Genomic DNA, 144,179 nt, shown 5'->3' with positions numbered 1-144,179 from the left:
AAATTTAACAAAATTCAACTCGTCTCCCTAAAACACTATCACTTCCTGCTAGAATGAGACGCTTCCCAACCACAAACCTTGGTTCAATACGTTGAACGGTTTGACCATTGACTTAATTTTCCCGGTGTATATTTCGTATCAATTTCTCCCTTAGAGCTGTACATTTAGGGAATTTAAAAACTGAAGTACGGTACGTGCAACAGTATAATTTAATCTGCAACCTACTACGTACCACGAACGATCCATTTTGGCAAATGCTACAGCCATTGTAGTACAACAGCAGACTCTGTTATGTACAAATATTTACACCTCTAACACTAGACCTACACATTATGAATTACCCGTTAATGTCTACGTATATACTTTATATTTAATGACGCGGATAAAATACTACTACTTATTCTCTAAACACAATGTAAACAAACATAACGATGTGCGAATCACACATAACTTCTAACCACCCCGAAATCCACTATTATCCCGCCAATCGATAGTAGCATTAACGTCTCAGGTATTGTAGTCGGTCTTGTCTGAGATATTGTAGTCGATCTTGTTATAATACAAGGCCTTGAAATAAAGCCCGTAAGGCGCAATTGAAGTGGTCACACTGAAGTTCAATTCTGGGCCGCTAGGATCGTTTTCTTGACCCCGTCTACCAGGCCAGCGCCTTTAAATGTGTTCATTAATTGAGTTGGTTGTGAATGTGTGTATTTTTCTGATGTGAAGCACTCAGAGTTCCAGTGATCTTTTACTGCTGTGTTCCTTATTATCAGTCACAAGAAATTAAAGGTAGTGGAATTGAATTTCTAAAGTTTACAGTGCGTAGTGTGTTTTAAAAGAACGGTGGCTTGTTGCTAAGTCTCGTGGAGGAGACAACCCAGGATTTTTCAGGGTTCCAACAGAAAAATCTAGGGAATATTGTAAACACTACAAAGAAGAAGGTTTTAATATAAGTACATCTAAAAAGACACTTCTGCCAAATAAAGCTCCTTTAGTTTTTACAGATTTTCCCAAACACAAAGAAGTCATTTCAAAAATAAATAAATGAATAAATAAATAAATAAATAAATAAATAAATAAATAAATAAATAAATAAATAAATAAATAAATAAATAAATAAATAAATAAATAAATAAATAAATAAAAAAGGTAGGAAAGCTCCCATGAGAAAATAGTATGAAATATTGGAGTGTGAAAATGAGTCTAAATGAACTAAAATTGTATTTTCTCCTGAAATAATCGCTGGTTTGAAAAGTATGGAGGTGGTTTGTCCCGTAAGCTTTAAAGACAAATAGATAGAGTTAAAAAGAAGCAATTTGTTTTATGGAGCATTTTATGAAATGGTTCGATGCTCATGACGTCTGCGACACATCGTAGGGGACATATTCCGCGAATGAGAACAAGCTGGCATTTTTCAGCAGTTGGTTAATGATTTCTTGTCGTATATTAAGAAAATTCACATGCATCCAGAGAAAGCGAAAAGATTCGTGAGGAAAACATATCAGGCGTTTGTCTTGATACCCAATCCACTGTGGCCTGCGTGAAGTACCTCATAAGTATACATTTTCATTATGTCTTGACGAGGAGCCTAACAGGCGGTGAGATTGAGCATTTCTTTAGCCACCTGCGAAGCAAAGCCAGATACAATGATTCGATGGAAGAAAGACTACGCCATAACGCAAACAAAACGACGCTCCATTCTAGGATTATTGCGGCATTAAAACATGGCAATGTTGATCTGAGGAATGAAATAATAACCCCACTGTACGAAACAGTTTTACTACAACCAAGAGTGTCGCAGACGGATGAAAGAGACAGAAGGCGTGAAAGTCAAGAGGATGAGCAAATTCCGCAGCTGTCTGAACACAAAGTCTATGATTACAAAACCATTGAAAGGTAAATTACATAAGATCTGTCTGAACAATACATAATATTAAAGTGTTAGCTAGTATATAAATATGATTAATTTGTTTCAGGATCAGCAGCCACAATTCCTGGTATTTTGTAGCTATGGTAACAGGATATTTAGTGCGTAAGGCAGAAGAACAAACAGACAGTGAACGTTGTTTAGAACATATATCTTTTCCAGCTAGTGAAAGCCTAACACTACGTCTTATACCTTTCAAGATCGAGGAACCATCACATACCTTAAATCATCGTATGTGGCACTTCTACAGTGCACGATGGAATTTGTCGCCTCTGCTGTGCATTATTTACCCCGACGACAGTTACTAAAAATTGTACGTTTTTTGAAAGGCAGTTTTATCAGTGAAATAATGTGTAGAAAGTGTAAAGAAGACAAACTACTTCGTCTTCTACTCCAAAACTTTCTGAGACATACACTGACTGACAGTGACAATGCAACACCAAGGAGGAGTGGTTCGAAAGGGATGAAAATTGTGGAAAAAACAGAGACGGCACGGACGAATAATTGATGTTTATTTCAAACCGATATGCAGGTTACACAATGCGCACGGCATCGACTCAGTAGGATGTAGGACCACCGCGAGCGGCGATGCACGCAGAAACACATCGAGGTACAGAGTCAATAAGAGTGCGGATGGTATCCTGAGGGATGGTTCTCCATTCTCTGTCAACCATTTGCCACAGTTGGTCGTCCGTACGAGGCTGGGGCAGAGTTTGCAAACGGCGTCCAATGAGATCCCACACGTGTTCGATTGGTGAGAGATCCGGAGAGTACGCTGGCCACGGAAGCATCTGTACACCTCGTAGAGCCTGTTGGGAGATGCGAGCAGTGTGTGGGCGGGCATTATCCTGCTGAAACAGAGCATCGGGCAGCCCCTGAAGGTACGGGAGTGCCACCGGCCGCAGCACATGCTGCACGTAGCGGTGGGCATTTAACGTGCCTTGAATACGCACTAGAGGTGACGTGGAATCATACGCAATAGCGCCCCAAACCATGATGCCGCGTTGTCTAGCGGTAGGGCGCTCCACAGTTACTGCCGGATTTGACCTTTCTCCACGCCGACGCCACACTCGTCTGCGGTGACTATCACTGACAGAACAGAAGCGTGACTCATCGGAGAATACGACGTTCCGCCATTCCCTCATCCAAGTCGCTCTAGCCCGGCACCATGCTAGGTGTGCACGTCTATGCTGTGGAGTCAATGGTAGTCTTCTGAGCGGACGCCGGGAGTGCAGGCCTCCTTCAACCAATCGACGGGAAATTGTTCTGGTCGATATTGGAACAGCCAGGGTGTCTTGCACATGCTGAAGAATGGCGGTTGACGTGGCGTGCGGGGCTGCCACCGCTTGGCGGCGGATGCGCCGATCCTCGCGTGCTGACGTCACTCGGGCTGCGCCTGGACCCCTCGCACGTGCCACATGTCCCTGCGCCAACCATCTTCGCCACAGGCGCTGCACCGTGGACACATCCCTATGGGTATCGGCTGCGATTTGACGAAGCGACCAACCTGCCCTTCTCAGCCCGATCACCATACCCCTCGTAAAGTCGTCTGTCTGCTGGAAATGCCTCCGTTGACGGCGGCCTGGCATTCTTAGCTATACACGTGTCCTGTGGCACAAGACAACACGTTCTACAATGACTGTCGGCTGAGAAATCACGGTACGAAGTGGTCCATTCGCCAACGCCGTGTCCCATTTATCGTTCGCTACGTGCGCAGCACAGCGGCGCATTTCAGATCATGAGCATACCTCAGTGACGTCAGTCTACCCTGCAATTGGCATAAAGTTCTGACCACTCCTTCTTGGTGTTGCATTTGCTCTGTCAGTCAGTGTATATTAGACAGCATTGGTTCGAGCCACTCAAGTAGAAGAGAGAGAGAGAGAGATAGTTCCAAAACTTGATTAGGAGCCCCTGAGTAGGAAAGATTTTAGTGACCTATTCAAGCCAATGAAACGCCGCCTTATAAATAAGGTACAGTACATACTCACAACAATATTCAGCTTTCTTTATTTAGGGTATAATTTACTTATTGACATACACGGTCATGCGAATACAAGGGGCAAGTACGCATTCCTAGTGGCTGAATAGTAAACTAGGATTCCGCCCGTTTTCATTACTGCATTTTAAGACCTTGTACTATAGCGTAGGCAACTGTACATATACAGTTTTACTAATAAACGGTGTATAAATTTTATACAAGGTTTATACAACGTTTATGTGTAATTTGTTACTAATATACCGTGTATAAGCCTCCTGTGTATACATCTGCTATAGTCATTCACTGAATTACTTATACAGACCAGGACCCTTGTATAAGCGTTATCTAGCAACGAGTGACGAAAAAGAAACGAGTGATCAGTTTATTTTAGTGGCATTTACTGTCTGCAGTAATATAATCGTGGTGAAATATACGACTTATCCATGGAGCACACTTTGAAAGAACGGAAAATAACGTTGATGATCTCCAGAATACTTTTAAAATACAGTAGAAGACAACATATTTGAGGTTATGGAGGCTGGAAATGTTCGTTCAATAAACCACTTTAAGAGGCGGAGTGACCCATTTCTCTTAGATGGCGAGAGTTTTAAAATTAAATATCGATTTACGAAGGAGTAAGCTCAAATTGTCATTAACACGGCCAGAAATGACTTACCGGTAATGAAAGATCCTAGAGGTGGCTTCATTTCTTGCGAACTTCAAGTTCTCACAGCACTACGGACATGAGCGCGGAAAGAGGTTTGTGAGACCTTCCGATCTAGTTTCCATGCATCGGTACTCGTGCTGTTTTACTAAACGTCAAACAAAAACGGCTCATTGATCCGCGCTGCCACCAAATAAAAGTTATGTAAGGAATTTTTATTCTGATTCAAATCCTTATAATATATCGTTTTCATATTTCTATTTGGATGTTGCGAGCTTTAGCAAGCATTAATTTTCCATATGTACTTTATATTTCCTTTTTATACATTCTGACCATTGACGCTTTATCCATGCTCCTTTTCGCTGTCACACAACGAATGTTCATCAAGTTCTGTCTCTGATAATACTTCAATCAATTCGACGATCTGGTTGGCTTCATCTGTCCAAGCATAATATGGTTTCAAATTACTGGAATTGTATATGACCCCGTTAGCACCATCCATACTTCGTATCTTATATGAGTTATTATCGTACGATTTAACGATGACATATGAGCCAACAAATAAAGGTGTAAATTTTGAATAAAATCTAGTGGCTAGATCTAAACTTTTAGGCTTTCTCACTGATACTAAATCCCCTTTTTGTAAAGGTGAATGGAAATGACGATGTTGTACACTTTTCATTCTTTTTCACCTTGTATTTTTACGTTTTTATTGACTTGACGGATGTATTCTCTTTGTGTTAAGAGGTTGTCATGTGGATAATTTAATATATCGTCCCATGGTGACTTGGGCGTTCATTTTAATGTGCATTGGGGATATGACCTGGGGATTCATGTACGGTGTTGTAGATGCTATTTAATACTACCGTAATTAATTTTACCCTTTTCCAATTGAGTTGTGCGCAGTAAGTGCAACAGAACTTTGCGATTTCTCGCATCAACCATTCAGATGGGTTCGCTTGAGGATGTCTGATTGAGTTATAAATATGACGTATACCCATTCCATCTAATGCTTTCTGAAATTCCAAGGATGTAAATTCTGACCGTAATCAGTTAATAGAAACTGTGGCTTTCCCGTATTCGTGTTGATATATCGTTTTAAACATCGAATAATTTGTTTATAATTTGCCTTTCTAATAGGACACATATCGGTCAATTAAGAAAACACATCTAGGGCTACTAATATATATCGATTTCCTCCGGTGGATTTTGGTAAAGGTCCGTACAGATCTATTGTCAGTATTTCTAATGGTCTGTTAGGCAATAAAGGAATTGGAGCTTGTTCCATCGAGAAAGAATGGTATTTAGCTTGTTGGCATGCATCTCAGCTTCTTCGAATTTTTCTAATGACATCCCTCATCTTATTCCAGTTAAAGTTTTCTTTCAAGGTTGCATATACCCAGTCAATAGAGCCCTACGCGGATATACAGAATAATATCCGCATCCTCTCCGCATACTCATATGGTTATCCGCATCCGCAAAATGGTTATCCGCTGATAATTTAAATATTTAACTACAGTATATTAACCCAAGGTATTGAAACGCATAGATCTGTTAACATACAGTAATACAATAGGCCTGAAACCTGGCAACAGAACCCCTACAGTCGCAGGTTTATAGGGATTTTCTCTTCCAACAACTACCGACGTATTGACCTTTGTTCCTTCCTTCCATTAATTGCAGGCAGGAGCCAATTAGTTTTAGGTCAGATTTTTTGAACTACCGTACTACGTACCCCCATGCACAAGCACGCACTCGCAAACCACACAGATTTCACAAGCACAATCCACATGTCCTCAAGAATTGTACATTTATCACTGATTTTTTATCAATATCATCCTACGTTGACTTGTTAATGATAAAACCAGATATGGAGAGATTATCTAACAATTTCTTAACTTGGCTATGTGCTCTTCAAATGTATCAGTGTCCGACTCATTGGCTGAATGGTCAGCGTACTGGTCTTCGGTTCATAGGGTCCCGGGTTCGATTCCCGGACGGGTCGTGGATTTTAACATTCACTGCTTAATTCGAGGGGCTTGGGGTGGGTTTTTGTGCTGTCTCCAACATCCCTGCAACTCACATACCACACATAACACTATCCTCCATCACAATAACACGCAGTTACCTACACATGGCAGATGCCGCCCACCCTCATCGGAGGGTCTGCCTTACAAGGGCTGCACCCGGATAGAAATAGCCCCACGATATTAAATTAAAATGTATCAGTAGCCAATATTAGATCGTCCACATATCTAATGCATAATTTCTTCACTTCTAACGTCAAATCTTAATAAAGTGCTCTAATCAACGCAGAACCAGCGGCCTTGATCCCAAATGGGAACCGATTGAAAACATAAGTATGGTTGTTCAACATGCAACCAGTGAGTAGTCTTGATTTTGATTCAAGAACGATGTAATGATACAATGATGTGAAATGCATACCAGGGAAATATTTATTCCCTTGAAACAACCGAGTAATCTCTTTAATGCTTGGACTTGATCATTCTCGGGTATTATACTTTCATTTAACGCCCTTCTGTCCAGACATATTCTTAACGAGCCGTTGGGTTTTCTTACCACGGTGAGTGGATTCACGAATGGAGTAGGTACTTTCGACACAATTTTTTATCTTTGATTTCATCGATAATATAACATCTTTTTTCGGTATTGGATATGTCTTTCTCTTGAATGGACACCAGTCAGTAAATTTTAGTTTATATTCATAAGTTGGTACTGTGTAGAGGTGAGAAGAATGCAAGAATGAGGAATGTGGCCTGCAAGCACGAACTTCCTGTTCTGCCCAGACAGGTCGGCTCTTATCTGATCTTATATGATTCACGAAAACATTGACTCACACTTTGCACTTTGCTGGATTACAACTGACAAGAACGAAGAGCTGCCAGTAGCAGATAATGTAAAGTATCCTGGGTAGTAGCGAAGTTGCTATGGTAACCATTGCGTCACTGGCTCTGCTGGTGAAAACCCCTTCGCCCCGTGCCTCATCGGGCACGTGCATTCTTCTGATCTCCCAACAATATCCGTCCCGGTTTTGTATCGAATATATTCTGATAATGACATAATAATTCCCATAATTGCTTCTTATCCTCTTGAGAACATATTGTAACCTATACTTTCTTCTTGTTAATATCATTGGAGGTATTTTTCTTTATATTATTGACTTTCATCTATTCTTTTATGCAACGTAGAATCTCCCTGTTTTCCGTGGGTTCCTTATTCAATTCACATAATAAATATCTCGACGATTCATTTCATTCATTATTATAACTACATATCGCTATATATTTCCTATCATTCGACGGCGCGCCCAAGAACTTTTCTGTTATCTTTACATTGCCACGGCGAATTTTGACTTCTTTATCCAAGTCAATGATACCTCCATATGTCCTCATAAAATATGCTCCGAAGAATATATTATGTTGTATATTATTCATGGCTAAGAACACACGTGATTACGTAACGTCTTTTATCATTATAACCAAATATATTTGAATCTTTCATATTACGCTCCGGTGCGGAATAATACCTTCAACTCTTACATTTGACACGGAAATGAGCGGTGCATCGACTTTCTCTGTGTCTCTTGAAATAATGCTTTAGATACTCCGGATATAGTAGCTCCCGTATCCAACAAACAACGAATCCACATATTGGCGATTTTCACTGAAATTATCGGTAGCGTGTGCGTGACATTGACTTTTGCCTTGACGGCTTCTTCCAGCAATTCATCAGGACATATATCCCAAGATTCAGTGTTAGTGATTACCAAACCAGACTTGACATCATCGTACCATTTATCACCCTTTTCTCTTATAGTTGAGTCGGATATTTTTTGGCTCTCGTTCCTCTCATTGGGTTGATAAATTGAGGTCTTCTGATCTAATCTTTCTTCTTCTTCCTCACGACGATACACTTGATATGCTAGCCTCTCAGTTCCTGTACAGTTGGGATCTGTTTCTTGGTTTTGAAAAGCACGTTACTATTTACTTATTTCTTCTGTACTCCGCTTTATCTCCTCCACGTACCTTCGCTGATCTGTCTCTCTACCTGGGTATGTTTCTGTTATCTTGATATGAGGATTGTTCTCATGAACATTGGTAATGTCTGGGTTCTCGTCGGTAATATGGCTCACCTCTTTCTCTTTTAGAATATCTCTGGTTATTACTATTAACCTGGCGTTCCCAGAATTGCACTCTTGTGCTATCCAGTTACCTCAATGTATCTTCCACATGTACAGTAGTCTGAACATTTGCCACAGTGAGTAAGCGTTGTACCTCAGGCGGAAATTGCTTTTCTATAGCGCGTATGAACTCTGATTCGGGAGGAGGAGTATCCAATTCTCGTAATTTGTGGAATTGGTATGTAAAATACTCTGCGAACCTACTCGGACCTGCACCTGCGTATCTCCTTGAATACATTCCTAAGCATAGGTTTTGTTGTGTGTCCAAGCTCCAAAATTTCGATAGGAAAGCCCTACAGAATTCTTCATAGTCGGTAAAAGGATACCTAAACGCCTAGAACTAGATATGCGGGTAACCTTCAAGATATTTTTCTACTATTCTGAGTTGACGCTCGGGTGTAATTTTCATATCTTCGAAATAGTCCTCTATCTCTCGTAAGAAAGATTTAGGCGTCAGACCATTCCTCAAATCAAACTTTTTAGGTCTATACTCATGTGTCGTTACAATGTGTACAGTAGGTTGGTTATTATGTGTAATGGCGTTGTAATCTCCTATGAACTCCGTATTTTCAGGGAATGAACCTAATAAGTTCGTGTGATCCATAGATTTGGGCAATTCTAGATCTTGAATTATATTTGCTTCCATTACAACATTAGATTTCGTGTTATCTTCTGGCAATTTAAAATTTTTAATATCATCCTCCAAATGTCGGATATTTTCAGTCAAATCTCCGACACTTTTGCCCACGTGGTCTTCATATTCCTGTTGTTCACGGGTTAATAATATCAAATTTTGCCTAGTTGTTCTTTGGTATTAGTCAATTCCAATTTCGTGACTAAATCCAGTTTCTGATCACGGTTTAATCTCTCTTTCAACGATGCAACTTCATTCTTCATTCCGTCATCGTCGACGTTAACTCTACCCTGCAGTTCTGTCATGATTTGCAGTACTCCGTTTTAGCTATCTGGAGTTTGCTTTGCATATCGTGCAGATTTGCCACAATAGGGAACATGCATGATCCGGGGTTTAAATTAAAAATATGCTAATCTGATTCAAAGTTTCATGCAGAATTCAAAAATGTGATCAGAATGTACAAATAATAAATCCAAACATGATAAAATCGAAATTAAAGTACGAAAATGTCACGTGAGGCAAGTACGCGAACTCCTTGCTCTGACGTCATCGTACAGGTTGACTGAATTAGCAGACGAAATAACACATAGTGTGCTGTGAGAAACAGGATACACATCGCGTATTTCTACTTTATGTTAGTGTCTGGTATAATTAAATTCGAGATCTATACATTGGATAATAATCCGAGTGGTATATTTTAGACTTAAAATGAATCCTGCGCAGACAGCGAGGCAGAAAACTTATAAATATGCTAATATGATACAAAATTTCATGCAGAATTCAAAAATGTGATCCGAATGTACAAATAATAAATCCAAACATGATAAAACCGAAATTAAAGTACGAAAATGTCACGTGAGGCAAGTACGCGATCTCCTTGCTCCTTGCAATAGCACATCGCATACCATCCCAAACAAATTGTTTATAAATGTTCCAAAGACCCTAAAACTAGGGAGAAATGGATTTTGGCGAGCCGGAGAAATGCTGGTGATTTATTGGAAAAATCTACCGTTTATTTTTTGAAGATTTTAACGTATGGTAAATTTGTTTGAATTTTAAATCACTTTTCCATGTCAGCAGATCTAGTGGTAAAACTTTAAATTTTAATGTATGATGCTTTAATTAAATGCTTCAATTACATCTTGGAATATGAAATTAATAAACAGTGCATTAATTAACGCTGGTTATTAAAGTATTCTCCAAACCTAACCTATGTTTTTGTGATCCGTGTCAAGGTAACAAATCAAAGGGGTTATGAACCATATTGATAGCTCTAATTATACCAATTTATCTTGGCATGCGACATTTATTTTGTCTTTATTGAAGAGCTTACATTTGTAAAGAAATTTAGGCTATAGCTAAATACTCGATGATTTAAGAAAAATAGGCGTGTACGTCATGAAAAAACAACGTGAATTTAACAAATGCATAACTCTACACAAAACCAATGCTTGTCTGTTGGGGTCTTATAAGTTAACAATGCTCAATTATAATAATTATCATAATATTAATTGTACCGGGCGGTACACCTCCGCTCCGCTAATTCAAACATTGCGCCAGTTGAAACTCCTCTACTGGAGGAAACCTGAACTTTAACTACCATGTTAATTCTCAAGTTTTTCAGAAGATGTCCCTACTGGTAAAATTTGAAGTGTTCTGAACTATGTCAATTTCGATTCATTGTTGTTTTCTCTGTAGCAGGAAGTGTGAACATTCTCTTCTAGAGGGCACTACTTACCAACTACAACTGTGCACTCTAGTGCGAAGTGTAGGAACCTTTTTTGAAGAAATTTAGTATTTATAAGTTCGTTCTTTATTAAATTTCTTTCTGCCAGTGTTTAAGTTGGCAATATTAACCCTTTCTTTCCACCAGTTTTGAATTTGACCAATAAGAAATTTCTGTAATTAATTTTCCACCAATAAGGTGTTTCTTCCTCATCTGGTATAGTAGTTTTTGCCATTAACCAATAAAATGCTTGTGGTCGGGTGTTATCATTCACGAAACGCCTCGAACTTTCCACGAGGGTATATAAACTGCTGATTTTCGGGTCTCTGTGCCACTTCAGTAACACCTATCATTGTGTAAATTATGTAGCAGGGGGCGGGAAGCGCCTCTTTCGTCGGGCAGCAGTTCATCAATAAGGTAATGGCCTTTTAATAACTTACTTTCTTGCTAGCTCAGCACTCTCGGGGCGGGTTCGAAACCTTTTACCATGTAACTTTCATCTCAAAAATGTAAAAGACTTTTGATTTAAATTCTGCCTCTGTAACTGCATATTGGGATAGAGAGTGCTTAACCCTCTCGAGCTTCCACTCATATTGATTTGAGGTGAACTTATTTTTCACAACCGTTTCTTCCCGTCTAATGTAATGTAAATCGTTTCCTTATATAAGTCACCTCTTTAGTATGGGATTAGCCCTTGCATAAGCGGCCTAGGGCGAAATTAGGTTTTAATAAAGTGTTTTTGGAGTGCAGTACGCCTCCTATCAAATTGATAATTTGAGGCCAGGTAATTGTACTGTTTCTTTAGTGAATACGCCTCAGTAGGTCGGGTATTTTTACCCCTGTATTTATGTCCTCAGAGGACAGCTTGAAGGTGGAGTTTGGTGTGGCCTTCGATAGGCTTGAACTTTGAGAGCGGGTGCTCTTTCTTAAATTTTGTTTCTGTGTGCCTCGAGCAGACTTTACTGAGTAATAGGGAGCAAGAGCTCCTGGGCATGATTGGGGTTTTCTGCCCCTTTGTCAAACCTTGTATTTGGGTAAAGTTGGGCTAATTGCTCAAGAATTGTGTGTCTGGGTCTCGGAGCCCAAATCCTGTAACAACTGTAATTGTACATTCTTAATTAGTGTCTAGGCTACTGAGTTCCTGTTATATTTGTTGTTTCTTGATCTTGAAAAGGAAATATAACCTTGTTAAATTTTATCTTAACTTTAATTTCGTATTTTGAGACCTGTTCACCCCGGCACCTTCTTTCACCTCTGCACATCCACAATACTCCGTAACATTAATGAAATAAATAACATAATTGCACACAGGTGAAAATAGTGATGTTGGTGTTTAAAATATTATCCAACTTAGCATAAGTTTCAGGTTATACAAGCCAAGTCAATAAACCGAAGGGTAAAAATACCGGGCGAGTTGGCTGTGCGGTTAGGAGCGCGCAGCTGTGAGCTCGCATCCGGCAGATAGTGGGTTGGAACCCCACTCTCGGCAGACCCGAAGATGGTTTTCCGTGGTTTCCCATTTTCACACCAGGCAAATGCTTGGGCTGTACCTAAGGCCACGGCCACTTCCTTCCCATTCCTAGGCCTTTCCTGCCCCATCTTCGCCATAAGACCTATCTGTGACGTGTGACGTAAAGAAAATTGCAAAAAAGTAAGTCACAGCACCCAAAGACATTCCTGTATTGAACGACTAAAATGTCACCAGGACACTTTTCCTGCCTGATATGCTCAACTTGTTAAAATGCGAATGTAATTAATGTTATTGGCTTTACGCCCCGCTAACTACTTCTACGGTTTTCGGAGACGCCGATGTGCAGGAATTTAGTCCTGCAGGAGTTCTTTTACGTAAATCTAAATCTACCGACACGAGGCTGACGTATTTGAGCACCTTAAACTACCACCGGACTGAACCAGGATCAAACCTGCCAAGTTGGGGTCAGAAGGCCAGCACCTCAACTGTCTGAACCACTCAGCCCGACTTGTGAAAACTAGATGAAGTCATATCTATATCAGGTTTAACTTTTCCCTCCACCAACATATTTAATGTTTCTCTTTCATGGAGCCCAGAAGTGGGTAGGCCAGTTGTCCCAACCATAAATATATTTTTTTTCGGGAATGATAGATTATAGCCCTATAGTACTATGATCCTTCTTTCTTTTCCTTCTTTCTTTCTTTATTTATTTCTTAATCAGTTTATCCTTCAGGGTTGTTTTTCCCTCGGACTCGGCGAGGGATTTCACCTCTACCGCTTCAAGGGCAGTGTCCTGGAACGTGAGACTTTGGGTATGGTGATACAACTGGTGAGGAGAGCCATTACCTCGCCCAGGCGGCCTCACCTGCTGTGCTCAACAGGGGCCTTGTTGGAGAATGGGAAGATTGGAAGGGATAGACAAGGAAGAGGGAATGAAACGGCCTTGGCCTTAGGTGCCTGGAGGAGAAGTGGGAAAATGCGAAAAACCACTTCGAGGATGGCTGAGGTGGGATTCGAAACCCCTCTACACAGTTGACCTCGCGAGGCTGAGTAGACCCCGTTCCCTCCCTCGTACTGTTTGTTTTCAACTTTCATGGCATAGCCGGGAATCGAAACCGGGCCTCCGGGGGTGCAGTTAATCACATTAACCAATACACCACAGAGGCGGACTAGTACTATAATGCTACCCATATGTTTATGTTAGTGCTTAAATCCGATTTCTTACTTTACTAATGCTGAAAGCCCGAAAATGTAATGTTATTCCTTAATATGGGAATCAGTCTAGAAGGAAATGATGTAAGTTAATTCTATCCAGGATCGTTGTTATCCTATACTATGAGTTACAGTACATTGCACGTATATAAAAGACGCCACTTACAAACTTGCTTCTTATCCGCGAATTTCTGCGGCAACAAAAGTCGCTATTTTTCAAGAATGATGACATCTACACATGGTAGATTGTCTGACTGTGCTGTTTTGAACCTTTCTTCTGTCATTTTGAAGTTATTCGCGATCACGAATAATAAACACTTTTAGTAACAGCTGATGCATAGTGGCTGGCAGAGCTGCATGCGGTACTGGATCGTGAGTCACAGCGCGCCGCTTACGTCAGAGGCCGTTTCACTCGCCTTGCGGAAAGGCACTATTAAATATTTTTAATGGTAGAAAACAAGGCAACTTACCACAATGTAATATGTTTGCCTACTATTTCATTGGTGTACTTTTCAAAAAAAATTTTTTTTGAAAATTATGCATGTTCCCTATTGAATCATTTACTTCCAATCTCAAGGTTTTCATGTCTTCCTGGACCTGAGATAAATTTACTCCGATCACGTTTACTTCTTCTCTTATTGATCTTATTTCTTGTTTGATCATTTGTACAACTTCCTTCAATTTCTCTCCAGAATTCTCTTGTGCACTTGCTAACTCCCTCCATACAATTTCTTGTGCTTCCAGTTCCTTTGCGCGTATTTCCCTGTTCTTCCATAATCTATTTACGCATAGTCTCTTGAGCTTCCATGTTTCCTTTACGCATGGCCTCTTGCGCTTCCCATATCTCCCTTTTGCTTTCATTAATATCTTTACGAATGGTCTCGTGTATGGATTTCATGTCCGACTGAACCGCTTCTCTGTTTTCATTAATTTCCTCTCTAAATGGATTTTATGTCTTTACCTAGCTCTTTCCTCTGTACTTATACAATGCTTTAGCTTCCTTAAGGGTGCACGTATTCACTAATTTCAGCTTATAGGCATATGTTCATATATATCCACTGAACTCTATAAAAATTATAGATGTTGTACCACAACAATGAAATTGATATCTTAAACCATACCTGCCAACTTTAAGAAACCAAAAACAAGAATTTTTTTCATTCTTGGATTTCATCACATATGTTCTACCACGGTCTAGGTGAAAACAGGTCAGGGCAAAAGGCATACATATCTATAGTTACAAGGCAAATTGACCATTAAATTTAAAACCTTAAACTAAGAAAACATAAAAATGATTTTCATAAATGCACCTAATCATTTTCATTTATGACACACAATAATAATGATGTCTGTTCACCGGCACACGCAACAAAATGCATAATACCGTATTTTCTCGCGTAATTAACGCACTTTTTGACGAAAAATACAGGCGAAAACGTCGGATGCGTAAATTATTCAAGGAATTCAGATACAGATCTGTTCAAATTATTAGACTCAAGAGATAAATTCATGCTATTTTGAAATACATTTAAGATACCTCTTCAAAAAAGGGACTTTTCTTGTCAGATTGTTGGTGAACATGTGCAACATCAGTTCCCGCACAGTTTATGAATGCATCAAGCTGTTGGCAACTCTGTTTTGACCTTCAGCAGTTTTTTTTGGAGGGAGAGTCATTACCTGCTCTATGACTGCAAGTAGCAGTTGGATTCTTGCTTCCGACAACAGTGAATATGTGTAGTTATGGCCATTGGTGGTGGATTGCACTGTTGCTAGGGAAGTGTAACTATCTCTAACCAATAATTTTAAAGTGATCTCATACAGTTTTATTCAATCAGTTGTTTCTTTCCAACTTCTAGTGCTGTGTACCGTATAATCGGATTGTTTTTTGATAAGGGAGAAAGGCAAAGACATTTCCCCACGTAAAATTGCAGTTATCAATACTCTGCTGAGTGAAGGAAGTTATTCACAGAGGCAAATTGCACGTAAAGTCAAAAATCAGTGAGTAATATTAGTGTGGAATTGAGGCAGAATACAACTTATCATCAAAATAGAGTGGGAACGTGTGGGCGAAAATCAAATATTTCTTCACGAGGCATTAGAACACTAAAAAATTGGCCCTTCTCAATAGAAAATGCATTTCTAAGGACTTGAGCATTAAAATGGCAGGTTATAGAGCAGTTGTTCCTCCTGGAAATGTCTGGAGGATCTTCTGTAGTGAGAGCATTAAATCGTGCGGACCAAGGAAGGAAGCGAAGATAACCCCATCAATGGCACATTCTGGTTTGGAATGGGCAAAAGAACTTCAGCACTGGTCTGACGAATGGGAGAAAGTGTGTTTTAGTGACGAGTCGTATTTCAGCATTTCTGAAGAATGTTCAAGATATGTATGTCATCGACATGGAGAGGAATACAATTTGGAGTGCATACAACAGACTGTGAAACACCCAACTGCAATGATGGTGTAGGGTGTGATGTCCATCTATGGACCTGGACGAATTCAAATTTTGGAGGGGACAATGAAACAGGACAATTACAAACGGGTTCTTGAAGAACAACTCCTTCTTCAGGCCGAAGAATGGTTTCATATTCATGCATGATAGTGCACCCTGTCATAAGGCCAAAAGTGTCGCAAAATTTTTAAAGGACATGGAAATCAGCGTTCTTCTATGGCCTGGCAACAGTCCGGACATGAATCCAATAGAAAATGTATGGAGCTTCATGAAACACAAGATGATGAAAAAGGACATAACCAACAAACATCAGCTGATTGCAGAAATAAACTATCTGTGGTATACAGATGTGGAACTGAAGGATGTGTGCGTAAATCTCGAGAAAATCCCGCCAAAATGGCTAAAGAGTGTCATTCAATACAAAGGGTACCATACAAAGTACTAAACTGCTCAGTTGTATTGAGGGATTTAATTGTAATGATGTAGTAGCAATTTTGTAGGTTGATTAAGTTTTACGTATGAAGTTAAGAAGTTGTGATGAATGATAAAAGTGGGCTAGATTAACTGGAGATACCTCCAAACAGCAAACATCTTATGCAAGGGACTGATGTTATGCTAAAATACTAGTTTTGTTAATATTGTACCATTTCATCGCCCTGATAACGGAATAAATGATGTCATACGGCGTTAAAATTTGCCATGCACGGTAATGAGATCACAGAGATTATGTAATTGAGCCATACATCTAAAAAGAACGAATGTATTAAGTTAAATAGGCCGTGATTTCATGATATATAATACGGACGCATAAAATCAAGGAGGCCATGAATGTGACGACAAAGATGTTCATTTGGCGAATCAAGTATGCCTAGGTCATGTTTCATGTCTGAAAGAACCAGAATCTTGCTCTCGTTTACCTTAGCAACCATAAAGAGGCGTTGTTTTTGAACTCAGGAAAATAGTTAGAAAGTTCATCAGGATATAATTTCTCCGTCTTCTGTGGTATTTAGTAAAGAAATCTAGCATAAGCGATTTCGACGAATTATTTCAGTTCGGTTGCCTGGACTAGTGTATCCGATTGGAGTGTCACATACAGTGTAGTGAGTGATATAGTGTCGTGTTCGTACTATGACAGAGTTCAGTGGGGGTGATGAATCACCCGATCCATTAAACTTATCAGTTGAACGAGAGATAGTAATTCGTATGGATGAAGATGATCTATTATCTAATCCTGAGAAGCGGAATAGTTCTTCTTCTTAAAATACAAAAGAGTCGAATAATCCAACTAATTTGAATTCTACTCAGACTGTTATCATCGAAAAATATCCTATTACTCATTATGGCCCCTATATTGTATTTGTGGAGTCTATTAATTCGCAAAATCTTAGTCATTTGCACCCAATGGCTTTAGGGCGCAAGTTTCACGATACTAATCTTAATGTCAAGTCTAACACGCGCAAAGGGAGAAATCGCCTTCAGTTGGAATTTTCATATGCAGTACAGGCAAACGAATTCCTAAATAATCCTCTGCTCAATTCTTTAAAACTTAAAGCATTCATACCCAGCTCTAATATCATGCGTGTGGGCATTTTTCGTGATGTCGACAAAACGCTCACTGAATCGGAAATTCTTAAAAACTTAAAATCTTCAGTACCTGTCAAATCTGTTAAACGTCTCAATCGACGAGTCACACAACAAGATCAAACAGACTATTTACCTACGGGTTCTGTAAAAATAACATTTCGAGGTCAAACATTACCTTCACATGTGTCACTATATAGCGTGTATATGGAAGTGGAGCCGTTTATTTTTCATCCCATTCTTTGTCGTAAATGTCATAGATATGGACATCGAGATAAAAATTGCAGGGCTAACACTACTAGATGTGGTCAATGCTCTATGAATCATGCTACTGCAGATTGTCAGGAAACTTTTTTAAAATGTGTGCATTGCAATGGACCCCATTTGACTGGTTCTGATTCATGTCCCGAAAAACAGCATCAAATTCAGGTCAAAAAACTCATGAGCACTGAAAACATTTAATTTTATGAAGCAGTGTCTAAACTTCATCCTCCCAGCTATTTTCCTGATCGGAACCCGCAGCAATTTCCCCCTTTAACACAGCCTGTAACTCCTACATCTCCTGTACTTCCAAGAAAGAGAAAATTTACCCAAATTATCACTCCTAAACCTCGACCGGTCCCAGCAACTGGATATGATCACGCTGGTTATTTAAATCTTATTCGTACACCTTCAGCATCAGCTTCTCAGTCCCTTTCAAGAGTCCCTACTACACAATTTACTCCCCCATCGGTATCTACCACTTCCAGTAATCAGTCAGTACACAGCAGTGTATCACAACCCCCGACAGTAAATAATATTCAACAACAACGTTTATATTTGCAACAGGACATTCGTAGTAAGCTTTCCCAATTAATCCAGTTACTATGTGATAATCAACATGTAACTCAGGTACTTAATATGTTAAAAGATAGTGTTCATTCTATGTTTTCTTTCTATGATCAGTCTCACGCAATGGAATGCAAGGAGCATACTAACTAAACAACATGAATTAAAATTACTCCTACAACAAACACAATCTCAATTTGTCGCTTTACAAGAAACCTGGTTTTTGCCGTATCATTCTTTTTCTTTTAAAGGATACAATATTGAACGATATGATGGACGAGGATATGGCGGAGTAGCATTTCTCATTCAACATAATATCTCTTATCAATTAGTACCTATTTCTATTCAATTACCTTCTTCTTATAGTATTGGTACCATTTATCGTGATATCTACATCATTAATTTATATTGCCCTCCAGACATTTATTTTTCGGAAGAACAATGGTTGTCCTATTTTGCTCAATTTGATCATGCCTCAAAAATACTTATCCTTGGTGAAATGAACTGTCATCATACAGCATGGGGTAGTAGCTCTGATTCGTCCAAAGGAACTCATCTGTTGGATGCGTCATATCAACATGACTTATTAATACTTAATGATGGATCTCCCACTAGATTAACCCACCCTGGTTCCCCGCCCAGTGCGGTGGATCTTTCTCTATGTCGTAGTTCGATGGCAACATTTATAACTTGGCATACATTAGTGGATACTTTTACAAGCTATCACTTTCCTATACTTATCACCTATGGCCTGAGTCGACCGAATCAGTCTCTGCTTGACAATCACTCTTTCCCTGCCACACGATCTGTCAAACATTTTGATGCGAATAACTTTCAACACTTTATTGAGAATCAACTTTCGTCTATGCCAACTCATCTGCTTACTTATGACTTTCTCCTACAGATTGTTTATCGATATATTAATATTTATCATCCTTTTAAAGCAGTACACACTCCGAAAGCACGACACCCCTGGTCCTTGCGATGGTAGGATGCTGAGTGTCATAATATTATACAAAAACGTAAAAGACTTTTTTGCTTGTATAGAAAAAAATTATCTCCGCATAATTATTTCCTTTTAAAACAACATATTGCTTACTCTCGCGGAGTTTTCAATGCCAAGCGTCGGGAATCTTGGAAGCGATTTATTTCCTCACTTACATCTTCAACGCCGATTACACAAATCTGGAATGCTGTCCGTATATTGACCCGTGTTTCTCAACATGCTGCTACTGCGTCAATTCCTACTGATGTGATTCAGAAGTTTTTACATTCTCTTACCCCGGACTATGTTGTGCCTTTCAGTATATTTTCCCAGATCGAAAATAGACGTCATTATTCTGTTTTATTACAGCCTATCACACTTTCTGAACTTGAAACAGTTCTTCCTACAGCCTCTCATTCGTCACCTGGCCCAGACTACATCACCTACAGTATGCTGTACTTATTGCCTTCCAACGCTAAACTAGTTATCATTAACTACTATAACAACATATTATCTTCACTCAGAGTGCCATGTAAATGGAATGATTTTTTTCTTGTACCCATCCTCAAACCGAATAAGATACCTACTGACTTTCACAGCTACCGAGGAATTGTCCTTAGTTCATGTATGCGAAAAACATTTCTTAAAATATTACTCCAGATATTACTTTGGGTACTCGAATATTATAATCTGGCCCCAAAAAACCAATATGCGTTTCTTAAAGGACGTAGCACTCAAGATGCTATCAATACCTTTGTAATTGATCTACTTTTGGCTAAAGCACGTCGTCATAGTACTATCGCTACGTTTCTTGATATTCAAAGCGCATATGATTCAATTCCATTACATATGTTATGGGACTGTCTTTCAACTAAGAACTTCCCCCCTGGTTTTATTTCACTTTTACAACAATTATTTACCTACCGTACTCTTATATTACAACCGTATCAACACCATATTTCCAGTCGACAGATGTCCCATGGTTTGGCGCAAGGAGACATCTTCAGCGGGATACTTATCGCACTTTACATGAGCGAATTTGATAGCTTAATAACACGCTCCGCTCGCATAATAGCTTATGCTGACGATATCGTTCTTTATTTATCTCACACCAACATTGATACATGCCGTGAACGAATGTCACAACTCTTATCTGAAGCTATCTCGTGGCTGGAATCTCATGGTCTTCAACTCGCAATATCCAAATGTTCGACGATGATCTTTTCTCACCACCGTAAATATGATCGAACTCCTCTTTTATTTGATACATATTCTATCCCTCTCTGTACTCATCACAAATATTTAGGAATATTCTTAGACCATAAACTAACCTGGACCCAGTATGTAAAATATTTACGGCACAAAGCTAATTCTTATTTAAATCTCCTCCGAAATGTTACACGCAGAAATTGGGGAGCTGATCCAGTCGTTGCTCTTTCTTTATATAAGGCTACACTCCGTTCCCAATTGAATTATGGGGCCCATGTGCTAGATATGGCTTCTACCACGACCTTAACGCACTTGAATACAATCCAATTCAGTGCACTTCGCATTTGTATCGGTGCTCTTAGTACTACGCCTACTAATGCTCTACTTGTGGAAACTGTCGATCCCCCTCTACAAATACGGCGCCTTATGTTAACCACAAAATACCTACTTAAGAAATTTGCCATAATCGCTACTCCTCTCATTCCAAAATTACAACTTCTATTTGAACTTTCTGACACTTTCCGTCATCGTCTTATTAAAATGCCGGCTCTATATCATGCATATAGTTATTTACATGAACACCGAGATTCCATTTTACGTATGCCCAAGCTACCGTATTACTCCTTTACTTATGCATGTTTTATCCATCGCCCTTATGTTATTATACCTCCTGCTTCTAATTATAGCCGCGATGTTACTTTGCACAGTACACAAGTACAGATTCACAAAAAATTATGTGTCTCTCCCTTTCCTAATTCTGTAAACATTTTCACAGATGGATCGAAGTCATCGACTGGTGTTGGAGCGGCCTTTTTTGCCGTACAACCACAGTTTGTCCAACAAATTAGATTACCCAATTATTTTTCCATTTATTCTGCTGAACTTTTTGCCGTCAGACAAGCCCTCCTTTATGTTATACAACATCATTATACCAAAGTAACTATTTACACTGATTCAATGAGTGTATTACAATCACCCTCCTCCATCTCCTTTTCATTCAACTGGTATTTACATAACGTGAAACATTTAATTTACACCCTTGAATGTTCAAATGTCTACCTTACTTTTGTTTGGGTACCAGCTCACATTGGAATTTACGGTAATGAACAAGCTGACAATGCCGCTAAACAAGCGTCACGTCTTCCACTCCCCGCTTTCCCTATAGCTACTCCTCCCACTGATTACTTTATACATGTTAAACATAAGGCCCGTGAAGATTGGAAATTACAATGGCAAAATACTGCAAACTACAAGGGTCGATCATACTACCAACTTCAACCTCTCATACCCCTACAACCTTGGTTCGTATCAGGTCAGTATTCCAGACGACACGTCATTACTATCATCCGTCTTAGATTAATCATGCGCTTACACCATTGCATAAATATAAATTTCACCTGTCATCTCGCTCACTTTGTGTATGTGGTTCTCCAGACGCAGATGCTAACCATATCTTTTTCAATTGTTCTTTATATCGTTCAGCTAGACTCCGTTTTTTACATCACCTTGTTCAGCATAAAATTCCTTTGCCTTCTAGCATATCTTGTTTACTTTATAATTTGACACCTAACGTCATTTCATTAATTACCACGTTTCTTGATGACACTAACCTAACTCTATAACTAGATTCTACATCATGATTTCATTGGTCTTGTTGTTTTGGTGAGTAGACATATTCCTGGATTCCTTTGTGTTCGATTGTATATCTGATAATTCATCTCCACTTGCTTCCCTGAACCTGCCTTTCTACCTTCTATACGAAGTTTTAGCACTTGCTTTAATTATTCTTCCCGCTATATGAGTTTATCAAGTGTATATTGTATATATTGTCGAATGTTTTTATTCAGTGCTCAGTATGGTTAGTCATCTATATAGTTCTTGTTAACTACATAAGAATATTGACTGGGCAAAAATTAATAAATAAGGAGCCCAAAAACATTTCACGAAGAAGAAGAAGAAGTATGCCTAGGTCACGAAATTAGACATAAAGATATAAAGGATCCATGCGGCCGTGATAAAAAAATAATAGAAAGTTTTTAAAAATTGTTAAAAAAAGGAGTGAGTGAACAATAAAAAAAATTACGCAAGACTTCGAAGCAAGTTCATCCACGAAGAAAATAGTCATCGCGGGAAGAAGAAGGGAGATATATATATATATATATATATATAGATATATAAAAGAGCAAGAGCTAAAGATCCAGCACATTGAAGAATTTTTAAAGTTACGCCGATATCTGACCTAATATCGAGGCGGAAAAACAGAAGAAATTAAATAATATTTGGACAGTAGTCGGAATACAAACTGAAGGTCGACGCGAAATACCAAAACAAATTAGACTTCTCATATGCTGATTGTCTGAATGAAAAATTAAGAGCTAATTCGATAATTTACTTGTTAAAGTCTGTTACGGGAAATTGACATTGAATTTCTGCTATAATAACCTGATACAAAACTATAATCTAGCTTCTTTGTAGTACATTTTGAAGGCTATGGTCGTGACATTAATTACGATGCTGGAAATGTTTCTTTCACATATGACTAACAGCTACAACATGAGAGGCTAAATCGGAGATGGGGCCGACTTTCCGACGTAGACCGCCCAGCTGTTCCTGCTCTCAGAACACAAGATATACAAAGCAAGAGTGTTGGCACGTCTTCGGATAAGATACTAAATTAACATAAAATCAGAAAATACATACCATAATCCAGAGAAAAGAACGTCGCCGATTGTGAAAGCACTGAACACAAGAGGTCTTGTGAATCAACTAAAATTAAGCTTAATTAATTAAACTTGGCTGAAATAATAATTCGTCAATAATTTTGAGAAACAAACTTTAATTATCCATATAATTTATAAGCCAACGGCCGTAGCCGTGTTGAAACACCGGATCCCGTGAGATCTCCGAAGTTAAGCAACATTGGGCGTGGTCAGGAGTTGGATGGGTTGCCACGCGCTGTTGGTGTGGGGTAAGGGGATGGAGGAGCGGAAAGGAACTGGCCACCCTACCGCACGTAAACTCCGGCTCAGGAACACCTCTGCGGAGGTTCGGACCTGCCTTCGGGCAGAATAACCCTTACCTTACCATAATTTATAACTTCCGACCTTTTTAGATTAATTAAAAGAATAAAGAATATTGAACTTCTGCCGTCAACCTCTTAAAAGAAAACGAAAAGACCACAGAAAAGTAAATAATCGTAGGTTGAAGGTTAATTTAGATTAAATTAAATCGTTACAATCAGAAAATCTCAAGATTTCTGAGGAATTGAATAGTGAAGAACCTTCTAAAGTATCTCGGTTAAATAAATTGCCCCGCAAACAGTCATAACCCGCAGAAATCACCCAAATTCAAATATCGAAGCAATAATAATTCAAGAACATGCAATTAAAGTCAGAAGTAGAACAAACTACTCCAATATCACCCAAGGAGCGGTAACTCAGCTCAAATAAATAAATCAATCACAGCAGTAACACATCTGCGTGCAGTCAAGAACATTCCCCAAAATCAGATGACAGTCAAACCATTAATAATAATAATAATAATAATAATAATAATCAACTGACCTTCAAATGTCAGTTTCAACATTGCAAGGCAAAATGTCACTTGTGCATTCTATGACATCGAAGAGAAACAGATGACGACCACCGAAATCAAATGAGAATTTGAAAACCGAGTAACTCATTAGATAAGCCTTCCCTGAAAACACTTTTCTTTCTTATACTTGGCCAAGATGTCTTGAAAATATTTCAAATAATTAATATAATTATTATGACATTAAGGAAATGAAATTCAAGCGCTATAAGCTTATTCAGAGACTACTTACATGATAGGTTAGTTGAGAGCTCTTCAACGTAAATATACCTTTACAGATATGAAAATTAGAAATAACTGAATTAAAGGAAAAACGAATATCATCCATACATTAAAATTGAAACCCCGAGGGTATGAAAATAAGGTAGATTGAATAAGACCCGATTCTCAATTCTTAAATTTCAAACAACCACGAAAGGTTCAAAATCAACTATAGACTTTCTTACATATCCTTGCATTTAAAGGAGTCCACGTCCCATAGCGTGATTACACCACTCACCTTTTGGTAGGTTAACAGTACAGAAACGGTTAAGATTAACTTACAAGTCGGACGATAGCATAAATCAAAATTAATATAAAAAAATAACTCAAATTATTCAGGCCTAACGCCTGGGAAAACGTCACCCAGGATCTAATCCCACGATCATTCTTCTTTCTTCTTGACAAGAAAACGCTCCAGAAGCGTCTTATTTCAATTCAGCCACAAGAATACCCAAAAACCAAACAACTGCAGCTCAGATTTAATTGTCGACCTCATACTTCACTTGTCGCGACCAGATAGCAGCAGCACCGCTTAGTGAGCTCTCCACTCAAGTTCTGAGTTGACCGCTAGATGTCTCGCCATTAGCCACTAAGGAAGATCATTCCTTCCAATATTTGTTTTCGTAGAGATGCAGACAAGCTCACGGCGCATAAATATAATGCAGAGTACTTGCACCCCACGGAGTAATAATTGTAATTCCATTACACTGCTAGCCCGAGTCTTGAGACTACCGCCTGATGATGACGTAACGGATGTTGGAGACTATCTACGCAGCCCTAAGATGACAACATCGGAGCCTAACCCAGTCATCTAACATCGGCAGTCGCAAGTTAAGTTTAAAAAGAATTATTTTATAATCTTGAAATTTATGTGTCGTAGACGTAGTATATGAATATTTGCGGTAAACATTGGTATGTAGCTTCTTATGAAGTTCTTCGTGATGAAATCTCAATCGATACTATCTATGCAATGAGGTTATCCTAGTTGATTTATCATTATGGGAGTAGGTATTCTTCGAGTGTATATAATCAATGTCATGATATAGGAATGCTTAAAGTTAAACAACGAGAGATTTCAAATGATGTTTTCAACCATTATGGAAATGAAACGACGTACACAATGATATATTCCAGACGTAACGTTTTAAAGAAGATAATTAATTTCTGAGTTGCTTAGACTTGGTTACTATTACGACGCGACTACATGTGAGTAAATATTAACTTATTTTGTTTATACATGTGTTTCCTTTACAGAATAACGTGATCATGTGTATTACAAATGAAACGTAACCCAGAAATGCACCGCTGTAGTATATTAACGATATGTTAAGATGATTTGCCGCCTAGATGGAAATGATTAATGTTTATGTAGGGAAGTAAGGATTTGAGCGACATGTTGATGTGGTTTTACGTATAATTATTCGTTGAGATATATTTATGGTAATGAATGACGCGGTATTATAATATTTAATATTGGTATATGGAGAGATAAATATACTTATGAATTTTGGTGGTAAATACGATGTGTTACTAACCAATAATGTTATTTAACGTATGCGGCATGATTTTAAAATAGTAATGCAAGATATATTGGGTTAATGATACATGTATACAATGAAATATGTCGCAGAATTCGTATGTTGGTTACCGTAAATTGTCTTCAGGTTAAATATCCAAATAAGGAATAAATAAGGGTAAACTTGCTGTCTTCATGGAGAATATGTCAACGTTGTAATGAATGTTATTTGATGTTTGGTCTCAAGGATATATTTTAATGGATAAAGCGACTTACTAATTTGAATCTCTACCACAATTAAATAAATAATGTTACTAAATACATTCCTACGAATTTTATAGTACTTGACGGACATAGGTGCAACCATACATCATGATAGGTATAATTTCTGATAGAATTACGATAATAACTGATCATTATACGATACCTACATTTAATTTTAGGATGTAATATGATTATTTTTGCCAAATGACATGGTCAAACTGACCAATATTTTCATTTAATGTTCGATATATGTTCGAGATAGCCATTTTGAGCTATTATATACTTGGAACTTACTTGCAACTGCTGACGTTACGATTTTGGAAGATATGCATTTGTTTAGTGACAAAATATGAATTCAATATCAACGAAAATAAGCATTATTTTAAAAAAACAAGAGCCGAGGGACTCTAATTAAGCATATTTATTATGCATTTTTCTAAGGTTTAGGGACTTGGTTTTTTAACCAATATTAATTTATCTGCTTACCAATTGATTGTCGTTATTAATATGAGATACTTAATTTCAAAGAATATTTGACTACATCCTCATCAACTATGACTGATACCTACGATTTATGTGATTATGAGAATTTTTCTTTGTTTTTTTTATGATGCGGATAACAAGTATTTAGCAAGAGGATTAATTGAATCAGATCGTAGATAGTTTAGGTTTATATTTTTCAACAGAAAGAAGAGAAAGGTGATTGATGTAAATGACTGTTATCATATTTTCTTTTATGATTCTAGAATCATGAATAAAATTGTAGATGTATACAATTTAGAGGTTATTATTGAAAATAGGCTGATATAAATATGGTAGATAAGATGATTTTGAATTAATTAAAAAAATATTATTATTATTTTTTCTTTCTCGAATGAATGGACATGGACAACTTGACATCGATTCCGACGGATTGATGGTATCGCTGGTAATTTATTAAAAGGAAATGCGGTTTCCCAGTTGACCTCACGTAAAAATACTATTCAGAGATGCATTTTAATTATCCCTGAGAGGTGTCGCGTGGCGATTTAGGAACTATTTTGACGACAAATGTGACATGTGAAATGAAGATTGCGGCGTTGCTTAATTTTTTTTAATGGCGCGGTCACTGATTTATTCATTGATTGATAGAAGCAAGTATAGCTACCGACACTAAGCATCGTTTTCATAAATGCATTGATCCATTCTACTGATCCGAAGAGATGATAGTCGGAGGAGGGGAAAATAGCCGGAGCACTTGACAGGTCGCCCATGATGGTGCAAGTAAAATAATTCCCCGCAGGATGTTGCAATATAAATATGTTTTTCAACATGATTTTGGGAAGAGAATTAAAAAAGTGCTTGATCAGCCTGTTGAGTCTAATAATTTGAACAGATCTGTATTTACAAATTTATTTATTTATTTATTTATTTATTGATAAATAGGGTTCCAGAGAGCAAGAGCTCTGTCAAGAGGAACAATACATAGATAATCACAACAATGGCGGATTAACGCATAAGGTCTAAAAGTGAAAGAGTAATAATAGTGGTTTTACATATACTTAAAGTATCACAATTTATCTAATGGATAGGATTATATTAAGTGGATTATCATCAGAGTAACAATACATGAGGAACAACTTTTTGACTTTTAAGATTTGGAAATGAAAATATCAGAGAAATAACTGTTACACATTTATAGTGCCTAACAGGTACTTCTTAAGCTTATTACGAAATGGCACAGTTTTAGAGATGATTGCTATGTTGTCAGGAATGCTGTTATATTCAGATATTAGTAAGTGTTGCACTCCCTTAGTGCCAAACCTTGTTGTATAATTTTGATGAACATGTAATTTATTTTTTTGCCTTGTCTTATATGAATGGATGTCAGTGACTTTAGGAAATTCAGAGTTGGTGAACATTTTGTTATGCAAGACTTTATGAATAAGAAGTGATGCGTTTAATGAGATTAATTTCTTAAGAGGTAATATATTTGTTTCAGAGTACATTTTATTTCGAGAATATAGTTGATGAAATCCATACATAAATCTAATAACCCTGTTTTGTAAGACCTCCAAAGTATTTAAGTTATTTTGGGTTGCTTTGCCCCAAATGAAACACAAGTAAGAAAGTCGAGATTGTATCATTGTGAAATAAATTAGACGAAGAGTGTCAATTGTTAGTAGGTACTTAATCTTGCCAATGATACCAACCAAGACAGAGATTTTATTTTTTACGTTTAATATATGAGGTGTCCAGGAGAGGGCACTATCAATTATTAGTCCAAGATATTTAACTTCTTTAACCCATTTCAACTTCGTAGTGCCAAATAATATATTTGTAGTTGCATTTAGGTCATTTTGTGATTTATCGAACATCATACAGACAGTTTTTGAGTAATTGGCTGTTAGAAGATTTTTTCTCAGCCATTCATCTAAGATATAACAGTCATGCTGGATATCTGCAACTATTTCATCTTCAGAATTTGATGAATAGAACAGTGAAGTATCATCTGCCAAAAGTGATATTTTACCCTTAAAAGAACACAGGGCTATGTCATTAATATATATAAGAAACAAAATTGGACCCAATATGGAACCTTGTGGTACACCAAAGCAGATCTTTTGTAGCTCACTTTTATTCATGCCAATCTGAACATATTGTTGTCGATTTGATAAGAAATCCTTAAACCAGAGCAGCGAGGGACCTCTCACACCTGCCTTTTCCAGTTTGTATATCATAAGTTCATGGCTAACAGTATCAAAAGCCTTTTTTAAATCAATAAACAGCCCAGCAGTCTTGTAACCTTTATCAATATAATTTTGAAGCTCAATTATAATGTCCATTAAGGCAGGATTCACCCCAGCCTTTTCTCTGAAGCCATATTGAAATCTGGAAAAATAATTGCATTTTTCGAGGTAACTAATAAGCCTAACTTTGACAACAGTTTCTAAGATTTTAGATAATTCAGGTGGTATTGAGATGGGTCGGTAGTTTCCAGGGTCGGATCTATCATTCTGTTTGTGTATAGGAACCACTCTAGAGATCTTTAATGAATCAGGGACAATGCCTTTTGCCAAAGAGCAGTTGATAAATTCAGATATTGGACCAGAGAGTGCTCGATTACAGATTTTGAGAAGTTTACTGGAAATACCATCACTAGCAACTGAGCGAGCATGTTTGAGAGAATTGATTATTGTAGACACTTCTTCTGGAGAACATGGTTCTAGGAAAAGGGAATTAGGATGATTATTGATTGTAGCAGTATGTTCAGGATGTGGAACAATATTTGAAGATAGTGTTGCAGGGACTGAGATAAAATTATTATTCAGGGCATTACAAATGTCACTTTTGTCTTCAAAACATTCATTCCCTAGCTTGATACGTGTAATATTGATTGTTGACTTTGAAGGTTTACCAAGAATTTCGTTTATGAGTTGCCAGGTGTGTTTAGTGTTGTGTAGATTGTTTTTAAATTGATTATCATAGTACGACTTCTTGAGAGTCCTTTTCAGGGTTGTAACTCTATTGCAGTAACTTTTATATTCTTCTTTAATTATACTGTTGTGTGGGTGTTTTCTCAATTTACTGTAGAGAAGTGCTTTATGCCTGCAGAGTGATGCAAGTTCTGGTGTGCACCATGCATTCAGAATGGTGTTTGCATTTTGATGATGAAATTTTCTAACTGTCGATGCATAGTCAAGACCACTTTGAATGTATCTGGTTAAAGCAGCATATGAAGCATTTATGTCCCCACCATCTACCCACTGGAATTGGTGTTGCTCAAAATATGATCTAGCCCTTTCATAATCTATATGTTTATATGAGTGTTGTTTCGGCTCACTGGGAGTAGGCCTATAATTAGATGTTTTTGAAATATCTAAACTAAAGAGCAAGAGATTATGGTCACTCATATCATCAATTATGTTATCTACAGACCAGTTATTAAGTTGTATGCTGCATAAAAAGTGGTCGATTAGTGAGTTGTTCGAACTCAGTCTGGTAGGGTATATTGTGTTACAGTTTTTAAGGCCATAGCTCTGCATGAACGATTTATATTCATTAGTTAATACTGCATTTGAGAGTAAATTTATGTTAAAGTCACCAACAACAATTATATTTCTATGTTTTATTTTGTTGAGTATTATTTCTATGTCATCACATACCTGTGTCCAGTTTGAAGTGAATGGATTGTAAACAGCTATAATAATATAACTACACCCTGACTTAGAAATCTCCAGAACCAGAATATTATGATGCTTTTGGACATTATAGATGATATTACATTGCCACAACTTGTTTTTAGCGTAAATTGATACTCCCCCACCCTTAAGTGATTTTTCAGAAGGAATTCTAAAGGAATGAAATGCTTCATAACCTGGGATATTGTAAAAGTTAGACTCATCACCGTTTACAGACAACCATGTTTCGACAACAACTATAAAATCGATATTCTGAATTAACTCTATGCGATCAGCAATCATCTCTAACTTACCATTTCGTATGCTACGTGAATTGAGATACATTATTCTCAAGGTTGGAGCAATTGTTCCAAGTGAGGTAACCAAATCGCTATATTGAAAGTATGAGTTCCATTGTCTTTCTGTCATTAGTGTAGTTTAAAAGAAGAGGAAGAGAAACAAATATACATAAATATAAAACATAAGAAGGAATCTGTGAAGACTGACAGCTCATTTAGGCCTAGATGCTGCGAGCCTAATCAATTTTTCAATATCGTCTTCACATTTTATTGTAAATACTTCGAGGGAGGTGGCAGAGATTTTTGCCAGAATCCTCCCTTGTCTCACAAATGCACGTTCAATTCCCTTTGTCCTAGCATCACGAGCCTTCTTGAAGAGAGATTCATTGTAAGGCGTAAGGTGTTCGTTCAAGTATATATTCACTTTTGGACCACCAAAGCCTAGGAGAGAAGAGGTTAGGATCTTCTGGCGTCTTGCTGATTGCAAAAGAGCATCCTTTTTCCAGCGTTGGACAAATCTGACTATTACGGGCTTCACACTGGTTTTGTTGAAAGAAGAAACCCTGTGAACAGTGTCGATGCTGTCCGGATGTATTGGTACATCAAGGATTTCTCCAATTTTCTGGACAATTTCGGTTAAGTTTTCTTCTGAGTGGTATGGAATCCCGGATATTTTCATATTATTAGCTCTTGAATATTGTTTTAGTTCTTCAACGTCGAGTTTCAGCTGTGTCACTTCTCCGGAAAGGGTGCGGTTATTCGATTTTAAGTCTTGTACTGTGTTGTTCAGCACTATGAGTTCTGATTGCATTTTGCCCACCTCAACACTAAAATCGTCAAATTTGTCACTGACAAATTGAACAGAAGTCTTCAGTTCTTTATATACTGACTCTAGTTCACCAAGTTTTCTTAATATTACGTTGAATTTTGTGGAAATGGAATCTTGTAAATTTGAGTCAGGTGGAACGTCAAGCTCAGGTTCGAGTGACGCCGAGTTGCAGGTCAAACATATCCATAGCCTATCCTTTTTTGGAAGACTAAGGAGGCGATCTATTTCGTGTTTGGTTGACCTCATACATTCTTCCTTCATGTGAAACCACTTAAGGCACTTTTTACACTTTACCTTCATATTGTTATCTTTAAATTTCTCGGAGCACTTCACACATCTATCCGCCATGTTGCTGTTGAAATATGATTTACAATTAATTTATTTTTAATAGGTACACCAAATATAATATAAACACTGTACCGGGCGGTACACCTCCACGCCGCTAATTCAAATTTTGCGCCTGTTGAAACTCCCCTACTGGAGGAAGTCTGAACTTTATTTAAGGTGTTAATTTTCAAGTTTCTCAGAAGATGTCACTACTTGGAAATCTTATAGTTTCTGAACTGGGTCGTTTTCGACGTATTTTTGTTTCACTTGTAGTAAGAAGTGTGAACTTTCTCTTCTAGAGGACACTACTGAAGAACTACAATAGTGCACCCTAGTGCAAGGTGAAAGAACGGTTTTTTGGAGAAATTTTTAGTTCAAAAGTTTGTTTCTTGTTAAATTTCTTTCTGGTATTGTTTAAGTTGGCTGTATTCCCCTTTCTTTCCCCTTGTTTTGAATTTAGCCAATCCCGAATTTCTTTAATTAATTTACGACCAATAAGGGGTTTCTTCTTCAAATTGGATATGCTGCTTAACCCTAACCAATAAAATGATTGTGGGCGGGTGTTTTCTTTCCTGAAACGCCTCGAACTTTCCGCGAGAGTATATAAACTGCTGATTTTAGGGTCTCTGCGCCACTTCTCTACCATCTTTCAGTGTGTAAAGTACATAGCAGGGGGCGGGAAGCGCCTCTTTCTTCGGGCAGCAGTTCAACAACCAGGTAATGGCCGTTTAATAACTTCTTTTCTTGCTAGCTCAGCAGTTTAACTCTCGGGGCGGGTCCGAAGCTTTTTCACCATGTAACCTTTCCCTAAAATGTAAAGACTCTTAGTATCTATTCTCTTTTAAGCTACGTATTGGGATAGAGAGTGCTTAACCCTCTCGAGCTCCCTCTCATATTGTTTTGAGGTGAACTTATTTCTCACAACCGATTCTTCCTTAATGTAATGTAAATTGTTCTTTTCTAAAGTCACCTCCGTAGTATGGGATTAGCCCTTGCATTTGCGGCCTAAGAGTCAGATTAGGTTTTAAACCAAATGTATTAGGAGTGCAGATCGCCTCCTCTCAAATTGTTATTTTAGAGGTCATGTAATTAACCTTTTTCTCACTTAATAGGCCTCAGTAGGTTGGGTATTTTACCCCTGTGTCTATGTCCTTAGAGGACAACTTGAAGGTGGAGTTTGGTGTGGCCTTTGATAGGCTTAAAGTTGAGAGCGAGTGGCTCTTTCTCGAAAATTGAGTGTTGTATGCCTCGAGGAGGCTTTTCTGTGTAACTTAGAGCAAGTGCTCCTGGGCATGAATGGGGTTTTCTGTCCCTCTGTTAAATCTTGTTTTGGGGTAAAGTTGGGCTAGTTGCCCAAGAATTGTGAGTTCGGGGCTCGAAGCCCAAATCCTGTAAATACTGTAATTGTACTTTTGTTTCCTTGCTACTCTGTACCTGCCATTTTTGTTTTTTCTGCATTTTGAAAAGAAAATATAACCTTGTTAAATTTTAAATTAATTTTAACTTCGTAGCCTGTTCACCACCCGCACCTTCTTTCACCTCTACCTACCACAAAAACTTGGTAAGAAGTGGTAGCAGAGCGTGGTTGAATGGGTCTCAATTTAGCCCCTTTTGACGGCTAAACATTGCTCTGATCCGAACTCTAACAATTTTCTCAGTTGCTGGAATTTTTTATTTTTTCTGTTTCAAAATTGTTCTGTCATCATGCCCGGCCCTCGCGATGTTCTCCATCTTAACTATTTGCGCAAGGAGGAGTTGATCTATGAATTGACTATTAGAAATGTACAATCTGGAGGCACGGTTGCGGTAGACACAAACAAGCTTAGAGAGTCCCTTGATTTGCCCATTTCCATCCCCACTTTGGGAGAGAAAGAAATTGACGACTCTCTTTCCACGATCACGGAGAATATTACTGGGCTAGCATCTGTAGTTAGTTTTTTTGATGAAAATGATCCTTCTCCTAATCAAATTAAGCGTGTGCAAGCCAGGCTATTTCATTTTTCAAATAGAGTTAACGATCTGTTGTCTCTAAAGTTGAATGACGTTCAGAGGAAGGAAGCTAGTACGGTGCTTGAAAATATTTCTGAATTATCTAGTAAGGTCACTCAATTGTTAACTGGGGAAGTTCCTCCCAAAACTGATCAACCTGCTACGGTGAATGTAGGTAGCGAGGAAGAGCTTCCTAAGGGAGAAGTCAATAGGAAAACCGTTGGAGCTCAAACTATCTCTGCCCCATTGGACAACGAGTCTGAACGCCGTATGTCGTTGAATAATGTACGTTCTGAACTAACTTCTTTGCCACTGAAACCTTTACCTACTATGTCACCTGGGTTCAGCAGCTTGCCTCATCCATTAGCAATGTTGCTCAGAGGTATCTCTAAGTTTTCTGTTAATACCACCAGTGAAGTTATTTCATTCTTAAGGTTTTTAGTTGAATTTCAAGATCATGCCCTTGTTTTTTATCTTTCTCCGTGTCTAATTTTACAGATAATGTATCCTTATGCAATTGGTATTCTCTCAGATAAAATAGTAAAAGCCATTGCCGAACAGTCATCTATTGAAGATTTTCATGCACATCTGCTTGCAAATTTTATTCCTGCTCGCGCGAGGTCATCTCTGATTCAGAAGTACTATTATCGAGTACAGAGATTGGATGAAAATCTGGCTGATTTCATACAAGATATTAAATTCTATACTAGGGTGTTTGCTCTTCACTTCCCTGAGGATCAGATTGTACAAACTATTGTGGAAGGCATTTCACCATCCTATAGGTCATATTTGTGTTTCGCGGCGTGCCCGCAAACTTTCTCTGAACTTGAAGCATTGGCCGTCTCAGCGGAAGGAGTTAGATACGCCGATTCCTTGCGTGTCGCGAAAGAACCCCCTCCTTCCTTTAGTAATACTCGGCCTCCCCCTCGCCGACCAGTCACACCCCGTAAATGTTATGCTTGCGTGTCGCCTGACCATCTTCGCAATAAATGTCCATTGGTCAAAACTAGTAGGGCAAATAATGGAGCTGGTTCATCACAAGGCTGTTTTAAGTGTGGGGCTTTCTCACATATCGCCAAAAATTGCCCAAATTCAAATAGCACCCCCTCATGCTCAACCTCTGGTGCAAATTCCACCAATGCCAATAATACAAAATGACTAGTGGCTTCGGCTGAGTCGACTAATCCCTCTTCCCGAGGCTCAGCCCCTGGTAAACAGGTCGAAAATTCAGGGAACGTTCAATCTGCAAATCCATCTTTTGAATGCCCCAAAGAGTGTCTTAAGATCGGCTGATACCCCCGCACCTGTTCCTTTTCTTAAAATTGAGTTAAATAATGAGCCTATAACAGCTCTATTAGATTCAGGCAGTGTTTGTTCTATTATTTCGGCTGAATGGTACGCTAAATTGAAATCTGTTTGTAAACTTCCTGACTATTGTTCCTCTTCGATCCAATATGTTTCGGCCAATTCATCTCCATTAGAAATTCTAGGTTCTTTACGGGTCAAAATTCGTATTTTTAAATTTACATGGAAAATCAAATTGTTTGTGGCCAAGCACTTGTCTTGCCCCATTATATTGGGAGCTGACTTCATTTCTCACACTGGTCTTGTGCTTGATCTTCAGAGTAGGTCGTGCACTTTCAAATTTGCTTCCAATTGCAAACTCCCATTGTTAAAATGTAATTCTGCATCATGCTCATCTATTTCGCCTACCCAGGATGAGATGTTGTTAGACCTTAGACATCTACCTGAGGAGCAGGCTGATAGTATTCGTAAGTTGTGTCAGTCGTTTCCAGAGGTGTTCTCTGATACTCTTGGTGTTACTGACCTTATTGAATACAAAATTGAGGTCACGGATTCGATTCCTGTCCGTTTTCCATCATATAGGCTGTCTCCACCTAAAAAGAAGGCTCTGAAAGAAATCATCGATCAGATGTTGAAGGATGGTATTATTAGGCCCTCTAAGTCGGCGTATTCTTCACCTATTTTTCTAGTCCCGAAACCCCAAGGTGGCTTCAGGCCTGTCACTGATTATAGGGTTCTCAATCGGAAGATGGTGTTACAATCTGTGCCCCTTCCTGACCTTCATTCTTGTTTTTCATGGTTTCGTAAGGCCAAGTTCTTTACTATCTTGGACTTGAATCAGGCCTATAATCAAATTCCACTAGCGGAAGAGTCTAAACATCTTACAGCGTTTGCCACGGATTGGAATTTGTATGAATACAACCGCGTGCCTTTCGGGCTCCCCACGGGAGCAGCTGTACTCACTAGGCTGCTAGATAGGGTCTTCTCCGACATCAAATTTGAGTACTTGTATCACTACTTGGATGATGTCGTCGTATTTTCGGAGACCTTTGAAGAACATCTAGATCATCTGCGAGAAGTTCTCGATCGCCTTCGTAAGGCTGGGTTAACTGTCAAGTTGTCCAAGGTTGCCTTTGCTAAGCCCTCTATGTCATTCCTAGGGCATATTGTGTCACCTGATGGTGTTGCCGTCGATCATTCTAGAACACAGGCCATCCGTGATTTTAAACCTCCCAAGGACATCAAAGGTATCGCCAGGTTCATTGGTATGGTGAATTTCTTCAGGAAGTTTATTCCTAACTTTGCTAATAGAGCGGCGCCCTTAAACCTTCTTCGTAGAAAAGGCATCAAATTTGAGTGGGGACCTTCTCAACAAGCCGCTTTTGAAGATCTTAAATTAGCTCTCTGTAATGCCCCTGTCCTTACTATGCCTGATTTCTCAAAGAAATTCATCGTCCAAACCGACGCGTCGTCGTCGGCGGTAGCTGCAGTCCTTCTTCAAGAGACTGAACTAGGGAGGCGACCCATCGCCTATGCATCTAGGACTCTATCGGCTCAAGAAGCCAAGTATTCCATCTATGAGCTCGAAGGTTTGGCAGTCTTATTTGCTTTAGAAAAGTTCCGTCTCTATCTGGAACATGTCAAATTCGACCTGGAGACAGATAATCAAGCCTTAAGCTGGGTCTTAGGTAGGCCGCGTCGTACTGGTCGTATAGCCCGTTGGGCCATTCGTATTTCTGACTTCCAATTCGATGTCAGGCATATCAGAGGTACCGAAAATGTTGTTGCTGATGGACTCAGCCGTATGTTTTCCAACGACGTTGAGACCCATGAACCGGTCGACAGTTCATCACCTCCCGAGTCCATACTATCTGATGTTAATGCCATCTTAACAGATGCTCCCATGCTCTTTAGGGATATCGAGAAATACCAACGTGAAGATCCGACGCTGGCTCCGATAATGGAAACCCTTTCTTCTGGGGAACATGTTGTCCCTTATGTGCTGAGGAATGGTGTTCTATGTTGCCCTTCGAGGCATGATAAGATGGAGAAGGTTGTCGTTCCAGCTATTCTTGTACCTATGATCTTCAAGTACTATCATGAGACCACCTTAGGCGGGCATCTTGGTATCTTTAAAATTCGTGAAAAGATTCGTGAAAGGTTCATCTGGAAGGGTATGGACGGTGAAATCCGTGAACTAGTAAAAGCTTGTAAATCTTGTTTGCTTAGTAAACCCACCATGTCCACCAAGGTAGGCCTTTTGTCTTCGCATCAGGCTTCGCGCCCCATGGAACGCCTGTATATTGATTATGTAGGACCCTTCCCTCAGTCAAAGGGAAATGCCAACAAGTTCATCTTTGTATGCGTAGATGGTTTTACAAGATTTTCCTGGTTATTTCCGACCAAGCTGGCTACCGCTCAGTCCACCATTACTTGGCTAAATTCTATTTTTGCTTCTTTTGGTCCGTGCCAATATATTGTGTCTGATAATGCTAAGGCTTTCACATCAAATCTTTTTCGTAAATTCTGTTTTGACCTGTCCATCTCTCATGTAACTACTTCTGCTTATTACCCTCAACCATCTCTGGCTGAACGGGTTAATCGTAATCTCAGGTCCGCGCTTATTGCCTATCATCATGAAGATCATTCCAGGTGGGACATGTCCCTGCATTGGTTAGCTTTTGCTTTGAATTCGGCGGTTCATGAATCTCATAAATTTACTCCAGCGTCTTTGATGTTCAAGTTTGTTCCCAACACGCCGCTCTCTAACCTCTGGTCTCTGAGTGACATTCTACCGGAGAGAATAGACCCGGACAACATTAAAGAACTTTGGAGGAAGGCTAAAGCCAATCTTAAAGTGTCTCATGAAAAGGTTAGGGAAAGATATGATCGTGGACGGAGACCCACCAATTTGAAGGTAGGCGACCAATTGATGGTGAAGAATTTTGTTCCCGCGGGCAAGCTTGCCCCCAGATTTCATGGGCCGTGTGTCATTCTCGATTTCCTTACGCCGGTTACGTTGTTATTAAGTAATCCAGCCACCGAGAGGATATTTAGGGTTCACCTGTCGCAGGTGAAACCTGTATAATTTCTGTGCTAACTTGCTTCATATAATCTTGAAAGGAATATGAAGGTTATATTTTTTTTGAGGTTTTCACTTTTAGGCCTTCTGCCCTTTCTATAATATTTTTTTTTATATTTAAGCAGTTATTGTAAACCCTCTCCGCATAGTTAAACTGCCATCCTGTCCTTGCCACGGCCATTACCACGCTCTCGTCTCCTGCTCCACAACACACAGTGGCTTAGAGGAATGAAATAAATATCTCCACGCCGCTGGCCACTCATCTCCTCCACTGAGACTGTACCCTAAAAAACATTCTGGTCAAACAAAATTCTGCCGCCGAGCTTTAATGTTTCAGTGCCCCCGCAGCAGCGCGGCGCCGTACCGTTCCTGAGGCAGGGTATGGGCCCGCCCTTCCCCAGTGAGGCCAACCTGTGTACGGCGAGCCGGAGCCCTCCTTCCGGCCAAGGCTAATGTGCGGCGCACGATCTGCTCCCGGCCCGCAGCCTGTATATGTTCACCGCGGGCGCGGCATGCTTCAACACCTGTACTCCTCTCATAGTGCGGGCGAGCGGTATCTCAGGGTACTTGAGGGGTCCGAGCGGCCTCCTCTGGACACAAGCTGCAGCGGCCGGTCTGGTCATCCAATTTAACCAACTACATGGACATTTACTATCAGCAATTACCACACTTGGGAATTCTACTGCAATATTTGGTGGACTTAGGAAAATTTTCTTCACTTTCAAGTATTAAAAGTTTTTCTCCTGAATTCAATTCCTACAAACATAAAGACATTACTTCAACTGTTACTACAAGAATTTTGAAACTGGATCAAACCAAATTTAGTAAACTTTTATAAATGCTTCTGCAATTAATGTCTATATCAAGATCATAACCTGGAACTTATTTCGAAACACAGTTTATGTTCTTCTGTGTTACCCCTTGGAGGAACTTTTGGTGGGGGGGGGGGAGGTCTGTACCGGGCGGTACACCTCCACGCCGCTAATTCAAATTTTGCGCCTGTTGAAACTCCCCTACTGGAGGAAGTCTGAACTTTATTTAAGGAGTTAATTTTCAAGTTTCTCAGAAGATGTCACTACTTGGAAATCTTATAGTTTCTGAACTGGGTCGTTTTCGACGTATTTTTGTTTTGCTTGTAGTAAGAAGTGTGAACTTTCTCTTCTAGAGGACACTACTGAAGAACTACAATAGTGCACCCTAGTGCAAGGTGAAAGAACGGTTTTTTTGAGAAATTTTTACTTCAAAAGTTTGTTTCTTGTTAAATTTCTTTCTGGTATTGTTTAAGTTGGCTGTATTCCCCTTTCTTTCCCCTTGTTTTGAATTTAGCCAATCCCGAATTTCTTTAATTAATTTACGACCAATAAGGGGTTTCTTCTTCAAATTGGATATGCTGCTTAACCCTAACCAATAAAATGATTGTGGGCGGGTGTTTTCTTTCCTGAAACGCCTCGAACTTTCCGCGAGAGTATATAAACTGCTGATTTTAGGGTCTCTGCGCCACTTCTCTACCATCTTTCAGTGTGTAAAGTACATAGCAGGGGGCGGGAAGCGCCTCTTTCTTCGGGCAGCAGTTCAACAACCAGGTAATGGCCGTTTAATAACTTCTTTTCTTGCTAGCTCAGCAGTTTAACTCTCGGGGCGGGTCCGAAGTTTTTTCACCATGTAACCTTTCCCTAAAATGTAAAGACTCTTAGTATCTATTCTCTTTTAAGCTACGTATTGGGATAGAGAGTGCTTAACCCTCTCGAGCTCCCTCTCATATTGTTTTGAGGTGAACTTATTTCTCACAACCGATTCTTCCTTAATGTAATGTAAATTGTTCTTTTCTAAAGTCACCTCCGTAGTATGGGATTAGCCCTTGCATTTGCGGTCTAGAGTCAGATTAGGTTTTAAACCAAATGTATTAGGAGTGCAGATCGCCTCCTCTCAAATTGTTATTTTAGAGGTCATGTAATTAACCTTTTTCTCACTTAATAGGCCTCAGTAGGTTGGGTATTTTACCCCCGTGTCTATGTCCTTAGAGGACAACTTGAAGGTGGAGTTTGGTGTGGCCTTTTATAGGCTTAAAGTTGAGAGCGAATGGCTCTTTCTCGAAAATTGAGTGTTGTATGCCTCGAGGAGGCTTTTCTGTGTAATTTAGAACAAGTGCTCCTGGGCATGAATGGGGTTTTCTGCCCCTCTGTTAAATCTTGTTTTGGGGTAAAGTTGGGCTAGTTGCCCAAGAATTGTGAGTTCGGGGCTCGAAGCCCAAATCCTGTAAATACTGTAATTGTACTTTTGTTGCCTTGCTACTCTGTACCTGCCATTTTTGTTTTTTCTGCATTTTGAAAAGAAAATATAACCTTGTTAAATTTTAAATTAATTTTAACTTCGTAGCCTGAGACCTGTTCACCACCCGCACCTTCTTTCACCTCTACCTACCACAAAAACTTGGTAAGAAACACAATTGGTTCAACTCATTTGCGGTTATCGTCATTTAGCATAAAATTACGGCGTGAGATTTTTTCTGAAAAGTCATATAGGGTACATCAGGTAAGTTAGACACGTGGGTTTGAAGTACCGACACTGGAAAATATTCTTCCCATTACGAGCTGACAACACGACCTGAAGTGAAATAAACATGAACTAATAAAAATACAATTCAGGTAATGTCATAACAATGATATACTGGCAAAAAACGAAAATTGTCCAACAGAAGAAGGGCCAGGCACGATAGAGGGACCCTGCTACATTACACAAACCGTTCGTATCCAATCTCGTACGAGTGACGTGTCCATCTACCCTTTTTCTTGAATACGAACGTAGATCACTCGCGGAAATTTTGCTTTAGGCACTGTCTTTCGTTTTAGAACAATGCAAGGTGCAAGCTTTCCGCCATCAGCTGTTACAGCAAGCATTGCAGTACATCATTGTTTTTTGCTTCCGGTAGCACGTACGATAACACTGTATGTTCCTTTCTTACGGATTGTTCGACCTTGTGGCTTTTGGAAACTGATTGGCGTCTGACCTGCGGTTCCTATAAGGGAGTTAAAAAATGTTCCTTCACTTTACGCTTCTCAATTACAGAGCGATGAAAATGGTTGAAATCAATCGTCATTTTTTGGCATAATGTTGTTCTTTGTTGTTCCATTTCTCTACATAAAATTAATCAAGCCTCGGCTAACCTTCAAATCCGAAACGCTGATTCCATGTACAGCGATTATTTCTCATTTTTTAAAATATGGCATTTCGTTAGAAACGGCTTATCCAACGTTGCGTAACAAAATCATATATTTAAGCAGATCCTCCTCTACTTGCGGAAACTTGCCGCTTTTTGGTCCGCGAAATGTTTTGCGAAACTTGTTGCCCGCTTAAAGTGCACTTATGTTACCGCGGTAGCGCACGTTTCATTTGGACACTGAATAGCCTACTTGCTACCTGCTGCCCTATTCCCCTATGTTTCGGCGTAACTGATCACCGCCGAGTTTGCATGATGCAGTATTACTCGAATACTGTGAAATGACAAACAATTTTGAGATCACAGAATGTCCCGTACCCGAAACTCTCGTAAAACGTGTGCAGTGGAATTCCTGCCGGCTAATAACAGCGCGTTGCACTATATTTGGAATGCCCGCTTTCCCAATCGGAAGTCTGCTACTTGAGTAGTTGACATCTTTATATAGAAACGCATTGAGAGCTATGTTCAAAGTTGTGGGTGCGACAAATACGCGTACATTTCTTTTTCCCCACTTTGGACCCAAAAATATTGGGATGCGTAAATTATGCAAGGGCATTAATTACGGGAGAAAATACGGCAGATTCCTTTTATCAGACGGTAAAATGAACGGAAATTTATAGATATCTCTGAACACTTGGAGATAACGTTTGTTATACTTTTTGGCCATAACGAGAAAAGAAAATACCAGAAACTGTCACCGACACAACCTGCTTAAAAACATCCCAATAATTAAAATTATGCACTTAAATACGCGAAACTACCACACACAAAACATACATTATTAACATGCGACTTTGACAGAGGGGGAAAGCATAGAAATGCAAGAAAAAACACGTGGCCTACAAATCCGACAAAACTACGCACAGAAACGTTGTAAACAGAGCGCGAACACAGTAACAAATTCATTCCTTCGTCCCAATTAACTGAGTCGCTAGCGCGTACTAGCCTCTCCTGCTTGCAGGACGATTTCCTGCCCCAGATCCCCAGCTGTATAAAGCGCACACACTGCTGTGGTCAAGGTTCCACACCGCTGGCTGCGCAGAAGCGTGTGACTGGGGAAAACATGACCATGCGCGTACCGCCATATTGCGGGCGCTCCTCAGCTTGACGCGGAGATCGTATGGAATTCATGCTTTAACTTACATTTCGCACACATGAAAACATTCGCCTTATAAAATTAATGACAGCCTACACCGACTACAGTGTACACACGCAATATATATACATAATACCAAGATTGTGGTAATATTAAAATATACTTCTGTATAAAAACTGAACAATCTACACAAATCCTTTGGATAGCCTATAGGTGGCGCATCTAAAAAAAAGAAACCTTTAGCAGACTGAATAAGAATACTGAAAAATACACTACTACAAATACACTAGCGGTAACTCGAAAATAATCATGTCGCTCACTTTAATATGAGGGTCATGTTTGTAACTGATGTGTTTGAACAATGTGTGTATGGCAAGAAGGCCAGACTCAAAGGACGAGAATCACGTGGCAATCTGTCTCTTAAGAAACCTAGGATCAACAATTATTTAGCTTTATTGAAAATATGAAGACATGTTCAAAAAGCGGTCTACAACCTAAGTATGATTACATATCGTGAGATAAAAATTACCTGTCTCTCAGCAGACTGGAGAACACATAAATTAAATATTTACTAACTCATGTACCGATAACAATAATCTTCAATATCAATATAAAGGGAAACCTGTGAAATAAAATCTTTCTATGAAATGTACATTCCCCGGTCTAGAAAGCCAAGAATAACGGCCGAGAGGATTCGTCGTGCTGACCACACGACACCTCGTAATCTGCAGGCCTTCGGGCAGAGCAGCGATCGCTTGGTAGGCCAAGTCCCTTCAAGGGCTGTAGTGCCATGTGGTTTTGGGAAAGGTACATAGCTTATGCTTCCTCTCAGATAAGTCATTGCAGCAAATTTTACTCAATTTTCTGAACAGATTGTTTAAAAAGTACATGACTGCAGAAATCTTTCTAAAACAATCAGATACATGTTTTATCATCTTCTGAATATGTAATGCCGGCTCTGCGGTGTAGGGGTAGCGTGTCTACTTCTTACCCGGAGGCTCCGGGTTCAATCGCCGGCCAGGTCAGAGATTTGTACCTGGATCTGCGTGCTGGTTCGAGGTCCACTCAGCATACGTGATTACAAGTACGGAGCTATCTGACGGTGACATAACGGCCGAGAGGATTCGTCGTGCTGACCACATGACACCTCGTAATCTGCAGGCCTTCAAGCTGAGCAGCGGTCGCTTGGTGGGCCATGGCCTTTCGGGCCTGTTGTGCCATGGGGTTTGGTTTGGTTTGGATATGAAATAACGTAATTGAATGAGTAGAAGTTAAATGATCATGTTTGTGTGATTTGGATTTAGGTAAATGCTGCCTGACATTCGTTACACTGGTACTAGTCTTCTGTTGTGTATTTCTTAAAATGAAATTAATATCTAGGGTTAGTTTGAGTTTCACTGCGTGGTTTAGGCTCAAGTTTTATTTTTTACAATTTGCTTTACGTCGCACAGGCACATATAGGTTTTATGGCGACGATAGGATAGGAAAGGCCTAGGAATGGGAAGAAAGAGCCCGTGGTCTTAATTAAAAGTACTGCCCCAGCATTTGTCTGGTGTGAAAATGGGAAACCACACAAAACCATCTTCAGGGCTGCCGAAAGTGGGGTTCGAACCCAGTATATCCCGGATGCAAGCTCACAGCTGCGCGGTCCTAACCTCACGGCCAACTCGCCCGGTTAGGCTTAAGTAAGAATGTTATCATTTAAGATGTAAAACCCTCCTCATAATATTATCTCCTTAAAAATTGGTGCTTTTACAAACTCATTCTGAATTAACGTTATTTGAGCACATAAAAATTGAAAGTGCGTTCTAATTTTTCTCTAATATGAGCACCATGATTTATACCAGAAAGAAAATAAAATGAAATTGAAAGTAAAGCACTTGCAAACAAAAAGATTAATATCATAGTGAAAAGTTAATTCTTTAGCGTTTTCTAATCCAGACTAGGATTGACAAGATTGTAATGAGCTTTGTTTAGACTTTACATTGTCAGATTTTTCTGGAATAGCGTATTAACAATTGTATTCTTTTATTATAAAGCATGTGGGAAAAATTGAAGAAATTAAGACCTACGATACTAATAAATCATTTTTCAGATAATTGATAATTTGAAGCAAATCCTTACCCTAATGTAAGAAGGTTGTGTCAAACATATCTTAGGGATTCTAGGCCCAGGTTTATCAAAATTGTAATACCGCTACACAGTTTGTATGAAAAATATGTAGTCATTTTCAGAACAGCTTTTTAGTTCTAAACAATTATCCCTGATGAATTGGAAAAAGACAAACAAAAAATAAGCCTAAATATTCTAAATTTCATGTCCATGCGTTCTCTAAATCAACCACCCTATAACTTGTTTAGTTCTCGATTATGGTAAATGACAGTTATTTTTTAACAGTTCAATTTCTACTTACATGTGAAAAGAAATGCCAGATCCCTTCTGATAGCAGTCTGTACAAATGAAGGCTGCACACGAATTCACCCTCTTGAATATCCTTCCATTTCCCAGGTAATGCCTAACTTTAGGCCTAATATTGCCGATCAATTTAACTAACGTAATGTATCAGCTCCCACATTCCTTGAAAATATTTGACAATATATTATCACTCCGTCACATATAATACCAAACCTGATCCACTAACAGGCATGATTCAAATCGAAAACATGCAAGGGTCTGTAAACATTACCACGTGCTAGCCATGCATTCGAAGCTGAAGCGCCCGCAACATGGCGATGCGCGAAAGTGTTCAATATTCCGCTTAGCATCAGCGCGCTCTGTGAGTCTAGATAAGTAGTATTAAAGTCTTTGGTTGTGGTAAGCGGGAAACACGATACACGAAGGCGACGGACAAAACACTCACGAAATAAAGCATAAAATAAATACGCTTGAAAATGAGGTTTTGTAAATTACACAAGCACATAAGAATTTATCCTAGGGGTATTGGCCGTATTAGTGGTTACATTGGTCAAAAATAGGAAGAAGTAAAAATAAATCGGAAAATCGGAAGACGAGTTAAAACCGGAAAGTTTCCGGGTAAATCGGAAGGGTTGGCAGGAATGGGAATACCTAAATAAAATGCTCTTTTGGACCCTTTGCAATCTGGTTTTAATAAGGGTCACAGTACCGCGACAGCATTTTCGAAGGTTACTGAAGACATTAGAAACGCTATGGACAAACACCTGCTCACTATATTTATCCTTCTTGACTTCAGTAGGGCCTTTGACACTATATAAATTCCGTATAGGATAAATAAAATGGAACAGCTAAATTTCGACCTAGCTGCGCTTAAGTCTCTTTTTTTCTTATTTGAGTAACCGTTAAAAGCGCGTAACAGTAAACGAAAAGGCCTCTAAATGGAAAATGAAACTTAGTAGTGCCCCACAGGGCAGTATTCTAGGGCACTTACTTTCCTGCATTTATACCAATGACATACCATTTGTAACAGGCAATAACACACACCGTCTCTATGCTGACGATCTTCAAATATATCGACAATGCAAGATAAGATATTAACAATGATCTCCGACGACTCAGTACCGGTATATTTGTACAACGAAATGCTCTTGTACGTAACTCCATGAAATCACATGCAGTCACAATTGGATCACGAAAATTACTGAGCTGCTGAAACAATGTCGCAATCTCGCCTATCCTACTGAATGGTAGCATTATTCTCTACAGTAAAACAGTTAAAAATCTTGGCATAATTATAAATGAAACACTTGATTGGTCTGATCACACGAAAGAAATGCGTAAAATGATTTTTAGAGTGCTTCGCCCTCTTAAACGGCAGAGGGCTGTATTTCCTTTTGAGCTAAAGGCCAAACTAATACAGACACTCGTTCTCCCTATTCTTGATTATTGTGACATGGCGAGAGAAAAAACAAACTTCAACGAGCACTGAATTCCTGCCTGCGATTTGTTTACAATATCGGGTACGATGTTCATATCACCCCGTATTATCAGGCTGTCTCATGGCTGAAGCTTGATAAACTTCGGCAGCTAGATACTTTAACGATGGTGTTTAGGGTGTTAGCTGAAAGTCAGCCACAGTATATTTATTCTAAATTCACCTTTTCATCATCATTTCACAACGTAAATACACGTTCTAGATTCTTTCTACTCCACTGCACTGCACTGCACAAATGAAATTAAAAAATCATTTGTGGTGACCGGCGCCAGAGTGACTAGCTCTTTATCAAGATTTAAGGTCATCTGCCGAGACTACCTGCTGAGGACACCTGACTGAATGGTCGAACTATGAATGTGTGCGTGCTTGAGGATTAGTCATTTTAAAGAGTTTTTAATATTAATTAATTAATTAATTTACATTTACTTTCAATTCTATTAATTTGGGTAGTTTTAACTATTTTAAGTGTACGAGAGGGCCTCGAGCCCTAACTTTGCCACTGTAAAAAAGGCACTAATAATGAAATAAATAAATAATGTACGGGGCATGGGTATAAATATTTTGTTAGTTGGTAAAAAATACTTCACAACATATGCTAGGTAGGGTTTACCTTGTCCTATTAGTTTCCCTCACGGTTAGGGCCGCGCAGCTGTGAGCTTGCATCCGGGAGATAGTGGGTTCGACCCCCACTGTCGGCAGGACTAAAGATGGTTTTCCGTGGTTTCCCATTTTCACACCAGGTAAATGCTGGGGCTGTATCTAAATTAAGGCCATGGCCGCTTCCTTTCCACTCCTAGCCATTTCCTTTCCCATCGTCGTCGTAAGACCTACGGTGCGACGTAAAGCAAATTCTAAATAAAAAAAATCTTTTCACAACCCCTTCCAAGGAAAAGTGGTATCCATGCTACTGGCCTGGACTTAAACCCCATCCACTGAAATTATTTTGTGGGTACGCCATTGCATCCACTCACCATTTAAGGTACAAGGTAAGCTCGAAGAATGATTGGATACTCAAAATACACCACCATAAATTATGCGGTTATAGCTCAAAAATACTAAACAAAGGTAAGGGACTTGATCTAGGGTTTTAAGTAGAATCCGAATAAATAGAATGTGACTTCTCATTTTAAAAATGTTTCATGCATCGACTGCGATTCAAGCCTCGGCCTTTTTGATGAGAAATTAGAATCAATGGAAGTGAGTTATCACGCCATAGGCCTATGTATAGAATTTAGGAACTCATCCGTCATCTGTCTTGCTACTGTTCAAATAAAAAGACTTTTCGCAATCCTGCAACAGTCTTCCCAATGTTGCAACTTAAACACAGCACATCTCTCAACCGCGGTACAACTCCAGGATCTCTAGGATACTGTTGTTTCCTGGAACCGATGTGCAAAAGCTGACACGATGTTGTAAGCTTGCAACTACTGTTTCTGGCCGTGGCCCCTGTTATCTACGTGGTCACGTTCAGGCCCCTTGCTAAGTACCCTTTTCCTCATCTCTTGACATTTGTGAACACACGGTCATATTCCCAATACTGCGGCCTCTATAGGGAAATATCCCCGTGCATCAAAATCCTAAGTGTTTTCCTTTCATTCAAGCAGTACAAATATGGAGAATTATGTATGGCCCTACTGAGCCTTGCTAGTAGATTCTTTGTCGCTACGTTAATTTAAAATTTCGGCGTAAGTGTTAAGTTGTTCGTACCGTACGTGAAACAACGGCTGATCCTCGCTCTAGTTCCAGGAAATATTTTGGAGGGAGGCCTATTGCCCTGGGCCACCCCTTGGCTACGCCAGTAGAGTCGCTGTAGAATGGAAAGAACGAAGCCCCATCTAGCGGCGAGTATAGGAACTGTGCCACCAACTTAAAACATACCACACTCCTCTGGGGCAATGATTAATGACTGATAGATGAAATGATATTGGAGAGTGGTTGTGGTTAGTAATAACATATTGTAGTTAGGATACATCTGAACATATTTTAAAATTATTGTAGTGTATTGTAATATCTTATTAGAAATTAGCATGCTTATTCTATTATTGTAAAATATTTGTGTAGCATAGTAGAAGTACTGATAGAAACCCTCTTACTTTAATTCTGTTGTAGTAATTCGGATAGGCTTAACTGCAGTTTAGAATTGTGTAATTCTTGTGTATTCCTTTCGGTATTCAGTAATTAATGGCAGTTTTTATCCTGTTTGGGTGTTATAGGATAAAAATATATTACGACTAAGTAGTATTGTAGTGTAGCAGTATATCAATTATCTTATTGTCGTGTGATCTTTGTGTACTATCCTAGACAATATTTCTTTCCTTTCTACACTTTTTTTTGCACAGAATAAGTTGTTTTATTTTTCCTTTTCTTTTCATTTTCCGTAAAGAATGGCTAAGTAGTGCAAGTGTAGGAACTGTGGGTGTGGGCAGGCATTAAGGAGTACGAGGGAGGAGCTGGAGAGTTTGAGGGAGATAATTAGGATTCTTTTAAACATTGTACAGAATACAATGTGTGTAAAAGAGGGACGGGAAGGAAAGGGGGGAATTGTAGCAGACAGGTGGTCTAATGTTTTAAGGGGAAGAAGACTGCAGGCTAAGGGCTCTATTCATGACAGGTGTCTGTAAGAAATCGGTATGAGTCACTGCAGGCAGAACAGAGGTAAGATGAGGAGCAGGGAACTATTGCTGAGAAGTGTGGAAGTAGGAGGAAGGGAAATGTGGAGTAGAGGATAGGAAAAGACAGGTGGAACAGGGTCATGGGGGAGGGGGAGGGGAAGGGAGGAGGAAGTAGCTTCTGCAGCTGTCAGGGAAGACAGGGCTGACCAGGAGGGGAGAGGATCAAATGAGGTGGGTAGGGTTGAGGCTCTGGTCATGAGGGATCCCATCGTTAGACATCTTGGGAAAGTGTGTTGAGGAAAGGGAACCGGAGTAGTGTGTTATCCAGGAATTATGTTGAGCCAAGTAGAAGAGAAGGAGGAGGGAAGGGAGAAGGTGGTAGTGTTTTGCATTTGTACGAACAACATAAGGCAAGGAGGTATAAGTACCAACACAGCTGGGGATGTGTGGGATCTGGTAAATGCAGCACGGGTGGAGTTTAAGGAAGCGGAGAATGTTTTCAGTGGAATACTGTGTAGGAGGGATACAGACTGGAAGGTGATTGGGTATTTATATGAGACTGTGGTTGGGTATATAGGAAACTGGGAGTGAGATTTGTAGATCCTAATGGATGGGTAGGAGATAGGGATCTGGACTCAAACATAAAACAGCAGTGCTACGTATAAGCTAGGCAATTTGTTCAGACGGGTTATAGGGAGGTACATTCAGGGAAACGGGGTGGTCTAGAGAGCGGTTATGAGGGTAAAGGAATCTGGAAGTCAAGAGGAATGACATAAAAAATGTTAGCGTTGAACTGTAGAAGTACTGTAAGGATAGGAATAGAGTTAAGTAATTTAATACCTATGTACTTAACATTTATTGTAATATAAATTTATTCATGGCTGAAATGATCTAATGGATGAAGAAATTGTCTCATGGAACAGGATCGTAGAGATAGGATAGGAATGGTAGGAGGGGGAGTATTCATTAAGGGGGGAAAAAGAATTTGTACGCTACGAAAAAGTGAAATATGACGAACATGAAATTCTAAGTGTAAGGCTCCCCTCGAAAGATAATAGGCAACATGATGTCTTTGAAGTGTACAGACAGGGAAAGGGTAGTTCTGACGCTGATTTGCAATTATTTGATAAGATAATCAGCTATATGGGAAATGATATGGCAAGGAATGCGATTGTAGCAGTTGATTTCAATTTACCAAATGTCAATTGGAAAGGTAATGCGAATGACAGGCATGTCCAACAAATGGCAAAGAAGTTATGTGGGAAGGACAGCTGATTCAGAAAGTAATAGAATCAACTAGCCGGAAGAATATTCTGGGCGTGGTGCTGGTAAAACCGTTCGACATGTATTGCATGTGAGCTTTGGCAAAGCATTCTTTCTGATTATATTATATATGTTTGCAAAATTAATACCGTAACTGGTTAGATAGAAGGCAGTTCGGGTTTAGGAAAGGTTATTTCACTGAAGCTTGAGCCAAACCCCCACCCCAAACACACGTGAAAGTCCCACATATTCAGTCCACAGAGGCACAATAAACAAAATCAATTCAAGTCCGAGGACCGCGATTGAGAAAGGCTGCAAGAAACAGGCCTTGAACAGGAGACCGGTCCCTTAAATTAAATCTACCAAGGACTGATGCTACTTGAGAATGAAAGCTGAGAAGTACTCTAATTCACAATTTATTCAAACAAACATCAAGGAAAGAAAAGAAGGAAGGGAAAATGTTTAACATGAAATTAACCAGGTCAAGGGAGAATAACAAATGTTTTATACATACGTGCAATTTCCCACCTGATTCTTATTCAAATTCATAGCATGAAACTTATTATTTGGTCAATGCATGTAAGCATCATATATCAAAAACGCCCACGCAATACACGCCTACACAAAATTCAACGTAGTATCAGAATGGCAACAATGCACTCCCCAAGAAAAATCAAGGAGCAAAAGGGGGAAAAAGCACCTAAGCTCCCATAGGGTGAACAAGGGGGCTGAGGACCAAAGCATACGCAAGATATGACGGAATGAAACAACAGATAGTGATCAAAATAAAAGTCAACCATACAAGAAAAGGCGATAACGTATGATCGACACAGGAACAGACTCAAAGAAAAAGGAGACGAAACCCAAAGGGATGGAATGAAATGAAAAGTAAACATTCAATAAAATACAAACATAAATATGTCTATTGTCCTCCAATAATTCAATCACAACATTCGCACGACCTTTCACTCCAACACGTTAAGATATACATGGCAGCAAAATCGCCAGTAGGTTAAGGGCCGGACACAACCAAAATAGTGACCCCCAGAGTCACGGGATAACGGGCGCAGACTCATCATAGGCCACAACCAAGGCAATAAGCATATCCTTCGGGCCATATAATAAACCATGCATACGTTGCCAGCATATCGCGATTCATACAGATCCGCCAACCGAGGGTCCGACACGGATCTAGATTTATTTCGTACGATCAAATCAAACGCAGACCTAAGGTAAAGAGCAAGGGTGCAGGCCCTTATCATTAATAGGAATAATATCTTCGAGCCATCATATACATCCATCCCATTCAAACGACAGCGGAAAGAGTACGTAGCAAAAATATAAGACAAGAGGAACAAATATTAAACAAGGAGTCACGTACCTGGAGATATAAAACAATTGATTAGAAAGATCAAACGGTCATTTGCTTTCATTTGAATCTTTTAAAAACATTCTGATATGCCACAAAGGCTGATCCATTCCGCATGGGATCCATGTTGATATTTCACGTCATAAAAACCAAAACTCGGGCAAAGAATAGCAAAATACTATTTTTCTGGTAGGAAACTTGACCTTCACTGACAAAGGGCAGAGAGCTGTCATCTGAGGAGTACATCGTGAAACACTTAACTCACGTAGTGCGAGCTAGTTAAAAACGGGCCAAGTAAAAGGGTTCGGAAACGAACCAGAACGACACACTATCGGTACAGGGCCATCACCAAATGGCACAACCTCAACTTGTAGGATTCCAGCAAGATGTAGCAGATATGTTGGATTCAGGAGGTCAAATGGATTGTATCACAATTGACCTGTCTAAGGCATTTGATAGGATGGATCATGGGAGACTACTGGCCAAAAATGAGTGCAATAGGACTAGACAAAAGAGTGACTGAATGGTTGACTGTATTTCTAGAAAACAGGTCTCAAAGAATTAGAGTAGACTAAGCTTTATCTGACCCTGTAATAATAAAGAGGGGAATTCTTCAAGGCAGTATTATCGGACCTTTATGTTTTCTTTTATATAAATATATATATAAATGATATGAGTAAAGAAGTAGAATCAGAGATAAGGCTTTTTGCAGATGTTATTCTGTACAGAGTAATAAATAAGTTACAAGATTGTGAGCAATTGCGAAATGACCTTGATAATGTTGTTAGATGGACAGTACGCAATGGTATGATGATAAATGGGGTTAAAAGTCAGGTTGTGGGTTTTACATATAGGAAAAGTCCTCTCAGTTTTAATTCCTGCATTGATGGGGTGAAAGATTCTTATGGGAATCATTGTACAGTATATACCTCGGTGTTAATTTAAGGAAAGATCTTCATTAGGATAATCACATAAATGGGATTGTAAATAACAAGTACAGATCTCTGCACATGGTTACGAGGGAGTTTTTGGGTTGTATTAATGATGTAAAGGAGGGGGCATATAAGTTTCTGGTAAGACTAGAAACTAGAGTATGGTTCCTGGGGGATCTTCACTAGGATTACTTGATTCGAGAACTGGAAAAAATCTAGAAAAAGCAGCTCGATTTGTTCTGAGTGGTTTCCGACAAATGAGTAGCGTTACAAAAATGCATTGTGACCGTACGCCCTACCGTACCATACACGACATCAAACAATGATAATTCACGTATAAATATAAAATACGTTTGAATGATTTATCCAGCGGAAATTGAAGTTATAATTTGTTGTTTCCCCAGAATATTTTTAGTGGAGAGCAATCACTGGGATTTGCCAACAAACACCGGTGCAGATAAGCCGTTTTCTGCTTGCGTTCAGGAGCTGGGGAATTTCTAAGGTCGGTGAATCGCTGAGAGTAACAATTGCAACAAACGGAAAGCTAAGCGAGGGAAAGTTTGAAATTAGCAGTCAATAATAAGTTTAACAGAAGACAATACTGAGAAATGTCTTGAACAACATACTAGAAATATAAGAAACATCCTGAGTGAGGCTCACAGAAACCATGAAGTAGCGTAGTATACCTTTATTTCTTCCTCCTGATGCATACATAATTAATACTCACATTTGGAATTTTATCTGCTGGAGAAAATATATACAGAAAACAACACAAAAACAAACAAGGTACACTGAGTGTCCAAACGTCATGGGAACATACTGAATGTGATAATAATAATGAGTTGTTCCTCCGCGAGCCTTCAAAACGGCAGCAATACGGCAAGACATCGACTCTACAAGGTGTTAGAATTGTTCTGGAGGAATCTGGACTCGCGCATCTTGCACTGCTACTCAAAATTGGTCTTGTGTAGTTGGTGCTGTGTTTATGGAGCGTAAACCAGCACTGACAGCATCCTATGAATGTTCGACTGGATTAAGATCGAGAGATCTCGAGGGCCAATTCATGGCCATAACTTCACTGGAGTGCTCCTCCAATCACTTGCGGGCCACCACAGAGCGATGACATGGCACATTTTCCTCTTGAAATATGGCATCTCCATCAGGGTATTCTAGGACCAGGAAGGGATGCAGTTGGTCTGAAAGAATATCCACATAACGTGCACCTGTCAACGTCTCCTGCAGCCGGACAATGGGGCCTAATAGCGACCATGAGAATGTTGCCCAGTCCAGAACTGAGCCACCTCCCGCCTGGACACAACCTTGTGGACACGCAGGATCCATAGCTTCATGGGGCATACGTCACTCTCTCTCGCGGCCATCAGCTCGATACAACTGGAACTGGAATTCATCGGACCATACCACACACCACCACAGTTCCATGGTCCAATGCCGATGATCGCGGGCCAATGCACGTTGAGCTCAGTTATGAGGTATCAGTGAAGGGACACAAGTTGGTCGTTGGCTGGTGAAACCTATGCAGTGCAGTTGCCTCCTTATAGTCCTGATAGAAATAGGTTCCTGACTCACAGCAGCCCATCAAGCATCCAGTATGGTTCTGCGGAGGCAACATGATGTATGTTCATTCAACACCTGTGGTCTTCCCGTGCGGTGTTTTACGCGAGTGGTAACATTCTCTCTGCAATATTGAAGATCTACCCTCTACACTGTTGACTTTGGAAATCCGAATTCACGTGTAATCTCCGCAATGCTATGACCCATGTACCGTGCGCCAATGATCATCCCACGCTTCAAGTCGGTTAACTCGCGACGTGTTGCTATCTTCACGACACTGGTATCTGTGACAAACTGCTCAGCTACGCCGCAACGCTCAGGTGGCGTACGTGGCACATTTTCTAATGGGACACTCCTCCCCGTGACTCTTCAGTGTAGACTGCATTTAAGTATCCGCTCTAGTTAAATATATGGCTTATTGATAGGTTCTATACAATTTATTTGAGGAGGCCCAATTTTGTTTTGTCACAAGGGGTGAGGTCAGGTGAGCGTGGAGGCCATGACACGTTCGTGACTCTCCCAAGCTCAATGTTTTCTGTGCCATCTCGAAATTTAAAGTTTACGGCCCCTTCTTCTTCGCTGAAAAATCCATTACAGGGCACATCTACCTGGATATGCTAGAGAATTGGCTCATGCGACAGTTGGAGACCGATAGCATGAACTTCATCTACCAACAGGATGGTGCACCTCGTTTCCATGTTGATGTTCTTGACTTTCTGAACAACAGACTTCCAGAAAGAGGGATCGGTCATATCGGGAATGAAGATCACGCCCTCATGTCATGGCCTCCACGCTCTCCTGACCTCACCCCTTGCGACTTCTTTTTATGGGGTTATGTGAAAGATGCAGTTTTACGCCACCATTACCGGCTGATCTAACAGAACTGCGGGCTGGCATCATCAACGCCTTAGTCAAATTGACAGCGACATGCTACGTCGGGTGTGGGACGAACTTGACTATACAGTTGATGTGTGTAGTCACTCATGGAGCACATATTGAGCACTTGTAGGCTCATAAAAAACTTCATGAGTTTTTCTGTCTGTCTATATAATTTTCTCATGTTACAACAAATAATAAACAAACAGGAATTTTTTGAAACCGCTCCAATCATTTGTGCGCACCCTGTATAAGTTAGGTTAGGTGACGCTGTTTGAATAAGACATCAGAAAAGTTTCCCACAAAAGCCACTGGTGTGATATTACTCCAATATTTCAGAATGAAATTGAACATATGCGTTCATGTTCACTCGGAACTGGAGCCAATATTGATCTATGCCATCGAGACAGGGACAGTAACCACGAGGGAGAGCACAATAGAATGCAGGGATTGGAAATGAAGTTCTTCAGAAGTATGAAGGGACAAAATCAGGAATGAGGAGTTCAGAAGGAAGCTAGATGTTGAAAGACTAGAAGACCAGATAGGGAAGGTTTGCATTAGGTGGTTTGGGCATTTCAAAAGAATGAAAGCAGACAGAATTCCAGGAGTAAGACTGGAGTGGAAATGTGAGGGAAAGAGCCGAAGTGGAAGACTGGGAAAGAGATGGGAGGACCAGATTAAGGAGGATATTGGGAGGCAAGCAGAGGTGGAAAACATATATAAAGAAGAGTGGTGGAAGGAGAGGACAAAATGGGGGTCAAAGATCTACTGCCTGATGCAGGAGCTCCCTAGACAAGGGTAAGAGAAAAAGATGATAATGATGAAGATTCCACCTACCTGCAACACTACAGACATGCAGTTGAACACTGAGCATACACAGCTCACCATTACATAACTAGTGCAGGCTCCCACTGTACATCTTTCTTCATCCTGGAAGGTAGACTTAATGATGGAGGAAGCTATTTGAGAAAGGAAGAGTTGCCGATATGATAATCCAGTTCTTCCATTCTAAATGGAGACAATTTCCAAGGTTCAGTGACAGGAGTGATAAACATTATTTACTTTAAGGAAAATAATACGAGAGACCATGAACCTAATTAGGATACTATAGTTATTTTAATGATAATCTCATACATAAAAAATATACAGTTCATAACACTAAATAATATGGAACATATACAACACAGGCTGCATGTGAAAAGTAAATATAATACTTTATACAGCTGTGATTTGAGGTGCTCCACCTTCTTATAAAAAGGAAATTTATAATGGCAGCAACAAGTGCCTATTGCCACAAGTGTCAATCAAGTGCTCCTCGAGAGAAATTCTTTAGAATGTATGAAGCATTAATCTAGCAAACTCTCTTGGATCACACTGAACAACTCAGAGCAACACCTAGAAACTCTTCAAAGCTGATAGTAATCGTTCCCTTCAGTTCGGTATCTCGAGTTCGAAATGCCTCTGCAAAACAAGGAGTAAACGTATGTTAATGCCATGGAATGCAGATAAAACACACATATACTTATATTCCAAAGAATTGACATGAGTTAATGGTGGAAGCACAGATAAAACACACAAATACTTATAACAATGAGCAATTACATTATGACAACCCTGACCTAGAAACATTTATTGTGGCAGGAGTGCAGAGAGGTACATGTGACATGTTGGTTGCTTGGTACATAAAGGGCAAGTGTACGGGCTCGCTGGTAGTTGTGTGTTCAGAACGGCGATCTCTCTGAGTTCGGTAGAGATAACGATGATGACATGGCATCTTGGTACCAGCATCTCTGAAATAGCACAGCGTGAGCACATATTGAAAGTGGTGCAATGCTGGGCAAATGACACTTCATCCAGTCATGCGTCAACAGCGGACCCTTGATGACAGAGACCAGTGAAGGCTGTCACGCATTGCACAGAGCAACCACAGGGCCACAGTTCAAAAAACTGCCAAATGACCAGAGCAATGTTTTACAGCATACAGTTTAAAAACACTGCTGCGCATGAAGAGTCAAAGGTCCTGTTGTATGCCAATGATGCCTGCACTCCACCAACAGCAGTGCATGAGGTGCACACAAAATCATCAACGCTGGAAAATGGATGACTGGAAAAAGCAGCTAATATTCAAGCCAGCATATCCAGGTGAAACTATGAGGCTTGTGACATCTTGTCATTGGGTCAGTGGTCTAATTTGCCCCTTTCAACAATCTTCATCTATATATATAAAATAAGAGATTTGTCTGTACATTGCTCAGAATTTGAAAAGAATGGTATTTCTGTATCGGTCATGTCCATAGTAACAAGGAAATTAACTTTTTACTTTTCCATATTTTCTGTTTGTCTGTCTGTATGTATGTACACGCATCACAAGAAAACGGCCGAAGAGAATTTAATGAAAATCCGTATGTGAAGTCGAAGGATGAGCCACTACAATTTAGCCTATAAATCATTTTACTCACGCTGAATAAAATGGTAGTTTAGGGGAAGGCCTAAAATTTAATTCTCAAATATTTATATTATTAGTGGTCCTGTCGATAAATACTACATAAGTAAAGTTATATAGAATTAAATTTCTGATCATTTATGTCATACGTTGTTACCATACTGGCTTTGATAACGCAGATATTCATGAATTTGTATTTTTGTTGCCAAGTCCATATCAACGCCGAGCCACGAGAAAATGGGTTAACAGAATTTAATGAAAGTCGGTATATAGAGTCGGGGAATAAGAAACCACTGTCTAAGTTATACAAATTTTTATTCACCCATGATAAAAGTGTAGTTTATGGGAATGCGCTTAAAATTTAATTTTTAAATGCCTATGTTATTGGTCCTTTCGAAAAGTACTACGTAACAAAAGTTATAGAGTAAAATTTCCGACCATTTATGTTTTAATCAGTTTTACCATACTGACTATGATAAAAGTGGTATTTCAAAGTCGGAAGAAAACTAAATGTGAAGGCCTACAATATTGAAAGCACATAACATTTATCAACAATAACATTACATTGACCATTGTTTGTTGTGATGTTCTTTGTTTCTTACGCTGCCGCTCAACTCAGATAGATGGGATTATTGCTGCGTACCGAGAATAACAGCCTGACTGAATATTGGCAGGAAATAGCTGGGGAATTAGAAAACTTTCTTCTTTAGCATGCCATTCCTCTGGTTCATACATTTTCTGATACTGCCATTATGTAACGGACGGTTCATCATAGTATTCCAGCTATTTGATCCCTACTCTGACAGGCTGTTTTGAATGAGCAGTGTCCACACTTAAGGCAGAGGCTCACTTAGTAGTAGTGGTAGTAGTAGTATGATGTGGACTAGAATTACAGTTTAAGCCTATTTCAAATTATAGCATCACAATTCAATAAATATAACTCAAAATTCAACCCTGAAAAGAGCTGTTTCTTAAGAAAAGCTTCTTCCTCTTCAATTAAATTCTACATTCATTTTATTCCAAATTAGCAGTGAAGAGGGGGTTTCTCCTCTGGCTTGGAGGGAAAATTTGCCTCCATGTCAGATAGATTTTTCCGCTGCCTGTGTACTGAACTGAGATTTTCCAACTCATTGGGTACTCCTAGGAAACAGATTAGTAAAAGGGCATAGTGTTTGCCCTGGGAGTCTCTACTATTCGACACCCCCACCCGGTCGAAATAAGACGCAGTGTGTTCACGGATCACGGCTGTCTGCGGCTTGGTCGTTCCAGTTCTGGAACTTTGGATTGTTAGATCGGCAGCGTAGTACTGAATGGAAATTCTAAGTTCCCATAAGGGAATTAGATTCTTTTCCACCAATAGAGCATATCAAGAATCAGATCAAAAATTAGGAGCAAACGCCGGAAAAGCCATACAGCGTAGTACTGTTCATTAAAAGTGAGAAAATGTGTGGTTTTTCATTTGATTGAGTATTTCATATCAAAGCATTGCTTTTAATCGTGCTATTCCTACTGACGTCATTATAATGACCTATGTTCATTTCAGTTGGGAAAACTACTAAGACAGTCTTTCTGAGGATGTAAAAAGGCAGGTGGAGTGAGCGTCTGCCATTATAATAAAAACTCCCCAGCCTGATTATGACTGATGGTACGCACGGAGGCCCGCCATTATAATGAAAATTCCCCAACCCAGTCTTCTTATGAGAAAAGATGTTTGGTGACTTCCCTGTCGCCTTTCTAGGCTAACGTTAAGTGTTATGCAATTGAATACAATCTTGCTCAACATGTACACTGCCTAACTAGAATTCTGTATACAATGTAGAATTCTGTAGCGAAGAACGGGTACATCAGCCAGTAAATTAATAAAACTGCTTAGGCTTCCATGGCCACTGTCCAATTCTGTGTACTTACAGTGGAAATTTATTGTATTTACAGTTTTCAATATCAATATATTTAATAAAGAATCACAAATGCAAAAACTTTTCAAAATTTCCCTTCCTAAAAGGAGGGTGAGGGGATTGGTCAATGGTTGCGGGTAGATGAAAATACGAGGATTGGGGTAAAAGTCATTGCAACTATTTTTCTTCTTGTAGATATGTGAACGGATCACAAACGTATATGTGTCATGTGGAAGTTCTGCAGGCATAGTGTGTATGCAGAACAACAGATGGCTCTGTGATAGCTGGTAGTAGCGCAGCGAGGGCTGTGAAATCAATCAGTTGGCGAGTGTCGTGCGAGATGGAAGTAACCTGCGTTGAGCAGCGCGCTTACATCAAAATAGCCATTCTCCGAGGGAGAAATGTGATGGAATGTCACAGTGAATTAGTGGAAGCCCTTGGGAATAATGCCCTACCATACCATACAGTAGCACGGTGGGTACGAAAGTTTCAGCAAGAACGTGTGTCAACCGACGTGGCACGTGCCGTCATCGAGCAGCTCCTGGATGAAGACAGACGATGGATGCTACTGGAGTTAGAGAGGGCAAGTGTCATCTAGAAACACACTGTCCACAGGATATTGCATAACGAGCTACAACTGCATAAAATCGCATCGCGGTGGGTACCACATGAACTGATGGAAGTTCAAAGGTCTGTGCGCTATGCAATATGGTCCAACCACCTTGCACGCTGGCAACAGGACGGCGATCAATTCTTGTCATGAATAATCGCCATCGATGAATTTTGGGCCAGGGCATACGAACCAGAACTGAAACGTCAGTCCGCGGAGTGGTGACATGCTGGATCACCAAGGAGGCAGAAGGTCCGTCAGAATCCTTCCCCAGTCATATTGACAGTGATCGTCCCGTATGACGTCAAGGGTGTCATTGTTTGCCACTTTGTTCCACATGGCAGAACAGTGACCGCATAGCACTACAGGGACTTCCTGGTGCGACAGATATGACGTGGCATTTGGGAGAAACGTCCGGATCTTGTGGACAGTGCAATAATCCTGCACGACAATGCAAAACCACATAAAGCAGTGTGTAGGGCGGCTACTGCGGTGTTGGGGATGGGAAGAACTGGAGCACCCACTGTACTCTCCTGACATTTTGCCCTGCGATTTTGATCTCATTCGAAAGATTAAGGAACCACTACGTGGTAGGCGGTATGCAACACGAGAGGACATTGCTAATGCTGTGCGCCAACAGGTGACCCGATTCACACATGGTGCGGCAAATGCTGAGGCAGATGGTATTCAGCACCTTCCACATCGTTGTCAGCGTGTGGTGTCAGTTGCAGGGGACTACTATGAGGGTCTTTAGGCTCAGGTTTGTCATGTCAACTTTATGTGTACTGTGTTGTCATTCTTTTGCACCGGGAAGGCCATATTGCCCTGTATACTACCTTAATAAATTAGTGTGTTACGATATTTCAGTGCTATTAATTGTCCACACATGTAGCTAACACCTTGCCCTTTCGTCTGTATAAGTCATATTTTCCAACCGGACTGGTATTTTCAAGAAAAAAAAAAATAGTTGCCATGACTTTTGCCCCAACCCTCATATAATGCTTAGGCAATTATTAGTTCTACCATAATTGGTATCTTAATTCTAACAATTCTAAAAAAATTCAATAGAGCAATCTTCATTTCTCACTATCACTTCTCTGTGCGGCATCAGTGGTTATTGAACACACATCTTATGTCTTGCCTGTCCAAAGTATCACAAAACATGGTACTTCCAGGAAACATCAAGACTCTACCAACAGTGTAATAATGCTTGTATCAACTCACCTGTGAACCTTTGGACTTGCACACATATCACAATGAATTGGTCAACAGAAATACGCTGATGCTTTTGCGGATCACTTCTGGTAACGAGAAACTTGATGAATTCTGGAGAAAATCTGAAGCCCATTTGTTGAAAGGCTGCAACATAAAGATACATGAGGCTGACCTTCACTGGAACAACTCTGCTCTCCTAGTATTATGAATAGATGACTAACTTATTGGTTACTAATGTAACTTTAAAATATATTTAACAAAAGATGAAGTGGTTGTTGTTTTCGGTGATGAAAAATAGGAAAGAGCTAGGGTTGGGAAGGCAGCAGCGGTAACCTTAATTAACCCATTTGACAAGCTGCAGTCGCGCACAGTGTTTTGGCGAATGAATCAAATAACGAGCTCAGCTTGCATCGACTCAATATCTCGCTTATTTTCGTATATTAGATCACCTTTGCAATATAAGTTATCACAATATACACTGTTAGGAACCAGAGGCATGTAGTGTTGGTAAACAACACAGTCTGTATTTCTGTGTGATGCTGGGATTGTTGAACAACGGTTTATTTACACGGCCAACTCGCTCAGTATGAAAATATCAGTACTAGTGTAGTCCGACTCATTGGCTGAACGGTCAGCGTACTGGCCTTCGGTTCAGAGGGTCCCGGGTTCGATTCCCGGCTGGGTCGGTGATTTTAACCTTAATTGGTTAATTCCAGTGGCACGGGGGCTGGGTGTATGTGTTTTCATCATCATTTCATCCTCATCACGACCGCAGGTCGCCTACGGGCGTTAAATAGAAAGACCTGCACCTGGCGAGCCGAACCCGGCATGGGATATCCTGGCACTAAAAGCCATACGACATTTCATTTCAGTACTAGTGTATTATGTAACAAGCATGGTGGTGGTGGTGGTGGTGGTGGTAGCAGCAGTAGCAGTACAGAGATGCCACCTATTACGATTCAATCATAATAATTAGGAATCACCCATCATAATTACGCCTTTACAAATCACACACCACATATTACGAATTTTTGTTGATTTTAAAATCTAAGTGTATGAAGTGTTCAAAAGGATACACAAGGAATGCCAATACAGCTTGAATTTTCAGAATATTATTTTCAGATTTCTCAGTCCTGTCCCTTGTTTAAGAATATTTAGAGTTTTCACGCGCCGAATGCAGTGTGTGCTTCCAGTACCACAAAAATAGGCACACATGAAGTAGTATATCTTGCAGAGTTGTTATCTTTGTTCGTCACATGATCAGACTTCCATGCAAGTATGCGAGTTCTTTTGTCTTTGTTTTGGCGGCAAAGTGGTGACAAACTCCGTTTCATTGTGAATACTGTGTGCGTGACTGTTGAAGTATTTATTGTGATTTTGGTTGCCAAATTAACATATACTGCATTTCTAGGATACAGTAAAACCTGTCTTAACGGACACCTCTCATTGGTGGACGATTTTCTAGGTCCGTAATTAAATGCCATGTTGTGTATGAGTAATTTACCCCTCTTATACGGACACCCTTTATTACGGACACGGACACACCATAGCCACGAGAAACTCCAATTAAACCTCCCCTAATGGACACTTGCTTTTTCAAGAAATTCTGTATTTGTGTCCTGTACAGTATGTATTCGCTTACTTTTTGCACAGCCGATACTTCCAAGAATCACAGACACCGTAACTTTTGATCCTGGCTGTACACATTCTTGGAAGGCAACACTAAACTACGCTATCACTACCGGAAGTTGTGTGATCTGACATGCTCGACAGCCCTGGAATTCGTACCTTCACTTTCAGGTTACTTTTCATTGACTCGTGAGCATTTGATATGTTCAATTTTACGTTAGTAAGTGTGTGTAAACATGGCTTTGAGGAAGTTTTTAACTTTAAAATAAAAGGTAGGCATAATAGACTATCATAAACGTGAGAAGTGTGGTGTGCGTAAACTGTCCGAAGTGTTTAAAATTGGAAAGACACAGGCAGCTGAAATTGTGAAAAAGCAAGAGGAACTAGTGAAAGAATGGCATTTAAATGGCAACGAACAGCGCATTAAACTGTTTCAAAGTGGTAGTGGAGCTCTCATTGACAAGGCAACGCTAGAGTGGTTCACTAAAATAAGAAGTCAGAATGTCCCTGTCTCAGGACCAATACAAGCAAAAGCGTTAGAATTCGCGACAGAATTAGGTATTGGAGATTTAAAAGCCTCGAATGGCTGGCTAGAAAGATTCAGAAAGCAACATGGTATTAACTTCAGAGTGATTTGCGGAGAATCATCCAGTGTTAATATGGAGATTGTTGACAACTGGCAAGAAAAAATACCTTCAATCATAGACGGGTATGCTCCGGAAAATATTTTGAATGCCGATGAAACTGGATTATTTTTCCGTGCTTTACCCAACAAAACTTTGTGTTTCAAAGGAAATCGTTGTACTGGTGGAAAAGTTGCTAAAGAACGTCTTACTGTCTTGTTATGTGCAAGTATGAGTGGAGAACGGAAGGAGCCCCTTGTGATAGGAAAAGCTGCAAAACCAAGGTGTTTTAAAAATATGGATGTTACGAAGTTTGGCATTGAATGGAAAGCGAATAGGAAAGCATGGATGACCAGAGAAATAATGACAGAGTGGCTAGGACAAATGGACAGAAAAATGATACGCCAGGAGCGAAAAGTGTTATTATTCCTCGATAATGCAGCATCGCATCCGGATACAATTAAGTTGCAAAATGTGAAGATTGTCTTTCTCCCACCAAATGTAACATCAGTTTCTCAGCCGTTTGACCAAGGAGTGATCCAGAATTTCAAGGTTATGTACAGACAGTTAGTGATGAAGCACATAGTACCAGAACTTAACGGGAATGAAGTAACCCTTCAAACACTGACAAAGGGGCTGAATGTTCTCCAAGCAATTTCATGGACAACCAGTGCATGGAAAAACGTCACGGCCTCAACAATTCGTAACTGCTTTCTGAAAGCTGGGTTTCGCGCTAGTGGTGGACATCCCGAAATAGAATCGGATACCCTTCCTGACAGCATGGAAACAACACAAGAGTTGATTAATGCAGCAGGTTACAGTGTACAAGTGGACACCTATATCGAAATTGATTCAGATATTCCAACACAGTGTGAGAGTAGAGATATGAAAACGATTCTTCAGTCAATCCAAGGGAAGAGGGACAAAAATGAAGATTCTGACGAAAGCGGGAGTGAAGGTGATGCTAATGACGACTCTGAAGAAAATACGGAAATTAATGTGCTGCCAATAACCTCGTACAGTGAGGCTCTCGGCATTGTTAAGCGACTGAAAGAATTTTATTATAAACAAAACGATGAAAAAGGTGTAAATTTGACCCAGGATTTAATTGCACATAGTGAAAACATCATTGCTAAACCGAAATGGACAAAACAAACGAACATTAAGGATTTTTTCAAGTGCTAATGTTTTACTGTATTGTGCTAGATATTGCTACATCTACATACTGATTTGAAGTTTCAAAAATTCAAATGTTCTTCTTAATTTTAACATGGTGAACGGTAATAGTGTTCAGTGTGCTCAATAGAGGTTTCCATAGAAGTGTTTTTGTCTCTTTAATACAGTGCATCGCAGCTGCAGCAGCCCATCTACAACTTTCTCATGTGAGTAGAGTGCAGTATATTGTACAATACTGTATACAGTATACAATTAAAGTTACATTTGCGAGAATTGTTAACACATACAATACATGGGTTATTGTGTTCCATCTTATGTTTAATGGTACCGGTTTCATAACCTCTCGCGGGCGGACATCCCTTCATAACGGACCTTTTTTTCGGTCCCGAAGGTGTCTGTTATAGGGAGGTTTTACTGTATATGCTAATCGTGTGTTACAAAATGAGAAAGTTTGAAATAATGAAGCGATTTCATGTGCAGGAAAATATGTGTGATGACGTTACCGTAACTAGTGATGCTAGTAATAAACCGAAAATTGTTCCAAAATGTAGGGAAGAATACTCGAAAGAATGGTCCTGTTTACCGAGTTCCTGAAAATCTTATTCACACGTGTTTTGTAGTGTGTGTAGCCGCAATTTTTCAGATGCGCATGATGAGGAAGAACAAGACTGAATTCCGTGCTAATATGAGCTCCGAACTGTCAAGTGCTCTGTTAGCGCAGAGGATCCACATGATATCAAAAGAAAAAGCATGTCGCCAGCATACGTTTACCAAACAGGAACTACAAGCTGCTAAGGGAGCAACTACCTACAGTACTCAACAAAAGATATGATCTTTCAACTTCCACTCAGATATGTACTGCAGATCACATGTTATTTTAGCAGGTAAGAACCATACACTCTTTATACGTCAGTCTTTGAATATGTTACATCTGGTTGAATTGTACGTTGTTCATTGATTTTTCAATGATATGTAAGTTCGTAAGATCTCGGAAGAAAAAAAAAAAAAAAAAAAAAAAAATTCTACCCCCCTTCCATGCACTACCGGCTGCATGATGAAATGCCTTTCTTGAAAGTTGGCATCTTTGGTAGTAGTAAGCAGTATTAATTTAGTCAATTTAATGTGTTATAGACATATCCTGGAACAGGTTCTATTGGCAGTTCTTCAGTTAGAACAGGAGCTGGCAACCTAGATGCTACAGTGATCGACTGAGAAGTTCACAAATTTTCAAATAATCTACTCTTTAAACAATTGCAGTCCAATAATTTTTTCTTTTTTGTTATGAAAATTCAATTAATGTACCAGTAAAAAGCTCTAGGCAATGAAATACTGTACATATGATATACACATGGAAATAAATTACTGTAAATAGCTGCAAAAACATAAAAGCTTACTATCCTTTATATTTAGTGTGAAACTTGGCAGGATTTTTTCTCAACAGTAGCCTTTATGCTGGGTGAGTACAGTGAAACCTTGTTAGTGCATTCCTCATTAACACGTCTTCCTGCTTAGCACGTTATAAAATCGTGTTTCGAATTTTCGCTATTACCGCTTAGTACGATCACAGTTCTGATGATGATGATGCTTGTAGTTTAAAGGGGCCTAACATCAAAGGTCATCGGTCCCGATCACAGTTTTCTTAGCCCTGAAAATGTTATTTGTCATCCCTTGTGAGACAAACGTGACTTCCAACTTGGGTAAGATCTGTCATCTGTCACCACAGTTGTGTGATTATACAAAAAGGCCTTAAATTCCTGAACTTCACAGGGTAAGTTACACGTTGCGAGGGGCAAGCCGCTAGCCTCAGGAACGATCAGTTTTGCTTGCCGGTTAGCAGCAAGATTGCTCAATAATACAGCGAGTCTATTTGTGATTGTATTTCACATTCCATTCAAAAGTTAGAAATTAATTTTGAGTTGAGGGGTAGAGTGAAGTGTAATGAATATTTGTCGCATGATAAGGTAGCCTATATCTGGATTAGGAACATATAAACATAAGTATCACATAATGAATTTTCGCTATTACCGCTTGTGAGTACGATCACATTTTTCCTAGCCCTAAAAATGTTATTTGTCATCCCATGGGAAAGAAACGTGATTTACAACTCGGGTAAGAGCCATCGCTACAGTTGCGTGATTACAGAAAACGTGAGCCTATTTGTGCTTGGTATTTCGCATTCCATTCAGAAGTTAGAAATTTATTTTGTGTTGAGTGGTACAGTGTGATTTGGTTTAGAACATTTGTTTAAGAAGGCGTGTGATCTGCAATAATACTTGGATATTTTTATTGGCCCTCCGCATATGTTTTCAAATTTGTTCTCTCGTGCTTTTCATATCTTTATAAATCGTAAATATAGTTTTCACTGTACCCGCGGATACACAATGTAAAATGCACTCGTCGGAAAAAATCGTATCAAGTGTTTCCATATATTTGTATATTCAGTAATACATTTTCCTGTTTAACACGTTCATTTTTGTTGTCCGCTGCAGAGACGTCTTAATGAGGTTTTACTGTAATTAATAACACCCTCAAATGCACGATTCAACATTTTCATCAGTTAACCTAGTTCTGAACTCATTTGCAATGAAGTTCTTGCTTGAAAGAAGGATTCACAAAGGTACCTTGACAGAAGCAAGGCCTACAGACGAATTGCAATGTCAATCCTTTTGCAGAATCATAGAGCAATATTTATTAAATTCTGCAACACATTTCACTTGCAGAACAACGCAGTACAGCCTCATTACATCATACGCATGTGCGGGAGCTAATAATTCCAGCTGTTGCACGTACGTCCACAAATGAAAGTTAAAATGCAACATAAACTTCTAACATTTGCATGCAATTCAGCATGGTGGATTTGAATGTTGTCTGGAAACCTTCATTCCTTCCTTAAAGCTCGTGACCTACTGCATCAGTTCTCGCAATCTACCCGCAGATCATGACTGATGTGTTACCAGCCCCAGAGCTGCAATATAGTCACTGAAGAAATAATCAGTGTAAGTGAGCACTATGCACTTACTGGGTACCTTAAGTACAAAGTTACTGAGCGAGTTGACCGTGCGGTTAGGAGCGCAGCTGTGAGCTTGCATTCCGGAGAAAGTGGGTTCGAATCCCACTGCCGTCAGCCCTGAAGATGGTTTTCCATGGTTTCCCATTTTCCCACCAGGCAAATGCTGGGGATGTACCTTAATTAAGGCCAAAGCTGCTTCCTTCCCACTCCTAGCCCTTTCCTGCCCCATCGTCGCCATAGACGTGAAGTCAACAGTAAAAAAAATTACAAAATCCAACTTTTGTTGTTATACGCAACTTACCTTGAGATAATTCTGATTCATCAATGTACCCTGAACCATCTCTATCGTATGTTCGGAATGTTGACAGCCACTGGTTAATGTAGTTGTACAGAAGTTGGAATTCATTAACGTCAATAGTTCCACTACGATCTTGATCAAACATACCTAAGGAAAAGTATAACAATATTAGCAACATATTCTCAGCCAAGCAATAATGATGTGCAATTTGGTACAATTGTTTCACGTTACTCTGAGGTGAGGAAGATGGTGGTGGTTAAGTAAACACACAAGCTGTCAACTATTCAGCAAAGCACAAATTGTGTATACAAATAATGTACATTTAGGAGGATGTGCAACAGGTGATATTCACGAAGCAAAGTTAAAAACTTCTGCAAATAAGCAGAAAACAAATACTCTGCACATGAGGCTGTACACTAAAAAGCAAATATCGCCGCCCTATTCTCTTTTTCTTTTAAATGGCTCATCTCTGCTGCCAACTTGACTAGTTACACATTGCAATCACGAGATATAACCAACAAATTTACCTCAATATAAGTATCAATAATAGAGGTTCCCTTAACCAAGTAAATTATCATTCAAGGTATTCATAATTAAGTCTGTTTTCAAGCTATAAAGACTCTCTTTCACCGTCTCTCTATTTAACATTATATATTTCTGTCTTAATTTTGATATATGCAGTACTATAACCGTATTCTTCAGTGTCTGCCTTGTGTAAATAATTCAGCTCCTTTCTTGAAATGTACTTGTCGGAATGAAGTGAAACCACACTGTAATAATACACACAAGCAAATGTATTACATGTAAATATGCCATAAGTCAACAAGAGTACACAAATGCTAAGTCTGAAAACCGTACCAAAGTCGTGACAAGACGACGTTATGATGCTTGTTGTTTAAATGGGCCTAACAACGAAGTCATCGGTTCCTAATGGTACCAAATGAGACGAAATGTAATAACAAACTAAAAGTCTAAAATCCTCCAATGACCAGAATTCAAAACGTGAGGACGAAGAATGAATGGATATGAATTTAAAACAATTAGTGGATTCGACCCGCAATGCCTCACATTCACAGAAACTGACGTAAAGCAATAGTATTACTGACCAAGGGACTGCTTCTACAGCATAATACTGAAACGATGATGCTTGTAGTCTAAAGGAGTTCAAAACCCAAGTCATCGGCCCCTCATAATGGTACTTATCACTAGGAAGGTAGAACCCTGGTATTTGTCATGTTGCGGTACTAATCAAAAGTAGCGTAGACTCACGGTATTCCACACATTACAGTACTACTCACAGGTAATGAAATTCGCACATGTAATACAGACCTATGGTGTTTCGCACACTGTGGCGCCATTTACAAGCAACACAAACCTATGGTGTTCATCGCATACGTGTACTAACCACAGGGAGCCGCACTATCCCGTTGTGTTCCTCATATAGTGGGTACTAATCATAGGCAAGGCAGAACCATGGTGTCGCTCCTAAAGTGGTATTAATCACAGGTACTGTAAAAGCCGGCAACGCACTCTGTTGCTACTAATCACAAACCTATTATGTACCTAACATAGTGGTACTACGCGCAAGTAAAAGCAACCCATGGCGTTCCCTGCGTGGTGGTACTAATCACAAGTAGTTTCATAGTTCTAATAAAATCATCCCTTGGTCGCCCCTTTTAGTCGCCTCTTACAACAGGCAGGGGATACCGTGGGTGTATTCTTTGCGTCCCCCACCCACCGGGGGTTGTGTGTTTGGTCCGCAAGAGGTATTTTATTTCCCTCAAGTCCAGCTGGCAAGCCAGTTAGGACCCCCCTATCCACCACCTGGGAGTATCACCTCTCCCCCTGCTATGCCAGCGTAGTAGGTTCGTGGAAGACAAGGTTAGGTTAAGTTAGGCTGATAATGAAATTTCCTTCCATTTTAACTGAAGTGTCTTTATAGAGGATGTTGCAAAATATTCTTGCTTCTTATACATCCTAGTTGAATTCTATATGTATGAAATGGATTAAATAAGACTGTATTAAGAAAGTGATGCGTTCGTCATTTAGCACCAACTACATTATTAAATGCATTATTTGAACATGCCCCATCACTATAAGGAATGATTCATTACATCCGCAATCTCATAAACAGGCTGCATTTTTTAGTCTTCTCTACAGAGCATTAAAGATGCCGCTTTCCACTGAAAATCGCAAGAAAGAACTACATTACATCAAGGATTTGGCCAGAATTAATGGCTATAATTCCTTGATAATTAATAAAATTATCAACAAGATTAAAAACTGCAACTAACTTGATTCCAGACAAGCCTAAGAAGACAAAATATGCCGCCTTTACCTATACGAACTCAAGCTTATTTTAAGTGATTAACTCTCTAAAGAAATACGACATCAATATCGCTCATAGAACCCGATGCATGAACTGGAGTACGGGTGCTCATTCGGTTGTACTAATTGGCGTCGTATATTTTTATATACGTACTTGGCTTCCCGCAGCCGTGACAGGTTCTGGACCTTCGAAACGTTCTCCACTTTACTTTGGTGTTTGGCCGCAGCGCGTGACCTTGAGTGTGCCGCGCTGGTTACCGGGAGCTGGCGGCTTTCTACTACAGATCTGTTCGTCTGCGAATTCAAGCCTTTTTGATCTTCGCATGTTGATTGTTAGTGTTGTGACTTTGTGCAGGACAGAATTTGGTGTCGTGTCTTTGTGCCTAACAGAGCGTGAAACTGACCTCCAACATTCATAAACATTTTACATGTTTTTTATGGCTGATGATGACCTGGACTAAGGTCGAAACCGGTCCCATTTAAATAGAAATGTGATTGCTACGTTTCTTTCTTTTGAGTATTGAATAGGTTGAACCTCCTTTCCAGTTATTTAATTTTTAACATCAATAATTTCAATACGGAACAATAAAATTTTTATCTTTAAACTCTAATACAGTTAACAGCAATTACAATAAATTCTCGAACTCTCGTATCTATAGACTTAAATGCACCCATTGCGGGTTTTCTTATATCGGATAAATTGGACGTAGTTTTCTGACCAGATACCTTGAACACTACAACGCTTCAAAACATAAAAAATATTCTGCCATGAGCACCCATATGGAAGAGACTGGTCACAGTTTCACAACAATTGAAAAAGATCTTCAAATCATAAAATACGTTAATAAAAGTAAACTGATGACAGAGTTCGAGAACATTTACACATCCTTAGACCAGCATTTTAATGTAAATCAAAATTTAAATGATACTTCAGAAATTAAAAGCCCATTAATCGAGAAAATTCCAGAACTACTCTCTCTTTTCAATATACACAAAAATAGTTTTATGAGTATCTTTAATTATAAAACTGCTAACAACATTCCTTCTGTAACAACAGCTACTGCTTCACCACTCCTTCATTCTACACTCCCCTCCACATACGTCGGACCCGCCCAAGGAATCGGCCGTCCCTCCTTCTCACATGACTTACTCTCTGTCTCTACGTATACTTACGTATAACACTAGAGGCAGTAATAAAGCTACCCGCCAGTCTGCTTCACGCAGGCAACGCTAGCGGACATCTCATACCAGTCCCAGGGGGCAAGCTTCCTTTTTCAATTTTTCTTTTCATTTTCTTCTTCTGGTTTCAACACAACTTCATTCCCTCTTTTCTTTCATTTCAGGTTCAAACTATTTTGTGCCAGAATATGCTCTCTGTCTTAAGGATCGCCAAAACTCTCCCCATATTCAAGTTTCATCGTTACTCTTTAATGAGTTTATTATAATAATGTTATTTGCTTTACGTCCCACTAACTACTTTCACGGTCTTCGGAGACGCCGAGGTGAGAGTTTATTATACAAATTTCTACTTTAACTAGTATTTTTCTGACAGCAAGACTGATCTCTAATATGAATTTTCTTTCTACAGGAGTTCACGTTATACGTCAAACTTAGTTTATTCCCTGTTTATATGCCTTTTGACTAGATCAATTTGGACTCGTGACAAGTCAGTGAACTCCATTTTAACCCTTGTTTTTATTAATTCAAAGGAACTTCAACCTCACAATATTTAATCCACGCTTCACACATTGACGTATATTTATGTCACAATATCTATTGTCATGTTTCAACAACCTCATGATTGTTTATAATTTCACAGATTGCCACTATTAATGTACTCCACGACGAATTTTGCTTTTAACATGCATATATTGTTACAATCTCAAGTCTAATGTTTTATTGTGTTGATTGTTTATTATTACTTCTTATTACGACATGGTTAATTTTTAATATGATAATATTCTGTATATATTAAGCTCAGGGCCTTGACCTAGTCTTTGTTGCATTAATGGCTGATGATGTTCGCTATGTCGAATGAAACCTGTCCCAATATTAGACTCTCCATGATTATATTATAATTCAATGAGTGTACACTGACTTAGCAAATGTCACGGGACAGTCACCTAATAGCGTGTAGGGCCTCCTCTGGCCCTGCGACCTGCAGTGAGATGCCATGGAAGTGAGTCGATAAGTCCCTGGCAGTCCTCTGGACACAGCTGACACAAAATCGTTTGCAGAGGGGCTGCCAATGCTGGTCTGTTCGTGGCTGCAGGATCCATGGCACGGAGCCTGCGTTCCAGGACATCCCAGATATGCTCGATAGGTTTCATATCGGCGCTCCTGGGTGGCCATGGCAGTCGTTGGACCTCCGCTGCATGTTCCTGGAACCATTCCCAGGTGATGTGGGAGCGATGTGGCGGCGCGTTATCTTGAAACACCACAGAATCGTCTGGGCGCTGGAAGGCCAAAAATGGGTGGAGATGGTCTCCGAGCAGCTCAACATACCGCGTACCATTCAAAGTCTCTTCCAGAACAACTAGGGGGCCCATTCCATACCAGAAAAATGCACCCCAGACCATAACAGACACCAGCGCCCTGGACCACACCTTTGAGGCAGGCGGGATCCATCGCTTCATGTGGTCTGCACCATACACGGTGCCTCCCATCGGCATGGTGCAGTTGAATTAGTGATTCGTCCGACCATATCACGTTACGCCAATGTTCCAGTGTCCAAACCCTGGTGACTGGCGACAAATGCGCGTCGTCGTGCCCGATGACGTTGGGTTAACAGTGGCACCCGTGTGCAGCACCAGCTCCCATACCCCATAGAACCCATGTTCCTATGGATTGTCCACTGGGAGACGTGTCTAGCATGGCCTGTGTTGAATTGAGCCGTGATTTGTTGCATGGTTGCCCGTCTGTCACTATTGACAATCCGTCTCAGAAGTCGCCGGTCACGGTCATCGACGGTGGCTGGACGGCCGGTTGTTTGTCTGTTGTGGACGGTGACACCTGCATTCAACCATTCACGATACACCCTGAGCACGGTTGATCGTGTGAAGCCGAATTCCTGCACCACTTCCGAAATCGCACTTAAGATCCGTCGGGCACCGACCACCATACCCCGTTCGAACGGAGTTAGCGCACGACGACGTTCCATGTTATACCTGTCACATGCACAGCCACTGCTCACAAGGTCTCCTATACAACTGCTGCCGGCACAGGGGGCGTGTGGTGCGCAGGCAACACACCTGCGCATCAGTGCTCAGCTATCCCATGACATTTGTTCAGTCAGTGTATTGAAATGTATTGAATAGGTGGTTATAAATACAGTGAAACTCGGTTAAGAAGTTTTCCCGCCTAAGAAGTGTGATATTCTTGGTCCCTTGATCAGTTGCATTAAGATATATGTATACTTTTCCCATTTAAAGTGTTCTGTTGTAAATATATTTCCAGGTTAAACAATTCAGATTTTAGAGCCCCTTGAGAGAGAAAACGTCCGCTCAAAGCAGCCCATGGTTAGAACCCTCCAGTCTCCGCGCAAGTTGCACCCTGTGTTAGACCGTTTGCGTGCTCGCGGTGTGTCTCGTGTCACGGAACATGTGCGGACCTGCCAAGGCCATATGACGTCACGCTATGACAACACGGACACCAGATGTTCACTCTCACCTTGTGAAATCGAATGGGATTCTACGTGGGAAACATAAAGCATGCAATGGATGGTTTGATAAAACTTTAATGTAGTAATTTGCGGGCCGCGACAGGGTGAAGTCATTAATCGAGGTGGCCTAAATATTAATTAAAAACCGTAAAGTGTATTTGTCCACAACATTACTGTTAATCTACCACAAAATTGAATATTCTAACCTGTTTGAGTTTTCATTCTCTTGCTTATTTCCTTCCAGGCATTCTCTCTTACGTTGTTGCAATAATACTTATGGGTCTTGCCGTAGAGGAAATCACGTTTTTGAACTAAACTGATAAGATTTTCCGTGTCCATTGTTAGTGAGGTGAATAAAAACAACTTTCTGACTCTATGCAGGAAACAGCTGACTTGCCAGCAGCCAGCTGATACACATGCCGCCAAACAAGCTGGCCGAAAGATCCCGATCGTTTACGAAGCTGAACGAATGTTGATAGACAACTGGGTGTTGATGGGAGGCACACAGAGGCATTGCATTACCACGTATTGGCATAAAATTGAAAAGTTATTTTTAATTTAACCTTTATACGAGCTAGACATTGTATTATCGTGTCACTCGTAATTATTACATCGCATTATTAGAACGTTATTATTTATAAGCTTCATATCCGTATTGATTGGTATCACTATATAGAAATAATATGAGTCACCACCTTATCAATACACTATTTTATTTACTACCAAACTGGTAAATAGGGTCAATACCGGTTTCGACCCCTAAGGGGTCATCCTCAGTTGACACATACAAAATATCTACAAAAACATCACATATAATGGTTAATGTTTAAAATTCATATGTCATTAAAATGCTGGTAAGTACATCTTAGTTTGGATATGCATATATTATGGGATTTATAAGTTTGCTCTATTTGAGCTATTATATAGGTCTTCTGTTCCCTTGTATACAGTGTCAAAGGTATTGTATTGAATGTAATTCATCCATTTGACAAAAAGCTAGTGAGTTGACTATTAAGTATGTACATTTACTGAGAGGTACATGCTATCCTACTTTACAATTTATATTACACAATATGAAGTAAAATTATTGCATTTGCACACACATGATAATATTAAGTCCAATGTAGGGTCTTAAAGATGTACTGTTTGGATTTTCAGTATCCTGATTACATTTCATGTAGTGGTTTATAAGGTTTACTTATTCACTTATTCAAATCAACAAGGTCCTTCTACATATTTAACTGAACTAAATAAGCATAGCATGAAGAGGATTGAAGCGGGAAAATAAACTCAATACTGGCTTGGCCATGCGGTACTTGTGAAACAGCCAGAAACTATGCCTGTTGTGACAACCAGTAGGAATGCAGGGGCGATTTAGGCCTAGGTTCTAAGAATCTCTAAGAATAAGTTGCCAGATTTCCCATTTGTTGCCGTTATCCTTGAAGCAGGTGTCGGGGGTGTGAGGAAGATAGAAAGCACATGCTAACAAACTGTAGCACACGGCTTGTCTTTGCGTCTTGTAAGCCTAAGCTACGGATTACCAAGCATAGTTTAGCGTCGTCATTAGTATGAATAGGAGTTGGTGAAGTTAGTTGTACTTGTAATATCAACGTACAAACTTTTTAAGTGAAAATGAGCGGAACTCAGAGGAAAGAGATCATGCGAAAGGCACTAACAATAAAAGACAAAGTGGGGATTATAAGGAAAGTGGAGTAATCTACACTTTCACATGTTGCTTTGGCAAAGGAGCTGGGGATGCCGCCGCAGACTTTGAAAGGTATTATAGCGAAGAAAAAAGAGATCTCTGCTTCTGCAGAGAATACTTCAGGAAATTGTAAGGAAGTTAAATCTGAAAAGTACGATGAAAGAGAACAAGCTCTGCTAATATGGTTAAAACAGCAGCAAAGTTTAAACATACCTTTCAGTGGGACTATTGTGCAGGAGAAAGCTGCATGCAAATTAAGAATACCTTTCACCGCGTCGAACGGGTGGCAGGACCGCTTTAAAAATCGAGCCGGCATCGTTTACAAAACAATTTGTGGCGAAGCAGAGAGTGTAAGTGCAGAGGAAAGGGAAGCGTGGAAGGAAATGGTTCTGCCTGCTAAAATAAGCAAACCTTGTAACGTTTTTATATAACTTAATATGTTCCCTTCTCTTATCAAATATATTTATAATACGGTATGTTCAATTATTTTACTTTATCTCTAAAAATATTGTCATGATAATCGAATTTTTATATTGTAGCTTTCTGTTAGCAGCTCTTATATATCGGCCTATTTCGGTATTGTTCACAAACAAGGAAATCTGTTGGCTGTGTGTTTCACATGTATTTCAAAGTACAGAATAAGTTTTTGGGCATTACCCCTTTTAAGAAGTTTCCTGCTTAAGAAGTTTTTTTTTTTTTTTTTTTTTTTTTTTTTGCAGTCCCTTGAAAAACTTCTTAACAGAGTTTCACTGTAAAAGAATTTTATAATCTTAATACCTAGTATTACCCAAACAGATTTACAATCCTACAGAAAAAAAGAAAATGCTATGCTTATACCTGCAAATGAAACACTAGAGATTTTCACAATACAGCAGTGGCTGTATGTACATCTCCCAAGTCATGAAAAAAATCATAACTACATAGTGCAAACATGTAAGATTAACAGTAAGACATTGTAAACTGCATGGTTAGTGACACTGAATCAAACCCAACAGTCAGAAAATCACTACCTTCCGTATTAACAGGTGAGGAAGAGTTTACGCACTTACATGGCAGGGACGATACTCATGGAATAAGTGTAATGTATGTAATCAAGTGATCTTTTTTCAGAACCCAATTACATGTTTTGTGATAAAACCCCTGTGCAGTGTTTTGAAACTTATTTTGATGGGGAAATCACTGAACTACTGCTACAAGAAATAAGAAAGTATGTACTTTAAAATTTCCTCCAATCCTAACTTCTTGCCACAGAAAATAAAAGTGTTTGTTGCTACTGTGTTGCTGTTGCCATTGATGCTTTCACGGCCCATACTAATAGACATGATGCAGTATAGGCTTTTGGGCTTATGCCGTAACAAGAAAATAAGGTGAAATTCTTTACGTTTCGCAGAGAACTGTGCTCTGCGTCATCAGAAGGAAATCTCGACTGTCCACGAGAAAGGCTTCTTAAACAATGACTTTTTGAAATTTTAGACGTTTTCGAAGATATATATATATTTTTGCCATTTGCTTTACGTCGCACCGACACAGATATGTCTTATGGCGACGATGGGATAGGAAAGGCCTAGGAAGTGGAAGGAAGCAGCCGTGGCCTTAATTAAGGTACAGCCCCGGCATTTGCCTGGTGTGAATATGGGAAACCCAGGAAAACCATCTTCAGGGCTGCCGACAGTGGGCCTCAAACCCACTATCTCCCGATTCAAAGACATTAATGATAAAACAAAAACCTTACAAATGCTCTCACTCGCTAGTGTGATCGCATCAACATGGCACATAGGACAAAAATCGTTTGAGAGAGTTGACAATTTACACGAATATATTAGCATGGTGTAGAAACACTGCTGTGAAATCAAAAACATGGAACATAAAAACCTGAAATTCTGGCATTAATGGGTTAAAGTTCATACCAGGCTCATAATATGTTTTAAAATGCTGTCTCATGATAAATATGTTGTCCACAAATAAATATAGAACCCAAAAAGAAAACTGCAATAAAGAATCTTAGAAAGGTAGAGGAAAGAGAAATGAACAGAATTTTGGGTAAAATAGATAAACTTGTCGTGGATCCTATGAAATAGCTAGACAGATGAAAGGCATATTTTGAGATCCTTCTTAATGTAAAAGGAAATCAAACAAGGGAACGGGAAGGATTTCAAGAACTACTGAGGTATTGCTTTGATCAGTATATCAGACAAGGTGTCCACAAGCATTTTAGAAACAAAGGGATGCAATCAGGTGTGGAAAATAAGTTGGATGAAAACCAGGCCACAGAGGGAACTGTCAGGACCAGATTTTCAATATGCATCAACTAACTGATCAATGTTTTGAGAGGAATAAACAGTTGCGTGTATTCTGTAGGTCTAGAGAAGCCGTATATCAGAGTGCCAAGGGAAAAGATGTTTGCCATACTGAGGGACTTTGGGATCAGAGGTAGCTGTTATAGGCAAACAGCTGAGCTGCATTAAGAACAGATGAGAGAATGAGTTCTTGTTTCACTTTACTGGCCTGAATGTATGACTATGTTTTTTGCAATGAAATGTATTCTTTTAAACATAATTGTTTTATATGTACAGCCTAACATTTAAAAAGTAATTTTAATAAAGGTCTCTTTGTATCATTTGCTGGCAAGACCTAGGTTTACAGTGCACTATGTCATCTGGTATAGGATAAAACAAATCTGCTACTTTTGCACTGACCTATCTCAGTTCTAGTCTCATCCTTGGCTTCGACAATATGAAAGTGACTGAAGTATGAGCAATGTTACCAAAGCCATTCCTAACACAGTCAGCCCATTAGGAATGGTGTGAAAATGTTGCTCATAGTGTCAGCTGGTGTATGTAATTCAGTGGACCTGGCAGGCTGATATGTAATAGCAACTTCTGGTTTGGTGAGGAAAGCAACAGGAAACTACCTTATTTCTCTAGTAAACATCTTCAGTGACGTCTAGGCCATCCACGACAGCTGATGATCAACAATCCTTTGGGCTGAATACTCGACATATGTGTAACATTTGTATCATTCCCTGACTGTACTGGCACGTGCAGCGGGAGTCACGACACATATCCTAGCTGAGCTCACAGTCACGAATAAATTGAAATTTCTTAAGTTTTGATGACTTTTTCCCAATTTATAGTGTGTGATGTATTGTTGCTTGGCTTGGTGTCTTCACATTAATGCATTCAGTTTTGGTCACTATTTCAGCCATAGCAGATTGTGTAGAAAGGAGAGATCTTCATCACTTCAATTAAATAAAGAAGAGAGGACAAGTTATATAAACATCAAACTGCAGGTTTTACTCAAGACAAAACTTATTTATAATGCAGAGGCTGCAAAAATGTTTAGTATTTCCAACTGTAATGTAAAACGTTGGTAGAAAGATGTAGAAACATTTTAAAAATATTCAGAAGATCAAAGACAAGAATGTTTTATGAAACTGATAGGTTTGTAACCGAATTGGTACAGGAGAAAAGCTGTAATATTTCACTTCTCTTGCTCAGAGCTTACAAGGATCATTTAAAATGGCAGAGAAAGATTCAGTTTGGTTTATGTTGATGACCTGACCCAAAAATAGACTTCTGAAAGCTAGAGAATATCTTGGATAAAATGTTTTCTGGGCACAACTAGTGACAAAAGGGGAAATTTTGTTATAAAGATGTTCTTCAATGCATGGGCAAACCTTGTTATGTAACAGACCAACCAGAGACATCAATTACAGCCCTGGTGAACAAAAGTACATGGAATGTAAATTAAAAAGCTTTCTAAGTTACATTTAACTGAGTTCACACTGGAAAGTATGGCTTTGATCTTAACAAAAACAAAGCATGGAAACATGTTACATTATTTGGGCTTGTTCTTTAGTGTTTTCATGTATATTCTAGTTATTTGTTCTTTGCTCACTGACCTGTCATTGTGTTTATTCTAATGGATATTCTTATCAAAGTCCATTTATTACATTATTAAAGCTTTGATTTCACAAGACGTCCATTATAATTTTCCTAGAGAAGTAATACTTTACCTATCATTAGTGCACAAGCAGTGTCACTAAAGTTCTTTCCCTGTCCATTCACCAGCGCAGACTGAAGTTCTTTGGCTGAGATACGTCCAGAACGATCTCTGTCTACTGCTTGAAACCACTGTTGAACTTCTGGACTCACTCCAGTGCCAGCTCCACCTGCCCCTGGATAACCTCCAGGCTGTGCTTGACCTGGATATCCTCCAGGTTGTTGAGCACCAGGATAGCCTCCAGGTTGCTGGGCACCGGGATATCCTCCATGCTGCTGGGCACCGGGATAGCCTCCATGCTGCTGGGCACCGGGATAGCCTCCAGGTTGCTGGGCACCGGGATAGCCTCCAGGTTGCTGCTGACCACCATATCCCCCAGCACCAGACTGCCCTTGATACCCTCCAGCATAACCACCACCTCCTCCTCCTCCGTAACTCAGATTCTGGAAGTATAAACAAGATTATGTACATCTATACAAATAAAACTGTGCTGGTTTTATGTCTCCTGTCTGTGATGTTTCATTCCAAAAGATGACGTAAGAACGGCTGAAAAATAGAACTGATTTTGGAATACGTAGTCAAGATACTGGAATCACATTTAGTCCTATTTTAATTTTGATATCAAGTGGCTTTGCAGGAAACCCCACAAACACACTACTGAACCCCAAGATACCAAGCCATAATTCCTATCAACATCATTTACCACAATGAAAGACCAAGTCAAAAGCCATGGGAGGACATTCTACTATAACATGCAATCACATGTCTTTATGATAAAATGCAAGCAAGATTAGATTTGAGCAAACCCTTTTTCATTACTTTATCACATGGCTTTCCTAAAACATTTTGTGACTTGACCGAAACAAGCAATAATTAGAAAGCCCACAACGTGACCTTTTGGCACTTTCACCAAGTGTCCCCGCTCACATTCTTTCTATTTAGTTTTATTTATTTAGGCCTATATTAATAATGTAATACATTTAATAGGGTAATTACACAAAAATATTGCACTTCCAATGATACATAATAAAAAATTACCTAACCTATATTTATTAAGTAATTTTAAATTAGGGGTGTTACTATGTCAATTACAGTATCCAGAAGGCTTACACTCAAAAACGTGCTAATGAAGATGATGTCGCATAGTTTTGTTTGAAAACGATGCCCGATGATTTCAGAGACACAATCTGCAACACAAACCACATGTTTCAAGTTTCTTTGGAAGTGTGTCCTGACGACTGCTACAGGGACATTATTTTATCTATTCGGGGGATTCTCACTCGCCCGGTCGCCTGCGCTTTTAGCCTGTCTCCCGACAAGCATTTCGCTGTAATGCAGTCAGCGCGCAGCACTCGCCCAGCACAGAGTCACTGAGTATAGAAATTTGCACATACCCAGTTCACAGCTGGTGCTGAAAATTTTCACCGTTCACTGTTACACACTGCAGGCACCTCCTTATGAAATTGTCACTTACTCTGACAAGTTCCTCAGCACGGATTGACCCAATTTCAGCTGTTATATAGTCTTTAGGATCCTGTACAGTGAGGGTTTCTTGCATAAATACTATGTTTAAGAGTCCGCCATAGATAAAAGTTGCACGGTGATAAGTCTAGATTTCTTATTGTATTACCGCTAGGCACACGTCTGTTTGGAAATCTCACGGAATTTGTGTCGTGTTTTCGCACAAGATTTCCTGTACTTTATGAAGGTATTATGTATATACCAGGTGTATGCATAAGCTTTTACCAGTTTTTGTGGTAAAGAAAACATGTAATTTTCAAGAGAAATTCATTTCTTGTTTACTCAAAATATTGACCATAGGCTTCTACACACTTTGTCCATCTTTCAGGTAAGTTATGAATACCATGCAAGAAAAACTGCTTGTCTTTTGCGGCAAACCATTCATCGAGCCATTTTCCAACTTCCTCAAAACTGCTGAAGTGCTGCTCCGTGAGCGCGTACCCCATTGATGCGAAGAGGTGATAAGGTGCCAGGTTGGGGCAGAACAGGGGGTGCGGAAGGGTGTCCCAACCAAGCAATTTCAAGGTGTCTCACTGGTTTTGCTGTGTAAGACGGTGCATTGTCGTGTAACAAAATTACTTTGCCACGTCTTCTGGCCCATTCCGGTCGTCTTTCGATCAATGCGTGATTAAAATTAATCATTTGTTGGCGATAGCATTGTGCATTAACGGTTTCACCGGGCTTGCTTGTCTTCGCACTTTTGTGGCGACCATAGCGCATACTGCCTTTCACACTGAAATCATCACATTTGAACTGTCGAAACCATGTCTCACATGTTCTAACCGATGGAGTGTGTTCACCATATGTTTCTACCAGCAAACGATGACTTTCCACAGTCTTTTTCTCTTGATTAAATAAGAAAATGCATGCAGCAAATTTTCTTTTTCAGGCACAAACGTCGACATGATCACTGAACGATAGGACACAGACGCTAGTGTTTGGCGGACTGAACTTGTGTGTGTTGGTAGGTTAATGTCAGTCAAACAAACTGATGTATGTGTCAAATTCATATGCTGCGTACTGTTTGCTGGCGCCATCTCCTTGTGAAACCGGAAAAGAGTTATGCATACACCTGGTACACACGCTCACGTAATGAAAATAGCATTGGAACAACACGTGAACACTTGACTAAACTGAACCTTACGCTGATACAGCTTTCGGCAGACTGCATAGGAGGAGAGTTTGTGGCGCCAAAAAGCGCATAATGGCAAACTGTTTGGCAAGAGACAGGCTCGCAGAGCAGGCATCCAGTCGGCAAGTGAGAATCCCCCCCCCCCCCCCAAGATAAAATAAGGTCCCTGCATAACTAAAAGACTACAACTTGAGTAACGAGCAACAATTTGTTTTTCCCAGTGCTTTGCAAGAGATAAAGGTTGCTACACATAACTTCCCAGCCAACGTATTTGCTATGTATCTGCTGCATGCATGGTATCTTTTACAACTATCCAAGCCGGATTCGCCTCAGATTTCTTTGACCATCAAATTAAGTTATATAAGAGTTCTTCCACTGAAACAAAGACAGAGATGGCAACACTGCAAATAACTGAAAGGACAGCCAAGTCTACAAGAATGCATGTTTTGGTGTTAAAAGTAACAATAAGGTCAAACATGCATCTACTAAGTAGACCAGAAGAAAAGTCAAAGCAACATTCATGTTTAATGGTTATGTCCAAATGAATACAATATTGCAGATTCAATTCTTGTACAAAAACAATGCTTTGACTCATCTAAATCCACTTCCTTATGGGTAGATTCATGAAGAATACCTTGGTTACAGTATTTTTCAAGAAAGGTGGGACAATTTACTCCACAGAATGTTTAGTATAGCCACTGAGCAAAATAAAACATGACTAGAAGCATTCTGTTCTGAAGTGGATGACAGTCCTTCGGGCCAGTACTCACTCGTTTAGCTCTGGTATAGTTTGAGGTAATACCTTCAGTTGCATGGATTCTGTTTTGTACAAATGAGACAAAGTATTATTTTACTGTCTGAAGTGTAATCCATATCACCCTCAATCCAGGGTCTAACCTTCTACTCTGTTCTTTCTGTCTCAGACATAACTGATATGTTGTCTGACAACACTATGAAACTCAACACGTTTAGTATAAAAACTGTCCCACTGCATGTTTTGTTTGCACTGCCCTGTTTAGTGAATATACATCAACTACCACCGCATTTCAGCTGGCTAGAATATGGTCTGTTACACTGCAGCTCATTTAAATCCACTGAGAAGATGTCTCAAGAAGAGCTGTACAGCATCTGCCTACTAATATCTTCCTGCAGAGTTTCCAACAGATATACCAATGAAGGCCGATGTGCATAGCAGCAAAAGGCAACTATTCTGATGGACATGAGGACCTGCGCATGCGTGTCGCTATGTCGCGTCGCTGCCTACACTCTAGGTACTATTCCCCACACTGTCGTAGTATATGAAACTTTACAATACAGTTATTTACAGACTCTTAAAATGCACCTCCTGACCATTTTCAGACCTATGTATAACGTAAACAAAATATGCGGTATATATGCAATGTCTACTCATCAGTCAACTGTCTCAATGTAAACCCAGTTTTGAGTACGGTACAGTATTATATTTCCTGTCTTCAATACCTACTATAGTAAGTTATATACTATGAATGACATGTCAAAATCAATAACTAGAATTGTAGACCTAACATTCTAAAGGGGCTAAGCACCAGTTTTTCAGATTTCATTTTATCGGACCTGTTGGTAGTATATCCATTGTCGCGAGCACCGATTCGCAACACGTCCTTCCGTGGGAAATTATGGGGCGAGCGCATCGAACGAGATTAGATCCGTGACCTCCCAGTCAGAAAACCCTAATACTCATGAGTAATTTAAGTGTAATATATAAAAGGAAGATACAGCAAGAAACAGTGGAAGTGAATGAGTAAGTGTAACAGAATATCAGTGCAGTGAAAAAGTGCAGAATTGCAATTATGATTAAAAGCATTTCCTAAAGCTAGTCTCAACTTGGAACATTTCAGTGAGCTGAGAATGAGGCAGACTTGTGCAATCAGAATATTGGTCAGAGAAACAAGTAAACAGACTACAAGGTCATAGTTAGAAGCTTTTAGAGGGTGGACCAGGAAAAGCAAACCTGTTGTTGGTCAGGTAGCAAGGTGCCCTGTAAAAATAAGAACACACGCTGTGGTGCAATAATTCTTTCTAGAAAGAGTCTCTGGAAGGTCGCCAGTTACGTACATCCATGAGAGGGGTGGGACCACACTTGAAGTAACCAATAGGAAACTAACAGATCAGTAATGTGAGGGAACATAGTAGTAGGGGATGACTTGTTCCAGAAGCTCAGAGAAATGATAAAGGGGAGTGACAAAGGAGTCATTCGGTCATTTTTTGGTCATTCGGTCGTTTGGGCATTCTGCATCATTCTGTGTCATTCTGTTGGTAGTAATCCTGGTGTCATTCAGGCAGTTATTCTATAACATTGGAAAGGAACGTTCTCTTGGGAAGGGACAGACACTAGATCACTTGGCAGAGAAGAGACACTGTAGAATAAAGTCAGTGAAGATAGCAGTATATGAAGTTAGTCAGATTAGGCAGTAGTTGAGTCTGCCACCAGTTAGTGAAGACAGCAGTATAAGAGGTTATTCAAATTCGGCAGCAATCAAGACTGTCAAGCAGTAGAACTGGTTAGCAGTGTTCCACAGGGTAAAGTACAGAGACAGTGCATAGAAAACTCACCGAGTGTTCGAAAGACTGTAGCTTCAGTTAGTATTCACCTTAGAGTTCTGTGTTTGAGTCCTGAAACTGTCAGGGAAGATTCAGAGGAACACCACAACGAGGATTCAAGAGAGAAGCAAGAAGAAAGAAGCTTCAAAACCCGAGATAAGTATCAACTAGTTAAGAAACTTTAAAGACTGAAGGGAATTTATAAATGTTGTAAAGTGAATCATAGAAGTGTGTGTATTTTCCAAGGAAGTCAGAGACTGATAAACTGGTTATTTAAAAGTAGCCTAATATTGAGAAGAGAATAATTACAAGTGTGGTGTAATATTATTGGAAGGGTATATTTGATAGTTTGTTTAAATAAATTAGACTAAGAATTTAATGGTGTCAGAAAGTGTTTTATATAAAGGTCAATCTGATATTCGAACCCAAGTCCTCAGCTTGTCCTGTTCATAGAATACGACACCATATATCATACCGAAAGGGCTCTGTCGTAGGTCAACTGCAAGTGACTCTTTCATACAGAATGAATAATGTATTAATCATAGCCCCTCCTGCAAATTTCATTTTGAAGTGGTATTTTCTAAAAGATTTAATAAATATAACACATTATAATGAACATGGTTCGTTGTATAGGTATGTGATTTAATGATGGGTTTGCCACACAGAAAAGGCAAAATTATTTAATTGGAGCATTAATAATATTTTCAGTATGCGCCAGGTAATTGAAAAATGCTACGAGAGGAATAGGCAGTTGTGTTTGTGTTTCGTAGATCTAGAGAAAGCATATGACAGGGTACCGAGGGAAAAGATGTTCACTATACTGGGGGACTATGGAATTAAAGGTAGATTATTAAAACCAATCAAAGGCATTTATGTTGACAATTGGGCTTCAGTGAGAATTGATGGTAGAATGAGTTCTTAGTTCAGGGTACTTACAGGGGTTAGACAAGGCTGTAATCTTTCACCTTTGCTGTTCGTAGTTTACATGGATCATCTGCTGAAAGGTATAAAATGGCAGGGAGGGATTCAGTTAGGTGGAAATGTAGAAAGCAGTTTGGCCTATGCTGACAACTTGGTCTTAATGGCAGACTGTGCCGAAAGCCTGTAGTCTAATATCTTGGAACTTGAAAATAGGTGCAATGAGTTTAGTATGAAAATTAGCCTCTCGAAGACTAAATTGATGTCATGAATGTCAGACTGGTGATACAAAGCTAGAACAGGTCGACAATTTCAAGTATTTAGGTTGTGTGTTCTTGTTCTCCCAGGATGGTAATATAGTAAGTGAGATTGAATCAAGGTGTAGTAAAGCTAATGCAGTGAGCTTGCAGTTGCGATCAGCAGTATTCTGTACGAAGGAAGTCAGCTCCCGGACGAAACTATCTTTACATCGGTCTGTTCTCAGACCACCTTTGCTTTCCAGGAGCAAAAGCTGGGTGGACTCACAATATCTTAATCATAAGTTAAAAATAACAGACATGAAAGTAGCAAGAATGATTGCTGGTACAAACAGGTGGGTACAATGGCAGGAGGGTACTCAGAATGAGGAGATAAAGGCTAATTTAGGAATGAACTCAAAGGATGAAGCTGTACGCATAAACCGGCTTCGGTGGTGGGGTCATGTGATTACATGTTACAAATTTCATATTTCGTCCGTAATGAAATGTACATCAATTTAAGAATTACCAGAATTTATTAGGATCAACCTATTCAATACAATAGAATTTACAAAGTTAGGACTTACATCCTATTAAACTAAAATTTGAAATTTGAAGGGCATCACCAGCCTTTTTACACTCATACGCAAAGATAAAAATCAGGATCCTGATTGTCATAGTAAAAAATATAAAATGGGAATATAAGATTAGAGTGAAATTATACAATGTGAGAAATTGTTATGAGTTCTTAAATAATAATTTACAGTTAAAACTTCATTTTAAATGTTTGCAAAAAAAAAAAAAAAAAAAAAAAAAAAAAAAAAAAAAAAAAAAAAAATTTGAAGTTGGTATGATATTACACTAGTAATTTAAAAATGATTTTGTAAATTAGACAAACTATACTCCGTATGGCTCTACTTCTAAATTGATGTTTCAGCAGATTTTGGCTCTGTCTGGTGGTTATGCGCTGAAGCATAGATATCCAACCAATCCCAAGCTGCTATTCATATCGATTTATATCGGCAGAGCACGATCTCGAAACCTTGTTGCTAACTCTAATATTTACATTTGCCACGTGGTTAACCTATCTCGCTCAGCGTGTATGGTATTCGGTACAGTTCGCGATCTTTTGCGTTTTCCTTCAATATTTAGTGTGATTTTCATATTGTTGGAGGGTTCTAGTGACTCTGAGATCAGTAGTGTTCCCATTGTAGGCCATAACCTCCTTTCTGTGCCAGCCATTAGCTGTTAGTGATGTGTTATTTCCTCATTCTCTTTTATTGTTAATAATATATTCCCTTTTAGTGCCAGATATTGTTAGAAAGTGTAGTTCTTATGAATATGTTTTCAATCCATATTCATTTGTTTTTCTGAGTACTGTATTACAATTTAAAAGGGCTGTTTACCGCGGTCGTATTGCATCAGCTGTTCTTGCAGGCGTAGCACGCTGGCAACAGAGGAAAGGCGATGCTCATTTGTTTTGCGAAACCTCAATTTAGAAGTAAGGCCGTGCGGAGTATAGGCCTTAATCACATAATAACAAGAAGGTCTATGGCTAATGTTGCTGTATCGAAGTTTGAGTGAAATTCGGCTGGAAGCAACTTGATTTACATGTTGAAGAGAAGGCTAATGGAACTTAGTAACTGCTTGAGATGACATTGAAACTTCTTGTTGAAAAGTCGTGATATTTAACTGTAGTATGACGCTATGTAGATTATAAAGTTGGATCCAACTAATCCATTAGTCTCGTTATTTACGTAGTGGGTTCGCGGTCTCCATAATTTTGTTGAAGGAGTTATAAAGAGTTCATAATTGAATGTTGCCATAACTCGTATACTTATAGTTAAATGGGAACATTCTTACTTGTTGTTGGCTGTAGTATTGAATATAGACTAACTATTGAAGGATATATGGTGAAGAATCTGTAATGAAAAGAGAATAAAAGATATGAAGTTTAGAGGGAAAAAAAAAAAGTTAATTAGGCGAAAATGATGTATATTCAATTACTTACATTCTCGATTTTTGCCGTATGAACTGGTTGTCTGTATGGTCTTGGAACGAGTAAGATTTGAATGGCGTGTGTTGTATCTGTGTGGAATTGAGGGAGGGGGGTGTGATGGAGGGAAGGAAATGGGCGGAGCGTTGAGCTTGTGCGCTATTGGCTGTTGAAGATGTGGAATTGAGGAAGAGGGGTGTAATGGAGAAGAGGTGGATGGAGGGTTGAGCTTACGGGCTATTGGCTGCGGAAGATTAGCAGGGGCGGGGACGGAGGGAGTTACCTTTAAGTGGAAGTTGGGATCCTTATTGGAAGTGAGTTTAAGATTTTTAAGGATTTTATTTGAATTTGGATTTAAAGATTGTAATAAATTGGGTAAAGTCTCGTGTAAGGGATTTTTTTATTTCGACGGGATCATTGAGATTTAGGTCTTTGTTGTAATGTTGATCCAGATATATATAAATGTTTTCTAATTTGTTCATTAATTTTCCTTTGCCTACTATTTTGATGATTGTTAGGTCCTGTTCGATAGTTGTGAAATGATGACCTGTATCTTTCATATGAGAGCTCATGGCTGAAAATTTATTATGTCTATTGGCATTATAGTGCTCCTGGTATCTAGTAAGGAAGCTCCGGCCTGTTTGCCCAATGTATGATTTTTCACATTGCATGCATTTGAGCATGTATATGCCTGAGTTTGAGTAAATACTATTGTTTATGTTAAGTGTATTGTGATTAAAAAACAAGCTGCGGTTGGTATTTGTCGTCTTGAAGGCAATGTTAATGTTTTGTTTTTTCAGAGGGTTTGTTGCTTGGTAGATGCCTGGATTATTGTACGTAAAAGTGGCGAATTTAGATTTTTTAGGTTTGTCAGGGACGAGGTTTGTTGCTAGTTTATATTTGATTTTATTAATTATTTTTTACTATGACAATCAGGATCCTGATTTTTATCTTTGAGTATGAGTGTAAAAAGGCTGATGATGCCCTTTTAAAGGGCAAAACATGTCCCTTCAAATTTTAGTTTAATGGGATGTAAGTCCTAACTTTGTAAATTCTATTGTACTGAATACGTTGATCCTAATAAATTCTGGTAATTCTTAAATTGATGTACATTTCAATACGGACCAAATATGAAATTTGTAACATGTAATGTTAAAGCCAACCAGGCTTATTATAACTTGAACAAATACCTCAACCTAAAGGTAAAAATCTGTAAAATAGGTAAAGACATAGTTTATTTAAAAGAATGTCTAAGACTAAAACTGGTTCCAAGATTTTTGAGACATATTCAGAGAAAAGACGTAACCACATCTAGTTTAACCAAAACTCAAAATAGAACTAATGAAATTTGGCTCAAGCACGAAATCAAAACATCCTACAGAAAGAAAATGCTTTTAAATCTACAGTTATACAGAACACATTTGGCAATATCTCAATACGTATCTCCAATAGAATGGAGCTCATTTCAGCTACATGTAGATTATAAATTAAACGATATCGTAAGTAGAAAACAAAAAACTTAGGAAAAAAGCTTGCATACTTAAAGGAAACTCAATTAAAATCATCCAATAAGAACATAGAAATAATAAAAAGCAATTCACCTTTCAATAACTCACCAGTCACAGTTAACACGACAAAGACAAACTTTTCAGAACAGGAAATCGACCTACTAAGCAAAGGTCTAAAACATAACTGGCCAAGCACGCGAAAAGAAAATGACAATCAACACTGTAGCAGAGATTGAATCCAACATCACCAAACTCCCTTCAGATTTGCAGAATGATATTAGATACGAAATAAAAAAGAAACTACCAACAGTCACCAAAGAATTAATTAAAACTTCCGACTTCAATATTGCAAACGTAATAAAAAGTTTAAAAACAACAACATCATAGTAACTAAAGCGGACAAAGGAGGGACTACCATATTATTAGATAAGGACGAATACATTACAAAAACAGAAAACTTTTTTGCAAACGGGACTTTTCAATAGTTAATAAAGATCCTACCATCAGACCCCAGCGAAATTTAAAAACACTGATAAAGAATTCAACTTTTTTACTCAATGAACAAGAGCAACAAAAATTATTCACCATGAATCCTAATATTCCCACGGCCAGAGCTTTACCCAAACTACACAAAAAAGATACACCCATGCGTCCCATAATTAATTGCAAAAAAAGCCCAACTTACAAGACCTCAAAATACATCCACCATTTCCTTAAAAGACACTACACTTTTAACAACAAATCCCCTCTAAAGAACTCCGTTGATTTTTGCGATTTTTTAAAAGAAATTTAACTTACTACCTAACCGCATCATGTGCTCCTACGATATCACGAACATGTATTCTAACCACCGCCGTCTCAATCCTATATACTGCCTGCTCTAGGCTATGCGGTTAACACGCTTCTCAGCGTGAGCTCTTAGTGTGACGAACCTCCGCTAGGGGCGCCAACCCCAACATAGGCCTATCTCTGTATGGTAGCCACGTTATTGTGTTCCAGTGCGTTTGCATCGAGCATTTATATGTGTGTCTCCGGTTGTAAAATGATTAATTGTTGTGTTCCTCTCTGTATATCAAAGTAGGAAATCCAAATTCTTCGGGTGTGAGGATTCCTGTTATCCCCCAAGTAAAGAACTTTGAGAAAATTGACTTAATGCTATATCAAGGCAAGGATCAACCAAGGGTAATCAATGGATTCTATCCGATTATTCTCGTGTTTTTAGCCTGAATTTTAGAGATGGAGATTAAACATAAAACTACATAAAAGAAAATTATATTGAACCCAGAGAGTGTGCCTAGTCGGTCTTCAAATTATCCCCATTACCTTCAAACCAGAAAAATAGCTCCACGAAAGACCAGACAGCGACAAGATATTTCTTCGGAAGAAATCTGTAATGAAACATGCTCTTCAACCGCAGGATATACATTGGATGAAGAGTATGAAATTCATTTGAATAACGATGTATCAATCGAAGTCAATATTCCAGCGAGTAAGAATGACAGCAGTGATCAGAAAATCAGACATTAGAGGCTACGATCAAGAATTCTGACGCTGCGATAACAGCTTATGACTAACCTTAATGAAGTTAAAAGACTACAGAGACAATTCGAAGACAACCCAGAAATTGATCGGATTATAAAGGAAAGGAAGCACCCAAATATAATGGAAAAATGACCATTAAAAAAATCAAATCCATAATTTTCGCAAGACAAAATCACGCGGTACTATGTGGCTTGGGGAATAGTATCCCAAACGGTTACGAATATGGCAGGACTCCTGGTCTAGTATCAGCTCCGTCACAACGTACTCTGGACAGGTAGCCTAAATGTTGATTGTGTTTGTCGGGATTTCCCAATTAGTGAAGGAAAGACTTAGAGCTGAATGTAAAACTCTCAGACCACTGAGAGGAGTGTAACAGTGATCGCTAATTAAATGGCTAATTAGGTACGGCTCCTCTACAACCGAACCAGTGACAAGTTCGTTTGCGTGGTCAATGTTGAAAGTGTATGAGGCACAGATATTGTAAAATCTCCCGCTATCGCGAATAAACTGTTGTGTTTTCTTGTAATCCGACTTTCAAAGAAGTTATCTAGTCCTGCTGCCTACTTCCTCGTTAAAGGCTTAGAAGTCTCCGACCTATCCCTTGTAGTTAAGAAATGATTACTGTAATGCCTTTCGGCAAAACAATCCAGATTCTGTGCATTTCCATTCACCAGCAGATAAAATACATACAATGGTTGAATGATGATTTCATCAAGTACGTTAAAATAATTCGGTTGGAATCATAACGTAAAAAACTGAAATGTCTTGCTAATGAGACGGCAGATGCTGTCTCGCTAACTGTGAAATCTATAGTGGAATGTGTGTCTTGTCTGTTACAAAATCGGTTATTTTATGTTCTCACTAGATGATTTTCTGGAGACGCAATAGATCTATTTAGTTCAGTGAGATTGGGTGGTGGATTTAATGACATGACGAACCCACGCACTGCATTATGTGCTCTAAAACGTATCCTGAAAACTGGTCATAAACAAAGGGTCAGCGAAATAGTGATAATTTTTTTTGCGCCCACTGCTGGTAAATAACAGTAAGTAAAGTACGGAAAAGGTGCTCCGTTACTCGTGTCGAGAAAATTCTGAAATTGGTATGTACCATGCAGCATGGGATGATCCTAATATAATATCTACTGTAACTGGTAAGATTTTATTATTTTACGTTTATGTATCTTAAGCCAAGCTCAAATGTCAAATGTTAGTTTCTGTATGTCCATTATCTTCCCAATTAGTAACATGTTAGATATTATTTTTCATTTTATATTGGTATTACGGACCAACTCTCATTTAACCAATATGTTCTCTGGGTGCGGTAAGTACTGCCATCTGGAATGTCGCTGTAAACGCAATTCTCGTGGCACAGAGCAGGCAGTATATAGAGATTGAGACGGCGGTGATTCTAACGTACCAACAAAACAAACAGTAAACATTATCAAGGACAACCTATCCAAACATAGCAATCTTAGCACCCCTGAAATAGATGAATTCATCAACATTCTAAACTTCGTACTAAAGAACAACTATTTCACTTTCAATGGCAAAATTTACCACCAAGACAATGGGAGATCCCTTATCAGGGATCTTGGCAGATATATACATGGACTCGTTAGAACACCATAAAATAACTTCTAAAATAAAAGGACTCAGCCTGTGGCTCAGATACGTAGATGACACATTTGCAATAATCGACAGTAATCTCAACAACAACAACAACAATATTTTAGATTTTTTAAACACCCTTGATCAAAATATCAAGTTCACCAAGGAGGACGAGGTCAACAGATCCATTAACTTTTTAGACTTAACTATAACATGCGACAAGAACACATATGATTTCCAAATTTACAGAAAACCCACCCACACTCCAATAACAATCAAAAATTCATCTATACACCCCAACTCCCATAAACAAGTCACTTTATACAGTTTAATTTACAGAGCTTTAAAAATCCCACTATCACCCAAGAATCTAAAAACAGAACTTCATTATATTAAAAGCTTAGCAAAATTTAACGGTTTTAAAATAGAAATAATCAACCGAATAATTGATAAAATCAAATATAAACTAGCAACAAACCTCGTCCCTGACAAACCTAAAAAAATCTAAATTTGCCACTTTTACGTACAATAATCAAGGCATCTACCTAGCAACAAACCCTCTGAAAAAAACAAAACATTAACATTGCCTTCAAGACGACAAACACCAACCGCAGCTTGTTTTTTAATCACAATACACTTAACATAAACAATAGTATTTACTCAAACTCAGGCATATACATGCTCAAATGCATGCAATGTGAAAAATCATACATTGGGCAAACAGGCCGGAGCTTCCTTACTAGATACCAGGAGCACTATAATGCCAATAGACATAATAAATTTTCAGCCATGAGCTCTCATATGAAAGATACAGGTCATCATTTCACAACTATCGAACAGGACCTAACAATCATCGAAATAGTAGGCGAAGGAAAATTAATGGTCGAATTAGAAAACATTTACATATATCTGGATCAACATTACAACAAAGACCTAAATCTCAATGATCCCGTCGAAATAAAAAATCCCTTACACGAGACTTTACCCAATTTATTACAATCTTTAAATCCAAATTTAAATAAAATCCTTAAAAATCTTAAACTCGCTTCCAATAAAGATCCCAACTTCCCCTTAAAGGTAACTCCCTCCGTCCCCGCCCCTGCTAATCTTCCGCAGCCAATAGCCCGTAAGCTCAACCCTCCGTCCACATCCTCTTCTCCATTACACCCCTCTTCCTCAATTACACGTCTTCAACAGCCAATAGCGCACAAGCTCAACGCTCCGCCCATTTCCTTCCCTCCATCACACCCCCCTTCCTCAATTCCACATAGATACAACACACGCCATTCAAATCTTAAGATTCACAATTAAGTATTTATTATTTTCCACCCAGTCGATACAATGATTGCTTAAGGCAATTTAATGGTTAAAAGTGGTACATGTTTCGTATTTTATCAACATCTTCAGCCACATAACACTGTTTAGATGAAAAATATATAAAACTGACAAAGTAATGCTTTTCAATACAATAGAATTTACAAAGTTAGGACTTACATCCTATTAAACTAAAATTTGAAGGGACATGTTTCGCCACTTTTAACCATTAAATTGCCTTAAGCAAGCATTGTATCGACTAGGTGGAAAATAATAAATACTTAATTGTGAATCTATTGAAGTGCGATACGGACCATGAAACTGATTTTATGTAATTCAAATCTTACTCGTTCCAAGACCATACAGACAACCCGTTCATACGGCAAAAATCGAGAATGTAAGTAATTGAATATACATCATTTTCGCCTAATTAACTTTTTTTCCCCCCTCCCTCTAAACTTCATATCTTTTATTCTCTTTTCATTACAGATTCTTCACCATATATCCTTCAATAGTTAGTCTATATTCAATACTACAGCCAACAACAAGTAAGAATGTTCCCATTTAACTATAAGTATACGAGTTACGGCAACATTCAATTATGAACTCTTTATAACTCCTTCAACAAAATTACGGAGATCGCGAACCCACTACGTAAATAACGAGACTAATGGATTAGTTGGATCCAACTTTATAATCTACATAGCGCCATACTACAGTTAAATATCACGACTTTTCAACAAGAAGTTTCAATGTCATCTCAAACAGCTACCAAGTTCCATTAACCTTCTCTTCAACATGTAAATCAAGTTGCTTCCAGCCGAATTTCACTCAAACTTTGATACGGCAACTTTAGCCATAGACCTTCTTGTTATTATGTGATTAGGGCCTAGTTTGTCTAATTTACAAAATCATTTTTAAATTACTAGTGTAATATCATACCAACTTCAATTTTTTTTTGCAAACATTTTAAATGAAGTTTTAATTGTAAATTATTATTTAAGAACTCATAACAATTTCTCACATTGTATATTTTCACTCTAATCTTATATTCCCATTTTATATTTTTTACTATGACAATCAGGATCCTGATTTTTATCTTTGAGTATAAGTGTAAAAAGGCTGATGATGCCCTTTTAAAGGGCGAAACATGTCCCTTCAAATTTTAGTTTAATAGGATGTAAGTCCTAACTTTGTAAATTCTATTGTATTGAATAGGTTGATCCTAATAAATTCTGGTAATTCTTAAATTGGGGTCATGTGAGGCGAATGGAGGAGGATAGGTTACCTAGGAGAATAATGGACTCTGCTATGGAGGGTAAGAGAAGTAGAGGGAGACCAAGACGACGATGGTTAGACTCTGTTTCTAATGATTTAAAGGTAAGAGATATAGAACTAAATGAGGCCACAACACTAGTTACAAATCGAGGATTGTGGCGACGTTTAGTAAATTCTCAGAGGCTTGCAGACTGAACGCTGAAATGCATAACAGTCTATAATGATATTGTATGTATTAATAATATAATGTCTTTCATTAATATCTCTTAAGTACTTTTTAGCGCTTAGCCCCTTTAGAATGTTAGGTCTACAATGAAGAATGTTTGGAGGAAACAAAGAGACTGATTGTCTGTATGCACAAGTGTAGCTAGCATAGAACCACACCCATCATCCTGCCAATCTGCAATGTTTTGAATACTGTCTTCAAAACAAATAAACTGCTACCTGAATGATTTGTCATATCCTGGATCTTTTGAGCTGTGTAAAAACAAGGACTGGTTATCAAGTGATTACAGTATTTAGCAATTATGACATTCCAAACTGCCTTATGGAAAGAAAATATAATCAGGAATTAATTCAACATTACGGTACTGTTTGTGGACTGTCACAAATTTCATACATAGCCTATGGCAACATCAATAACAAGACTTAGATGTCAGAATCACTTAGGGGACAAATGAAATTGACTGTATTTAATTATTATATTCAACTCTTGAGACTGCTGAAAATTGCTCAGAATAGGCCTATACTGTACATGTTTAAGTATGGAGATGGTCTGGCTCCTCAAAAGCAAACACTTAGCAGATAATTTTTGGTACAAGTGTGCTAAGGGACCTGCAGACTAGTTTCTAGCTTTATGCGTCTCATTGCAGCATGGTCTTTTGTTGCTAGTGGCTAGGTCACTTCCTATGAACTTTTGCCAACCGTTCTCAGCTTCCGGTACTGAAAGCACTCTATCTTTATGGGTCAAAAACTGCACTCACCCGTTCACCACAGATGTGGGGGGATGAAGGAAAAGAAAAATGAAGGAAGCCCAACATTTGAAAGCAGAAGAATAGGTTGAATGTACAATACTATATTCAACAGAAATTTTATTAAACACTACGTACAGGAACAGGTAAGATATGTTTTGTTAACCTAAGGGTAGAGATTGATTAGTCACTCATATCACATGAGCTGGTTATATTCTAATAATAGAACTGTCCCAACTCAAAAGTGATATTGAACACACCTGCAAAGCAAGCCTGTGGCCGCACGAGCACACGGATCTATCAACGCCTGGACATATGTAAAAATGACATAAAACTACACCTGAAGTAGCATGCCTGCTGGGGCCCACCAACCCACCCCAAGAAGTATTTTTACTTATATAGAAAAATACAAGCAGAAACTGCATAAATGTAAGATTTGTGACCATTTTTTGTATTGCTATTGGCTGGCTTGGATCAGCTCCGATTGAAGTTGTGTCATGTGTGCCCACAAGGCTGTCCTGCCACCTTAGTTGAAAATAAGAAAACCGCACAGTTTCAAATTGTCATGGCATGCGCCAGTAATCTTACTTGTTGTCACATCACTTTTTATCCAGGGGATGCCAAGAGGCCTATTGGCCTAACCTGGGGGCTTATGCCCCCAACCTATGGTCTTGTCACTACCACGGTCTTGTTTTTTCTTTTAAATTTGCTTAACATCGCACCGACACAGATAGGTCTTACGGCGATGGTGGGAGAGGAAAGGGCTGGGTATGGGAAGGAAGTGGCTGTGGCCTTAAGGTATAGCCCCAGCATTTGCCTGGTTTGAAAATGGGAAACCACAGAAAACCTTCTTCAGGGTTGCCGACAGTGGGGTTCGAATCCACTATCTCCCAGCTGCGCGGCCCTAACCGCATGGCCAACTTGCCCGGTCAGCATGGTCTTGTGAAGATAGTGGTCTAGTCACCAGCCAGACCTAAGTTCCATTTAGCGGTAAACCTTCTGCTGACCCTTCACAAAAAAAAGTAAGAGATCCAACGTGGCGTGGCTCGGACAATTTCACAAGGCCAATTGGCCTCTGGCATCCACTGGAGTCCTGCTAAAACGACAAGCAATAAGGTTATGGGCACATGCCATGACAATTTGAAATTGCGGTTATCTTATTTTCAACGGAGGCTGCAGCCTTGTGGGTACACAGGATGCAAGCTCTATCGGAGACAACATAAAACTTTTATTCAGGACAGCTGAACCAAGCACGAAGGAAGGATCTCTCCTGTATGCTACTTCGGGTTATAGTTTCACATCATTTTTATATGCTTTTTCACCCATGAAGGGTTAACGGAAGTACCACCAACATATGCAGCGACAGCACACTAGAGGGATAAGTATCTCCACTTACTAAAAATACCCACCCAGGCTTTCATGACCAAAAATTCAATAGAACTTTACTAAGAGACGTCTTGCAAAAGCGAGTAAACACTGAATGTGTCATCAGAGATCATTTACATGCCTACGTTGTATAATATGGAGCGTCAAATGAACATTTTCCTGCCTTTCAAAAATCCCACTACCTCTGCCCGGTTTGAACCCATGATCTTAGGATCCGGAGACTGACAATCTACTGCTAATCTCATAGCAATAGCTAGGGGCCTTATTTTTTGGTGAAATAAAACTGTTGATTTCAGTGTTAAAACTGGCACTATTTCGATAGGTATTTCGTGAAATAAATTGTTATACTGATTGATGTTCCCTGAGAAATCTTCATTGTAGCAGCGTATGGGGTAAATGTAACTAACTTTGTGATAAGGGGTTTTAAAGTAAATTCTTGTAATGTATCACTGTTATTAAATCTTAGAAAAACCAAATATGCAAATTGTTATAGAAATAAATATATAAATCACTGATACTTCGAAATGAAGTTAGGTGATCTGCCCTGTGATATACATTTATACATAGCCTACATTTTTAGACGTTGAATTACTTGTCTCCAAAGTACAAACTAAGCATGGTTTCAAGATTATCTGGATGCAGAGTTGTGCAACAGTCAGAAAGTGTCTTTGTGTAAGCAGAGAAGCTCCTCTCGCTGACCACATTAGACGTCGGAAACCATAAAGCTTGCAAACACTTGGATGCAAAATCACTGTGGTCTTTTATAAAACCTCCTAAAACTTTGCTAACAGTCTTCTTTCACTTCCTCAACGAGATGTGCTTTCATTGCATTTTGCAAAGTCATATAGCTATGGAAGATGTTCATGGATATACTCTTTTTTCGACGGTCGGGGATGAGTAGGTCGGATGGTTAAAGCACTGGCTTTCTGACCCCAATTTGGCAGGTTCGATCCAGACTCAGTCCGGTGGTATTTGAAGGAGTTCAAATACGTCAGCCTCGTGTCACTAGTTTACTGGCACGTAAAAGAACTCCTGCGGGACAACATTCCGGTATCTCGGCGTCTCCGGAAAACGTAAAAGTGGTTAGTGGGACATAAAAACAATAACATTATTACTACTCAAACAGGCGATTTATTTACAATAGGCCTACCAATACCGTCATATTTTACAGTAAAGACAGTATTATTTATCTTTCCTTTTATATTAATTCTCTTCCTTATGCCAGAATTATCCTATTTTTCAAGAGGCATGTTGGCTTGGTCTCTATAATTTTCAACCCACCTTTACGATCTGTAAAGTATCGCCGATTGTTATTTGCCGCTTAGAATTATGTTCATTCGCTTAATTCTGATTCTTTGCAGTGTATATCGCACGTTTCAAGTTTACGAATATTACCGGTACACTATTGATACATTAGAATATTTCTTGCAGCATCAAATACATAGAACCCCTCACTGTTGTATTCTTCGACCCTCGAAAAACCTGTTGCGACTTCAGTTTTCGCCATTTTTATACTTAAATGTTGGACATTTGCCGATAAATGTTCGTATGTAACAAACTCTCATTGAGCACTGCTGTATCTACGACCGGTCTTGTATCTTGTTACGACCACAACGGTATGTGCTGTAATCGATGACATATTGATTTTTATCGACTGCCTTAGAGATCGCGGAACTGATCTCACATACCGTACTTTTGATACAAAGTGCGTACCGCTTTGTGTGCATTTGCGGTGTATTTGTGTGCAGAATATACAGCGCTATCAGGCAAATGAGAAGGAAACTACGATAGTCCAGTTCTCAGAAGCATTTAAACGTTTACTGGAGAGCTCTTCCGGTGCCATTTCGCATTTTACGCACTAAGTGGTATATAATTCGCGATTATTCGCACAATAAATCAAATTTCGCGATATTTCGCGAGTTCATTTTGCTAAAATACGGTATTTTTAGTACCTGGGAAGTCGTATATAGACAAGAAAGAAGATATCAAAAAAACTTGTGAATATCGTTATTACCAAAAAATATGGGCCCTAGCAATGGCACACAAATTCCACTTAACTAAATTATAAATCAATAGTTGTTCATTCAAAAGTATAAATTAACTGGTTTGAAAAAAGATGTAATATTGTTAGATGACCCTGATGGCAGTTACTGTCGGCGTAAAGTACGTGGCTCCAGGGACAAGCAACTTAAGAGCTCTGTCGACTAAACACCACAGCTGAGTCTGGTGTTACCGTTCACTCATGTTTGACATCTCTTTATAATATTTCCCTTGATCAGTAATCAGTCCATCAGCAATGATATGTTTAGGGCTGTCACCCAGGTGGCAAATTCCCTATCACTTATTTAATTGGCTTTTCCTTAACATCTCCCTTCGTGACGTCAGTCAAGCCTAACGGTGTATCGGATTAAGCAGCAGTATTGTCTAAGAACTATTTTAACAGCTAAATATATTTTTGTTTCGGCTAAGGTGCTCCACTCATCTTTAACACAGCGCCTCTGCCGAGTTAAAAAAGCACAACGCTGGCTCCATACTTCGGAGCTAGTTAGTTTAGTTAACTCTCTCCAAAGAATTCCAACAGTATCCCTACGCCGAAATCAGCCACCGAGTTTATAGCTCTTAATTAGTGGTCTGACAGGCGGACCGAGCGATACTGTGGGGTTTCACCCCGGGAATCTTTTAATATCAAACCTTTCCACCAGGAGCTTCCCATTCTTCGGGACTCCATTTCTTTGAAAATCCCATTTCTCGGGTATCCTACTATAGGATTGTTTTTAGTTTTTCATCTCACATAATCATGTTCCGTCTCCCCTACCCAGCCACCACCACCACCACCTCCACTATCACCACCACCACCTCCATATCTGCCCAATCTATCACTTCCAACACCATTTCTTCTCATCCTACAAGCACCATGTGCCCAGCCCCTGCCCCCTCCAGACATATCCCTATTCTACCTCCTCCCGAACCACAAAGGTCCCAGATTAAAAGAGGGGCCCCCCTACTTCCCCAAGAAGATCAACCAGCCACCCGCAAGTTCGCCATTGACCATTCTTCTCCGAACCCTCCCATTTCTGAGCCCAACTCAACAAATATTCAAGAAATGGAAATAGCAACCTCCCCAAATACAGCCTCCTTTACTGAATTTCCACCTCTCACGGCTACCCACCGCCCTATAATCAACCCCAAATTTCTTCAGAAACCTCCACAAGGAAATCACATCTTTCTCCTATCCAATCCAGCCCCAGAATTTAGATCCTCCCCTAAAATTTTCCGTACCCTCTTACAATACAACATTAAAAGAGAAGAAATAGCGGACATACGTCCCACTAACAACGGTTACCTAATAAAGCTAAACACAGACCATGCAGCAAACCTTCTATTAAACTCAATAGGTGCCCACCAACTTGGCTCCAACACCCCCTTAAAAACTTTAACTCCACCACTCCAGAAGACTCCCCCTCCCCCTCCAAGACACAGCTTGTTCAGCTGTGTCATTAGAGGTGTTGACCCAGATATACCAGAAGCTGAAATTCTATCCGAATTAATCTCTGAAGGAATCCCAGCTAGAAAAGTCTTTCGCATCCGCAACGACTCCGGCCCAACCTTCATGGTTAGGGTTCTTCTCCCCACCACTGAGGATGTCGACATATTGCTAAACAATGGGGTCTCCATCTATCGCCATCACCACAAGGTTGAACCTTCGAAAGCTCTCCCCCCACAACCCCTCCGCTGCGAGAGATGCTTACAATATAACGTTCACAAAACCTCAGACTGTAAAGCCACCACCCCAACATGCGGTCATTGTTCTCAACCCCATGCAACCAACAAATGCTCAAACACAGCATCTTCCCCCCGCTGTAACACATGTGGTGAAGGCCACCCTACGTATTCTAGACAATGTAAGGCCAAACCTCCCCCCCCCAGAAAATAAGCCAGAATTCGTTGCCCCAATTAGAACTATCGACCCTCCAACCGAACCTGCCCGCTCCCAATTCCCTCCACCCACCAAGGAAGATATTGTACGCTTCACCACCCTATCACTGATGAACCTATTCCCATTCCATAGAGAGTTGGTATTATCCCACCTCCAAGCTGCCGCCAACCAGGCTCTAAATCTCCATTTCGTTGCCACTTACTCCGGACTAAATTCCCACTTCAAATTCTCCCGTCTTGAAACACTGGTGTAATGGATAACCAGAACCAAAATCTAAATGGTCACCCAATCTCCATTCTTTTTCTTAATATTCAATCCTTCCCAAAGAAACGCCACCATCTCCAAACCTTGATCCATCAACATCCAACCCACACCATCCTTCTGAACGAAACTATGCTCCGCCCAAATATTCCCTCTAATCTACCTGGCTACAATCTCCACCGTGTTGACCACCCAAATAATCGTGCCAAAGGAGGCTCAGCAATAGCAATCAAAAGCTCTCTCGCAGCAAGAACGTACGCTCCCCCCTATCAAGAAGCCATCGCTGCAACAATATACTTTCGTTCCCGTATTCTAAACCTCACCACAATTTACATTCGTAACAACCAACCTCTCCCACTGAATTTCATTAAACACCTAAGCCAAGTTTTCCCCCACTTCATCCTTATGGCGGACCTAAATTTAACAGATAGAAAAACCCATGAATTAACTGCTCTCCACACTCTCCTAGAAGACCTGGACTTATTCCTAGTTCATCTACCTGGCCCGCCAAGACCCGCCTCACAAACCACCCCAGACGCTATTATAGCTCATAATTCACTCACTCACCTGTTCAACATCTCCCTCCTCCCCAGTGTTGGAAGTGATCATCTCCCAATTTTATTACAATTCCCTACTACCTCTTCTTCTCCACCATGTCCTCCCCCTATTTCCACTCCCAACTTTTCTCAAGCAAACTGGGCTGCTTATCGTTCTTACATCTCTAAATCCCTAGAAAAAGCTTCCCTATCACTATCAGATCAATGTTCAGTTGATAGTCTCCAAGACCTTCTCCACTCCACTATAACAAAAGCATCTATGGCAAACATTCCTACTACACTTCACTCCCCGTCTAAACCTCGACTCCCCCCCAAATTTATCCAGCTACAAAAACTTTCCCAAAATTATCTACATCACTATGCCCAAACCCGTGACCATTATTTCTTACGCCTGCATCGTCAGACACTGCGAACAATAAGGAACTATCTCATCGCTCACAAACGTTTAGCCTGGACTAAAACATGCACCACCCTCAACGACTTACATGCTCATCCAACTCAATATTGGCGACGCCTTTCTACTCTTCTTGGACAACATCGTACTCCCCATTACCCCATTATCCATAAAGACATAGCCCCCACTGACACCAAGGAAAAATTAAAGATTTTCTCCAAACACTTCGCAATTAGATTCAACTTCCAAACCTCAAAATATTTCTCATTAACAGACAATTCTCTCTATAACAATATTAGATCCTCTCCAATTCTTACCCCTTCAGTAACACACACCCCCACCCCACACCCCCTAAATGAACCCATCACAGCTTCTGAAATTCATAATGTTCTGGCAAAAACTCGAAATACAGCCCCTGGCTCGGATAAAGTAAGATATCGCCATATCAAAGAAGCACCCGCTATCCTTTTCACCATACTAGCTACCCTATACACCTTCATCCTATACACTGGATTTTACCCCACAGCCTGGAAAAAAGCTATTATGCTTCTCTTTCCAAAATCAGGAAAACCACCATCTGAACTCGACTCCTACAGACCAATATGCCTCATCACAGTGTTTGCCAAACTCCTAGATAAAATACTAGTACGTCGCATTCACACCCACTTAGCTGCAAACCACCTATTACCAATCTCTCAAGCAGGCTTCCGCCCAAAACTATCTTCCCACGATCAACTTTTCAAATTAATCCAAATCGCCTCGAACAACATCAATGAAGGAAGACCCTCACTGCTCATAACTTTTGACTTTGACAAAGCTTTCGACTCAGTTTGGCATTCAGCCCTAATCTTCAAACTTCACTTTTTCGCTCTACCTGTTACCTATATCAGACTCATCAACTCCTATCTATCTCACCGCTCAGCCAATATTTCTATATACCAACAACTTTCACCACCCTTCTCCATGAAATTTGGTGTTCCCCAAGGCTCCCCATTATCCCCACTCCTCTTCATTCTCTTTGTCGCCGACATCCCACAACCACCAGCCCCAATAAAACTACTTCAATTCGCAGACGATACTGCAATACTCGCACCACTCACCTCAGTTTCTAAAATCAACCAGCAAGTTCAACCATATCTCAACTCCTTCATTTCCTGGTGTGATAAATGGCACCTTCGAATTAATTCTTCAAAAACCCAATCAATCCTCCTCCGTCGTCGCCGCCACCGTTTCGCAGTAACCCGTGACCCCAACCTTCTACATCTCACTATACGAAATATACCTCTATCTACACAACCCTCACTAAAATATCTGGGCATCACAATAGATGAATTTCTCACCTTCCGTCCACACTTTAAGCTTCTCCAAAAACAATCGTCCAAAAGATCACAACTAGTTCGCCGCCTGGCAGGAATAAACTGGGGTCTAAACACCAAGCTCCTACTTCTAACATATACCTCCTTCATTCGTTCGGCAATCACCTATGGATTTACGGCATGGTCGGCCTGGACTAAAACCAACCCTCAACTGCTAAAACCATTACTTTCAATGGAACGGCGGCTTGTTAGACTTGCCCTCCATCTCCCACCACTTTACCACACTTCAGATCTATACAACATCTTCCCGATCCCTACACTAGAAGACTTCATATCCAATCTTGCTAAACGCTATATTGACAGAGCTAAAGAGAACAAAAATCCCATTGTCACCCCATTACTAGAATCAGATCCCTAAACCCCACTATTCACAACCACTCCTCTTCACTACTTTACTTCTATAATAAATCAACCGACCACTTGAGAAAGATGGAAATTGGGTGAAAAAAAAAAAAAACAACCCTTCTAAAATCACTAACTTTTCAACATTTCCACCAACTATAAAATCAAAATCAAAAACAACATACAAGCAAATAAACATTAGTGCGTTTTAATATTTAAAACTCTCAAATCAAAAAAGCAAAAGCTGATAAATCCCCAAATAAAAACAACCCCCCTTAGCCAAGAGGTCAAATATCTCACATCAATAATTAATTCTCTCTTCAATCCCCATCTCCAATAAATAAAATCCCCAACCACTCCAATTCCCCCGGCCAGAGAGAGGGCGACACCCTCTAAGTGGCCCGCCTCACACAAGTGAGGAATGAAAACGCCCCACCACCCCCTTTTCCTTAAAAGGTTTTCAATTTGGAAATTTACTGAACACTACCCTGGATTAATTATTCATCCTACAGGGGCTAGGCCTAAATAAATATTTCCCCAATTTGTCACCTTGAATTCTAACTTCATATTATAATCTTTCCTACTTTTAAAAACACCACTCGAACTTATTCGTCTATTAATGTCATTTCACACTATTTCTTCATTGACACCTCAGAACAGGTTGTCTCCTAACTCCCAAGTCTTCCCAGCCCATAGTTTACAACTTTTTCATAACACTAGGCCTATTCTTTTGTTGGAATCAACAAGAAAAAATTGTGCTGCTTTCCTTTGGATCTTCTCCAGTTCTCGTGTCAAGTAATCCTGGAATAGATCGGCCCATATATGGGAACAATTTTTTAACGTTGCACTGACACAGATAGGTCTTATGGCAAAAATGAGAGACAGGAAAGGGCTAGGGATGGGAACAAAGCGACTGTGGGCATAAATAAGACACAGTCCACGCATTTGCCTGGTGTGAAAATGGTAAACTACGGAAAACCATTTTCAGAGCTCCTGAGTGCAAGCTAACAGCTACATGATCCTAACCGCGCGGCCACTCTCTCTGTTACACTGTAACCATACTTTAAATAAGGTCTTACCAGAAATTTATATGCATACCAATGCGCTCATACGATCTCATTTTACCTCGACGGTTTTAAGTTCGCAGGCAGTATGTGCCTTTCATTTCACACCTGTCAAGGCCCTTATTCTACAGTCTTACTTCTTTTTTTTTGCTAGAGGCTTTACGTCGCACCGACACAGATAGGTCTTATGGCGACGACGGGATAGGAAAGGCCTAGGAGTTGGAAGGAAGCGGCCGTGACCTTAATTAAGGTACAGACCCGGCATTTGCCTGGTGTGAAAATGGGAAACCACGGAAAACCATCTTAAGGGCTGCCGACAGTGGGATACGAACCCACTATCTCCCGGATGCAAGCTTACAGCTGCGCGACTCTAACCGCACGGCCAACTCGCCCGGTTAGCGTTACGAGAGGCCAGTAATACCTGAGTTTCTTCACCATAAAATCAATGTTCACTATCACCACCAAAGAAGAAAAAACATCCAATTAAAAACAAATACCGTAGGCTACTGTACAGAAACTCAATAGCTGATAACGTAACGTAACTGTACGTGGTAATGATTCGCCAAGGACAACTTTAACGCTTAAAGTACCGGAAGGTATGAAACTTAGTAGTTCACAACAGCTTTTGAGAATATAACCTTACCTAAGACATAACTGTACTTCCTAGAAAATGCTTTATTTATATTTAGGAGAAAGAACATTTGACAATACGACTATGATGTTCGAAAGTAAAAAATGTTGGATTTAAAACTAACCAGCTCTCTAAATACATACGAATATGAAAAGTTTTCACACTTCGTTCACATTCCTCTACATACCATCACTGTCACACCTGGTCCACAACCGTCAACACAAAAGCAAAAGTCACAATCCCAACGTCTTTGATCACAACAGCAAAAACACAAAGAGAATGCAAATGCAAGTCTGGCCAAAAGCGTTTTGAGCCACCAGCTTAACCAACAGCTGGATATAAAATCCCCCTGCCGAGCTAAGAAAAGAATGTTAACATGTATCTTAAACCTGTATACTTCAAGAACATTTTTCAAATATACGCACGTTTGCACATTTCTTCATTGTGTGTGGTTTTTTCTTAGCATACAGATGTAAACTGGCCAGTGGGGTGACACTTCATAGGGAGCGTCCCAAGCAGTTCGGAGATGGGACTCCCTCTATCTGCGCCAAGTAGTGAAACAAATATTTCCTTTCAGAGGGTTAATTTAGAAGGTATTGGTTGGCATTACACATGCAGTTGCGCGCGGTACAGCAATTTCATAACACAACCCCCACAACCATTCTCTTTGACCAGTGTCGTGCCAGCATTCAACTGAAGCAGATCGTTGATAGTGTTCGCTGTTCTTGCCTGGTGTTGAACTGTTCGGAGTGTGTGAAGCGACTACGTCTTGTCACTGGCTACCTATAGATAAGTAATAGAGTGCATAGTTTTAAGGGATGTCTCTAGATAGTGGAGGTGGTGGTTTGGGTAGACCTCCAGATTCGATTCCTGTATCGAAAGAAAACCTAATCCTGGAACAAGTTTCTTTAGAAGGGATGATTGTGGATAAAGATATACCTAATCAAGAAGTTATGGATAGAGACAGAGTTACAACTCCTAACACTAATAATAATACAGTGTCTCACAATGATAAACCCAACACTTCTTCAGACATGCACATAGGGCCGTATATTGTCTATGTCGAATCGGATGATCCTGAAAAAAAAATAAGATACCTACACCCGATGGCTTTAGGCAGACTTTTTTATGAACGGCAGATTCCCAACATCAAAGCCATTCATAAAAAGGGCCGAAATCGAATTCAAATTACTTTTAGCACTCGAAAGGATGCCAATAATTTTCTTTCCAACCCGATTCTTGAAGAGAAACGCTTGAAGGCATTTGTACCTTCCTCCAATATCCACAGAGTAGGTCTGGTGCGGGGGGTAGATACAACTATATCAGAGACTGAACTATTACAGTACATTGATTCCCCATACCCAGTGATCAAGGTTCAAAGAATGAATCGCAGATCGTCCAAAGAGGGTAAGACCGAATACATCCCTACCGGTACGGTAAAGGTCATCTTTCAATCTCAACAACTACCAAAGACCGTTTCCATCTTTAATGTCATTCTGGAAGTCCAAGCATTCATTTTTGCACCTCTCATTTGTCGTAAATGCCAAAGATATGGCCATCCATCGATAAATTGCAGAGCTAGGGAACCTCGCTGCGGGAAATGTGCATTATCTCATAACACCCAGGAGTGTACACAGACATTGGTGAAATGCATCCATTGTGACGGAAATCATCCGGCAGGGGATGAAAGGTGTACCGAACATCAGAGACAGAAGGAAATTAAACGGATCATGAGTGTTGAGAATAAGTCCTTCTTGGAAGTAAAAAATTATTTTGCTCCTTTGGAACAGGACTTTAATCCTTTAACATTACCGCAACATTTCCCCTCGTTGGTACCTTCTTCTAGTACGTCTGACCCATTAACCCCTCGTAAAAGGAAGTTTTCTGCTGTTGTAACTAGCCCACCCCGAAAACCATGTAGACCAGGTTTCGATAGAAGTAACTACATGAATTTGATAAGGGACCCTCCACGAGACCAACAATCTATTCCGGTAATCAGATCTCAGTTACTTTCTAACTCTGGGAATGTACCCCAAATTCATAGTTCTACTAGTACAGACCAAGTCCGTTCTGGGAGCTGTGTTCCTGAGGCTTCTGTCTCTAAGAAGGGTGAATCTTCTAATGTACGCATTCAGTCTGAGGGGAAATTTCAAGAATTATCGAAAAAATTTGACTTCATAATGAATCAAATGGGACAAGATGTTCAGTGGCGTCATTTATCGTTTTACACGATGAAGTTATTACTCTATTAACACATCACTAACAATGAGAATTTTGCAGTGGAACTGTCGGAGTATTTTAAACAAGAAACACGAGTTAATTCAGATTATACAAGTTTTTGATCCACAAATCGTTATCCTTAGTGAAACATGGCTCAAACGAAACTATCACTTCCGAGTCACTGGTTTCAATGTCATACGTTTAGATGGTTATGTTGCGAATGGTGTGTGTATCCTTATTAAAAATAGTATCGATTTCCAAGTCAGAGAGATCAAATATGAAATTCCCAATGTTCAAACAATCGCAATTACTATCAATAATTTAACCGTAGTTTCCTTATATTGTCCTCCTAAAATTAGACCGACATATGACCAATGGAAGAATTTCTTCGCACAATTCCACACGTCCACTATTATTGGGGGCGATTACAATGCCCATAATCCAATTTGGGGAAGTGTTTCTTGCTGCAAAAAAGGCCGGGATATCGAGGTCATAAATAAATCCCCTCTTACAATTTTGAATGATGGATCACCAACACGGATCACTGCGCCCAATACTAATCCCAGTGCTACCGGGCGAGTTGGCCGTGCGCGTAGAGGCGCGCGGCTGTGAGCTTGCATCCGGGAGATAGTAGGTTCGAATCCCACTATCGACAGCCCTGAAAATGGTTTTCCGTGGTTTCCCATTTTCACACCAGGCAAATGCTGGGGCTGTACCTTAATTAAGGCCACGGCCGCTTCCTTCCAACTCCTAGACCTTTCCTATTCCATCGTCGCCATAAGACCTATCTGTGTCGGTGCGACGTAAAGCCCCTAGCAAAAAAAAAAAAAATCCCAGTGCTGTCGATCTGACTATTGCAACTATTGATTTGGCTCATAAGCTTTTGTGGCAAACAGGGAATGATACCCACCAAAGTGATCATTTTCCTATTTTTATTACCATCACATCAACCGAGCTCCGAAAGCCACAAAAATTTCCGAAGAGTGTACGACAAATGAAACATATGGATACTTCCTTATTTCAAAGGTATATTCAGGATAACTTGTCCCTTGTCGATAACGAAGGGAATAATGATCAATACCAGACATTACTAAATATTATAACGCTGTATTTAGACACGTACCATCCACCTGAAATTAAATACCCGTCTCAATACTCCCCACACGTTCGTTGGTGGGATGAAGAATGTTCGGCATGTGTACAGCGTCGAAAAAATGCTTTAAGGAAATTCCGGCATGACGGGACAATGGCGTCTTATCTTCAATACAACAAAATAGCCGCCCAGATCCAAAAATTATTCAATGAGAAACGACGATTGGCTTGGAAAATGTTCACAACTTCATTAAATAGGCAAACTCCTCTTCAAGACGTCTGGTCTGCAATTCGAAATTTATGCAACTCCAACCGCAATAATCCACCCCATAACGACTGGGATAGTACGACTCTCCTTCAATTTTATCAAACTCTAACTCCTGATTATGTCGTACCTCAGCTCCAATATCCGATAACTGGTATTACGCATAAATTTCAAACCTTGCTGCGACCTATCATCCCATCGGAATTCGATGTTGCTTTATATCATACGAAAACCACTTCCCCAGGAATGGATTATATATCCTATCATATGCTTAAAAGTTTACCCCCACAAGCTAAGAATATCCTCCTTCACAAATTTGACTATATCTTGGAATTTGGTACTATACCTATGGAGTGGAACTATTTCGTATTAGTACCTATCAAGAAACATGGTAAACCGAAATATGATCCAACTAGTTACAGAGGAATTTGTCTAAGTTCTTGTATTCGGAAACTGTTTCAAAAGATCTTACTCAACAGAATAATGTGGGCTCTAGAATATTATGAATTACTACCGAAGTACCAGTTTGCATTCCTCAAAGACCGCAGCACGACAGATGCTTTGAATATCTTATTAGTCGATATATTGTTAGCAAAATCCAGAAAACAACACGTCATGGCTGCCTTTTTAGATATTAAAGGTGCTTATGACAATGTTCATGTTCCCATCCTACTCCAGAAACTAAGTACTATGGATTTTCCTTCCACGTTGCTTAATATCTTAGGACAATTATATACGTATCGACGCGTAAGTCTCCCTCAAATCGCTCATCAAAACAATTGCCGCTTTGTATCCGTTGGGCTTCCACAAGGGGACATTTTAAGTCCGATTATGTATATGTTGTATACTGCGGATCTTGAAAAGGAAATTGTCAAAACGGCTCGGATACTGCAATATGCCGATGATATAGTAATCTACTGCACTCAAAATACCATAGAAGAATGTCGTCTTACTCTAGAGAAGACTTTAGAATTCCTGCAGGCGTGGATGATACAAAATGGTTTAGAGATAGCACCGGCAAAAAGTTCAATTCTCATATTTACCCACAAACGTATATATGATAAGTCTCCCATTAGATGCGGTGAACAGGAAATCTCCGTCAAAGAAACCGTTAAGTATCTAGGGGTAACGATTGATAATAAACTATCGTGGAAAAATCATATTGCAGAGATCTGTCGCAAAACGGAACAAAAGCTACATGTATTAAGATCCTTAGCGAACAGAACCTGGGGAGCTGACCCAGCTACCCTTTTAACTGTATATAAAAACATTATCAGGTCTGTTTTTGACTACGGTAGTCAGTTTATAGATATGGCTTCGTTGGATCAAAAACAGCGATTAGACAAAGTACAGTACAAAGCTGCTCGACTGATTACAGGTTCCATGAATTCGACTCCTACAAATGCTTTACTAGCTGAAATTACCGAACCACCGTTACATTTACGACGCAAACATGTCGCTACTAAATATCTTCTCAAGAAAATGGCCCGATATCATCATCCGATTCTTCCCAAGCTGCAGTTATTATCTGAATATTTTGGAAATGGACCTGTAGTACAACACAAATATCCGGCACTCCTGTGGGCTTATGTTCAGTTTATATATTTACGACCTCACGTTGTTCAAACAAGAACTCACCCTAAGTACTCTATCATGTTTCCTGCGACTATACAGTTACCTAATATCATCCGTACAAAATTCGATGATTCCAGTATCTCCGAGAATTTAAACAGACTGATAGCAACTAAGTCATTCAAAATTATTATAGATCAATATAATCAATACATTCCCTTTTATACTGATGGCTCAAAACATCAAGACACATCCGACGTAGGAGCTGCTTTTTATTCCCCTCTGCTGCAATTATCCAAACAATTCATCTTACCCCAATACGCATCCATCTACACAGCTGAAATATTTGCAGTTCGTCAAGTGTTAATATATATTAAACATTCTACGATCCAAAAGGCCCTCATCTGTACAGATTCTCTGTGTTCTTCAAGCATTAGAAAATCCTACAAAGGCGGACAATTGGTATATAGAAAATTTAAGACAACTATTGTATGATCTAACTATACTCCCGTCCACTACACTTACAAACTAGGTGACAGTGATTTGCGATCAGTTTGCGAGATGAAAGACCTCGGGGTTTTATTCGACCACAAGCTTACATTCAATTCGCATATACTGAAAATGGTAGCTGAGTCGTACAAGACCCTAGGATTCATTATCAGGAATATAAAACCCTTCAAAAACACACAAACTTGCATTCGTCTGTTCAATACCATAGTAAGACCAAAAATAGAATATGCCAGCATCGTTTGGAGCCCTAGGTGTCAAACATATGTTTATCAGATTGAAAAATTACAAAAAAGATTTTTAAAATACTTACAATATAAAAAAACTGGCTGCTATCCCCGTATGGTACCCTATAGTGATATCCTTTTAAATTTCGGAGTGGAGAGTTTAGAAATTCGCAGACGGAAGGATGCAGTAAAATTTCTTTTTAAAATTGTAAACTATGCTGTTGATAATCCTGAATTACTTTCTGTCCTAAATTTCCATGTACCTCGCTTCAATTCCAGAAATAACATAACATTTTTAAATGTAAAATCCAGGACGTGTGCCCATGATAACTCGCCGGTAAACAGACTCTGCAGTATCTTCAACAGTGCCATTCAGAAAAATAATGGCCTTGACTTCAGTTTGCCATTGAGTGAGTTTGTAACTGAACTTCATTGCGCAATTATATGAAGTCCTAAAATAGGGGAAATTGTAAGGTGAAGTTCTATAATATTATGCAATATAATGTATTGCTTTATTTATTCTATCATTTTACTTTGTCGTGTGTTGTTCCATCGCATTAATATAAGGTTTCTTTAGTCTTTAGAAAAATACTTTCATATTTTATATCAATACTATGCAATATAATGCATTGCTTGATTTATTTTATCGTTTTACTTTGTCGCGTGTTGTTCTACCGCATTAATATAAGGCTTCTTTAGTCTTTAGAAAAATACTTTCATATTTTATATCAATATTATGCAATATAATGTATTGCTTTATTTATTTTATCATTTTACTTTGTCGTGTGTTGTTCTACCGCATTAACATAAGCCTCTTTAGTCTTTAGAAAAATACTTTCATATTTTATATCAATAGTATAGGAGATTAGATAAAATTGTAGAATATAGTTTAGATATAAGTTTCACCATGTTAACTGTAGCTTGTCTGTCGTAGTTGCCACTGTAATTGGGACACTAAGTCCTGTAGTGTGCAATAAATAAATAAATAAATAAATAAATTAAATAAATAAATAAATATTTAAATCGTTCCGTATTATTTACCTGGGTGCCAGGACATTCTGGCATAACAGGCAATGTCATGGCCGATAAACTGGCCAATGAAGCAGCTGATGGACAAGGCCTACGCTACCATATTGGACTCCCACACAATGATGTATGGACAATTTGTCAGAAATTTCTCCGAGAAAAGTGGAACGAACATTGGCGTCAATCTGCACAATTTAAAGGTAAACATTTCTACAATATTCAAAATAACATTGCTATTAAACCATGGTTCGCAAAAGGAAAGTACACTCGACGTCATATCACTACTCTAGTCAGACTTCGCTTGAATCATGCCTGTACACCGGAACATCTGTATCGTTTAAAGATTAAGGAAAACAACTTGTGTACTTGTGGTCACTATGTCGGCACTATAAATCATATTTTGTTTCAATGTGAGAAATATCCCCGACAGCAACAACATCTCATTTCCACTTTACTATCACTCGGATTTCAACTTCCTCTCACTATTTCTTGTTTAGTATACCATCCGACAGTTCGCTTAGCTGAGTTACTGACTAACTTTTTTCACGCATGTAATATCCTGATTTAATCTGTACGATCCTGCCTCCCTTATTTGTGATCTGGTCATGTATGTCTATAGTAGTAAATCGCCGTGATAGATCACACTGGCGTGAAGATGTAGAACCCTGTGTCCCCGTGCTACATCCCTGCAACCTAACACATGTCAACTTGTTCTGCTGTACATATCTGTAGTATTAGACGCCTCGAATATTCCTCATGTCTCTTTCCTACACAACCTCTCCCAATACACTAGTGTGTACTTCCGTTTCCAACTACCCTCAAATCTATCCCTTTTTGTAACAGAAACTTTGATTGGTGAAGTTTAAAACAACCCAGTGACTGGACGTAGTGCGCTGCGCAGAGTCCAAGAACAAACAAAGAAGAAGAAGAAGAATTCTCTTTGACAACCCCGTTATCGTTGCGCGCGAAGGGAACTTGGTCGTATGGCAAGTAATAATGCTTGTTAGACGAACATTTGTTGAGATTCTTTCGCATTGAACGAGATTTTTGTTCCAGTATGCCACATCTTAGACGGTGTGTTGCGCCAGGATGTCAGGAATACGCTGACAGTTTAAAAACTACAGCGCTTTTTAGGTTTCCGAAGGACTCTGCTAGGTAAGTGAGTTTTATTTAAGACGAATTTTGAAGTCGATTATAATATTCAGGGGTCGAGGTATTTCGTACATTGAATTGAAAATAATTCTGATATATCGTCTGAAGGCAATATGTACTACCGGGCGGGTTGGCCGTGCGGTTAGGAGCGCGCAGCTGTGAGCTCGCATCCGGGAGATAGTGGGTTCGAATCCCACTGTCGGCAGCCCTGAAGATGGTTTTCCGTAGTTTCCCATGTTCACACCAGGCAAATGCTGGGGCTGTACCTTAATTAAGGCCACGGCCGCTTCCCATTCCTAGGACGTTCCTTTCCCATCGTCGCCATAAGACCTATCTGTGTCGGTGCGACGTAAAACAAATAGCAATATGTACTATCTTGAAGTCTGCTTTGCTTAGGTGCCGCACATGGGTCCAAAATAGTGGAAATAGGGAGTTATTACAGCTCCCTGCGAAGAAGCTTTATGACATCAGATATCTGTGTGGAAAGCATTTCGAGCCACAGCATTTCTTTGATAAATTTCGTAGAAGGCTGCACAGAAGTGCTGTACCTACTATATTCAGTGGAAATGCTATTAGTGCAGAGGAAATGCTTGTGTTTGACCGCATGGCATATGAGTGTGTTGATGCTGGACAGGGATCACCTGTCAACAGTGGTAAGTGTTCTCATGTAGGTGCTTGATAAGGTTGAATGGTGAAAGCATGGCAGACATTTGAAGATGAAGATAAATTCTGTACATTTCAGGAAAGCAATCACCACGTGGGATAGAACCATTCATTGGGGTGGATTCTTCCACTTCTGGATCCTCTAGTATGATTCAAAGCCAGCAGGGTATGTATGGTGAGGAATTTTAATCAGCAGTGTATTGTAATTGCTTTTGAATTCTTTTTCTACTGGATCTCGGTTGATGTGATGTAACCTTTATTCAGTGGACTGAAGAAAATGTATGGTAAGCTATTTTATTCAACAAGGCAATTAAATTTGTATTCTTCTTGTTTGATGTTATGTTACCGTAAATTTTATAGGATATCTATCTTCTGTCGTGGATCCAAGTTTGATTGATGTTGAACATTGTTATCAACGTCGACTTCCTACTGAGAGTACAGAGAAACTATTCAACGAAGTGGTTTCTTCACCTCCAGGACCCTCCAATCTGCAGAAAAAACTGCAGGGTAAATATTCCTAACTCCCTTATTCAGAAATGTAATTCATTTCCCTTCCTTTTATTCTGAATTTTGTATGTTGTGATTTTACCTTTATTTTATAGGACATTCAGCTTCCTCACACCTTTCGGGATTTGCTCTCCTTGATGCCAGTGTGAGTGAGGGAGAACATTGTCATCTTCAACTTTCTTCTGAATGTAGAGAGAAATCATTCAATCAAGTGGTTTCATTGACTCCAGGACTCTCCGATATGCAGAAAAGGCTGCAGGGTATGTTTCAGCAGTGTAATTACATCTAGATTCCTGTTTTTGTGCTGAAGTTCGTTTTATAGGACATCTATCTGCCTCACATCTTACTGGATTTGCTGTCCTCGATACCAGTTTCACACAGGGAGAAGATTCCCAGCTATCTCCCACTGAGAGTAAGTTTCAATGTACATCAGAAGGAGCATGAACTATGGTCATTTCATTGTTATCCGTACTGTGATTTCCTGTATTCAACGGACAATTTTTTATTAAGGGTGAGAGAATGTAATGTAGCCTTGTCTAAAAATGTTGCAATGACTAGTGGGTTATTGATGCTTGTGTTACTGCTCTTAATGTTTTGTTTTAACAGGATTAGCTTTCTCATTGCTGAATGTATTTCTGATTCAAATAAACTGTTAGACAGGCAGCAATAGGCTTCTGTCCGAAGTAAATCCACTCAGTTGTTTGCATTAACGTCAGACATTAAATTCAGCATCCAGTGGTCCATTGGGGTATTTAAGAGTAACTTTTTGTGTCAGAAGAGGAAAATTGGAATTAATACTGAGTTTCAAATACTTAGGCCCAGTTTCATCAACACATGTTAATACTTAACAAGGTGTTAAATTATTTTAACATACGATTTAAGAAAATTTGCGTTTCATCAACAACTGTTAACATTAACAAATGTTAAACTGCGTATTAAAGTTAACATCAGCCATTTCCAATGTTAAATGGCTAACATTAGCATTTAGCAACCTGTTCCAAAATGGCTGCTGTGAATCTCGCTTTCGAGGCGGAATTGCTCTATTTAGATCTTTTACAAAACAATCCTGATCAAAGAAGAGTTAAGCGACGTAATGACTTCAAAAATTTGACAGATGCGGAATTTCTTCATAGATACAGGTTATCGAAAATAGTCGTTGCTTAGGTTGTTGACTGAATTCAAGTGAGGTTAGAATATCCTACGAAGAGAAACTTACCTCTTTCTCCAATGTTGCAGGTACTGATAATATTACGAATTTTTGCTACTGGTTATTTTCACGTAATGGCCGGAGACAATGCTGGAATTTCTAAAACCACTGTTAGTAGAGTTGTTTCTCGAGTGTCTGCAGCAATAGCATCCATGGGAAGGAGGTATATAACATTCCCTTCAGTAGAAGAGCGTCAGCAAATTATCCGCGACTTCTATGAAATAAGCCGTTTTCCTGGTGTTTGTTCTAGGTGCAATAGAATGCACACATGTAAGAATCCAATCACCTGGAGGCAATTGGGCCGAAATATATCATAATCGGAAGGGATATTTCTCTGTTAATGTTCAGGTAATTAGTGAGCCTAATCTCCAAATCAGGGATATACTTGCTAGGTGGTCTGGTTCTGCACACGACAATACAATATTTAATAACTCCCATATCGGAGCACAGTTTGAAGTGGGACAATTAACGAAGTGATTCTGTTAGGTGACAGCGGATACCCACTAAAAAAGTATATTAACCCCATTGAAACCCTCGCGGACTTTTCCCGTGCCTCGTCCTTTTCTTTTATCGTCAAGCCATCTGTGTGCTTGCACTCAATAACTTATATATATTTACTAATTCAATTAACAACTCTTTTTTGAAGGAGGAAAAATTAGAAGTACGATTCCGTTTCACTTCACGCTCCATATTTTACAGCTGTGCTCAAACAAAAGCGCATCGGAGCGCGCTGTAAAACAGCATGTTTGTACCACTGCCTCCTTGATTTGCACCAGTTCGCAATATCGGGAGAGTTAACAGTCGATTAGTTAACATTTCACAAGAAAAGTTTGATGAAACGCAAGAAACCTAACAAGATATTAAATTTTTAACTCCGTATTAACTAACTACTTGTTAATATATATTTAACATGTGTTGATGAAACCGGGCCTTAATGGGCAGTTGTTGTATAACTTATATACCTGTAGGGCAAAAATATAATACAGTGGAACTGCGTTTTTGGACGGGCTATTAAAATAAAACATACAACACAGGAAAATGGAAAATCTGGGAATGAATGAAAGCCATCAGCAATTTGGCTAAACATCACAAAAATTAACTATGTATAATTATAATCTTACAACACTCCTAAAACAAACCAAACCAAACTATGGCCCCATTGGGCCTTTGCCTGCCAAGAGATCGCTGCTCTGCTCGAAGGCCTGCAGATTACGAGGTGACGCATGATCAGTGTGATGAATCCTCTCGGCCGTTATTCGTAGCTCTCTAGACCGGGGTCGCCATCTTGCCATTAGATAGCTCCTCAATTAAAGGTAATCACGCAGACTGAGTGGACCTGGAAACCAACCCTTATATCCAGGTAAAAAATGCCTGACCTGGCCGGGAATCGAACCCGGGCCCAATGGATGAGAGGCAGGCAAGTTAGACCGTGAAACCAGCATCAAACATTAATTACCGGTACGCGAATTCATAATCTCGATCCTTTATATTCAGTTTTACAGGGGAAACTTCATCAGTTTCCGTGAAAACTTCTTTCGGTTCAGCAACTTTGATTAGCCAAACTCTTCGCCAAGCCGTACGACAATCGACCACAAGTAGTTTTTAATTCTCTCATCTAATAAAATAAAGCGCCCAGCATGATGATGAAATCCATTCTTTCTTAATCTTCCATTGTAATTTGGTCTCTGGTTTGTATTCAGTTTCTGGAAATCTTGTACCGCGTAAATTAGGCCTACATTGACTTTTAAAGGTTATGTTGAACTCGAGAACGGTTTCGACAAGATCATCTAAATACAAGAATATGTTGTAGTTGGTCTTGGTTTCAAAGGTAATTATTGATACTCAGAAGTTCTCGAATGCATTATATTAAATTCTTCCCATCACTAATCAAAACTTCAAAAATTATGGTTATTTGTGACTTTTGGCTCAGCTGGATAGCGCACTCGATGCACGTGTCAGTACGAGTTGGAAATTATGATACAAACCATTTATTTTGTACATGTAACGTGTGCAAATAAAACGATTGCGGGTTTGGACTTTTAACTCAAAAACATAAAATTCCCCATCTTATATTAGGACCAAAACAGTAACAGGCAATCCCAAGACCTCATGGCTTTTTGTATGTAAGGTGCAACATCTTTTCTGGTCTCGATAACATAATCGTATACAATAATATTAATATACGTACTAGTTTTGTGCAAGATTTGTGTTAAGAAGGAGCAGTTTCGATTCCTGCCTGAAAGCCCTGTTACTATACAGTGCCCTGAGGAAAGTGCCGAAAACCTGTTCGGCAATATAATCGAAAATAAAAATATAAACATCTAACCCTGGACATAATGTAGATGTTTTATAAGTGCAAACATTTGACGAAACTTATTCAGTCTTCAAGTAGAGCTGTCAAAATGCTCTGTATCTCCTTACAATTATTGTGGCCACTCTCCGCTTTATAATTTCCGAGAATCTCTAAACAATACCACCCGAATTCGATGCTAAGATGGTCCCTTATGCAAGTTCACTTCTCCTTCTTAAGACGCCATCTCGGAGCAGAGGTTGGCGATCCACATAACTAGCTCTGATCTTGACAGCGCACAATGGAATGCCACTTCTGAAGTACAGCAGTGCCATCTTTGAAGGTCTTTCAGCCATGAATTTCTTCTTCTCCCAACAGATATCTTCCCCTGTATTTTTCCTTCAATAATAAGCTGTAATAATTGATACCTCTCGCCTCTCATGATATGTCCTAGGTATTGTATTTTCCAGTACAGTACTCTCAAAACCTGAACAACCCTCAATCGTATCAGGACAGGCCATGGAAAGTGCACTGACTTTCTCTACAAATGGAGCCAACTTCCCTCTCTGGAATGTAGCTGCGGTGCCCATAAGCAAACAGTTTGTCATATAGTGGAACAGTGTCCCCTGAGTGCTTATCGGTGTAGCCGAAAATACTTTCTTGACCCAAATCCTTCTTATATAGACTATTTGCAGAGCTTGATGGTGAAATTGTAACCTACATGGTGTACTGTAGCCTATATTTAATTTGTGATGGTATGTTTTTATTTTTAATGTCATACGATAAGTAAATAAATATCGCAATGACAGGGCGTTAATGCCAAGATCCATAAATGTGCCATAATTGTCCTTTCGTGAGATACAGTTTATTGAAAAACGCTTAAATGAGGATTTGATTATTTTCACCATTCTGGTCCGTATTGACTTATGTACAAATTTCTATAAAATAATTTTCCGCCTTGTCAATACTTTATACACTTTATTCTATTTAATTACTGTACATGTACACGTTTCGAGAGCCTCCGCTCTCTTCCTCAGCGGTGCCAAATACTAATTATCTTAGGACTGTTTCAATGGTATCATATTTCAATTATATATTAAAATATATGAATTTTAAATTAGTTACAATATTACTGTAAGTTTTTCTTTAGCCTATTTACATTGTCATTTGTCATATATTTTACCAGAATGTTACCAATCATAAATGATAAAATCTAATTAAATTAATCTCTCTATGTTAATTTATGTCCTTATTAATATCTGAAAATAGTAACTCTTTCTTCATCTTCTATAAAATCTACAAAATTAGTCTCTATCCTGAATTATAAAATAACAATAAATAGCCATTTTGTATTAAATTAATAAACTACATTTATGAAGTTAGTCATTTTTTAAAAATATTTCTTCTCTCTTCTTTCTTAACGTCTGCTTTAATTTTCTAGACTTCTTATGAATCAGAATTTTCTCCTCTTACTCTCTTCCAATTCTCAATTCCTTTAATTTATCTGCAAATTGAAATGATGTGATGTTTGTCTGAACCTAAACAATATGTACTCCTTCCCTCCTTGTTGCTACTTTGCTATTGGTTGCGCGATGATCTGCTCATTGTTTCTAACCGTCAAATTCCTTTAAATAAACAAATTAGTTCGTCTTGTTGTTAAATTTTAACCTTGCTCTCAATATATACTTGTGCTAGTTTGAAAACAAACTTGTTCTACTCTCTGCTGTCAATGATCTTGACAACAAGGTCATTGACAGCAGAGAGTAGAACACGTCAAGTATATATTGAGAGCAAGGTTAAAATTAGACAACAAGACGAACTAATTTGTTTATTTAAAGGAATTTGATGGTTAGAAACAACGAGCAGATCATCGCACAACCAATAGCAAAGTAGCAACAAGGAGGGAAGGAGGACATATTGTTTGGGTTCAGACAAACATCACATCATTCAATTTGCGGATAAATTAAAGGAATGAAGAATTGGGAGAGTAAGAGGAGAAAATTCTGATTCATAAGAAGTCTAGAAAATTAAAGCAGACGTTAAGAAAGAAGAGAGAAGAAATATTTTTAAAAAATGACTAACTTCATAAATGTAGTTTATTAATTTAATACAAAATGGCTATTTATTATTGTTATTTTATAATTCAGGATAGAGACTAATTTTGTAGATTTTATAGAAGATGAAGAAAGAGTTACTATTTTCAGATATTAATAAGGACATAAATTAACATAGAGAGATTAATTTAATTAGATTTTATCATTTATGATTGGTAACATTCTGGTAAAATATATGACAAATGACAATGTAAATAGGCTAAAGAAAAACTTACAGTAATATTGTAACTAATTTAAAATTCATATATTTTAATATATAATTGAAATATGATACCATTGAAACATAGTCCTAAGATAATTAGTATTTGGCACCGCTGAGGAAGAGAGCGGAGGCTCTTGAAACGTGTACATGTACAGTAATTAAATAGAATAAAGTGTGTAAAGTATTGACAAGGCGGAAAATTATTTTATAGAAATTTGTAATCGAAGATTTAGCGTTTTTGGGACTGAAATTTCTGGACGGTTGATCCGGGAAATCGTTCCTTCGAGGAACGAATAATGTGGGATTTTTACAACGTGATTTAATTACGATGCTCGCGGGACTACGTAATTTGAATGCATGATCCGGGGAAACGTAGGTTCCGGGAACGGATTGTCGAGATTCCTATCCCTGCTGGGCTCAGGGCTCAGACAGTAGAGCGCTGGCTTTCTGAGCTCAACTTGGCAGATTTGATCCTGGCTCAGTCTGGTGGTATTTGAATGTGCTCAAATATGTCAGCCTTGTGTCACTGGCATGTAAAAGAACTCCTGTGGGACAAAATTTTGACACCTCAATGTCTCCGAAAACCAAGCCCAAAATGTACTTAGTGGGACGTAAAAACAATAACATTTATATCCCTCTATCTCTCCAGCACAATGGTTACTAACCAGACCTCACCAATCCAGACCAACGGTCTTTTCACTGGCCTTGTCTTGTAAAGATAGTCTTGGCAGCCTTGTAAAACACACTGTGACATCGTCCGAGCCGTGCCATGCTGTATGTTTAGCCTCTGTGATGTCGTCTTAGCAGCGCCACACTGGATCTGCAACCTATGTTTTTTGATGGCTTAGTAGAAGCATAATCTCGTAGAGTTCACTAGAGCCTACACGTAGCGCTGGTAAAAGTTACGATTTTAAAAACTGCATTTCAATTGTAAATATCTATTTTCACAGGAAATGAATCACAGTTCAAAATACTGACTTTTAATTTTTATCCACTCTGTGACAAGAGACCGCTGGTGTTCTAACTCCTTGTTTAGTAATTATGCGATTACTTACATTTTAGCGATATAAATTATTGAAAGTTCACGACTGATACAGCATTGTAACAAAACAACTTGCCCCAGTACATAAATTAATAGCCTATAAATGCTACAGTGAAATGCGATTGTAGTTTTCAATCACAAAAAGGATAAAAGGAACAAGCGAACTTGCCTCCTTACAGCAAGCTTGGCAGAAGAATACCCTTCCATCCTGTAATGTTCCTAACTTGCTGACTAGCTTTACAAACATACTAATCTGAATTTAACTTGAAAATTATGAAAATTAATATTCATTAAATAAAATACACAATCGACTGACCTTGTACTCACACTTACTTTTTACCTGCTTACTTACACATACGTTATTTGATGGGCGCCAGCTACCACTCAGTGCAGCAATAATAGAATGAGAATCTTGACTATCTCTAGGGTGTGGGGTAATAAGTTTACTTTTGACAACATATCATATAAGTTCTGGGAAAAGGAGATTGGCGTTCGGTTTCCCCATTAAATTTGAGGTTATCTAATTCTGTCATTGAAATAATACTATGAATTCATTTGATAAAACAAAATATATTCTTTAAATTGTATATAAAAAAAATAGTAAGTCTTGTTGCGATAAAACAGATGAGAATATGAAATTATGACATTGTAACTGAAAGAAACTAGGCATGAATTTGAATTCTTCTTGACCAGACATTTAACAATTTATACGAAATAATTCCCTCACTGTTTCACTTGACTGTACCTTCAACACTTTGAGTGTAATTACGACGTATTCCTTAGATCTGGTGTTTACTGTAGATGTATCATGCCTAATTTTGTGATGTATTCCTGTGACTGCTTCTTCTCCATATCATATGACTTCTTTGTAAGTCTGGATGGTATTACTTCATTGCAAGTGGTATCCTGTGACTACATGGTAAGCCTTTGCGTCCGTATCTTCAACTAGGTGACTGACCAACTGTAGCCTCATTCTCTTAATGACCAATGAGTAATGAATCACCGAGTCCTCTCCTTCGCGTAGACTCCCGTTGACTTTATGACCGACAGGCCTCTGAATCTCGTTCACACTCTGACCAACTGTGGCCTCTCCTTCCAATTGAATAATGACCGACTGAGGCCTCTGCATCTCGTTCACACTCTGACCAACTGTCGCCTCTCCTTCCAATTGAATAATGACTGACGCTACAATATGCAGCCACCATTTATAGACGTTGGTTGACGCACCTGCGTAATCTCCAGAAATAACTATAATTTACTCCCACCTCGCGACAAATATTGCATACAATGGTGAAATAGCCTGGGGCGGCCTGAGTATCTGAGCTCATCGCTTAATGCTCACGATGATGTAGCCATGACGTGCCGATGACTTGACAGAAATGCCAGCAGTATTGCACAATGTAACAATGTCACATCCAACATCTGATATATAACAATTCTCACTGTACATGCCTTTAATGTTAATCTACACACACACACACACACACACACACACACATATATATGCATACATTTAACTACAATCACGCAAGCGACAAACATAGCCGAATTGAATTGAATAAGAATGATAATACAGTAATTCAATTGGAAGGAGAGGCGACAGTTGGTCAGAGTGTGAACGAGATGCAGAGGCCTCAGTCGGTCATTAAGTCAACGGGAGTCTACGCGAAGGAGAGGACTCAGTCAGCAGTATGTAAAGATTGTTGGTTACAAGGATAATGTCTCAAATATTATTACAGTATTATAAGCCCACCTGTTCAATACAATACAATATGATCCACTATTTCATATGGTCAAAAAATTTTATACATAATACATAAAAGTCAATGGTACATGTTTCACCCTCCTTACGGGCATCATCAGCCTATATCAATCTTAAAAATAATACATGTAGAGTCATTCTAATCTTATAAATTATAGGTTAAATGTTGAAAATGATTTCGTAAAACATTACACAATAACATCTAAAACAACGATAATGCACCAAAGTATGTTAAAAGAGAGTAAATTAACAGTTTTGAAGATTAAAACGTGATTAAACATGAAATTTTGAGAGTTTAAAACTAAAATGGATCCTTTTTTTTATAATATCATTAAGACTGTGATGGCCTTGAGTGTAAACACAATCATCAAAGGGGGATGTTTCTTCAATTCCCAAGTTGAATCCAAGATGGTAAAATCACTGTCAGTTATTTAAAACGGAAGTGTGAACGTAATAAACATGTTAAAATGTATATGGTTAGGATATCTGAAAGTCGAAAAGAAAATGGAACGTCTTGGAGAGGCGTTGCTAATGATAAATGTAACTGAAAGAAACTAGGCATGAATTTGAATTCTTCTTGACCAGACATTTAACTATTTATACAAAATAATTCCCTCACTGTTTCACTTGACTGTACCTACACAAAGAAAGAACTTAACCGTCCCAAGTATGAATAAAGTCCAAGATAAAGTAAATGTAATATGGTTAAGGAATGAAATTAGGTCACTATACAAGAAGTCCCAATTGAACTTACAACTATATAAAGTTCATTTAACGGTAGCTCAGACATTAACCCCATTAGAATGGAACTCTTTCCAACTTCACGTAGACTACAAATTGATGGTTTTACTCGACAAGAAACAGGCCACTTTAGACAAGAAATTATCACATTTAAAAGAATCTCAAACGCTATCCATTGTACAGAATAGATACACAAAGAACAAGTACTTCAAATGTCCACACACCCACAATTGTTAATTTAACCAACGTGCAGTTTTCTGGAACAGAAACGGACCACCTGAATAAAGGTCCAAAGTATAACTGGCCTAGTGAAAAAAAGGACTTAGATATTATTACCACAGTAGCTGAGGTAGAAGCTAATATCTCTAAACTCCCCTTTGAAGTTCAAAATGACATTAGATTTGACATAAAAAAGAAATTACCTACACTAGCCAAAGAACTTAATGCTAAATCCGACTCTAATCAAAAATCTTTAATACGTAATTTGAGAACGAAAATAGAAGATAACAACATCATAGTCACAATAGCTGACAAGGGAGGGTCTATGGTGTTAATGGATAAGGACAATTACATAAATAAAACTGAAGAATTTTTTAAGGATAAGATTTATACTATAGTTGGCAAAGATCCTATCGTAAGAATACAACGTAATTTAAAATCTCTAATAAGAACTCCACATTCCTTCTCAATGAACAGGAACAACAGAGACTGATCAATATGAACCCCAGCATTCCAATAGCCAGAGCTCTACCTAAAATCCATAAAAACAACATTCCCGTATGTCCGATTATTAATTGCCGTAATAGCCCTACCTATAAAGTTTCCAAATATATCCACGGTTTTCTTAAACAACATAAGTTTAATAATAAACTTCCTTTAAAGAATTCAATCAAATTTTGCGATATTTTAAGTAAATTTGACTTACAACCTAACCATATAATGTGTTCCTATGATGTCATAAACATGTACCCAAATTTACCTACTAAAGAAACAGTCAAAATTATCTATGACAATATTTCAAAACATAGCAGCCTGAGTAAGCTGGAAATTGATGAATTTATGAAGATCCTGAATTTTGTATTGAATAACAACTTTTTCTCCTTTAATGGTAAGATTTATCAACAGACTGGCTTAGCCATGGGTGACCCTTTGTCCGGCATCTTGGCTGATATTTACATGGACTCAATAGAATACACGAAAATCAAAGAACATATAAAAGGTATATGTTTATGGCTGAGATTTGTGGACGACACTTTTGTAGTTATTGACAAAAATGTTACTAACAGCGACGAAGTTTTAGAGATTTTAAATAAAATTGACCCTAATGTAAAATTCGCTAAAGAAGACGAAGTTAAACAGTCCTTAAATTTTTTAGATATAACGATCACGCGCGCCAATAATACTTTCGATTTTCAAATCTACAGAAAACCCACAGTCTCCTATAACCATAAATAATTCCTCTTTACATCCTAAATCTCAAAAACAAGCGTCATTCTATAATTTAATACACAGAGCCTTAAAAATCCCACTATCCCCTAACAACTTAAAAATAGAATTAAACTATATAAGGAACTTGGCCAAGCTTAATGGGTTCAAGGTTGAAATGATTAACCAGTTAATCAATAAAGTTAAATATAAACTATCCACGAATCTCATTCCGGATAAACCTAAAAAAACTAGTTTCGCTACGTTTACATACAATAACCCAGCCATCCACCAGATCGCCAACACACTGAAGAAATACGACACTAATATTGCTTTCAGAACAGTAAATACAAATCAAAGTATATTTTTTAATCATAATAAAGTCAATTATAAAAACAGCCGTTTTTTGAGATCTGGTATTTACAGACTTACTTGTGCCCAGTGTGGATTTAGTTATGTTGGACAGACTGGGCGCAGCTTTTATACGAGATATATGGAGCATTATAATGCCTTAAAGCACAACAAATATTCAGCGATGAGCTCACACATGAGTGAAACAGGACATCAGTTTACATCAATTGATAAAGATCTCACTATTCTGAAATGCATAGGCAAAGGAAAGCTTATGAATGAATTAGAAAATCTTTACATCTTTTTAGACCAAGCCTATAACAAAGACCATAATCTTAACGATACCACGGAAGTAAAAAATCCTTTATATGAGCTAACTCCAAAGTTATTAGGCATGGTGAATTCAAAACATAATACAATCCCGCAAACTTTTAGAACTTCTTGTTCTAAAGCTTCCACCACCTCGTCAAATGATAGGCCCGCCCATCTTGCTCCTAACAGCCCTCCAATAACAACACATGCGCGCAAGGCTCCACCCACCATTACCCCCCCTCCATGTCCTTCACTGCCTCAGCCACACCGTTATAATACTAGAAGTCGAAAACCCAGTCAAGCTAGCGTTGCTGAAACAACCTGACGTATTTAATACGCACCGTACGAGTAAGTACCGCATTAGGTATTTTTGACGTACAGGAAGTCTCTTGTACAGTACGGTATTATTCACCATTTTTCATTTTGTTTCAGAAAATCCTGATCATTTCTTCCAACAAATGTTTCAACGGAATTATAACATCAACTTGACTATCTTTTAGATCCAATCGACTACCACATAATTTCTGAACTCCGCTAGCTTTGACATACGTTTTATCATTAGCAACGCCTCTCAAAGACGTTCCATTTTCTTTTCGACTTTCAGATATCCTAACCATATACATTTTAACATGTTTATAACGTTCACACTTCCGTTTTAAATAACTGACAGTGATTTTACCATCTTGGATTCAACTTGGGAATTGAAGAAACATCCCCCTTTGATGATTGTGTTTACACTCAAGGCCATCACAGTCTTAATGATATTATAAAAAAAAGGATCCATTTTAGTTTTAAACTCTCAAAATTTCATGTTTAATCACGTTTTAATCTTCAAAACTGTTAATTTACTCTCTTTTAACATACTTTGGTGCATTATCGTTGTTTTAGATGTTATTGTGTAATGTTTTACGAAATCATTTTCAACATTTAACCTATAATTTATAAGATTAGAATGACTCTACATGTATTATTTTTAAGATTGATATAGGCTGATGATGCCCGTAAGGAGGGTGAAACATGTACCATTGACTTTTATGTATTATGTATAAAATTTTTTGACCATATGAAATAGTGGATCATATTGTATTGTATTGAACAGGTGGGCTTATAATATTGTAATAATATTTGAGACATATGTCAACTTCAATACGGAACCAAAATGAGAATAGTTACTTGTACAAGGATAATGTCGAGATAGGGGAGGAGACTAAGGCCAAAGAAATAATAAAATTTACATATGATAATAATGACATTTACAATAAGATACAAAAGTTGAAAACTAGAAAAGCGGCTGGAATTGATCAGATTTCTGGGGATATACTAAAGATAATGGGTTGGGATATAGTACCATATCTGAAGTACTTATTTGATTATTGTTTGGTCGTAGGAGCTATACCAGATGAATGGAGAGTTGCTATAGTAGCCCCCGTGTATAAAGGAAAAGGTGATTGACATAAAGCTGAAAATTACAGGCCAGTAGGTTTGACATGCATTGTATGTAAGCTTTGGGAAGGCATTCTTTCTGATTATATTAGACATGTTTGTGAAATTAATAACTGGTTCGATAGAAGGCAATTCGGTTTTAGGAAAGGTTATTCCACTGAAGCTCAACTTGTAGGATTCCAGCAAGATATAGCAGATATCTTGGATTCTGGAGGTCAAATGGACTGTATCACAATTGACCTGTCCAAAGCATTTGATAGGGTGGATCATGGGAAACTACTGGCAAAAATGAGTGCAATTGGACTAGACAAAAGAGTGATTGAATGGGTTGCTATATTTCTAGAAAATAGATCTCAGAGAATTAGAGTAGGTGAAGCTTTATCTGACCCTGTAATAATTAAGAGGGGAATTCCTCAAGGCAGTATTATCGGACCTTTATGTTTTCTTATGTATATAAATGATATGAGTAAAGGAGTGGAATTGGAGGTAAGGCTTTTTGCGGATGATGTTATTCTCTATAGAGTGATAAATAAGTTACAAAATTGTGAGCAACTGCAACGTGACCTCAAAAATGTTGTGAGATGGACAGCAGGCAATGGTATGTTGATAAACGGGGCTAAAAGTCAGGTTGTGAGTTTCACAAATAGGAAAAGTCTTCTCAGTTTTAATTACTGCGTTGATGGGGTGAAAGTTCTTTTGGGGATCATTGTAAGTATCTAGGTGTTAATATAAGGAAATATCTTCATTGGGGTAATCACATAAATGGGATTGTAAATAAAGGGTACCGATCTCTGCACATGGTTATGAGGGTGTTTAGGGGTTGTAGTAAGGATGTAAAGGAGAGTGCATATAAGTGTCTGGTAAGACCCCAACTAGAGTATGGTTCCATTGTATGGGACCCTCACCAGGATTACCTGATTCAAGAACTGGAAAAAATCCAAAGAAAAGCAATTCGATTTGTTCTGGGTGATTTCCGACAAAAGAGTAGCGTTACAAAAATGTTGCAATGTTTGGGTTGGGAATAATTGAGAGAAAGAAGAAGAGCTGCTCGACTAAGTGGTCTGTTCCGAGCTCTCAGCGGAGAGATGGCGTGTAATGACATTAGTAGACGAATAAGTTTGAATGGCGTTTATAAAAGTAGGAAAGATCGCAATATGAAGATAAAGTTGGAATTCAAGAGGACAAACTGGGGCAAATATTCATTTATAGGAAGTGGAGTTAGGGATTGGAATAACTTACCAAGGGAGATGTTCAATAAATTTCCAATTTCTTTGAAATCATTTAGAAAAAGGCTAGGAAAGCAACATGTAGGGAATCTGCCACCTGGACGACTGCCCTAAATGCAGATCAGTATTGATTGATTGATTGATTGATTGATAGTAATCTCACAGATAATAATAATAGGGACATGATAGTAATAATGATATAATAATAATAACACAGATAAAATAATAAAAATACAGATATCATCCTGTAACGGAATTTGAACCGTTACAATTTGCCTCCCTCATAAATAAATCAAAGAACAAAGAATCGATTGATTTATGAACAACATAATATATATATTATATAACACTGACACAGATAAACACTTTAAATGAGTATACACAATAATTTTCTTTTTCAACCATACATTTTATCAAATATCAAAGATGTGAGAATTTTTCTCGCGCACTGTCATCGTAGATAACTGTCCAGTGTCTCTCTCTCTCTCATACAAATCACAAGAGTACAGCGCTCAATTTAACACATACAAATAATTTTAAATGATTACACTACATTCTTTTTTTTTTTTTTTTTTTTTACATACCAAAACTTTTTGTGAAATATCACTTATATGAGAACTTTTCTCGCATATTGTTATCGTAGATAACTGTCCAATGTCTTGTTCTCCGCTTTGTCATACAGTCCATGACAATGTAGCACTTATTCTTCCAATACACCAATACGACACTTGGTTCACACGCAAATTCACATATGTTAGTTTTATTTTGCCATTTTCTCACAAAAATTAACCATCTTTTTTTTTTTTTTTTTTTTTTTTAATCTCAACAAATCTCACGTGAAGTACTTCTTCAAATTCTTAATGTTATAAGTACCGTACCGACAATCTTCCCTTCCTGATCTTTTAAGGAATATGCACACTTCCCGATACGGTTCACAATAGTGAAATACCCCTGATACAAAAGAAAGAATTTAGACATATTTCCCACCTCTGCAGATGATAAAAATGAAACTCTGAGTAGCACCTTGTCACTCAAACTGAATCAATTTTGCCCTTATTAACTTGCATATCTCAGTAAATCACATCCTCCTTGGCAACAACAATTAAAGGATCAATACCATGGCTACAAGATTATTCCGTAATCCAGCATAATGTTTATTTGTTCTTCGACTTCACTAGCACATTTAAGTTGAATGGAGTACTTACCTCCCACAAATGATGAATGGTCATGTACTACAAATTTGTTCATATACGTGTTCTTCCTCACTTACCACTAAATACATCTCGATGCTTACCTAACATCGAACACAATTACTCCTCCTGTAATTCACTCAAATTACTTCACGTCACTGCCTCATACCGACTATCCCTCGGATACTGGTCGTATAGACACATAACACACCTCAAAACATTTCCTCTCACTAGGAACACCTTCACTTACCTCTCATATATCTATAAAGAACACACGTTATCAACCCACTTACCTCAGACCATCATAATTAACACGCACTGCTTTGCTAGTTTCCTCCCAGAACAAACACACACTACCTAAATCAAAGTCTATTCTACTTCCATGATTTGCAACCAAGTCAGCTCCTAAAATAAATGAATACACAAGTTTTGGTATAACAAGGCATGGCTGGAACTTACAATCATGATTGTTACCACTATCATCTTATTTACTCTCTGTGACTTACCCATTATTTATGACTACGTCATTATTTAAATATCTCACTTAACAATACTTGGGTCACAATCACACTATACGCTTAAATCTACTTTCACTACATAACTACTTATACTACATACCTGTACAACTTCTACCTTCGGACTGTTCATTTAATTTACCCGATTCCCTGTTCATTTGGAATATTCTGGCTCGATGACTATTCCTGAATACCATTTGCATTTGTCCTATTACTCTCTCTCTTATGACTTAAATCCTCATGCCTTCCATCACTTTGGCGTATAAAGTTTCCTCGCCTTCCTTCTCTGGATTGCCCCTGATAACTCTGCTGAACCCTATCACTATTGAAATGTCCATTAGTCGTCTGCTGATCATAATTATTCCCTCTCTAGCTATTCTGTCTATTATTCCTCACATAATTCACATATGCATGCCTCCCATCTTCCGATTCTCTCTGGTAACTCTGCTGACCTCTATCACTATTGAAATTCCTATTATTCCTCGGCTGATAATAATTATTGCCTCTCCAGCTATTTTGTCTATAATTCCTCACATAATTCACATCTGCATGCCTCCCATCTTCCGATTCTCTCTGGTAACTCTGCTGACCTCTATCACTATTGAAATTTCTGTTATTCCTCGGCTGATAATTATTCCCTCTCCAGCTATTTTGTCTATAATTCCTCACATAATTCACATCTGCACGCCTCCCATCTTCTGATTCTCTCTGGTTACTCCTCTGATAATTATCTGACCTGTTTTCCCCTTCCTCTGCTGTTCTACTTTGTGGTCGATTACCACCTACACTACCATTCAGAGCCTCAAAACTATCTAATAATACCTCCATTTCTTTAATAGTACTGACTTTCTGCATACAGGCAGCTTCCCTAATTCTGTCAGAATAATGCTTTAACATAATCCTTACGATATCAACTTCTGAACCAATACTGTTAAGATTTTTCCATACGAGCACGTGTCTCAGAAAATATTCTGTCATAGACACTCCCTGTTGTCTATATTTACCAAGCATAATCCGTTCTCTCTCACGACTTTGGACATTCTCATCCCAAAACTTATTAATGAACTTCTCTTTAAATTCTCCTAAATTAGACATTATTACGGTACACTTGAAACCAGGTTTTACTTTCACCGATGAAGCAATTAGACAAGATCTCTAACACGTATTCCCATTCGATAATATTATCCCTCAACTTACTTGCATATCTTTTCTCGACTAATTTTAAAAATTCCATAGGATTAAACTGTTTTCCAGTAAACTTAGGCAAATCTTGGTCCCTATTGTAAAAACCACTCGTTACTACTATTTCTCTTGTAATCTGACCTTCTCTCATTTCTTTTCGTAGTACCGTCTGGCAATTCAAAACTTTTTCTTCCGCTATTCTCTCCGCATTCTCTCATTATTCTCAGTTCTTCCTGTAAGTTTTCCTCTTTCTCTCTAACCTTCTGCAACAAAGTTTCTTGTTTGTTCTTTAGTTCTCTGACGTGCCCAAGCTCTTTTTCAAACGTTTCTACCTTACTGACACATTTCCTCATATCTTGCACCACTGCGTTATGGATCTTGTCCAATCTTTTTTCGACCATCTCGTGAATTTCTTCCCGATTACTAGAAATCTTATTACTTAACTCTGCGATATTCTGTGTACATGTTTCTTTGACATGCTCAATTTGAGTATGAAGATCGCTCCGATTCAACTCTATTTCTCCTCTGAGGTCAACACACTCTTTATTAAACTTATTTTCTAATGTACATATTTGACTAGTTACCTCTACTATCTTAGTATCTATTTTAGAATTTAGTGATTCACGTAACCCATCTATTTTATCATTGATCACATTAAAAGTTTCGTTACAACTACCAATCATTTCTTCCATTTTACTATTTATGGAGTTAAACCGTTTATTACAATTTTCGTTAATAGTATCAATCTTTTTCTCCGTCTTACTACAGATACCAATCACTTTTTCCATCTGTTTCATATACTTTTTGTTATTCTTTTCAATCTGTTTTTTACAAGTTTCATTACTAATTTCAATCTGTTTCCCATTATTTTCATTGAACTCGGTTATTTTGGCCATCAGCAAGTTAAAATGTTGCGAAGTCATTGCCCCTGAGACTTCCTTTTGAGTTTCAGTGTGATTCTCAATTTCTGCACTTTCTTGAATTCCCTCAGAAGCTTCCATCGTGTTCATCTGCTCCCTACTCTCAACTTCACCTTGGATGTCCTTAGAAGCAAGAGCCTCGTCATCCCGTGACTTGCTGTTGTCTTCCTTGTCCATCTTCGGTTCACTGTTAATAGTTTGTGATATCAAATTAATTTCCCTCTTCAATTCCTTTGACATAACCCCAAAATACAAATATATATCACAAAATTACACTCCTGACATTTACCGATTATAATTCCGTTAGCTTAAATGTGCATACTCTTCCAAAATGAACCTATGATATGCTGTCATTCAGAACAAATTCTGAATTTATTCGTGCACCACATTGCGGGGCCAAAATATAATGTTCCTAACTTGCTGACTAGCGTTACAAACATACTAATCTGAATTTAACTTGAAAATTATGAAAATTAATATTCATTAAATAAAATACACAATCGTCTGACCTTGTACTCACACTTGCTTCTTACCTGCTTACTTACACATACGTTATTTGATGGGCGCCAGCTACCACTCAGTGCAGCAATAATAGAATGAGAATCTTGACTATCTCTAGGGTGTGGGGTAATAAGCTTACTTTTGACAACATACCATATAAGTTCCGGGAAAAGGAGATTGGCGTTCGGTTTCCCCATTAAATTTGAGGTTATCTAATTCTGTCATTGAAATAATACTATGAATTCATTTACTTACTTACTTACTTACTTACTTACTTACTTACTTACTTACTTACTTACTTACTTACTTACTTACTTACTCCTCGGCGCTACAGCCCTTGTAGGGCCTTGGCCTCTCTGACGATTGTAGCCCAATCTTCACGATCTTCTGCACGCCTCCTCCATCTTCTTATTCCCATCTTTCTTAAATCCTCCTCCACATCATCCAGCCATCTTTTCCGGGGTCTTCCTTTCCATCTTCTACCACCTGGATTTCCCTTATAGATCTTCTTGACAGCCCTATTATCTGGCACACTCTCCACGTGTCCCAACCACCTTAATCTGTTGCTTTTTATTTCGGTTACGATACTTGGATGTCCATAGAGTTCTTCCAATTCCTTGTTTGTCCTTATTCTCCACAATTCCCCTTCCTTCACCGGGCCAAAAATCTTTCTCAGTATTTTTCTCTCCCATCTGTTCAACAGTTCTTCATCTACTTTGGTCATTGTCCATGTTTCAGAGCCATAAGTTACCACTGGTCGTAATACTGTTCGATAGACTGTCAACTTTAATCTTCTACCAAGGCTGCGTGATCTAAACACTTTCAATAAAGCTAAGTAAGCCCTATTGCCCACAGCAATCCTCGCTTTTATTTCCTCTTTCATGTCATTATCTTTTGTCACCAGCACTCCTAAATACTTAAACTTTTCACATCTCTCGTAGTTAATCCCATTTAATTTTATGCACTTGTCTTCCCTTACTACGGTCCTCCTAGATGCAAACAAGTAACGAGTTTTGGCATTATTCACTCTTAGGGCCATTTCACCTCCTTCCTTTTCTAGTCTATCCAGTCCTTCCTCTAGGTCTTTCAATCTTCTAGACAGCATATCAACATCATCAGCATAAGCCAGATTCTGTGTTACACGGTTGAAGAGCGTACCGCCTGGATTACTGACCTCCACCTTTCTCATCACACGCTCCAAACCACATTGAAGAGCAGGGTAGATAACACATCCCCTTGCCGCAAACCTTGGTTTACTTCAAACTTTTTAGTAAGATTTCCTTCTATTTTAACCATGCATTTGGTACCTGTTAGGGTCATTTGTACCAGTCTTATCAATTTAGTTGGGAACTCCATGTCCATCATTGTTTGATACAGTTTCCTTCTCTTCACACTATCATAAGCCTGCCAAAAGTCCACAAACAGCTGATGCACATCCACATTATATTCATAGCATTTCTCCATTATTTGCCTGACAGTGAAGATGTGATCTGTTGTTGATCTACCCTGTCGAAAGCCACTTTGGTAGTCTCCTAGTATCTGCTCAACCAGTGGAGTGAGTCTCATAGACAAAACCTTGGCTAAAACCTTATAAACCACACTAAGCAAAGATATACCTCTATAATTTTCACAATTTGCTTTATCTTTCTTCTTATGAATTGGGCAAATAATTGCTAAGCTCCAATGCTCTGGCATTTGTTCTGTTTCCCAAACTTCCACAATTAGTTGGTGAACAAGTTGCGTCAACTGCTCACCCCCGTATTTAATCATCTCAGCTGAAATGTTATCACTTCCTGGTGCCTTATTATTCTTCAAGTACTTAATTGCCGTCCTCACTTCTTCTATAGATGGTACAGGCACTGGTTTTAAATCTAGGCTAGGATCCTGCCAAGGCTGCCCATCCACTTCTTCCAATCTCACCGACTCTGCAGCCACATTCAACAGTTCACTAAAGTATTCCGCCCATCGGTCAAGAATCCGGTCTCTTCCCCCAATCATGTTTCCTTCTTTATCTCTACAGAATACAGCATGTGGTTGAAAACCTTTCTGTACGTCCTTTATTTTCCCATAGAACTTCCGTACTTCTTGCATATCATATTGTTCCTCCAAATCTGTAATCCATTTCCTCTCTGCCTCTCTCTTCTTTCTCCTACAAATTCTGTCTGCCTCTTTCCTCTTCTTCCTAAATTCTTCTACATATGTTCTTGTTTTCCTGCTAAACATTTTCTTCCTTGCTTCATTTCTTTCCTCAACTGCTCTTCTGCAATCATCATCAAACCATCCTTGCCTTTCGGTCTTTACCTCAACTCCTAGTACTTCATCCGCAGTTTCCTGCAATGCATCTCTCAATAAAATCCACTTTCCTTCGATGTTTTCCACTGCCCAGCTTTGTTGTTTAGCCTCCAATTTCTTCTCCATCCTGCATTCATATAGTTGTGCAGTTTCTTTATCTTTCAATTTTGAGACCATATATCTCATTGGAGCTTTCCCTTTCTTAGCAGATCTGTAAGTTGCAATACGTTGCCTGTATTTTACCCGTACCAAGTAATGGTCCGAATCACAATCGGTTCCCCTACAACTGTCAACTTGTATGTCAGATGCATGTCTCCTATCAATTACTACATGGTCTATTTGATTAAAGGTGACACCATCTGGTGAACACCAAGTGGCTTTCTGTATATTCTTTCTCTGAAACCATGTACTCTTCACCACCATTGAGTTTCCCATGGCAAAATCAATTAGCCTCTGTCCATTATCATTTGACTCATCATGCAAACTTTCCTTCCCAACTGTCTCCCTATAGGCTTCTTCTTTACCCACTTTAGCGTTGAAATCTCCAAGTTTGATTTTTACATCTTGTCTTGGGATGCATTCTAGTTCTTGTTCCAATTGTCCATAGAACATATCTTTCTCTTCATCCTCAGCCTCTTCTGTAGGTGCATATACACACACACACAAGGGTGATATTGAAAAAATGGGCCTTCATCCTTAGAGTGCATATTCTTTCATTTACAGGTTTAAAATTCAAAACTGCTGACTTATATCTGTCATCCACTAGGAAGCCTGTGCCACCTATTGTACCTTTGGCTCTGCCACTATGCAGAACTGTATATCTACCACTTCTAAAAACACCATTTCCTTTCCATCTGACTTCCTGAATTGCTGCTGTTCCAATATTATATTTCTCCATTTCTTGTTTTAGATTGTTTAGGGCTCCCGGTTTATTCAGGGTTCGTACATTCCAGGTTGCTACATACATATCATATTTCCGTTTGCGTCTTCCATTTCCTCGCGTGGGTCGTTTACCATTATCATCAGTCCGGCTATTCTTGTCTGTGAGTTTCGTAACAAGTTGTTTTTTTCCGATATAGGGTTGTTAGCCCCATGATCAACCCCCAACCTGGAGGACCAGGGTATCCCTCTTAGTCTGGCCTATCACCTTTGACCTGTCCGGCTTGGGTGGCCCTACCAGGAGCTTATGCTCCCGCCGGCATAGCTCTCAGGATCACTTAGGCACGCAAGCTCCCACATCGCGACAAGATGAAGATACCAGCGTGGGAGATGAATTAATTTGATAAAACAAAATATATTCTTTAAATTGTATATAAAAAATAGTAAGTTATTGCGATAAAACAGATGAGAATATGAAATTATGACATTGTAACTGAAAGAAACTAGGCATGAATTTGAATTCTTCTTGACTGGACATTTAACAATTTATACGAAATATATCCCTCACTGTTTCACTTGACTGTACCTTCAACACTTTGAGTGTAATTACGACGTATTCCTTAGATCTGGTGTTTACTGTAGATGTGTCATGCCTAATTTGGTGATGTATTCCTGTGACTACTTCTTCTCCATATCATATGACTTCTTTGTAAGTCTGGATGGTATTACTTCATTGCAAGTGGTATCCTTCTATGACTCCATGGTAAGCCTTTGCATCCGTATCTTCAACTAGGTGACTGACCAACTGTAGCGTCATTCTCTCAATGACCAATGAGCAATGAATCACTGAGTCCTCTCCTTCGCGTAGACTCCCGTTGACTTAAGGACCGACTGAGGTCTCTGCATCTTGTTCACACTCCCACCAACTGTCGCCTCTCCTTCCAATTGAATAATGACTGACACTACAATATGCAGCCACCATTTATAGACGTTGGTTGACGCACCTACGTAATCTCCAGAAATAACTATAATTTACTCCCACCTCGCGATAAATATTGCATACAATGGTGAAATAGCCTGGGGCGGCCTGAGTATCTGAGCTCATCGCTAAATACTCACGATCACGAAGCCATAACGTGCCGATGACTTGACAGAAATGCCAGCAGTATTGCACAATGCAACAATGTCACATCCAACATCTGATATATAACAATTCTCACTGTACGTGTCTTTAATGTTAATCTACACACACACATATGCATTCATTTAACTACAATCACGCAAGCGACAAGCATTGCCGAATTGAATTGAATAAGAATGATAATACAGTAATAGTAATCTCACAGATAAAATAATAATAATACGGACATAATAATAATAATAATGATATAATAATATCACAGATAAAATAATGATAATAATAAAAAAAATACAGATATCATCCTGTAACAGGATTTGAACCGTTACAATCCGTAGTGAAATTGGGATACCCTGTGATCTACTGCTTCTTCCAGTATGACTTGTTTTACTGCCAACCATATTGGACCATTGTCATTTAGCGCCCTTGGTGGAGGATGGTACAGTGTGAAGATAGCGTGACATCACTAGTGTTATGACAATACCCTACTCTTAAATTCATATTACACAAATTATCTGGGCTAATTATCATGTATCATAGAAGAGAAAAGAAAGGATCCACCTAATCAATACAAGTTTATTGTAAGTTCCTATATTACAGTACCAGTTTTGACTCTCTTTATAAAGTCATCTTCAGCTGTACATTACCTTTACTGCTAAGTAAAAAGAGGGATGTAACAAGCATTAAAGTTAGGCATATTTCAAAGTAAAAGCCGACTATGTATGCATCTAATATTAAGTGTGTCTGAGGGTCTAAAAATCGTGTTGATCAACTTATTTTAAAAGATATAGATACATGAACACATTAAAATATTCACAGTACATATTAAAATTACACGTTAAATTACATTTCATGCTAAAGTCCAGTGTGATGAATAGGGACACATTCTTGAAATGAATTTGACATCTTGCGTTTGTTTGTTTGTTTGTTTCTTTGTTTGTTAGTTTGTTTACTTAATTATCCATCATGTGAGGAAATGTCCGTGCTTGTGTTCGTATGGAGAGCATCTATAATATTCTACTCTCTATCAGGTTCATCCACTTGTATGATTACAATCTTCAGTTGTCAGTGATAAATACATGTGTGTTCAGAGGTAGGCATGTGCAGCTGAGGTTGAAGATTATCTCAGAAACGTTAAATGCAGTTTGCTTTAGTGTATAAATGTCAGTTGCTAGGTGGTGGCTCTTTTCTTGTCTATAATTGCCGATAAATATCTGTAAGAAACGAAAAGTAAAGTTAGAAATTTATGTTCTTAAAGTGCCTGCTTGTATGTGTGTTTCCGTAATAGTTACTTACTGTTGCTGAAGTGGATGAGATGCGTTCGACCTGGCTGCCTGGCGTGTACTGTGCCGTGTTCTCCTGGTGTTGGTATCCGCTGCTGTGAGGGGAATGGAGGGGTGGTTTGGGGGAGTTGCTGTCGTATGTATAGGGGCGGAGTTGGGTGTGTCGGTCGTCTGCGCTGTGGCGCGTGTTGGACACTGTTTGACTATTTTAAGATAGTAATTTTTTAAAGCGGGGATAACTTTGTTAAATATGGTGTTGGTTTTTTCAGTTATTTCATTGATATTGTAATTAGGGTTGGTGTATTGATCCAATGATATATACAGTTCTTCTGTTATATTAAGCAAGGGGCCTTTGGGGTTTGTGTTTAGTATTTTCATATCGTTAGCTATGTTCGTGAAACTATGTTTGTATTTGTCCATATGTTGACCTATTGCAGAAAAATGGTTGTGTTTTACGGCATTAATATGTTCATTGTATCTGATTGCAAAGTTTCTACCGGTACATCCTACGTAACTTGTTTCACAATTGTTGCATCTGATTCGGTATACTCCTGAGCGATAGTACTTGTTAGTATTGTTGATTATCTTGGCATTATGTGTGATGCTGCTACTATTGTGCATAATTCTGAAGGCTATTTTGACACACTTAATATTAGATGCATACATAGCCGGCTTTTACTTTGAAATATGCCTAATTTTAATGCTTGTAACATCCCTCTTTTTACTTAGCAAGGCACAATACCAACTTTGACCAATGTAAAGGTAATGTACAGTGAGTCGAAACTGGTACTGTAGTATAGGAACTTACAATAAACTTGTATTGATTAGGTGAATCCTTTCTTTTCTCTTCTATGATATAACTATCAGTACGGGAAATAATGAAACTAATAAGTGTAGATAATTATCATGTATTTCATATTTTAGAAATAGAAAAAGCCTATTAAGTTAAGTTTTATATACACGAGAACCGTGTTTGTCCGGCCCTCATTAATCCGGATCTCCAGTTTATCTGGATCGAAAATAATAAAAATTTAATTTTACTTGTTCAGTATTTCTTTTACGTGGTCGACTCTTCTTGAATGTCTTTTCCGCCAAGGATAGCTAAGGACTGGAACTAATTCGGCCACATTCTATCAAAGGTACTGTCCCGGCATTTGTCTGGAATTGAGAATGGGAAAGTGTGGACTCTTCTGATTTTCTTGACACATTTGCACGCATTCCCGGATGCTCAGACGTAGATGTGAAGGACTTAAATGACTGGTTGAAAAATGAGTATAATTCACTAGGTTATGGCATAGTGACAGATGAATAAATTATTGCCTCTTGTTCCTCGGCAGGTTATGACGAGAGTGATGGTGACTTTGAAAATGAAACCGGTGCTCCATCAGAAGAAACAATGAGTCATGGAGAGGCAACAATGCAGCTGGACAAACTGATGGCCTATTTAGAATCCCAGACTGAAACCACACCTGCAGAACTGATGTTAGTAAAACGTCTTCGTGATCGTGCTGCACGCAAATGCTATATAAAATAACAAATACAAAACAGAAAAACTTGCACATTATTTTAGTGCAAAAACAGTCGGAAATGTAAGAAAAGTCTTTTATATTTTTTTTTGTACAATTGAAAAATTGTATGACTAAAACTTATGTTAATAGATTATATAGCATGTACTGTATTTGTCTTTTTAGTTTTTCCGGATTATCTGGATTTTCGATGGAGCCCAATACTGGCTATGGGGAAAAGGAAGCGAAGCTGCATTGGACATCCGGGTGAACGAGGTTATTTATTTTTCTGTTATAATGTTTCATTTCTATATATCATATTTTTAAGTATTTCATCGCATTTCCTATTCTCTTTCACATTTAAAGACTGCTATGACAAAATCTGATTTGTTTTCTTAGTCAGCTTTTAGATTAGTAATCAGCTTGTATCTGAAATGAAGTCAAGCAGTTACTTGGATTATTTCATCAGCTGAGAACATTCTAACAAGTGGTGTACAGTAGGATACTCGAAATGGAGATATATGCAATGAAATTTTGTTGTAGATGGGTGTGGACATACTCATAGGCCTACTTGAATTCCAAGTCTCTGGTCATTGCTCATAGAATAGAGGCATGTGGTAGTAGTGGTGATCTTTTCAGCACAATGCTTTGTGTGCTTCAACTCTATTAGTGTTTGTAGAGATTTAGGGTCCAGTACGCAAGCTATCTTCAATAGGGTGTCGGAAATTTTTTAACCTGAAGGGAGAATTCTACCATGTCCAAAGAAGGAACTTACAGTAAATACAAAAATTATGTTGTTTCACCTTTGTAATTATTAAATGCATATTCCCTGTCATATTTAATTCCAGCAACACTCTCCAATATAATTTCATTTCATCTTTCATTCATTAATCATTGCCCGAGAGGAGTGCGACAGGCTTTGACAGCTGGCAGGAATTCCTATCCTCGCCACTAGATGGGGACTTCATTAATTCCATTCCATCATCTAGGTATTATGGCATGTCTTGTCATGGGATGAACCTCTTCCACTGTTGCCTGTCTTGCGCCAAGTTTTTCATGTCCGAATATTTATTTCCTTGGATATTGTCCAACATTTGATACTTTTCCCTTCCTCTTCCTCGTTTGCCTTTCACCATTCCTTCTTTCAGTAAACAGTCCCTCCTCAAACAATGTCCAATCCAGTTCATTCCTGACCCGGTCAAATGATTGGAAACAGGCTGTGGATTTTTTTTTTTTTTACAACTCTTTTGCCATGGTAGCTATGTTTATGACATCATAGTTCACCCCTTCAACTTGTTGGAGGTCAGCCATGATGAAACTATAACGTCACGAGCCAACATCTGCCATTTAATTTACATAAAATCACAAAGTAAGCACAATGTGGGTTACAGCAGGAAATAATCACTTCACATCACGTAATGCATACTGATGATATAAAGTCACCATAGAAATCGCAGTGAACCATAAAATACTGGAAATTAAAAACAAAGGAAGAAAACATCAGAGATCGCTTTGATATTGCTTGAGCGCCCGAGCATTATGGAGCAATTTATGGTTCCCAATTTACGAATGTGGGTGCATGTTTAGGAATCAGAAAAGCATGTACAAACTATATGAAAAGATACATGAAGCAGCAATGAGGAGTGATCCTTCCTTTATGCCTGCCAGTGACGTACCGACACACCCAAAAATTGTTATTACTCCCACGGAAAAATTAAAACGAAGGCTGCATTACATTGTAAGTTCACACAGTAACAAGAATAGGAAGTAGTGTATTCAAATGGTACTCTCAGATTATTTTGGTATCCATTGCACGTACTGCTGGCATTAATTTGAAAGCACTCACGGTTAGTTTCATCGCACTTTGATATGCAATAAAACACCTAAAACAACACACATAACGCACATAAATCCACCTGGAATGTATGAATCATTCCTTAATTACTTTACACAATACTGCACAATGTGCATATACGAGCCATTAATTAAATAAATATCAAAACTTGAATTGACAGTAATGGACTCTCGTGACCACGTGGTAATGGCTGCAGGTAACCTCCCCTCCATTGTGATTTATTGAGGTTCTACTGTATGTCTGATAGAATTTGACGGCGCCTACACGTGAACTGACGATGTTCGGCTTGTGTACCTTGACCAAGATTCAAGAACAGTTTTCATGAAGGAAGGAGGCCAGCAATGAGAGAAACATACTGTAACTCATTCATACATTCATCTTCATTATAGACTGTTATGCCTTTCAGTGCTCATTCTGCAAGCCTCAGTTAATTAAAAAAATCTCCACAATCCTCTATTTGTAACTAGCACTGTGGCTTTGTTTACTTCCGTGCATCTTATCTTTAAATCATTACAAACTGACTATAACCATAATCGTCTTAATCTTCCTCTACTTCTCTTACTCTCCGCGACAGAGACCATTATTCTTTTATGTAACCTATCCTCCATTCGCCTCACATGACTCCACCACCGAAGCCATTTTATCCAACTTTTTTTAAATCATTGATTGCACCTTTCCTTCCAAAATGCCAGTGAACATCTTGTCGGGTATAATGATCCTAAACCTTCTTACTGTCTATTGTTTGGAACTTTTCTTAATTATATCCATGTTCTTCTGTATAATTTTGTTGACGGGGAGATTGTACCCTTATTTGTCTCCAGACAGAGTTCACTTTCTCTATAATATGGCTATCCAAGGTATGCAGATGCTTAGGTCACCGCACGTCAGATAGTGCTGTGTGTCATCAAAAAATTCTAAACAGAATAACCAAAGGATCATCCATGCATGGACATCTCTAGGCTTACTTCATGACTACAAAATGAATGCATGTCTTTTTATTAGACTTTTCTTTTGGGTTGGTACACTGAACATTAATTCTTATTCCTTGGTTTCCATTACAGACGATAAAGGCAAGAGACGGATGAAGC

The 144,179-nt window shown here is 38.9% G+C and overlaps 2 protein-coding genes and 1 long non-coding RNA gene across 4 annotated transcripts; 2 read left to right on the top strand and 1 right to left on the bottom strand.

Annotated features, from left to right (window-relative positions):
• Positions 1-56,433: 56,433 nt before the first annotated feature.
• On the bottom strand, positions 56,434-106,777 carry Pef (Peflin). The gene is made up of 5 exons (XM_068228836.1): positions 106,673-106,777; positions 79,945-80,374; positions 68,239-68,382; positions 61,509-61,643; positions 56,434-56,797 (listed from the first exon to the last, which is right to left on the bottom strand). The coding sequence occupies exons 1-5, from the start codon at positions 106,673-106,675 to the stop codon at positions 56,706-56,708; spliced, it is 804 nt and encodes a 267-aa protein (XP_068084937.1). The 5' UTR covers positions 106,676-106,777; the 3' UTR covers positions 56,434-56,705.
• Positions 106,778-114,357: 7,580 nt separating this feature from the next.
• LOC136879104 (uncharacterized) lies at positions 114,358-115,730 on the top strand. Its single transcript, XM_067152847.2, has 4 exons — positions 114,358-114,549; positions 114,943-115,199; positions 115,289-115,375; positions 115,570-115,730. Exons 1-4 carry the CDS (start codon positions 114,452-114,454, stop codon positions 115,728-115,730), a joined length of 603 nt encoding a protein of 200 aa, XP_067008948.2. The 5' UTR covers positions 114,358-114,451.
• A 97-nt stretch (positions 115,731-115,827) lies between these two features.
• Positions 115,828-141,517, top strand: LOC137501868 (uncharacterized). Of its 2 annotated transcripts, none has more exons than XR_011018661.1 (3): positions 115,828-115,976; positions 141,069-141,320; positions 141,423-141,517. It is a non-coding gene; the product is annotated as an uncharacterized lncRNA (long non-coding RNA). The 2 variants fall into 2 exon arrangements; XR_011018662.1 differs by lacking the exon at positions 115,828-115,976 and adding an exon at positions 116,051-116,128.
• The last annotated feature ends 2,662 nt before the right edge of the window (positions 141,518-144,179 follow it).

Source organism: Anabrus simplex, chromosome 8 (genome assembly GCF_040414725.1).
Source record: "Anabrus simplex isolate iqAnaSimp1 chromosome 8, ASM4041472v1, whole genome shotgun sequence".
NCBI classification, from domain to species: Eukaryota; Metazoa; Arthropoda; class Insecta; order Orthoptera; family Tettigoniidae; genus Anabrus; species Anabrus simplex.
This window is presented reverse-complemented; position numbering and strand designations above follow the sequence as displayed.

Coding starts and splice junctions, on each gene's coding strand:
- Pef (XM_068228836.1), bottom strand. Junction 61,644..68,238: donor TGAATCAGAATTATCTCAAG/GTAAGTTGCGTA, acceptor TTTATGTTGCAG/CCTTTCAACAAATGGGCTTC. Junction 56,798..61,508: donor GCAAGTCCAAAGGTTCACAG/GTGAGTTGATAC, acceptor CTTGTTTTGCAG/AGGCATTTCGAACTCGAGAT.
- LOC136879104 (XM_067152847.2), top strand. CDS start 114,452: ATGCCACATCTTAGACGGTGTGTTGCGCCAGGATGTCAGGAATACGCT. Junction 114,550..114,942: donor TTTCCGAAGGACTCTGCTAG/GTAAGTGAGTTT, acceptor TGCTTTGCTTAG/GTGCCGCACATGGGTCCAAA. Junction 115,376..115,569: donor TATGATTCAAAGCCAGCAGG/GTATGTATGGTG, acceptor TAAATTTTATAG/GATATCTATCTTCTGTCGTG.